Source organism: Cnephaeus nilssonii, assembly GCF_951640355.1.
Source record: "Cnephaeus nilssonii genome assembly, chromosome: 19".
NCBI classification, from domain to species: Eukaryota; Metazoa; Chordata; class Mammalia; order Chiroptera; family Vespertilionidae; genus Cnephaeus; species Cnephaeus nilssonii.
In genome coordinates this window covers 35686876-35830629 of record NC_137090.1, presented here as the reverse complement: position 1 = coordinate 35830629, position 143754 = coordinate 35686876, and the positions used below count along the sequence as shown (strand labels likewise).

Genomic DNA, 143754 nt, shown 5'->3' with positions numbered 1-143754 from the left:
TGCCCCAAGATGACACTCCTCCTGTGAAATCCAGCTCAAAACTCGGCCCCTCCAGGAAGCCCGCCCTGGTTAATCCCATCCTATTCTGGTGACAAGTTTCCACGCCTTTCCCTATCCTTGGGCTCCTCGGGACTCAGCCTTGAATGACACGCTCTTGCCATCTCTGTGGGAGCAACTTAATAACACCAATTGCCTCCAAAAAAGAGAAGTGAGCCCGGCCGGTGTTGCTCAGTGGTTGAGCGTCAACCTATGCACCAGGAAGTCACCGGTTCGATTCCTGGTCAGGGCACATGCCTGGGTTATGGGCTCCAATCACCGGGGATCATGCAGGAGGCGGCCTATCAACGTTGATGTTTCTTTCTCATCGATGTTTCTCTCTCTCTCTTCCTCTCTCCCTAAAATCCAATTTTTTTAAATTCTTTTTTAAGAAGAGAAGTGCGTGGCTGGGGAGCATTGTAAATGCTTTAGTGCTTTTTGAATTTGAACCACGGAAATATACTATGCTTTCAAGAATTAAACATTGTGTGTGTGTGTGTGTGTGTGTGTGTGTGTGTGTGTGTGAACTCTGCTGATGATGGAGTCTTAGGTCATTAGGCCAAAAAACAAACACAAGAGGTCACTCATTGGTCCAACAGCTGTATTTGACACATGAGGCCATGAGGCCCAGAGCAGGCACAGGACTGGTCAAGGAAGCAAGAGCCAAGGCCAATGGTGGTGACCCCTCACTCCCAGGCTTGACCCCAGGAGGCACACACAGGTCCCTAGGCTGAGAGAGGAAGAGGCCCACACAGGAACCATCCCCACCCACATTCTCTCCTCACCCACCGCTCACCCCTGCCCACGGGGAGTCCAAACAGCCTCAGCCACAAGCACACCTCCACGTCCTTGATGCAGCCAAAACCCAGCCACCTTCCCCTCCCCTCCCCCTCTCCCCCCTTCCGCCAGAGACAGGTGCAGGGACTGTCCTCCGCTCTCTGCAGGCTCCCCGACCTCTAGGTGAGTGATTTCCCACGTGAGTCCCAGACTCCTCAACCGTCAAGTGGGAGTAACCATAATGCCCACGGTGAAGGGCTGTTGCAGGACTAAATGAGATGTGAGGGCCCCTCTTTGCCACGGGGTCACCTTCCCTCCCCATCACCCTCAGCGGCCAGTCTGCCCGGCCTTACACCTTCACCAATGACAGACACACCCACTCCCGGCATGTTCTCCTCCAAGCCGCCCCGCAAACCCCGTGGACCTTGTCGACCCCATTTTACAGATGAGGAAGAAGAGGCTAGGGGAGGGAAAGGAACTTGTCCAAGGTCGTCCACGCAGGAAGCAGCAGAGGCCGGCCTTCCTTGCACCTTCAGCTGGAGGCATCTGGTTTCCTCGGAACCAGCCTTCTCCACACACATCCTCTCCCCCTCCCCACCCGCCTCCACTTCCCCACATCCACGCCGCCCCGGAGGGGTGGCCTCTTCCACTGGTTATCAGCTGTTGCCCAAACCGCTCCTCGGATTCTCCCAACCCTGCTCCCTTCCAGCCTTTCCCGTCATTGCATGCCACCCCCTCCACATTGACACGCACACGCCCCCGCATCCCTGTCTTTCTAGAAACGTGCCTGCCTTTTCTTCTCTCCGAGCCTCTCTCCCGCTCTGCTCTGACCTGAACTGCTCTCCCTCCATCTCTACTCCAGACCTGCCCGCCCGCCCCAACTGCTCAAACCAGCCTCTAAGCATCGGTCCCCAAACCCCAGCCAGAATCCAAGCTGGCTCCAAGGTTCCCAGGATGCTTTGCATAACCTTGTTCACAACGTTGCTCTCTGCCCGCCCGCCAGGGAGTTATTTATGAGCCTGTCTGTCTCCCCGCTAGAGTGCAAGACTGTGTCTGAGCGCCTCTGAAACCCTGCAACAGCCTCGTGCAGCCTTCTGGTCGCCTGAGCCGGCCTGCCGTGTAAATCACACCTGCAACAGTGATCACTGACCCTTCACATCCTCGGGAAGCTCTGATTATCTCCATTAATAAGTACAACTTCACTTAAGAAGTGTAGTTGCTGAACTGGACCACATTGAATATAAGGAAAAACAGGCGACCTCCCATCCCCAAATATCTCCCCCATGAACCTGCCATGTCCCTGAAATGCCGTGGACGGTGCCCTGAAGGAGATTAAATACAGCAGCGGGTCAGCCTGGAGACCACTAATCAGCCATTCAGACTTGAGCAAACACCAGCGTCTCAGATTCTCCTCGGGAGAGTAGGAGCATTGTCAGGAACATACTGAAGGGAATGGGGAGAGAAGAGGAAGGGTGGGAGCTGCTCGTAGAAACAGGCCCCAGGCTGAGGGCGGGGGCAGGTGACACCCCCAGAGGATGCAGCCCATCACCAAAGAGAGAAGGGTCTGGCACATCACAGGTTACACCCATGTTTTAAGTCGAACACAGGGGTAGGTCAGGCAGTGACTGAAACCTGAGCCTTAAGAACATTATGCTAAGAGGAAGAAGCCAGTCACAATAGACCATTTATGTGAAATGTCCAGAATTGGCAAATCCATAGAGACAGAAAGTAGATTAGCGGTTGCTGAAGGCTGGGGGAAGTGGGGGTTGAGAGGCAATGGAGAAGGACTGCTAAAGATGACAGGGTTTCTTTTGCGGGTGATGGAAATGTCCTAAAATTGATTATGGTGATGGTTGCACAATTTTTTTTTTGATACTTGCACAATTCGGTGAATATACTAAAAACCCTTTAATTTTACACTTTAAATGGGTGAGTTGCATGGTATATGAATTCTATTTCAATAAACCTGTAATAAAAAATATGCATACTATCAACAATAAAAAAATCTATATACATAAAACCCTAATATGCAAATAGACTGAACAGCGGAACAACCGATCACTAGGACGTGCGCTGACTACCAGGAGCGCCCACGGAACATGGCGGGCATCGGCTGCAGCAGGATGGTGGAGCAGATGAGTGCCAGACCAAGGTGGGGCACTGGTGGCTGTTATCGGGGGGAGCCTCTGGTAGTTACTGAAAATTCTTTGTTCCCGAGCACCGAGGTCCCGCCCAGTGCTCACATCCACTGCCACTGGTCCCGATCACTCAGCGCTATCAGCGGGTGCAAGTGGCGGCTGCCGCCCTGATCGCCCCTCAGCGCTTCTCCACCTCCCCCTGCTCTTGAGGGGCAATCGGGGCAGCAGCCAACACTCGCACCAGCTGCTGACACCGGCCCCAACTGCTCCACACCATCAGTGTGTGGGAGTGGTGGTGGTGGGAGCTGGGCTGCCGGAAGACAGAGGACCAGGGGCCGTGGCTGAAGAGGCCCGGTGGGGGCGCGGAGGATGGGCCGAGACCTGCCCCTGTGCCCACCGCAGCCTCGCGGCCCACAGTTCCTTTCAAGGTGCACGAATTCGTGCACTGGGCCCCTAGTTTAAAATAAATAAATATCCATGAGTGTGTGCTGACATAAATGGTTGAAAAGTAAATGAAGAGGCGGAAAGAGACAGACTTCTCAGGCAGAAGGATTCCAAGCCCTGTATGCAAATGCCCCGCCCTCGAGGAGGCAGCTCATAAGCCTACGCCACTGAAATGTGGGTGTCACCTAGCGACTCCCTTCCAAAGGGTATGCTCAGGAAATGGGGCTGGGGTGGAGAGGCCTGACAAACACTCCCTCAGCAAGGCGACCAAGGTCAACATCGACAGTGACAAATCCTGTGGCTAGTGTGTCCCCTTCCTATGATGTGAGGCCTGCCCCTGTGGGCCTCCTCCCCAAAACTCATAACCCTCGTCTAATTATGAGAAAGCATTCCAAGCGAGGGACCAGTACTCCTCAAAACGGTCAAGGCCAGCAAACACAAGGAAAGCCTGAGAAACTGTCACAGCCAAGAGGAACCTCAGGAGGTGTGACCACTAAGCGTCATGTGGTACCGGAAGGGACCCTAGAACAAACCAAAAAGATATTGGGGGGAAACTAAGGAAATCTGAATAACCTGTGGACTGTAGCTAATAATAATAGTATGTCAATATTGGTTCATTCATGTAACAAATGTACCATACTCGTGTAAGATGCTAATAAGGGGGACACAGGGGTGGCATATAGGGGAATTCTCTATACTATCATCTCATTTTTTCTGTAAATCTAAAACTGCTCTGAAATATGAAATTTACTAAAAAATAAAAAGCCTAATTCCCATGGTAAACAAAGAGCTTTTACAAAGCAATATGAAAAAATATATATAATGGGCAAACCAATAGGGAAAGGGGGGGGGGAGGCGCAAAGGAAATTAGTAAGTAGTTTACAACAATAGAAACACAAATGACCAATAAACATTAAAAAATGCAACTTCTGCCCTGTCTGGGTGGCTCAGTTGGTTAGAGCATCGTCCCAATACACCAAGGTTATGGGTTCAATCCCTGGTCAGGGCACAGCAACCATGAATGCATAAATAAACAAAACAACAAAATCGATGTTTCTCTCCCTTTCTCTCTCTCTAAAATCAATTAGTAAATAATTGTTTTAAAAAGCAATTTTTCTGCCCTAGCCGGTTTGGCTTAGTGAATAGAGCATCAGCCTGTGGACAGAAGGGTCCCGGATTTAATTCCGGTCAAGGGCACATGCCTGGGTTGTGGGCTCGATCCCCAGTTGGGAGCATGCAGAGGCAGCTGATCAATGATTCTCTCTCATTATTGATGTTTCTATCTCTCTCTCCCTCTCCCTTCCTCTGGGAAATCAATTTTAAAAAAAATTTTTTTAAAAAGCACTTTCTCTTTAAGTAAAAAAGAAAATTAAAACTATAATGAGAGACCATTTTTCACTGATGAGATTGACTAAGATTTTAAAATCTGTTCATTCCCAGGGTGAGCGACATTGTGGGGAAAGTGGCACCTCACACATCACTGGAGATGATAGTATAAAATGGTTCGGTTTCTTGGAGGTCAGGGTGGCAGAATCTTTTACAATGTGCTCATGCTTCTACTCCGCCATTTCACTTTGAAGACCATATCCGACCACCATCTGTGCATATGTGTGCATGGAACGGCTTCAGGGATGTTCACTGCAGCAATGTTCGTAACCTCGAAATATTCAAAATACCAATAAGGTCATAACAGAGGTTGAGTGAAGAAGTTATGGTCCAACCTACAATGGAACACTCTGCAGCCAGTTAAAAGAACGCTGACAGAGCGCTCTGTACCGCTCTCTAACCACTCACACAGCCTTGGCCTCTACCCTCTGTCGCTCCCTCTCCCAGACTCTAGGGCCCACCATCAGAAATTGGGCAGGGCTCAGCACAGGCCTCCAATGTGGTAGGAATGCTGAAAGGATATTTAATATCTTGAACTAATGAGCCCAATAAAATTCTAATTTAATTTTTGGTACTTTATGGTTTGGAGAAGGAAAGTCCAAAGGAAGAAGGCTATTCTTCAAGGGCAAGTGGACATGAGTTGCTATTTGTTTGGTTTTGGGTGGTTTTTTTTAAATATATTTTTATTGATTTCAGAGAGGAAGGGAAAGGAGAGAGAAATAGAAACATCAATGGTGAGAGAGAATCATTGACAGCTGCCTCCTGCATGGCCCCTGCTGGGGATCAAGCCCACAACCCAGGCATGTGCCTGACAGGGAATCAAACCATGACCTCCTGGTTCATAGGTCGATGCTCAATCACTGACCCACACCAGCTGGGCAGTTTGTGGGGTTGTTGTTGTTTTTTAATGAATCCATCATTATAGTTGAGTATTTTCACTGCCCTAAAAATCCTCTGTGCTCTGTCTATTCATCTCCCCTCTCACCATACACACACACACACACACACACATACACACACACATACACACACACACACACACACACATACACACACACACCTGGAGACCCCTGAACTTTTAACCTTTTCAGTTTTACCTTCCCCAGAATGTCATATAGCTGGAATCATACAGTATGTAGCTTTTCCAGATTGGCTTTGTTCACTTAGTGATATGCATTTAAGTTCCTCCATGTCTTTTCACAGCTTGATAGCTCATTTCTTTTTAGTGCTGAATAGTATTCCATTGTTTGGATGTACTCATGTATTTGTCCACTCACCTACTGAAGAATGTCTTGGTTGCTTCCAAGTTTTAACAATTATAAATAAAGGTTCGACTAACATGCATGTGCAGGTTTTTGTGTGGATGTAAGTTTTCAACTCCTTTGGGTACATACTGAGGCGTGTAGTTGCTGGATCGTATGGAAGAGTATGTTTAGTTTTGTAAGAAACCACCAACCTGTCTTTCAAAGTGACAGTACCATTGTTACTCACACCAACGATCTTTGAGCGTTCCTGTTGCTCCACATTCTCGACAACACTTGGTGTCATCAGTGTTCCAGAATTTGGCCATTCTGGCAGGTGTGTAGTGGTATCCCATTGTTGTTTAAAACCACTATTTTTTTTTAACCATTACTTTTTTTAAAAAGACCTCCATTCTCCCACAAATTCAAACATGGTAATTGGTTACCACACTTAACCCTTAGGCAAAGGTTCTGTCTTGGTTTTTCACTTTTAAAAAGCAGGTGAGCCCTAGCAGGTGTGGCTCAGTTGGTTGAGCATCGTCCCATGCACCAAAAGGTCGCCAGTTTGATTCCCAGTCAGGGCACATGCCTGGGTTGTAGGCTCGACCCCCAGTACCGGGCCTGCAGGAGGCAGCTAATCAATGTTTCTCTCTCATGGATGTTTCTCTCTCTCCTTCTCCCTTCCTCTCTCTCTAAAATCAATTTTTAAAAAGCATGTGAAGCATTTTGTTTTATGAGAGAACCACTAAAGTCTTGCCCCATATTTGTGGTCATTTAGGTGTGCCTATGCTCCTAGGTACCGTGAATATATAAAAAGGTTAGCCAATCTGAACAGCTAAAAAATACCATTAATACCAAAAATTAACAGCTATGCATATACATTCATTTCCTGTGACGCTAGTATGCCCTCTAACAATAGTTTAGGATGAGAACCTGGCCATCTTTTTTCTAATTAATCACTTGAAACCTCCCTCCCCTTAAAAGTCTAAAGCTTAATATCTTGCTTTTGAATTTTCCAAATCCCCAGAACCTTACTTCAGTCTTGCTTCTGAAATATGTACCAGATTCAAAAAAAAAAAAAACCTGCAACTACGTTCTATTGCTCTTGCCTCTCTGCACCACAAGGTGGCACTGTTTAACACCAGTCTTGCACAGCCCCCTAGACTCCTAAACTGCTGTAGGGGGAAGTCCCCGCTCTTTGTGTCTGCTGTTTCTGCCTGATGTCCCACACTTGGGCTCCAAAGTTGGCTCCCTTGCTTCATGTTCACACATTATTCTCCCAGATGAGATCCTGAGCAGCATCCACCAGCTTTCAGGTGTTGAGCTTGAATCATTCACCACCTACACTCCCGTGTTTTTCTTGTTAAGCATTATAGACTGGTTGATGTTTGTGTCCTTGTCCCTGCCCTCCCCCAATTCATATGTTGAAGCCCTAAATCCTCCCTACCCCCCCCCCCCATGTGACTGTATTTGGAAATAGGCCCTTTTTGGAACAAACTAAGGTTAGGTAGCTCCCTGACCCAACAGGATTAGTGTCCTTATAAAAAGAGACACCAGAGTCCTAGCCGGTTTGGCTCAGTGGATAGAGTGTCGGCCTGCGAACTGAAAGATCCCAGGTTCCATTCCGGTCAAAGGCACATGCCAGGGTTGTGGGCTCAATCCCCAGTGAGGGACTTGCAGGAGGAAGCTGATCCATGATTCTCTCTCATCATGGATATTTCTATCTCACTCTTCCTTCCTCTCTGAAATCAATAAAAATATTTTTTTTAAAAAGAAAAAGAGAGATACCAGAGAGCTTGTGTGCTCTCTCCTCATCACATGAGGACACATGGGAAGGCAGCTCTCTGCAAGCCAGGAAGAGAGGCCTCACCAGAACCCAAGCATGCTGGCACCCTGATCTTAGACTTCCAGCCTCCAGAACTATGAGAAAATAAATTTATGTTGTTTAAACCAACCAGCCTGCAGTACTTTTTTAAATTTTCTTATAAGAGTGCTTCTTACATTTAGCATATTAACATTTAACCTGTTATGTGGGAATATTGTTATCTAGCTTCTAGTTTACCGTTTAACTTTATTGCAGGTTTGCATGACTTGTTTTTCTTGCCCAACAATTCACCATTCGTCACCCTCTCTCCCACTCAGAAGTTCTGTGGTTTGGATGGAGCTGACCGCAGCCCCAGCTCCATGAGTGGACACATGACCCAGCATGGCCAATCTGAGCACTCCATCGCCCTGACCACAGTGATTGCTTCAGGGAAACCCATGTGACCCAAATCATGCCAATGAGATGACATCCTGAGACTTTGGCTGGAACCACTCAAAAAGAAGAGCTCTCTTTGCATGGTGGTCACTCACCTGGGGGCTGCCTGCAGCTGCCAGCCACCTCACCTCCACACGGGAATGAAAGTGGAACAGAGGGCCCTAGCCGGTTTGGCTCATTGGGTAGAGTGTCGACCTTCGGACTAAAGGGTTCTGGGTTCGATTCCGGCCAAGGGCATATGCCCGGGTTGCGGGCTCCATCCCCAGTAGGGGGCATGCAGGAGGCAGCCATTCAATGATTCTCTCTCATCATTGATATTTCTATCTCTCCCTCTCCCTTCCTCTTTGAACCCAATAAAAATATTTAAAAAAAAAAAAAGTGGAGCAGAGGGACAAAGAGAGCAGAGTATTATTTGGTGCTATTATTTGAGCACCTGAATGCAGTTATGCCTGAAACATGGAGAGTTCCTGGAGTTTTCAGTTCTGTAAGCCAACAACTTCCCTTTTTCTCTTAAGCCAGTTTGAGTTGAGCAAACTGACTCAACCTGAAATCCTGGGACCAGGGGCCAAGGCTGACCATGTTGGGAGCATGCCGTGGGGTGCAGAGGGTTTCTTGCCCTTAAGGATGCTTCCTGCCAGGCTGCCTCACCACTCAAGCCACTTCTTTCAGGACCTTCTCAAAGCAACAGGCTTTAATCTGGGGAGGGGGAGGTGACCCAAAACCTAATTAGAGGCACTAACAATGATTCGTGCATCACCAGGCAGAGAGAGTCAGAGCAGAAATCCAAGCCCTGTCCCTTTAAAACTCTTCCCATTTCCTCCATGAAGTGAGGGAAGGAATGAAACTAAGCAAATTTAGTTTAATCTGGGAAGTCCTGGGGTCCTGGGGTGACGCTTTCCTTTTTAGGGAGAGGACAGTAAGTAACTCCCAGCTCTTCAAACAGATTAACTCTACCTTGATCTGATTTAAGCATTTTGGGCTTCGTTTGAAGAGTGGTTCCACTGCTAAATACTAATTTTGAATATCTGGACTTTGATTCTTGGAATCCTCCCAGGATGGGGATGGGTGAGCAGGCTGCAAACCCAGTGCCTCCTCCTGCTCTGACATGCTGGGATTTTCTAACAATGTGCACTTGAATGCGTGGCCAGACTGGAAGCAAAACAAAGGATCAGTTCAGCAAGACCTGGGTTCGAAACCTGACTCTGCTACTTGTTTGCTGGGTGACCCTGACTAACCACTTTCCTTCTCTGAGCCTCAGTTTCCTTATCTGTAAAATGGGGGTGCTAATACCTCCCTCTGAGTTTCACTGTGAAGAGTAACTAAGTCAATGCCTGGATCCTATTGGTGGAGCCAGTAGGAAGCGCTCAGGAAGGCTCAGGTTGCTCCTATGGATGATAACATTGTTGTTGCTGTTTGTATTCACACTACAGAATGTAACTGGTGAGAGGTGTCTGTGTGCTACTTCAGAGATGTCTCCTGGCCCTGGTGGGGGTGGGGTGATGTGGGATGGGGAGGGGTCCCAGTCAGACAGTCTCCTTTGACAATGTGGTGGGCTGAGCAGCCTACACTGCAGTCTAAGCCCGCCAAGCAGGGGGCAGGTCCCCGGCTGAAGCAGCCCTCACCATCCGGACGCCAGGGACACTGAGCCCAACCCAGGTGACTGGGCTGTGATGCGCCTGAAAGCCTCTCAGCCTGCAGTCCCGTAACCTGACACCCAGGCCTGATTCCCCCGCCGGGCAGGACTGCAGTGGGGGTCGGGGCAACCACTCCCCGCAATGGGACCTCTCCCCTCGCCTCCCAAGCCCCCTTCTCTAAGCCCCCGACCCCCAAAGTGCCCACTCTCAGGGGTCCCGGTTTAGGCGGACGAGGACATCTCCTCCTTAAACAGGGGAGCTGAGGACTGTGGTTGTGCTTCTCCGGGGCCCAAGTCCTTGGCCCGACCCCGAGCAGCAGAAGGAATGCAGGTAGGCGGGGGACCCCCATTGCAAAAATAGAAAAGCGAAGTGGTGGCGGGGGGCGGGGGAGGAAAGGAAGGAAGCCCTGACGAGGAGCCCGTGGAAGGGGGACCCGGGACCCCCTAAAGCCTGACGTCAGGGACCTGGTCCTGGGTCCCAGCGCCTAACTACCTGGAGAGCCCCAAAGAGCGCGCGCGGGGACCCGGGGACGCGGGATGCTTGTGAGCAGGCAGCCAGCGCCTCTCCTTAAAACCGGCCCCGAAGCCTCAGCTCGAGAAGAAACTTTGCGCCTGTGGCCCCGCTCCTTCCCGTGCCCGCCCCAAGCCCCCCACCCCTGGCGCCCACTCACCAGCGCACCAACTGCCAGCGTCTCTCCCCCGGCGTCCCGCGGCCCGCCATGCCTCGCCCGGCCGGCCGCCCTCTCCCCGCCCGCCGCGGGCCGCACGGCGGAGGCGGCTCCGGCTGCCGCAGGCCAGTGCCGAGGGCGCGCTCGCCGGCGCGGGGTGCGGCGCCGGGACCGGCGAGCGGGGCGGGGCGGGCGCGAGGCGACGCGGGCCGGAGCCCGGGCTGTGCGGCGCGTTCGGCGCTCATCTCCCCTACTCCCCCCGCACCCACCCACCCCACTACCCCACTCTCACCCCCACCCCCTGGGTGCCCTGGAGCTGGGTCACCGCCGCCGGAACGACCACAGTCTACCCCCTCCCTGCCTTCTCCCCGGCCCGCTGGCGGAGGGCGCAGAGGAGCTGGTGTCTGGAGCACTGGGCGAGGAGTCAGGTTCTCCAAGTTCCACTGTGCGGGACGCCTGACTTGCTGAGTGACTGGAGGCGATCTTCTTAACCCACCTCTGCCTTACTCCCTGTGACACCCCTTCTGCCTACCTAGAAAGTTGTGCGTAAAAAATTAAACCACTCTAAATGCTTAAAAGGAAGACGGATGTGCCCCACAGGTTGTTAAAATATTTTAAGGTGACAATATTGGAGGGGCACGCTGCCAATACTAGGACCAGCTCCTCCCAAGCCTTCAACCCCTCTTCACTCCAGGAACCCGGTCATTCCTGCAGTAGAGCAGAGACCAGCCTGGCCCAAGGCATCATGGGACCATGCATGTCAAGCCTGGTTTGAAGGAGCTGAGTTTTAGAAACAGAAACGTTTCTTAGTATGAACATTTGTCTGAACATTGTCCTTCCAGTTCACCTGCTTCCAATACCAGGACAGTCCACACCCTTTGCAAGAGGGCAACTGATGCAGAGAGGACAAAACCTGGCCCCAGTGTGAGGACCTGGGAGCTTGCCTTCTTCTTGGGGTCTGTGGCCATTGCCAGGGGCACTGGAAGTGTGTGCAGGGGGATCCAAAGGCTACTGGCATTTGTCCTTATATCCATAGGTGCCCTCCCCAGTGTTCAACACTTGAAAAGTTAAATGTGATACTGTTTTTTACTTGTCAAATTTGGAATTATAGATTGTATGTGTGTGTGTGTGTGTGTGTGTGTGTGTGTGTGTGTGTTTAATATATTTTTATTGATTTCAGAAAGAAAGAGAGAGGGAGAGATAGAAACATCAATGATGAGACAGAATCATTGATGGGCTGCCTCCTGCACGCCCCCCATTGGGGATCAAGCCGGCAACCTGGGCATGTGCCCTGACTGGAATCGAACCTGGGATCCTTCAGTCTGCAGGCCGACGCTCTATCCACTGAGCCAAAACAGCTAAGGCTGTTTTTTGTTTTTTTTTTTGTTTTGTTTTTTGTTTGAATATATTTTTATTGATTTCAAAGAGAAAGGGAGAGTGTGAGGGAGACAGAAACATCAATAATGAGAGAGAATCATTGATCGGCTGCCTCCTGCACATCCTGCATTGGGGATCAAGCTCATAATCCGGGCATGTGTCCTGACAGGGAATCGAACCATGATCTCCTGGTTCATAAGTGGACGCTCAACCACTGAGCCATGCCGGCTGGGCCCATTGATTGTTTTTTAACTACCCCACTTAGTTTTGTATGGAGAAGGCACGTGGACACTCTTAATTGTGACTGAGGTTGGAGAATAAATTGGTCCAACCCTTGTGCATGGCCATTTGACACTATGATGAAAAGCCATCAAGTGTGCATGTCTCTGGATTTCTCTCCTTGAAATTCATCCTAAGAGCATAATTAGAAACGTGAAAAGAGGTCTCTGTGGAAGAATATCCACTGCAGCATTGTTTTCAATAGAATGAAACTGGGAACAACACAAAAGTCAAATTGGAGATCAGTTAAGTAAAGAAGCTTGTCCAGCCCTGGCCGGGTGGGTGGTTTAGTTGGTTGGGTTGTTGTCCTGATGCTCCAGGGTTGCAGGTTCCAGCCCTGGTCAGGGCACATACAAGAATCAACCATGAGTGCATAAATAAATGGAACAACAAATATCTCTCTTCTCTCTCTCTCTCTCTCTTTCCCTACCTTCCTCTCTCTAAAAAATCAACTAAAAATGTTTAAATTTTTTTTAAAGAAGCTTGTCCATATGATGGGATATTATACAGCTACTAAGAAAGACTTTTATTGGCATGAAAAATCAAGATATAGCCCTGACCGGTTTGGCTCAGTGGATAGAGCATCCGCCTGCAGACTCAAGGGTCCCAGGTTCAATTCCAGTGAGGGGCATGTACCTTGTTGAGGGTACACCCCCAGTAGGGGGTGTGCAGGAGGCAGCTGATCGATGTTTCTCTCTCGATGTTTCTAACTCTCTATCCCTCTCCCTTCCTCTCTGTAAAAATTCAATAAAGTATATATTTTTAAAAATAAAGATATATTTTGTTGTAAGCATGGTGACTATAGTTAATAATACTATCTGGCATAACTGAAAGTTGTTAAGAGAGCAGATCACAAGAAAAACATGTTTAACTGTATAGTGATGTTAGCAAGCCTTATTGTAGTGATCATTTCACGACATATTACAAATATCGAATCATTGTGTTATACACTTGAAACTATGTCAATTGTATCTCAATTTAAAAAAAAAAGACATATTTTAAAGTGGAAAAAAATGTTACAAATAGAACTAGTACATTCATATATTCATTGAAAAATCTGGAAGAGCCCGGCTGGTGTGGCCCAGTGGTTGAGCATTGACCCAAGAACCAGGAGGTCACAGTTCTATTCCTGGTCAGGACACATGCCCAGATTGCAGGCTCAATCCCCAGTGTGGATTGTGCAGGAGGCAGCCAATCAATCATTCTCTCTCATCATTGATGTTTCTCTCTCTCCCTTCCTCTCTGAAATCAATAAAAAAAATATATTTTTTTTTAAAGTCAGTATTCCGCCCTGGCTGGTTTGGTTCAGTGGATAGAGTGTCAGCCTGCGGACCTACGGGTCCTGGGTTCGATTCTGGTCAAGGGCACATACCTCAATTGCAGGCTTCTCCCCAGTCCGGGCCCTGGTCAGGGTGCACGCAGGAGGCAACCAATCAATGTGCTTCTCTCACATGGATATTTCTCTCTGTCTGTCCTTCTCTCTTCCACTTTCTCTAAAAATTAATGGAAAAATATTCTAGGGTGAGGAGTAAAAAAAAAAGTCAGTATTCCAAGCTATCATGAAGAGACGGAGAGAGCCTCGAGGCCTTCTCTGTCACCCCAAACTCACTCTCTTAACTGGTATTCATGGCTCTCACCTTCCCGTAAAGCTCATGGGTGTTTTCTGCCACAAGTAGATTCACCGCTTTGCTGAGGGACCTGATAAAGCTCACCTCCCGCCCTGGCTGGTTTGGCTCAGTGGATAGAGCGTCGGCCTGTGGACTGTAAGGTCCCGGGTTCGATTCCAATCAAGGGCACATGCCCGGGTTGGGGGCTCGATCCCAGTCAGGGGCGTGCAGGAGGCAGCCAGTCAATGATTCTCTCTCATCATTGATGTTTCTCTCTCTCCCTCTCCCTTCCTCCCTGAAATCAATAAAAATTAAAAAAAATAAAAAATAAAATAAAAAGCTCACCTCCGACCTTGACTGGACTGGGATTTGAATCCTGGCTCCGCTGCTTACAAACTGGGTGGTGTTAAATTTCCAATAGGGTTTCTCTGACGTTTCAATGAGATGAAATGGGTAAAGTGCTCAACTCAAAATAATGGTTACTTCTGAGGTGAGATGTATACTCTTTATACATTTTAGTTTGCATTGACTTTATTATAAGTTTAATGTTGAAAATGGGGGGGGGGGAGATGTTTTAACAATAGTTAATAGATTTCCTGGTACACAGAAAGTACTTGGTAAATGTTAATTCTTTTTTTTTTAAATATATTTTTATTGATTTTTTACAGAGAGGAAGGGAGATGATAGAGAGTTAGAAACATCCATGACAGAGAAACATCTATCAGCTGCCTCCTGCACACCTCCTACTGGGGATGTGCCCGCAGCCAAGGTACATGCCCTTGACCGGAATCGAACCTGGGACCCTTCAGTCCACAGGCTGACGCTCTATCCACTGAGCCAAACCGGTTAGGGCGGTAAATGTTAATTCTTATTGTCATCACCTCCATGTTTTATAATGCGTCTCTGGGTCTCCCCACAACTTCAGGTAGAGTGCCATGCAGTCAGTCTTGTTCAGTATAACTCTGTGTGTTGACTGACTGATTGTTAACCTCCCCTAAGGAGGTACCTTTTAGTCTCCTGGCCCCCCTGTCCATTCCCTAGCTCTGCCTTCACAGGGCCATCTCTCAGCTCTGCAGGCTCATCGATTTTAGTGGCTCTGTGAGTGATTTGTGCACATCTTTTTGTTGTTTCACCTATGAATATTTTTTCCGCCAAAGATGTTGCAAGAGTCCCGAGGGCAGCCCTAGCGGCCAGGCCTTCCATGCCCACCTGAGAGCACTTTTGTGGCCAGGCTGGACCCTCTCCCAAGAACAGGCAGGGCCACCCCTCAGACAGGCATCTGGAATTGGTGAAAAGCCCGAGTCCCAGGACCCGTCTTGATACAGATCAAGGAGAATAACATTTGGGGCTTAGTCATAACAATCCCATTCGCATGCACTTTACAAAACCCTTTCATTCTAACCTCATGACACTCACAAAAAAGATCCTGTTGGCAGAGTCCACCGTGCTTTTCCCTGAAATGACTTACCCAGAGGGAGCTCTGAGCTACCAGCCACTCACACAATGTCACCTGGTCCCTTGCCATCATGAGCACGGATGCTAATGAGAACTCAGCACGTTTTAAGTGTTTTACATATATAAACTCCATTTAATCCTCACAACAACCCAAAGATCTCAGGAGCTGCATAGACCATCATTATCCCATTCTATGGATGAGGAGACTGAGGCCCAGGGAGGAGGAAGGTATTGACAGAGCCAGAATTAGAAGCCAAGCAGCCTGGTTTTAGAAGCCTTCATGTGCAGTGAAAAAGGATCAACGCCAAGTTCTGGACTTCAGCGTTTTTAAAGCATCTCCTCTTGGCTCTTGGGACCTTCACGTAGAGAAAGAGGGTGTTTTATCAACCGGGACCCAGAGAGTGATGTGATGCACCCAAGGTCATACAGCTAGTGAGAGGCCTGGGGCAGCTTTGCTGCCCACTAGGCACAAGGTAGGCTTCCTGACCCCTGGTCAGCTCACCTCCCACCCAACTCCTCCTGGGCCAGTGGGGGCACTGTCTGTGGTTCCTGTGCCAGGGAGTAGGCAGCGGGGCCCAGCGGATCCCGGCCTGCCTGCCTGGGCGCTGTCCGCGGTGCTGATCCGCCCGCCGCGCCCTTGCTCGCCAAGTGGCAGGCGGGTTCCCCAGGTTTCCCTTCCAGCTCCCAGCCAAAGCCAGCTCCTCGGGTTTCGGCGGCCCTCCGGGGTCCTTAGACCTGGCTCCCGGGGCTCCCGGGGTTCTCCCGCCCCTCTCCCGACCGCGAGCCGCCAGCCTCCCTTCCCCCCCCCCCGGCCCCGCCCATGGCCCCTCCCCGCCAGTCCCAGGTCCCTCCCCTCCCCCTTATCTCTCCCGCCCCCTCAGCTCCCCCCTACTGCTCGTTCGCCAGTTCCGGTCACGTTGCTGGGTGTTTACGCCTGGAGGCAGCCCGGGACCCCCCTTCGGCGCCCCAGAGCCCCGGGAGCCCCGACCCCACCGCCCCGCAGCCTCGAAGCAGCTGATGGCGCCGCAGCCCGGGCGGGCGCTGCGGAACCCGGGGCGCAGCTAGCGTGGGGAAGAAGAGCTCCTCCCCCCACCCAGCCCGCGGACCCGGGCTCCTCTGGCCTGTCGCTCCCGCAGGTCCTGAAGGTGAGGAGGCCGGTGGGCGTGGGGGTGGGCGCCGAGGCGTTCCCTAGCGGGAGCGCTGGCGTGGGGCCGGGCACCGCAGCGCGCGGGAGGCAGGCGGGACCCGCGGGCTGCTGGCAGAAGTTGTCCTCCACCGCCCAGTCTCGGACCCTTCCCGGCCCTGGCGGAGAGTCCAGAGCAGCCGAGATCAAGCCACCACTACCTCTTGCCATCTCCTGCCACACACATCTTTCCTTCTGCCTGCCTGTCCCTGTCCTCCCTGGCACCTCTCTTCCCCGGCTCCCTCCGGCTCCAGGCCCCCCCTCTCCCAGGGAGTCATATTGGAGGCGTAATCAGGGCAGAACATCAAGACTGAAGTGGGTGGGAGCTCCAGTTTCCCCATACGTCCCACTCCCGTGTTCGTGGGCCCTCTGCTTTGCTGAGGTTGGGGGTCCTGCGGTCTTCAGTGGAGGGGGGAGCCATAACCTAGGGGTATTGGAGGAGGAGGGTCTGGAGTGGAGAGGACCAGGAGACCCCTAGAGAATGTGGCTCCACCACTCACTAGTCAAGTGACCCCACCTTACAGAGTCTCAGACATTTATCTAGAGCTGACTTCTTGTTCCCAACCCAAATCCCCCGGAGAGCCGAGGACCTGAGAATGAAGGGAGTGATTATTTTTTAATACATGCGCTTACTTGCCCTGGTGATTGCCAATAATGCTCAGCTCCTTCTGCCTGTTTCACCAACATTCTTTGTGTTCCTGTTCCATGCAAGGAATTCCCGGAGACAAAGCCCTGCCCTCAGGAAGCTTATTGCTTAGAGCAGAAGCCAGACAGAAAGACACACACACACACACACACACACACACACACACACAGGGATGCCTGGTGGAATGCTTGGGGAACACAGTGGCAGAAGAGAGGCATTTCAGCTTGGTGGGGGTCAGGGAAGACTTTCTGCATTTGAGCGGGGTAGCATCCTTCACAGGTTTAAGGAGGTAAAGACAGGATGGGGGAATAGTAAATGAGGGATGTTCATGGGTATGAGGAGAGTTTGTTGTGAGAGCAGCAAGAGGTAGAATCCAAAAGAGGAGAGGATCAGACTGCAAATGTGGACCACATTTAGATTGTGAAGGGCCTTAAATGCCAGGGAGTGCTCCAAGTTGCGAGACACTGTCAGTTGTGTACTAGTATATGGGGCAAACTACTTAACCTCTCTGAGCTTCCGTTTCCTCATCTATGGAAACGGAACCTTCAATGTAGGGCTATTATGAAGATAAATGAATTAATATATGTAAAATGCTAAGAACAGTGCCAGCCATTTATTATTAATAATAATAATATTATTATCATTATAAGGGTTATTACCTGTGCAGTAATCCTATATAATAAGAGGGTAATATGCAAATCGACCGAATGGCGGAAGGACCGGTTGCTATGACATGCACTGACCACCAGGGGCAGATGTTCAATGCAGGAGCTGCCCCCTGGTGGTCAGTGTGCTCCCACAGGAGGAGCGCCACTCAGCCAGAAGCCCTAAGCTGGCTCACAGCTGGCGAGCACAGCTGCAGTGGTGGGAGCCTCTCCCGCCTCCGCAGCAGCGCTAAAGATGTCCAACTGCCGGCTTAGGGGAGTGGGCCTAAGCCATCAGTTGGACATCCTCCGAGGGCTCCCAGACAGCGAGAGGGCGTAGGACGGGCTGAGGGACCCCCCTGAGTGCACGAATTTCGTGCATCGGGCCTCTAGTAATTATTATAAATATTATTACCTGTGCATCCATGTTTGAAAAAGATTTTCTGATTCTTGCTTTCCCTCCTACCCCAGTCCTCAGAGTTAGGTAGTTAAGAGGAATAACAAGTAAGAAAAGTAAAGAACAGCCTGACTGGTGTGGCTCAGTGGTTGAGTATCAACCTATGAACCAGGAGGTCATGGTTTGCTTCCTGGTCACATGCCTGGGTTTCTGGCTTGGTCCCCAGTAGGGGGTGTGCAGGAGGCAGCCGATTAATGATTCTCTCTCATCATTGATGTTCTATCTCTCCCTCTCCCTTCCTCTCTGAAATCAATAAAAAATATATATTTTAAAAAAGAAGAAAAGTAAAGAACATTTTAATTCATTTACTTATTCATTTATTACCATGACTGTCCTATCTAATATACCTCCCCTGGCAATTAGAATGATAAAAATAAGTTTAACATTCCCCTTGAAACAAGAAGGCATACTTAAAATTTTTAACAAAATGTGGGTGAGTATTCAGAACAGTGCAAGAATATTTGTTGACTGACTAAATATTTTTAGTCCTGAGAATGAAATAGAAACTGGGACAAGAGAAGCAGCAAGGGTAAGGGTGGCAGACACGGCAGACTCCGTGCAAGCAAAAAGCCAGAGGCTTAGCTCTGGTTCCTCCCCGGTCACTGCATCTGCCTGAGTGAGAGATGGGCGCAGCAGAGGCTCGGGGACATTGAACAGACTAAGGGAGGAGTAGTTAGCCACCCAAAAGAAGTTTGGACTATAAAAGTGGTTTTCAAACTTTTGGTTAGCAGAAGCCTTTTCTCCAATGAATTTGTATGCACAAACCCATCATATAATAGAGAGGTGAAAACAACAGAGCCTCGAGCCCTGCCCTTTCCCCCAACCCTTTCGACAACATCGGAGACCCCTCTGCAGAACTCTGGGGTTCTATGGAGCAAATTTGAAAATCACTGATTGAGGTGATCATGAAGACCCTTCAGAGCCCTGAGTGCTATGATTCTGTACTTTCTGTGGTTCTTCCAACGCAAAGAACTATAGGCACAGGGGAGGGGAGAGGACCACCATTTCCTACTTTACCAAGTCAGTTGTAGGTAGATTAGCTGGGGAGGAGAGTGGGTACCCGAAAGCTCCAAAGAGCCAAGCAGGAGGTGAGGTCTTTTTCAGGGATCAGGAGCTTAGGCCTTAGAGCGCCACAGTTGTGTCAGGGTCAGAGGGTTCCTGCACCTGGCACTGTCTGGGGTTGGGGACCTGAACACAGGAGGCTCCTCCCACCAACTTCCCTAAATGGAAAACATTTGTGCCTTCCTTCCTTCCTTCCTTCCTTCCTTCCTTCCTTCCTTCCTTCCTTCCTTCCTTCCTTCCTTCCTGCCTTCCTTTTCTTGTCTTGAGTTTATTTGAGCCAAACAGATGACACGCCAGGAAAACAAGATTTCAAATGCTTCTGGAACTTTCTTTCAGACAGATGAGAGGCCTGTCCAAAGTACTTGGAATTAACTGTATACATTGTGAACCCTGTGTTACAGGTCCTTTTTTATTCTTGATGACAGTTCTTTAAAATGGACATTTTCCATCAAGCTGGAAAATTAAAGAGGTAGGAGCACTGGGAGAAGGTGGGCAGCAGGAACAATGCAGTTCCTGAGGTAGGACAGTAGACAGAGGTGAGAGACCTCACTTTAACCTGGGAGCTTGGGCGTCCCTGGCTGGGTGTGGGAAGAAGATGGAGCTGATAGCTCCTACCCCTTAGCGGCTGCTGCTGGCCTGGACCTTGTCCTCAGACACGAGGTCCCGAAGCTGGGAGGTTCCAGAACTACATTTGTGTGTGGAAACCTGACATTTTTCTGAGTTGGGTCTTCCAAGCACATGTGGCTCCCCAGCCACACACACAGATCCCTGTAGGCCCTGGTTTCCCCTTCCTGCCTCCATCTCCCGCCCTCCCCAAAACAAACTAAACAATAACGTCTAAGAAAGGAGATTTGCCAAGACCGTTTGTGACCTCAATTTCTGCCCTGAGAAGAGCACCTGCCTCGTTGGAAGCAAATACTCAAGCCATTCTGGGAAGGCACGGAAACAGCTGGTTGGCGCAGCCTGTCACTGTGGCCGGCGTCCAGTCTCCAGGGCTGTGTGGAAAGGGCTTTGACTCTTCCGAAACATTTGCATTTCAGCAGCTGGGAGCCGACATTTTCTCTCTTCAGTGTAAGCACGGGCCCACACACCTTCATCCTCCAGTTGTGCACACAGCAGACACTTAGAGTCAAGAGATGCAACACACACACACATGCATGCATGCATACATGTACTCCTTCAGGCATGGACATGGGCTCAGATGCATATACAGACACACAGGCACACATATCCCAACACAGACAGACAAAAGCACAGGCACGGCTCACCTGTTCCTCCCGAGTAATGCATCAGTATATTTGACCGCCCTCTTCACATCTGTTTCTCCTTGTCTGCGGTGTCTTGAGCATGCCAGATCTAACCGGCTGGATCTCACCTTCTCTGTAAATCTGCCCTTCCACATCAGTTCACAAACCAGCTACACAAATTCACTCACTCGTGCATTCTACAGATATTTTACAGAATATCTCCTGTTTGCCAGATTCTGTCCTAGGTACTAGGGAACAAAACAGTCTTTCATCTTGTGTTGCCAACAATCTGGCAGGGGAACCAGACAATAAACAAAAATGTAATATATGCATGTGGTGATAAATTCCTGGAAGAAAAGCAATGCCGGTTAAGGGAATGGAGTGTGACAGAGGGGTCTATTTTAAATCAAATAATCGGAGAAGGACCCTGATTATGTGACCTTTGAACAGAGTCCTGAACGCAGGGAGCGATGGGCCACGAGGGTATCTTGGCAAAGGGCATTCCTGGCAGAGGGGACAGTGCATGCAAAGTCCCTGAGGCCAGGTGCTTGGCATATTCAAGAAACAGCAAGGAGGCCAAGGAGGCTGGGATGGAGCCAACAGTGGGAGAACAGCAGGAGATGAAGGTAAACAGAGCCAGGGGCCATGTGTAGGGTCTGGTGAGAACTTTGGATCTGGCTTTAAGTGTGATAGGAAGCCCTTGGGGGGTTTTGAGTGAGGGATGGGGTGACCAGATCAGATTTGCTAAAGGAACTCTGGCTGCTGCGCGGAAAACAAGGACAAGAGTGGAAGCTAGGAGTTAGGAGGCTACTGCAGGGTTACACCGGAGGGGTGGTGGTGACCGGGACTAGGGAAACACAGTGGGGTTAGTGAGAACTGGTTGGATTGAGGAAGTTTTTTGAAAGTAGCGCCAACAGGATTTGCAGATGGATTGGCTGTGGAATGTGAAGAAAGGAATAAAAAATGATACCTAGTCATGTGTCCTGAGCACCCGAGTGAAAGGCAAATAGAGTGCCGTTTATTTCTATGGCAAACAGTAGGCAAGAGCGGGTTTGCAGGAGTGATCATGAGAGCTCGGTACTGGGACTCACAAGTTTGAGGGACCTGTGAGACATCCAGATGGATGTGTTAGATCAGGCGTCCTCAAACTACGGCCCGCGGGCCACATGCGGCCCGCCGAGGACATTTATCCGGCCCGCCGTGTGTTTTTGCCGTTTTGTTTTTTTACTTCAAAATAAGATATGTGCAGTGTGCATAGGAGTTTGTTCATAGTTGTGTGTTTTTTTAAACTATAGTCTGGCCCTCCAACGGTCTGAGGGACAGTGAACTGGCCCCCTGTTTAAAAAGTTTGAGGACCCCTGTGTTAGATAGTCGGTCTAGTGTTCGGGTCAACATAGAAATAGAATTCACAGCCATGGGATTGGACAAGACCACCTTAGGAGTGATTAGACAGAGAAGAGGTCCAATGTGAAAGGTGAGGAAATGGGGGGAATCCAGCAAATGTGCCTTTGAGTTTCCCAAAGCTGAAAACGGTTAAACACCCTGAATATTCCTCTTATCACGACCTAACCCAGCGATTTTCAACTGGTGTGCCGCAAGAATGCTTCAAACATGCCATACCTGACTATTTAGACTGTCCAATTAAAAAAATGACAACAGCTAATACAATAGCCATATGGTGTGAATGCATCAAAATTATACCTATTTGTTTTGTCAGATCAGCAAAAATATATTTTTTTTTGGTGTGCTGCAGAATTTTACTTCATGTGTGCCATGAAATGAAAAAGGTTGAAGCCCGGCTGGCGTGGCTCAGTGGTTGAGCACTGACCTATGAACCAGGGGGTCACGGTTTGATTCCCAGACAAGGCACGTGCCCGGTTGCAGGCTCCATCCCCAATGTGGGGCATGCAGGAAGCAGCCAATCCATTATCTCTCATCATTGATGTTTCTATCGCTCTCTCCCTCTCCCTTCCTCCTTTTTTTTTTTTTTAATTTAAATCAAAATTTTCAAAAAGGAAACCTTAAAAAAAATGTTGAAAATCGCTTATCTAATCCAATCCATCCCCATGTCCTGCCAATTCTACCCCCAAAATAGGCCTGGAACTTCTCTTCATCTCCATCTTCATCATCTGGCCCAGGCCTCCATCATCTCTCACCTGAACCAGTGCTACATTCACCCAGCTGACCTCCTGGTATCCACTTTGTCCCCTCTAATCTGCCCTCCCCACGGCAACCACAGTGATTTATTTTTATTTTTTAATATATAATATATGTATATATACATATATATTTTTTAATATATTTTATTGATTTTTTACGAGAGGAAGGGAGAGGAATAGAGAGTTTGAAACATCGATGAGAGAGAAACATCGATCAGCTGCCTCCTGCACACCCCCCTCCTGGGGATGTGCCCGCAACCAAGGTACACGCCCTTGACCGGAATCGAACCTGGGACCCTTGAGTCCGCAGGCCGACGCTCTATCCACTGAGCCAAACCGGTCAGGGCTACCCACAATTCTTAACATAGTTTACAAGACCCTGTGTGATCCTTTCCTTGCTAACCTCACTTCCTGCAACCCTCCCCCCAGTACCTTACACATCATCCTTCATCAGCAGTTGGCGATGTTGCTGTTTCTCAGAAAGGCCATGTGAAGCACTTAACACATAGGGCTTTGCTTCTCGTAGGCACTCAATAAGTGTCAGCTGTCATTATCCTACCTCTGGGCCTTCCAAGTGCTGTTCCTGTTTGGGACGCTCTTCCTGGTACTCCTCTGACTAACTTCTGCCCCTCCTTCAAGTCTCTTTTTTTTTTTTAATATATTTTACTGATTTTTTACAGAGAGGAAGGGAGAGGGATAGAGTTAGAAACATGGATGAGAGAGAAACATTCATCAGCTGCCTCCTGCATGCCCCCTACTGGGGATGTGCCCGAAACCAAGGTACATGCCCTTGACCGGAATCGAGCATCAGTCCGAAGTCCGATGCTCTATCCACTGAGCCACACCAGTCAGGGCTCTATTACTTTTCTGTTGCTACATAACAAATTAACCACAAACTAAGTGGCTTAAAACAACAAAAATGAATTTTCTCACAGTCTCCAAGGATCAGGAGTCTGGCACTTTTTACCTAGGTCCCCTGCTCAGGTTCTCACAAGGCTGAAATTAAGACCAGCTACATCCTCACCTGAAGGCTCAACTAGGGAGAGAGCCACTTCTAAGATCACTTAGGTTGTTAGCAGAATTTAGTTCTCACAGCACGGCAGTTTATTTACCTCTTCAAGGCCAGCAGCAGAATTTTTCTAAGGCTTCAAATCTCTTCCTTCATTCAGTAAGGGCCCTTTGAACTGGCCCGCCCAGAATAATCTCCTTTTTGATTAACTCAAAGCAACTGATTGGAGACCTTAATTACACCTGCACAATCCTTTCACCTCTGTCATAAACCTAATCACAGGAGTGAAATCTCATATTCGCAGTCCCACCCACACCCAAGTCGGGGGAGATAATATAGGAGAGCATGACCACCTGGGCCTGGGAATACTGAGGACCCTTTTAGAATTCTGTCTGCCATGAGGTCTCGTTCTAAAATCACTTTCTCGCCGAAACCGGTTTGGCTCAGTGGATGGAGCGTCGGTCTGCGGACTGGAAGGTCCCGGGTTCGATTCCGGTCAAGGGCATGTACATTGGTTGCGGGCACATCCCCAGTAGGGGGTGTGCAGGAGGCAGCTGGTCGATGTCTCTCTCTCATCGATGTTTCTAGCTCTCTATCCCTCTCCCTTCCTCTCTGTGAAAAATCAATAAAATATATTTAAAAAAATAAATAAAATAAAATAAAATAAAATAAAATCACTTTCTCAGGGACCTTCTTTCATATTACACCGTAGGTTTCTCTCATGGCACCTACCACAAATTGTAACTGTAAACTTATCTGTATTATTGTTTCTGTGATGCACTTTTCCTTTGTTTGATTCTCTCCCCTGAGCCCTGGGAGCTCATGAGGGCAAGGACTTGGTTTTGTTCATCAGTCTTTTCCCATAACCAGCACAGCAGTTGGCAATAGTAACTCACTGAGTGAATGAAGGATGAAGAGATGTATAAATCAAGACAGGGATTAACCTCCTCACACATTTAACAGAAACGAGAAGGGATGTAGCACTGACTGATCCAGGTCCTGTGATGTGTGTTCTACCCTTTTTAATCTCACTTCATCCTCATTGTTACTATTAGTAGCCTCATTTTACCGGAGAGGAAGGGGCGGGGCTTTAGAGAGGTTAACTTTCTTGCTCTAAATCAGTGGTCGGCAAACTCATCTATCAACAGAGCCAAATAACAGTACAACGATTAAAATTTCTTTTGAGAGCCGAAAACCGACTTCTGCGCATGGGCCACGAAGTTTCAATCGCACTGTACATGCGCACCCGCACGTGGTATTTTGTGGAAGAGCCACACTCAAGGGCCAAAGAGCCACATGTGGCTCGCGAGCCGCAGTTTTCCGACCACTGCTCTAAATCATATGGCAAGTAACTGAAAGACCCAGGATTCAAACCCAAGATTGTCCTCAGTATAAATATTGAGAATCTTCTTTGGAGTCAAAAGATTTGGTTGGAGCATTTGGGTCTGCCACAACTTACTGGCCACGTGAACTGGCACGGGTCACTTCAGCTCTGAGTCTCTTTGTTTGTGAAATGGGTGTGGTCATACCTACTGGAGAATGGTTGGCAGAAGCAAGATCATGTGTATAAAGTTGTTTAAACTAGCAGATGGTCAGTAAACACAGCCAGTGATTCTCACAGGCCAAAGGGCCACCTCTACCGAAATGACAGGCCTATTTGGTTGGACCAGGGAGGTCGGGCGGGTACGAGGGAAGGGAACCCAGAAAGAGAAGCCTGTGAATGTGAGGGTGTCCGGTGGACCTGCTTGGTGTGACCCTACAAATAAAAATGTGGAGCTGCAGAGACTTACATGGAAGCCAGTCTGGAGGGGACCATTTGCTGACCAGAGCCGTCCCTCAACTAGCCTCCCTCTCCACTGGCCAGGGAATTCCTGGGACAGGTGGGGGCAGGTCCTTCAAAGCTTAGGGAGGCCCTGGCAGAGAAGGCATGAGCTCTGAGTCCTCCAGAGGTCAGGGCCTCCACTACCCTTTTCCTCTGCTTCTCAGGATGCTCATCACCACAGGAGAGACTCACTGGGGAAGGGGTGGAGCCAGCAGGAGAGCTGAAAGGCCAGGCCATCTGTAGGACTCAGGGATGCAAATCTCCCCTTCACATCCGTGTCTTAAGTTCCACCGTGGATTCACCACATGCGTCTCCTTAGCACCCTCTCCTATTCCTCTCTTAAAAGGGACTCTACCACCTGCCTTCAGCCCACAGAGTCAGTGTTGGTGAAACACTCATCAGCTCTTCCTCTGACCCGGAAGAGCCCAGAGCCCTGCTTGAGGTTAAGTCAGAGAAATGGAGTTGAACTGGGAGAGGGTGTGCTCAGAACCACCTGCTGCCCTGCCGGGTGAGGGTCACCCGTGAGCTGGAATGCTTGCAGGATGGCGGAGCTGGAGGAGACCTCGGGGTTCTTCTACGCCACACCCAGTTTGGCCAAGAGAAAACCAAGAGCCCAGGGAGGGAGAGGATTTGCCCAAAGTCACACAGCTGCTTAAGAAGCAGCTAGAGCCCTAGCCGGTTTGGCTCAGTGGATAGAACATCGGCCTGCGGACTGAAGGGTCCCAGGTTCGATTCCGGTCAAGGGCATGTACCTTGGTTGCGGGCACATCCCCAGTAGGGGGTATGCAGGAGGCAGCTGATCGATGTTTCTCTCTCATCAATGTTTCTAACTCTCTATCCTTCTCCCTTCCTCTCTGTAAAAAATCAATAAAATATATTTAAAAAAAAGCAGCTAGAGCCCATCTCTGTTTCCCTTCACTGAGTTTGATGCTCCATTGGTTTTCCTCTCTGAGAAGCAGAAGAGGCCTTGGGACAGGGGAGTGAAGCCATTTCCCTCTGGGCCTCTGTTTCTTCATCTGCTAAATGGGAATAACTATACTTCCCTGCCAACACCCCCACTTGTTTATGGAGCTTTGGTGAGTAAATGCAGGGGAAATGGCCTCAGTGGCAAAAATCGTCTACCTGGAGACAATAGGACCCCATTTTGGAGGCAACTGTGAGGGATCTGAGGGTGGGCAGGGCAGATGGGCCCAGAAGATGTGTGTTCACCTTGTCCTCCTCCCCAGGTGAGTCCCAGGCCTGGGTTGCCATGGATACCATGTCCCTAGAGCATCAGATCCAGAGCGTGCAACGCCACATCAGCTTCCTGAAAAAAGAGCAGATGGCCCTGCTGCGAGACCTGCACCTGGAAATCCTGAGGCTGCAGAAACGCTGCTCAGGTGAGACCAGGAGGGATGGCTGCGGGTGGGGGGCGGGAGGGAGGGCAACTGTCATCATCACAGTCATTGTCTCTGACGGGGTGTCCACCGTGAGCCCCACAAGCTTCAGAACAGTCCTGCCAGGTGGGTGTTCATCATCCGTTTTTCTCAATGAGGAAACTGAGTCTTCAGGGCAAAGGGTTCTGAGTCGGTAGCAGAGGGAAACCTGGGAACCATTCCTGGGAATTTCCTGTCCCTCTCTAATAAGTCTTCATCAAGCACCTTCCAGCCCTAAGAAACCTCAGTCTATTTGGGGAGACACACACACACAGGGAGAGTATTAAGATAACAGAAAATAAAGAGAGCTGATGGGAGTTCTTTGGCAGGACCATGTCCAGCTTGAGGTGGGGGTGATAAAGGAGGAGACAGGCATCCCGGGCCCCCAGAGAAAGGAAGCATTTCCACTCCCACAGGCTGAGGAAGATGTAGACATGCTGAGTTGTTACAGGGGGATAGGGGTGAGGGAGCATTCCAAATGAAGGGAACAGCATGGCAAACTCCATAGGTAGGACACCAAACGCTTAGGAAAAGTTCTATTTCATGGATAAAGCTGAGCTTAAAGGAGCCTGGTGAGAAATAGGGCTGGAGCCAGATCACGGAGGATCTTGACAAATACAGCTAAGAAGTTTGGCCTGTCCTGCGTAGCGGGAGTCACTGAAGGTTTTGGGCAGCATCATGCTGCATGACAAAACTCAACCGCTGTACGGAAGATGAACTGGTGGGAGAGGGGCACGGGGAGACTAGTGACAGGGCTGGTGAAATGTCCAGAGAAGCGATGAAGGGGGAACGGAAGGGGAGGGCCGTGGGAAGCAGATGGAAGGAAAGGACTTGGCAACAGATTGGGTTTGTGAGCAGGACAGAGGAAAGCACTGAGGACAGAGGAAAGCACTGAGGACAAAGCTAAATCCCAGGCCTGACCTCCTGCCTGGCCCTCACCCAAGTGCTCACCCAGGCCGAGTCTCCAAGTCCAGGCTTCAGAGCCAGTGACTCACAGGATGTCTCAGCTGAAACAGCCCAACCTCCTCATAGTACAAGTAGGTAAATTGAGGCCCAGAGAGAGAGACAGACAGACAGACAGACAGACAGACAGACAGACACAATATGCTAATGGCAGAACTAGGATTAGAACCCAGATCTCTAGACTTCCCATCCTTCGTGCCTCTACAGCTTTCTGCATATTCTTTCCCCAAGATGACCAGACTTCTATCTCTCCTCCAGCCCCCGCTCATGGGAGGTTCTCCATTCCCTAGAGGGAAACTGAGGCCCAGAGCCACCTGCCTGGCTTCTCACTTTGTCAGGAAAAACCGGTAATCCTGACTCTCCGCCCCCACAGCCTCCTCCCCCTCCATGTGCCTCCGTCCAAGGCCAGGCTCCCCTCAGTCTCCCCCAAAGCCTTCGTGACAGCAGCGCCAGCCCCACACGGACTCACCCCTGCCTGATGCCCCTTTTCATTGCAATAACATTAAAGGAAAATTGAGATGAGCGAATCCCCAGACCCTACATCTTTTCCTCTAGTTCCTTTTTGTTTTGCCCTAATTCTAAAGACCTGGGTCCTTCCACTCAGGACACAGGCCAGGATCCAAGAAAGTATAACAGGCAGGAACAGAGTGCCCTCGGCCCCCATCATCCTTCTCAGATGGGTGTGGGCCCGCAGCCTCTAGGTTATTGATTAAGGAGACAAAAATAACTCTGAGCTGGCCTGGGGCAGCCACTCTGGGGGCTGAAATGACTGAATAAGGCCCTCCCTCCAAGGGGTGGGGGAGTGAGGAGAAGAGAGCAGAACAAAAGAGATTTTTTGTTTGTTTCGTTTTTTTGTTTTTGTTTTTAAAGAAGATTCTAGAGCCAGCCTGTCAAACTCAGGCCAGCAGGCTGCATGCCTCATTAGGCCGAGAGTTTGACATGCTTGTTCTAGAGCCGAGGTCGGCAAACTGCGGCTCGCGAGCCACATGCGGCTCTTTGGCCCCTTGAGTGTGGCTCTTCCACAAAATACCACGGCCTGGGTGAGTCTATTTTGAACAAGTGGAGTTAGAAGAAGTTTAAGTTTAAAAAATTTGGCTCTCGTTGTACTGTTGATATTTGGCTCTGTTGACTAATGAGTTTGCCGACCACTGTTCTAGAGGACCCAGAAGGGATGGGCAATGGAGGGGCCAGGGTAGGAACCAAGGAGGCAGAGTATGGGGAGAGCCTACCAAAAAGAGATGAACAGCATTGATCAGACTGTCAGACCTCAGAGGGAAGGTAGGGGAGGGAGGGGATAAGGGAGAGAGATCAACCAAAGGACTTGTGTGCTTGCATATGAGCCTAACCAGTGATCACGGACAACAGGGGGGTGGGGGCATGCGTGTGGAGGGGTTTGGGATGGGAACGGGGGGGGGGAAGGGGGGGGAGGACAAATATGTGATACCTTAATAAAGTAATTTTAAAAAAAGAGATGAAGACTCAGAATGAAAGGCTTGAGAGGGGGATGAGTGTGTTCTAGGTGGCAGGGCAGCGGGACAACAACGGGAACTACCCCTATGTATTCAACCCTCTGTTTCTCTCAATCCCAGCACCAGCCCCTTGTGAGGCAGGAGCAGTTTTGTCCCCATTTTGCAGATGAGAAAACTGAGCCTCAGAAAGGTGTTGTCACTGGCCCAAGGCCACAGTGTATCTGACCTCACAGCATCCTCATCTAAACTGAGGGAACTCTGACCAGAAGATGAGCAGGGAGAATTGATGGATGGGGACGCGGGGCCCGGCTGAGATTCATGTCCCCTCCCCCAATTCCCATGGTTAAGGGCCGGGAGAAACCAGTCCACCGGGAGTTAGCGGCATAGCCGAAATCCCCGGGCTGTGTCCCTGACCTACTCCAGGCTCCCTTGAGCTACAGTGCAGGGCCCTTGGAGGTGGGGCCAACTTGGCCCCAGGAAGCCCTGGGGATGGAGGCATCAGGGTCCTTCCAGGGGCCCCAGGGAGGAGGTTCAGGCTCAGGTCATAGCAAAAAGCCCAGGCACCCCAGCTCTCTGTCTCCTAGCAACAGCTGGCCTCCCCAGGGAAGGTGCCTCCAGCAAAGCCCCTGTTTCTCTAGAAGAGCTAGGTGAGGGCAGCGAGGAGGGGCAGCCCAGGACCCACACGGCTGTCTCTGTAGGCGCTGCTGCAGAGGTGGTCCCAGAGATGTGTTACCTTCTCTCACCCCCAGGTTCGCAGGTACACAAGGGTGCTCCTGAGCAGGTGCCCTCACATAGGCAGCTGTACTCCCCAGTGTCCCTTTCCCAGCTACAGGGGGACGGAGGGGAGGGGAGAGTCGGGGAGTTGGGGTAGGGCTAGAAGAATGATCAAACTCAGCTGGCTGAGGGATAGGGCTTTCTGGGATGTAAGGAACGGGGCTGGGAAGACAGGCAGGTAGAGAGGTGTGGCTGGGCTGCCAGCCTGTGCCCAGGAGGAAACTGCCCCTGCACTAGCGCCCTTGGCGGCTCCTTGGCTGCCCCACCCCCTCAGCACCAAGCCACACACGCGGTTCCAAGAGCCCTGCATGCTTTTCATCACCAGGTGGCGCTGTCCTCCTTGAAGCCCCTCTCCTGTGTAGCCTGGCAGAACGGGGCTGGGAAAGGGGCGGGGCTAATGTTCAAAAAATAACATTGGCACAGCAGTACTGGCTGTGAAAACGGTAAAACACGTGTCCTCTTGGTAAATAGCCACTACCTTGAATCCCCCTCCAGTGGCACCAAGCAGCCCAGCCAGGACACTCCAGCCTTCCTGGATCCACCAACTAAACACTAAAGAGTCTGTGCCCGGGAACTCTTTCCCCCTACCCACATGGGAGCCTGTGCTTGTTTCTCAATTAATTTCCACCTTTGCTATTAAAAAAACAAACAAACAAACAAACAAAACACGTCTGTACCCTGCGCAGTAGGGGGTCCTTCAGACCAACTCTGATTGAGTGGCTTGTTAAATATTTGTACATCATCCCTGGGAAGAAGCAAATACTTCCCAGCCCCAAAAGCAGCCAGGCTCCTCAATCCCACCAGGGCTGAACTAACTCCCAAATCTAAGCCACAAAGCTCGCACTGGAAAGATCTCTGGGCTTAGGATGAGGCAGATCAGGCTCAGGCTGTGCCTTGGTGCCTCTCTTTACCTCTTCCCCTGGCTGGGCTGTAGCACAGTGGGTCTGAGGGTGTGATTTGGATGGTTTCTAAGGATCCTTATTGCCACTTTTACTGAGCTGTGATTCCCTGATCACACATACACACACACACAACTGCCTTTTCTTTTCTCTTCCCCCAGAACTGACTCGTGACCTGGAGATGAGAGAGGCCCAATCTCACCAGCAAGGTAAGAGAAGGATGACTGGTGGGGAGGTGCCATGGGGGCCCAACAGGTCACCTTTCCCCACCACTTAGTGGGACCCAAGCCTTCCGTGTCCCAGTCCAGACTCGTTGAGCACGGCGCAGGATGTCAGCCCCACGTGTGCGGTGAACAGCCTGCACCACCATACACAGTGCCCTGTAGCCGTGTTCCTGGCCAAAGTAGGAAAATGAAAGCAGGTAGGAGGTGGGGTCCAGTAGGTCCACCTGGCTGGATTAATTCCTCTCTCTGACCTACCTCCCCAATCCTTCTCATCCGTGCACAAATGATTCCCATGGTCACGGTCCGAATCCTCTAAGATGATAAGTGTCAAGATGCAACACAATGACAATAGGGGGTCCTTGACTTCAAGGAACTGAGTCTAGAAGAGAAAGTTGACACAAGCACATTAGCAAATCCTTCATTTTACCATTCCCCAGCCCCAAATATTTCCCCACTAAAATATTTTTTTTACAGGTTATTAGTTCACCCATTAAATGGCAGGTGAAGTGGGGAGATAGTATTCATGGGGTATAGAGTTTCAGTTGTGCAAGATAAAAAAAGTTCTAGGTGTCCTAGCTGGTTTGGCTCAGTGGATAGAGCGTCGGCCTGCAGACTGAAGGGTCCCAGGTTCGATTCTAGCCAAGGGCACATGCCTGGGTTGCGTGCTCCATCCCCCATGGGGGGTGTGCAAGAGGCAGCCAGTCAGTGATTCTCTGTCATCATTGATGTTTCTATCATTCTCTCCCTCTCCCTTCCTCTCTGAAATCAATAAAAACATTATTTTTTTAAAAAAGTTCTAGAGATCTGTATACTTAACAATACTGAACTGTACACTTAGAAATTGACAGGATGGTAAAAACTTTATGTTGTTATTTTTACCAGAAATAAAACTTTTTTTATTTTTATTTTTTTTAATTTCTTTATTGATTAAGGTATCACATATTTGTCCTCATCCCCCCATTCCCATCCCACACCCCTCCCCACGCATGCCCCCACACCCCTCCCCACGCATGCCCCCACCCCCCTGTTGTCCTTAACCGCTGGTTAGGCTCACATGCATGCATACAAGTCCTTTGGTTGATCTCTCCCCTATATCCCCACCCTCCCCTACCCTCCCTCTGAGGCCCGACAGTCTGATCCATGCCTCCTTGTTTCTGGGTCTGTTCTTGTTCATCAGTCTATGTTGTTCATCATTTCCCCTAGATGAGTGAGATCATGTGCTACTAGAAATACACTTATAAGAACCGAAAATGAGACAAGCAATAATGGTTATGCTGAAAGGCAAATGAATCAGTCTGTAGTGAGTTTCTTTCTGGGCCAACAGTTCTTTTGAGACCCAATTTCAATGTCAAACAGTTCCGTATGTGCACATGTCAGCAATGATATTTCAGTTCTGGATGGTGGACAAATGGTGGTAATGCAGGTCCGACCCTCTCTGGTTTGATCCTGGGCAACCTGCAGTGACACACAGCTGCTGACTGCTAGTATGGCAAGGTGTTGTCAGCGTCTTCCATCTCTGGACTGCTTCTCTTCTGTCTTCATGGCTGGAGTAGTCCTGTCGATTCCTCTCTGTTGCCGGAATCCACATGGTCTCGGAGTTGTTTTCTGAAAAGATACAAACATATTCTTGACCAAAAGTTAATAAAGAAATATTTTCTACAAATTTGACTTGGGATCCTTTTTCAATTTTTGCCCAAATGATTTTCCTCTGGCTTGTTTTGACACCATGTGTGTTTTTCATGGGTGTCTTGCTGTTAGCATTACAATTAATTTTCTAAAGTACAAATTTTCTAGATGTAATTTACTTACAGGATATTTTTCCTTACATGATATTCTTCTACTATCCCCCCCTTTTTTTAATTTAAATATTAGGAGGCTTTTGAAAATTTTATAATGTAGTCTTGATAGCTTTTAAATTTTAATTTTTTGCACTATAATATAACTGCTTTAGGTTCATTACATGTTACGCAATTTTATCATGAGATGAACTACCAATAAAAATTTTAGTTAACACTTTAGGAACTGCTTTTTGTCCAGTACTATTAATTTTTCTAGAATATTCACTTATTTCAATTAGCAAATTTAAATTAACCTGAAAACTTGACTACTATTTTACTGTCAAATTTATTACTCTAACAACAATCTTATTTTACCCTGTAAATATTAGTGGAAAGAATTATTTGCCTTCTTGAATGGGCCCTGTGCATTCCTGGTGGTAGGCTAGATTTAGATATCAAAAACCCACTTCCCCACACCATGGGTTCAAGACAATTCAAACAATTCTTGTTGCAGTGAGAGGGCAGCTGCTGTCGGCCAAGTCTCTGTCTGTTACCCGGGTCCTGATTTGAGCTGGGCAAGGGAAGTTAAGCAGCCATGGGGGCAGGAGACTTCCTTCAGAAGGGGTGAGGGTTCAGGCCCTTGCAAAGTTAGGGGGGTAAAACTTTTTTTTTTTTTTTAATGGAAGGGGCCTAGCCGGTGTGGCTCTGTGGTTGAACGTTGACCTATGAACCAGGTCACTGTTGAATGTGGTCAGGGCACATGCCGGGTTTCTGGCTCCATCCCCAGTAGGGGGTGTGATGGAGGCAGCCAATCAATGATTCTCATCATTGAAGTTTCTATCTCTCTCTCCCGCTCCCTTCCTCTCTGAAATCAATAAAAATATTTTTTAAGAAAAAAAAATGGAAGGGGTTGCATTGTTGAGATCTTAAGCACCCGAGTATACGATCTCTGAGAATTAGGACTGGATGGTACCTGTTGTCTCAAAGTACAAGACACATGACCTGACGTGGATAGGGATTCCGTAAATGCTTAACTAAAAATGAATCACAAAAAAATAGCCTTTCTCAGCCAGGAGAAAGGTAAGAATGGACTCCCTGCATATTGATGTGCTGCTTATAGATCAAGAGTTAGGGGTGGGAAAGCTGGAAATTTAAGGCCAAATGTCAGGAGCCTTACAAATTGTTTCGGGTACGTGTCCATAAAGATCTAAGCAGTTACACGTTTTCAGGAATTCTGCCCATTTAAGTGGCAACTATGGGCAAACTCTTGGTGCCTAGGTACTTGGTGGCAGGGGTCACCCATCCCAGACCCCAGGAAGGATAGTTCTGTGACAACAGCAGCCTTCACTCCACCTGCTGCCCTTACTCTGGAAGAGCTTAGGGGTCACCTGGGCTCAAGGCACGGCCCCAGTGTCCTAGTTTTCATCTTCTCCCTCAGTGGGCTTGAGAGCTCCCTTTGTCCTCTTTTTCTGTGAAAATCACCAAGTGCTTTTCATATCCATTCCAGAGTCACCTTTTACCTACTTTTTTGTCGCTTTCATCCATCTATGTCCCTACACTTACTCCCGTGAGCTAATCCTGAGCTACTGTTCCAGCTGAAATGAAGCTAATAATCCAGGAAGCAGGGGTCCTTAACTCGGAAGGTGCATTTAGAACCACCTGGGAAGACTTAAGAAGTGCCACTTCCCTGGTTCCAGCCCAGAGGTTCTGATCCGACTGGTCTTGGGCAGGGCCCCGGAAACTTTTTTAAAGCTCTCTGGATGGTTCCAACCCATATCCTGGGTTGAAAGCCAATGCAGTAGGCAAAGGCAAGCAATAAAGGAAACGAAATGTAACAACCTCTCCACGAAGCAAGGTTCCGGCTCACTCACTCCCCTTTCCCGCCCACCCTCCCAGTTCTAACAGTCCTTGCCTCTTGCAGGTCTCTCCTGCCGCAAGGTTCTTGTACAAGTTGTTCCTCTGCCCCAAGCACCGCCTCTCCTCTCCGCACTGTGTGCCTAACTCCCATTCATCTTTCAGATTCTAGCCCATGGCACTCTTCTACTGAGCCTCCCCTGATTCTGTCATATTCTCCTGTTAGTCATGGCATTGGCACATCACATATGAATCTCACATTTGTAATTATGTCCTATACCTCTCCCATTATGCTTGCTGTAAGCTTCATGATGTTTTCTTTATTTAAAAAAAATATATATATATATATATATATATATATATATATATATATATATATATATATTTTATTGATTTCAGAGAGGAAATGGGAGGGAGAGAAACAACAATGATGAGAGAGAATCATTGATCGGCTGCTTCCTGCACGCCCCACACTGAGGATCTAGCCCACAACCCAGGCATGTGCCCTGGCCTGGGAATCGAACGGTGACCTCCTGGTTCATAGGTCGATGCTCAACCACTGAGCCGCCCAGGCTGGGCTGTGATGTTTTCTTATCCACCATAGCCCCTGTGCCTGACACAGCGCACATAGTAAAGGCTCAGCGAATACTTGTGGGGTAAATAAATGAATAAGGAGAGTTTTGCATTTAAAAGGAGAATTAGAGGGGAGAGCAAGCCGAGGTCAGGATAGGCGCAAAGGCCTGAGGAAGAAAAAGGAAGGCCTTGGTGGAGCGCGAGAGAGCGGGCCGGACGTGTATGTGGCTGGGGAGTCGCAGGGCTTCGTCCGGAGGATGGGTGAACTGTCTGCACCATCACCTCCCTCTCTCCCCTTTTCCAGAGGAGGCGTCCCGGGAGCTGGAGAGCAAGTGCCGCGCGCTGGAGTCGCAGCTGGCGGCGCGGGCGGCGGCCAACGCGGAGCTGCGGCGGGAGGTGGCGCAGCGGGAGGCGCTGGTGACGGCGCTGCGCTGCAGCCTGCGCGCCGAGGAGCGCCGCTTCCTGGAGGAGCTGCGCCGCCGCAGCCACCGCGCCACCGTGCTGGGCACCGAGCTGCAGAAGCACACCGAGGCGGCCGCCTACCTCTCCTGCCAGCTGCACGCGGCGCGCCAGAGACTGCAGGCCCCGCGCCCCGGCCCCGGCGCCGCCGCCGCCGAAGCCCGGCCCCGCCGGCGCGCACAGCGGGCTCGCCGCCCGCCGGCCACGGAGGCCGCCGCGAAGGGCCCCGGCCGGGACTGGGCCGCCTGGGACCGCGCGGCCTGCGCCCTGGACGACGCCGAGCCCATGCCCGACCCAGCACTCTTCCTCTGTGCCCAGAGGCCCCCGCGGCCCAGCGGCCGCAGCCCGCGCCAGCCGCCTCCCCTGGAGCCCCCGGACCTGGCCTCCCCTCCGGCTGCGCCCAGTGCGCCCGGGGCCCCGGAGTAGGCGCGGGGTTGGCGGGGCGTCGGGGAGGGAGGGAGGCCGGCCCCCGGCTAGAAACGCGGCCCGGGCCTTGCAGACAGGTCCGGGGGGAGGGAGGAGGGGAAGGGGCGAGGAAGCAGGTCCTATTCCAGGGATACATCTGAGGCAGCCCCGCTCCCTCCTTCCCTTCCACCCGCCCCGCCTTTTGTATTTCCCCACGTTTTCGAAGCTTCGAGCTCTCCCCTCCCGCGAAGGAGCTCCTCCGCGGGGCTCAGCGAGCGCACCTTCTCTGTACGGGACTAATACTGCTCCTCACCTGGTCCCCACCCTGCCACTGGGAGGGGAGGGGCGGGGTCACCCCCATCCCGGAAAGCTGACAATCGTTTGGCCCCGAGGGAAGGCTGGGCTGGTCTATGGGAAGGAACCCGAGTGGCACTTATCACCCCTCTGCCTTCCAGCTCCACCCTCCCCAGCCCCGCACGGCTGCCCTTCCCTCCCAGCCTCCCAACGAGGAGAGGCGCGGGTTCAGGGGCTTCTGGCTGGACCTTTTCCTCGGAGCCGCTTCTCCTCCCCGACCCCGCTGATAGGTCCGTACAGGTGAGCACCTAACACTTTAGATTTACTAGTAGAAGACACCGCCTCCCAGAGCCTCTGGTGGGGAAGCATGGCCTATGGGAGGTGGAACTTCTGGCAGGCAGCACCCACAGACCCTTAGAGAGGATTAGGGTGGGTTTGGCGGCAGAGCCCAGTCTAGCGCTGCCTCCAGCCCTGTTCTCCACAGGATGCCACCTGAGGGATTTAGACTGGGAGCTGTGCTGGGGAAGCCAAACCTATGGAGGGGCAGAAACTGCCTTCAGGAGGTAGCTGGGGACCTGAGGCGCCCTGGGCCCTGGGAGGTTCCTGGTCCTGTTTATTGGTGCTAATTTTGCCCAGCTTCTTGGAAGTGGCAGTTGATAGAGGTTTGGGTTTGCTGGGGAGGACATACCCAGGGAGGCCCCCAGTGCTATCAGACCTGGCAGTGGGGTGGCGCTCAGGGTCCTTCTGTCGGGGGTGGGGGTGGGGGGAGTGGTGAGATAGAGAGTGGCATGCCCCACCTGCTCCCTGCCTTTCTCTCCTGCCCGCTCTCATGACCAAAGGCAGTTTCCAGCCCAGCTCCTTGCCCTCGCCCCAAGCCCAGTCTAGAAAGAAACACCTCTAGAGCCCCCCACCCCAAGCCATCCTTCCTCTGTCCTAAGTGCCTGTGAGGTCTTCCAGGGACTGCAGAGGGAGGACACGTGGCAGGGAGAGGCCTTTGCCTCCCTCACAAACACCCCATCCTGGCAGATCCTGACCCTGGCTGAGGCCGAGCATTGTGTGAGTGTACCCAGGGAGCCATGAGGGGAGCAGAGCCAATCTCCAGGGGAGATACGTGCTTCTGCCGTCACAGGCCCCTTGGAGAAGAGGAAATCCCGTCATACCCTCTTTCACTGCACTTTGGAGGGGGCGGCAGATCGGCCAGAAGCAGAGCCCAGGAGCACACTCCCAGCCCACACGAACGCAGCGCCCTCCCCAGCCCGTCACACTCGGGACTGCTGAGACCACTGAGCAATAACCAGCCTGGTCTAGGTGTCCAGCTGCTGGGATGCAGAGGCCAAGGTGTGGGCACCCGGGGACAGACAGTGCTCTCCCCTCTAGCTCAGTGACCTAGGTCCCTTGCTCTGCCTGCCCTTGACCCTCCCCTCCCAGCCTCTGTGCTTGTGCCTCTGCCCTCTGTGTCTCCCCTCGAGTGTGTGTAACTCGATGTTCCCTCATCCTGTCACCTCCCTTTCACGGCGTGACTGAAGGAGGCCTCTCCTCTCTCAGCTGCACCCACTTGAAGGAGCCAGAGGACTGTGGAGAGGAGGGAGAGGGTGCCTTTCTGGAGGTGCCCCCCTAAACCTCCATCTTCCACAACCACACTTTTGGGGTGAACAGGGTGACTTTGTTGCGTCGATTCTTCTACAGAGATGGTGAAATACTTGGTCCATCCACCCACTAAAAGCCATAGTTCCCCCACTTTGCCTCCCCGCCCCCCAGCTCTATAGCAATAGCCCTCTTCCCCCTTCCCTCCTGAACCCAAGGTGTCTATCTGGGGACCCCTATCAAACCCCCACCCCAGGGATCCTCAGGTGACCTGCCTGCCTCTCCCCAAGGGACCCCCGTCAGCAACTCCCAACTCCTGTCCCTCTTCTAACAAGCAGAAATAATGACACTTAATTGTTTGTGGGGGTGCTTGGAGATCCCCCAGATGAAAGGTTCTGAGTGCTGGGGCGGCTGACTCAACTCTCAGCCTGGGAAAGGAAATAAGACAACCCTTCCCACTCCACTCAGCAAGCTGGAGGAGGGGCTGAGGCTGAAACTGGGTTCCCTTTCCCCTCCCTCTCCTGGGCTAGAGACTTCCCTCCACCCCTCTGCCCTGCTCTGGGTTTGGAACAAAAACCCTCAGGGCAGCAGAATGGGACTAGAATCAGTGGCCTGCCCTTGGCCTCCAGGCGCCAAAGCTCCGCCTCGGGGCCTGGGAGAGGCCCTGCCCTCAGCTTCTGGTCCTCCCCATCCTCTAGCCTGGGGGGCCCACCCTGCCAAAGGAAGACCCCCTCCCGCCAACCCCTGGAATGCTTAGGTGACTAGAAGGGAAAGGATCGTGTCTTCCCCCCTCTTCTCTGCTGCACAGGGCCCCCATTGGGGGAGGGGCGTGTGGACATGGACAGTCGGGGGTCCTAGTTGGAGCTCCAGCCACTCCCCAAGTATGGAGGGGCCCAGGAAGGAGGACGGCAGTGTGAGGATCTGTACCCCTGCCTCCACGTATCCTACCCACAGCGGCCTGCAGTTTGGGGAATCAGTCCAAGGCTGAAATGGGGTGAGCCTTCCCCAAATAAGCAGCAGATTGGAGGCCTCCTCTGTGGAGAGGAAGGAGGCGAGGGGTGTGGGGTAGCGTCTCAGTGCAGAGAGCTGGGGATCTCTAAGCACTGGTCATTGAGGTGCCAGCCTTGAATGGGGGACGGGCAGGGCAGGGCAGGGGAAGCTTCCTGCTCCAAACTCCCTGTTGGCTGTGCTTTTTAATCCGATGCTTTTCAGAGTGTATTCACTCACCCACAGAAATAGAGCCCTGTGCTTTAGGGGTGACTGTCATATGCCTTATTCTTAATAAAATATCTGAAAAAATACGTAAGCCAGACCTCTTCTCTCTGGGCACCCCACCCCACCCTGTTCCCACAGGTGTGGAGGAGATAGTGGTTTGGGAGTCAGCCAGTGGGGTGGATGAGACTGGGAGCTGAGACTTGGGAATCCCCTCAGTAGATATTTCTCTCTTTTTTTTAAATATATATTTTTATTGATTTCAGAGAGGAAGGGGGAGAGAGAAAGAGAGACATCAATGATGAGAGAGAATCACTGATCGGCTGCCTCCTGCACACCCCAGGATTGAGCCCGCAACCCAGGCATGTGCCCTGACTGGGAATTGAACCGTGACCTCCTGGTTCATAGGTCGACGCTCAACCACTGAGACACGCTGGCCGGTGGCTCAGTAGATATGTCTTACATAAGGCAGAGGGCACTCCTCTGAGTTGTCCCAATGCTCGGCTATCCCTGTGCCTCTCTCCATGCCACCCCAATTCAAATGAATAAATGAGACCTTAGGTCAGAGGCTCCTGGCTAGGGCTGGGAAGGATGAATTGGAAGGGCTCCATGCCTGAAATTGACCATGGTCCTGGCCGAGAGGAAATCCTGGTATTCTGGCATCTTTGGCCATGCTGATCCCCTTCCCTGACACCATCCCCACCTGATCCAGCTGCAAGAAGCCCACCTCCCAGGGAAGAGCCCTATTCTTATCCTCCACTCATGACGGTTATCCTGGGACTGCAGTTTGACAGCTCAGCACACCCAACACCCACAAGAATTCAAGCCTGTACATTTCAGCGTAGGCCTGTTGTGGGTGGCTCTAGGACAGCGGATTTTCAACCGCTGTGTCACAGCAGGCACACTGGTGGGCCGCAAGAATTTTTAAAACGTGCAATACCTGACTATTGCGCCAGGGGCACTGACCTCTTTTCCCTTAGGTTGTCAAATTAAGGGATAACATTAAAAAAATGACAACAGCCAACACAACTAGAGCTATCCAGTGTGAATGAATCAAAATTATAACTATTTTTGTCAAATCAGCAAAAAATACATCATTTGGTGTGCTGCAGCAGTTTAGTAATTTGTGTATGTGAGCTAAGAGATGAAAAAGGCGGGAAATCGCTGCTCTGGGAGAAAGGGCGGCAGCTCTGCATTCTAAGGCTGCAGGGGCGTCAGAGTTCTGCCTGCGACCCTTCTGGTAGCCGGACGCATTGCTTCCTTTTGGGCGCCTGCCCTTCTCCCATCTCAGTCTGTGTGTTGGGGGTGGGGAGGGCTGACCCCACACAGGTGACTGGAGTAAGGCCGGTCACAATGATGGGGTTGGAGAAGGGCAGTTGACTCCATCTGAGCCAATGAGCATTAATCTAAAATGGCAGAAGACCAGCCTGAGGGTCTGACAGACTGTTTGCCACCACAAGGGATAGGGCTGCCTGAGGAGGAAGCTCCAGCAAAGCAGCGGAATCAGTTGAGATGGAGACAATTCCTAAGAACTAAGCCACCTGGGTCCAGCTGTGCCTGCGGCCCATACCCCCTGCCCTTTTCAGTTACATAGACCAATGGGCCCCTCCCCCACTTTTGTATTTAAGTGGTGAGCATTAATTTGTGGATTTCCCCTACTTTTTATTTGAAACAATTTTAGCCCATGCTGGTTTGGCACAGTGGATAGAGCGTCGGCCTGTGGACTGAAGAGTCCCAGGTTCGATTCCGGTCAAGGACACATGCCCAGTTGCGATGATTCTCTCATCATGGATGTTTCTATCTTTCTCTCCCTCTCCCTTCCTCTCTGAAATCAATAAAATATTTTTTTTAAAAATTTAGACTTAGAGAAAATTTGCAATAACAATACAGAGGTATATATACCTCACATTTTCCCCTGATGTTAACATCTTACTTTATCATAGTACAATTATCAAAAACAAGAAGTGAACATCGGTACATGATTATTAACTAAACCACAGACATTATTTTAATCTCATCAGTTTCTCCCCTAGCGTCCTCTTTCTGTTCTAGTATCCTATCCAGGATCCCATTGCATTTATTTATTTATTTATTTATTTATTTTTTTAGTCTCCTCCATTCTGTGACACACTTCTTTTTAATGTTTGTTTGTTTTTTAATTGATTTAAGAGAGGAAGGGAAAGGGAGAGAGAGAGAGAAACATCAATGATGAGAGAGAATCCTTGATCAGCTTCCTCTTGCACTCCCCCCCCCCCCCCCCCCCCCCCGCCACACACACACCCTGGGATCAAGCCCACAACCAAGGCACGTACCCTGACTAGGAATCGAATCAGCCCTACCAGCCGAGCTGTAACACACTTTTAAAGCCATTCTGAGTTGAGTTGCAGTGCCTTGCTAACCTCAAAAGTCTGGATGATGTCAAAAACAATCAGTGGAGGCAAATCAAGTGGATGCAACCAATAAAGTCCATTGAATAAAATATTCACAGAGCCCTGGGGAGGGACTTCCAGCTGCCACGACTAAGAAGTTCAACAGACACAACGGTTTCTGAATTTGACTTCGTAGACATGGGGTGGCTTCCACATCTCTCCCCATGACACTTCTCCAGGGAAGCTGGCATAGAGAAAAGGCAAGTGACTTGCTCAAGGTCACATAGTGAAGAAGTCAGGGATGGAGCTAGACTTGAAGTCACATACATAACCAGTGTAACAATGAGGAGCAGGCAGGCAGGCCCAGGCTATGCCATCTCAGTTCCTTGCTCTAGCCTCTGAGGATCAGGTTTGAACCCAGGATGGGCTGGGACCAGACCTACAGCAAGCCCAGGAAGTGTGGCCGGGCCTCTACTTGTCCCTGGCCTTTTATCTCCTGAGGCAGCTAGGATAGGGAAGGCCCAGACCTGGATAAACATCTGCCCAGGATTCTGGGTTCTCATGTACAATTCAAGAAAAAGGAGAGCAGACAGGGAAAGGAGAAAAGGGCTTGGACTTGGGGTCCCCCCACATATTCCTGGGGGTGCTCTGCTGAGCCCAGCCAGAATCACAGTGTGGGGTGAGGATGTGCAATGTCAACAACAAATAACTCGGAGATCATCTGTACAACCCCCTCATTTTATAGATCGGGAGGCTGAGGCTGAGGGCATCTTGCTGATTGTCATCCCTTCCCTCCTGGCAGTTCTGCCCACACAGGTTTGGGGTTGAGGGAGGTGGAACATTTCCTCTATTATGGGTCCCTAGAGTAAGGCCAGGGAGGTAGGGGTTCCCTCCTGCTATCCAGGGGGTGGGGAATTCTGAAAAGGAGAGGGGGGGCGAATAGGAATGCCTGGCTGAGTGGGTATATCTATCATAACAATAATTAGAGACGTGGGAGGCTTTAAGCAGGCTAATTACGTAGGCTAGGTCTCAGCCTTGATAAAGCTCCCTCTGTACTCACTTAACATCTTTACCCAGGAACCCTAAAGATGGGGAAACTGAGGTGCTCAGGGTACCACCCAGGCAGCCCTGCAGATGGGGACTATGTAACAAGAGCCTGCTAGGGCCGAAACTGGTTTGGCTCAGTGGATAGAGCGTCGGCTTTCGGACTGAAAGGTCCCAGGTTTGATTCCGGTCAAGGGCATGTGCCTTGGTTGTGGGCACATCTCCAGTAGGGGGTGTGCAGGAGGCAGCTGATCGATGTTTCTGACTCTCTATCGCTCTCCCTTCCTCTCTGTAAAAAATCAATAAAATATTTTATTTTTTTTTTAAAAAAGAGCCTGCTAGGGAAGGGGAAGAGGACCCATGGAAGTCAAATTACGGGCTCTACGGCCTCTGGGACCGCTTAGTCACCAGCACCCATGCTGACCGTAGGCACTCCCAGCGCCTGACCAGAAGGAGGACAGAGGAGCAAGGCCAGTGCCTTTCCAGGGTTCAGCCTGGTGGGTCTCAGCCAAGCATTGTGAAAATGCTCTGGAGCTTAGGATACAAAGGTCAAAGCATACAGCACACAAAGGGGATATCTGCAAGGAAGGCCCAGGTATTATAAATAATGATGGGGCTCAAAGGTGAAAGGCTGGGCTGCTAGAAACTCTCCCCCCTTAGCATCTTGTGGAGCCCTCAAAAAGACTGCTTGGCACTCCCTACACCTGGGCCATCCAGTCAACAAACAAATGCATTAAACACCTACAATGCATCAGTCTCTGGGAAGATAATGGGGATACCCCGATAAATAAGGTATGGTCCTTTTCTTCAAGTCACCCAGTCTATCAGCCGGACTCCTCACTTGAGAACCAGACATCCCAGTTTGGCCAAGAAGTCTTGGTTTATGCCCAATGTCATTATTAATAGTGTCCACTCTGGCTCTCAAAAGTGTCCTAGTTTAACCCCAGCCAGTTTGACTCAGTGGATAGAGTGTCGGCCTGCGGACCGAAAGGTCCCAGGTTCGATTCCGGTCAAGAAACATGTACCTCAGTTGATGATCTCTGGCCCTGGTTGGGGTGCATGCAGGAGGCAACCAATCTATGTGTCTCTCACATCGATGTTTCTCTCTGTGTCTCTCTCCCCTTCCCTTCCACTCTCTCTAAAAAATCAATGGAAAAATATCCTCAGTTAAGGATTAACAAAACAAAAAAAAAGTGAAATTTTAAAAAAAGTTTTTAAAAAAGTGTCCTAGTTTAGACGATAAATTACATGGTCACCTTAACCATAGCACAATATATCAATGGTAGAAATGGGGAAAATGGTGGGAGTAGTTATTGTGATGAAAAGACATTGATGGAGGAAGCTTGAAAGCAAGAAACAATCTGTTTAATATGTGATCAGGGGTCCGACCACCTGAGCATAGAGAAAGTGGTAAGAGGATGACTTAAAAAAATGTTTTTATTGATTGATTTTATTTACTATTATTTTATTTTATTTATTTTTAGAGAAGGAGGAAGAGGAACAAACATCATTTTATTGTTCTATTATTTATGCATTTATTGGTTGATTCTTGTATGTGCCCTGACCAGGGATCAAACTTGCAACCTTGGCATATTGGACAATGCTTTAGCCAGCTGAACTACCTGGCCAGAGCCACCCTGATTTTTTTATTTTATTATTATTATTATTATTTTTAATCCTCACCTGAGGATATTTTTCCATTGATTTTTAGAGAGAGAGAGTGGAAGAGAGAGGGAAAGACAGAGAGAAATATCGATGTGAGAGAAACACATCAATTGGTTGCCTCCTGCATGAGCCCTGACCAGGGCCCAGGCTGGGGAGGAACCTGCAACCGAGGTACGTGTCCACAGGCCGATGCACTATCCACTGAGCCAAACCGGCTAGGGTGCTGATTTTTGTAATTTAACAATATATTCTGGAGATGGTTGCATATCAGTACACAAAAAGCTTTTTCATTCCATTTTATGGCTAGATAATATTCCATTGTATGGTTATGTCATAATTCTTTAACCAGTTTCTTCTATTTTAAAAAAATATGCTTTTGATTTTACAGAAAGAGAGGAAGGGAGAGGGAAAGAGAGAAACATGGATGAGAGAGAAACCTCGAATAACTGCTTCCTGCATACCCCCAGGAATCAAATCAGCGACCTCTTCATGCATGGGACAGACGCTCAACAAACTGAGCCACATCGGCCAGGGCTTAACCAGTTTCTGGACTGATGGGTACTTAGTTTGTATTAAGGAAACTCAAGGAGATTGGAGAATTGTACCAAGTCCAGTGTAGCTAAAGTTGGAAGCCTCCTTCATGTTGGTAACATTACTCATAACCAGAGGCATAGCTCAGTTTTAACACTGGGGTCAGTGAGCTTGGGGATGGGGAGACAGATACACATGCATAATGCGCAAACAAGTGGAACAACAAATAAAAAAATTTTTTTCTCTCTCCCTCTAAAATCAATGAATTAAATTTTTTCCAAATTAGGGCGAAGAAGAGAAAAAAGGCTTCTGTTGTGAGTGGCACTCGTAGAGCAGCCTGATGGCTCTACGTGCAGAATTGACATCCAGAGATTTCGGAAGCGTAATTTTTGGTACTTGGGAAGCTGGTGATCGTTGGTCCTGGCGCCCGCAAAATTAAATAAGTAAATAAAATATAATAAAATAAAATTAGGATGAAGAATAGCAGGTATAGTATATTACCATTGTGTAACACACGTACATACACATACTCTTTTCTATGCAAAGAACATCTCTGGAAGAATATTAAAAATTTGATAACCTTGGTGATCTGGGAAGGGAAATTAGGTGTCTGGGGCAGGTGAGAAATTGTACTGTATAATCTTTTATACTTAATGAAGTTTCAACCATGTGAATTTATTACCTATTCAAAATGGCAAGCAAAATTTTAAAAAGTTAAAAAAAAACAACTGAGTCAATAAGTTTCCAGAGTCCCTCCTTCTGTGTCTGCCCATGTGGTTCCACTGATTTGCTCAACAGAATCCTTTTTTAAAAAAAAAATATTTTATTGATTTTTTACAGAGAGGAAGGGAGAGGGATAGAGAGTTAGAAACATCAATGAGAAAGAAACATTGATCAGCTGCCTCCTGCACACCCCCCATTGGGGATGTACCCGCAACCAAGGTACATGCCCTTGACAAGAATCGAACCTGGGACCCTTCAGTCCGCAGGCCGACGCTCTATCCACTGAGCCAAACCAGCTAGGGCAACAGAATCCTTTTTACCCTTTAAAGCTCAGTTCAGAGCAGCCTCTTCCAAGAAGCCCTCCCTGATAGCCTCCTCTGCACATTCAGAATGGCCTTCTCTAAAGGCCTTTATTCTGCAGCCTCGAACATGAAGTTGCTGTGCACATCTCACTTTATCCACCAGACTGAAACTTCTCCTGGCAGGAACTGGGTCCAGTTCATCTCTGATCTTCCTGTAGCGCTGAGCTCTTGCAAGTGCTACCACCATCTCTTCCCAAAAGCTTAGTGAGGCTAGACAGCTGGGCATTTTTATTTGACAGAGGAATCACCTGAGTTTCATTGGGGTGAAAGTCAAGAGACTTGCTTAAGGTTACAAAAAGAGAAAAGGTAGTGGTTGCAGGATGCAGATTTCCAATCAAATCCAGTGTTAGGTTCATGCACTACCATTGCTGCCTGTCTTCTATGTACATCCAGTAGTCTGGTCTTGCTTTTATTTCCAGCTTTCTTGTGCAATAGTCCTAACTCATCTCACACTAGTCTAGCTCAGTCCCTCTTACCCTCACCCTCTCCCAGCAGCCAGAGCATTGCTCACTTCTCTTCCTCCTGCTTAAATGCTCAAAGCCTTTCACTGGCTCCCCTTCCCACCACCTGTACTCCAAAAAGTCCACTTTCCTCTGCAATTTAAAAAAAATATTTTTATTGATTTCAGAGAGGAAGGGAGAGGGAGAGAGAGATAGAAACATCAATGAGGCTCCTGCACGCCCCATACTGGGGATGGAGCCTGCAACCCAGGCATGTGCTCTTGACCAGAATCAAACCTGGGACCCTTCAGTCCGCAGGCGGACACTCTATCCACTGAGCCAAACCAGCCAGGGTTCCTCTGCAATTTTCATGAGTCCCTAAGGCCTGCCCCAGCCTACCTCTGCAGCTTCATCTTCCCAATTCCCATTAGCAATCGGAAATTATCAAGAATAGGCCTTAGTGCTTCCCAGTGGCATCCTGGGCCTGTGCATGGAAGACCCTTTCTCTCTGCAGCTGGAATATGCCCGTTCACTAGCAAGACCTGGAAATATGTCACCGAGGCAGCTTTTTCTTACCTCAGGTCTTAGTCCCCACCAAGCCCCAAACACTTGAAAATATATGAACTCCTGTTAAATGTCCAGGCTGTGGATTTATCCTGACCGAGCTCTACTTCTTGCTCTCTGTGCGACCTTGGTCTCAGCTTCCTCCACTGTAAAATGGGGGTAATGTACCAGTCTGGAAATGCGGACTCATCTGGTGGGGGTGTCGAGTTGCTGGCAGGAAGGAGCCCTTTGTGGCACAGGACAAAGTTTGGTGGGTTCATTTCTGACACTTAACACCACTTGCCATTCTGCACCCCTGCCGCTGGTGACCAAGCCCTCAGCTGCCCTCCACCCACTCCTCAAGAAGCCAGGCCCCCCAGCCCCACCCCTTCGGCGGCAAAGGACAAGCTGGGGAGGAGGGCACTGAGGGTCACGCTAACATCACAGATTAGAGACCGCGTGGTCATTTGGCAGATTTGCAATTGGAAGCAGAGGACCATTGGGGGAGGGGACGGTTGGCAATGGCAGTCTTAGAGGAGTCTCCACTCAAGGTCAAGGTGCCCGCCCAACGGGCAGCGAACCACAAGGACTTCTCCTCGAAGCCCCGCCCCTCCAGGGGACCCGAAGCCTCTCTCTTCTCAGAATCAGGGTACGTTCCCTTTAAGGCGCTCGGGAAAGTCATCGCATTGGTGGCCGGCCAACCAGGCGCGGTGCGTTTTGTCCCTTGTGGGCCGCCGTGGGCCGGGTCGGGCGCGTAGGCGGGGCAGGGGAGCGGCGGTGGGGTCAAAGGTTACAGCGCGCACCACGTGGGCCGGTGACTCTGTCCTTCCCGCAGCGGCCGCGGCGAGCAGGGCACTTGGGTTAGTGGCGCGGCGGGCGGCGCGGACAGCTAAGCCGGACGCCGGATCCCGCCGCCATGGTCATCAAAACGGACGAGTTGCCGGCGGCCGCCCCGGCCGACAGTGCCCGGGAGCCCAGCTCTCAGGCTGGTGGCAAGGGGCGGCCGGGCTCGACCGGTGAGCGGGGCTGGGGCCAGGGGGGAGCCAGGAAGGGTAGGCTCCACCGGGCCGAGCGGGCGGGCTGGTTCGGGGTTCCGCGGGGACCGCCGCCTTCCCTCCGCGCCGGACTGGTGGCATCTCGCCGGGCCCTCTACCGGGCCGCCCCCGCCCTGAAGGTCACCTTTACTATCGCCCCCAGCTGCGGCCCGGGCTTCGCACGTGGGGTCCCAGAGAGGGCAGCGGCGGCGGGGACACGCGCGTCAAATTGCGGGGACACGTGCGCGCACACGCGGTTTCGGGGTGCGCCGCCGCCGCCACAGATGGATAGAATCGGCGGCCCCACCCCCTCTGTGCCCCGGCACTGGGGAGCCCTCAGGTCTGGGGTCATTGACACTTGCTCCTTCAGGCACCCCTCCACGTCAGGATCCCAAGCGTTCCCTGTGCACATACTGCAGTCCTGCAAGGAAGGCTCCACTTGGGGCTTCCAGGCTTGGTCTGTGGGAAGAGCGGTAGTTAGGATGAGTATTGCGAGGGGGTTTCTCTGGTTCATTCTCAGAGGTAAGGCTTTAACCCCAGGTGTTCCAGCTCTGCTCTCTGCCGGGTCAGGGAATGACCTGGTCGGCGGACCAGGGGGTCTGCCTGTGTGTGGGACCCAAGCCAAGCTCCTTGGCAGGAAGAGGTGTTTGTGCCAGAACTTGATCATTAACCCGCCTTATTGCGAAAAGTGGGTCGGCCCACAGTTGCAGTTTTTAAGGCAAAGGTCATTAGTGTGGAGTGGAGCTCCCAGCTCTTCCCCATGGGGACCGTGTGATGGTGGTGGCTTTGGGAGGGGCCGCAGCAATGTCCATTTCTCCTGGGCCTCTCTCTTCCCTTCCATCATGTCTCAGAGTCTAGCCTTGAGGCTGAAGCTCCATCCCAGCCAGTCAGTTGTCATCTTCAAATCTTCCTCAGAGGCTCAGGGCTGCACTCTGGTCCCTTTCTGCCCTGGGTGGTCGTGGGAGGGCAGAATTACCCTTATTTCCCACTTCCCCCCAACTCTCCTCAACAGGACTTGTCATTTTCATTTTCCTTCCCAGCTTCTGGTGAGTCAGGATGGGCACAGTGTTAGGGAAGCTCTCTGACGCTGTCACCTGAAACAGCTGGATTACCTTGTGGTAGGGGATGGGTACTTTGGCAGCTTTGCTGATTGCCTAGACGTGGCCAAGGTTTGAGCTGATGGACAGATGCTGATGACTCCAACCTTCCAGGCTTTGCCCTGAGGTGGCTCTGACTAGAGGGGCCACACAAGAGGAGGTACATAGGAGGGGTTGGCTGATTTCCCCTCTAGCAAAGAGACCTGAAGAGATGAAGTGATTTGCCCAAGGTCACACAGCGATTTAGCTGTTGAGAGCATTTGGATTTGCAGCTCAAGGCCAACGTGCCAAGGCTGCCCTGCCTGTCCCAGAAGAAGGTGGGACGTGCATGTTGATTGGGATCAGGTGCTGTGAATGTGAGGGCGAAGGAGGGAGAGTCTGTTGGAGGATTTCTCTGAGGGTCTGAGTGAAGCCCCTGCTCAGCTGTGTGCTGAGAGGCTCTGCCTGGAGCAACCTGAGTTCATTTGGGGGAAACTGGGAGCATACTAGCAGGTGGAACAGTGGCTCCTTAAGTCTCTGGGAAGCTAGTATAGATAGGTAGAACTTGAATTACAGCCTTCCTGACTCTATTCAAAGAAGGAGGGGGCACCCCCAGCAGGCTCCTTACCTTAGGACCCAGCTCTGGAAGGCTCCCCAATCTCCTTGAAGAGGTGATCTAGGCCTTTCTTGGGGGTTGGGGGGGAGCGAAGGTCAGTTACCTTCTTGGGAAGAAAGCTGCTTTTAGAGGTTAAGAGAACAGGCAGGTTTTTCAAGTTCACAGTGGTGTGTCTGGTTCCTTCTGTTTAGGGGAGGGCTCCTTGGAGTTGGGGCCCAGAGCTAAGCCGGGCTGGCAGACTGGGGAGGAGTTGGGGGCTTAGAGGAGCTCCCTGATAGGATCCCAAAGTTCTTTTCTTGGGTAGGTCACAGTAGAGTAGCTTGAGGCGCACTGCACTACCCCAGACCCTGCAGACCTGCTTTTGGCCTGGGGGACAGGAAGGAGGAAACAGAAGTGGCCACATCCTGGGGGTCTTCTACAGGTGCTTGCCTGCCCCCACCCCTTTCCCTTGAAGACCTAAGTTCCTGGGTTGGAGTGCTGTGTCTTTTGGGGCCTTACTTCCTGCTGGAGCCTCACCTGCTAAGGCCTTGGCTGGGGCGGGGCCTGGCCCTGGCACAGTCTACTGAGTGAGGCCATGCCAGGCTGGGGAAGGCACACACAGGCCACCCGAGATGGCCTAGTTTCTTTTCTAACCCCTCCTTTCTGCTGCCCATGGGGTCCCTGTGCTTCCAGGCCAGGGTAAGGCTACGCTTTATCTCTTCATTCTGATCTGGCCAGTGAAAACGGGGGTGGGGTGGGGGTGGGGTATGTATGCAGTGACATTTGGGCACCTTTTTCCCTTTCCCTAAATCCCAAATACTCAGGGATGCTCCCTGTGATGAGGAAGCGCTGGCCCAGGGGTGTAGAGATGAGGGGGCGGGTAGAGCTTATGGCTGGAGATCGATGTGCCTCCGGGGCTGAGGCCTAGAGGAGAAAGGAGTACCTGTGGGTGCTGCAGCCTTGGGGAGTTGCACTCAGAGGCAGGAGCTTGGGCGTCTGACAGACCTGGGCGACCTGGGCTTTTGGTGTGTTTTTTGACCTGGCTTGGCTGCCTGTGCCTCTGTGACCTTGGGCAGCTTGCTTACCAGTCATCTGGAACCTCAGTTTCATCAAGTAAGATGGACTGGTCAAGCTGATGAGGGAACTGCTGTGGGCTGGGCCTACAGTGAGCATTAGCTTTATGGTAACCAGAAGAATGGAGGTGGTTGTCCCTGCCACTCAGGGGCCGTCGCCTGACCCACTCCCTTCTCCAGAGGATTAGGGTGTGTTTGGGAAGGGGCTCTGCCAGGGTCTGGCCCTTAGTACCATCTGGTGTGTGTAGGCTGAACTCTTGGTGGGGGCTATGGAGAGGCTGAGGGCCTGGCCCATGCTGGGCCATCAGGACCACCTGGGATGGGACTGGACTGGAGGGAAGGGGGCCTGGAGTGAGTCTGGTTCCCCACCCCCACCTGGTTAGTATGGATGCCGGAGCAGCTCTGGCTGGGCCGTGGCAACAAGTCAGAGGCCCTGGGAAGGCGCCGTGGCGAGGCTGGGCATGTTTTCTCCACATGTTCCCTCTTTACAGCTGAACAGCCTTTGGCCTCTAGCTGCCAGCTCCGTTTCCCTCCCCGCGGGAGAGACTTGGTTTTCTCCTGGCAGAGCAGGGGCTGCTGGGAAGGGAAGGCAGAGCCTGCCAGCTTCTTGGTAGAGCTGGAGGCCTGGGGCACGGGTGCAGTTGTTCTCTGGGAGACTGGGAGACTGGGAGCCCATCCCTCCTCCCACCAGAACCAGAGACTCTCAGGAAGGGTCACCTGCAGGGGGCAGCATGAAGAGGCCCCAGCTGCCCCTTGACCCAGGAGGCAAGCAGGGTCTCAGCGTCTGGGACTGGTAGACAGGGGGTGGTCACCTCATGGCCTGGGCCTGGGCCTGGGTCTGCACCAGCTGTTGCCGGCAGCTGGCTGAAGCAGTCCTGCCCACCCCCACTGGGATTGGGACCGAGGAGAGGACTCCCTTGCTGGGCCCTGCCCCTGCCAGCCAGTCCCCAAGGCCCTCGGTCCTGAGGGGCCCAGGTACCCCAAATGCTGGGTTCTCCTGCCCTCCTAACAGCTTTGTCAGCAGTGACCCCCTTTCTAGGGGGTGCAGGGAGGTAGGTCTGAGTGCTGGTAGCAGCTCCAACTGGGGTCCTGGAGCCACCAGGGCCTCCTGGCCCACAGCTGTCCTTCTGGCCGACCTTGAGCAGGATTCAAGGCAGGGGGAGTGTGCCCTTCCCAGGGCCGCCCCGGCAGGCCTGGCCCCACTGAAACCCGAAGCCAGCCAGAGCTCCAGTCCCGGGCCGACCAGCTGCATGGGGGCAAGGGTAGTGGCAGAGGCCGGAATAAGGGACACAGACAGTGCCGGGCCTGAGCCGGAGAGCTGGCTGCCTCGCTGCGATGGCGGTCAAGACACTCCAGAGTCGAGGAGAGGCCAGCCGCTGACTGTACCAGGTGGGCTGTTGGGGGCAGTGAGCCAGGTGGCCAGCCTCTTGTGGGGAGATCACTTGGCCTTCATCTAGTCTAGTCTCCCCACCTTCAGGATCCCTTAAAGGAAGGAGGAGGGGTAGGTCTCCCTGTCCTGGGGAGTGGAGGTCCCTGGGAACCAGCTACATTCCTTTGAAGTCTGATAGGGGATTGGGTACCCCCCTGGGGTGGGAACCTGGTGCCAGGTGCCTTCTGGGCAAGCTCCCTGGGCTGCAGAAGAAGTGGGAGCTGTAGCCATCCTGGCCTTGTCTTTGCCCTCCTCCCTGTCCTCCCAGCCTAGACTCGGAGTGCAGGCCACCTGTCTGGGTTGGGCCCCTGATTTCCCACTTTTGGGGTCTCAGACCTCAAGGCTGCAGTCCGATATTTGGTGGGGAGCCCTTCCTTGATCTCTTTTCATCCTGGGGGCTCACCAGCCTGCAAAGTTTTTCTCAGACACTCAGTTGGGGGAAGTGGCTCCTGATATCTTCTGCCATCCCTCGATCTGCCTTTTGAAAGCTGACCAACCACTGCCCTTCTCCCCGCCCTCCTTCCCTGTCTGCTTTGTCATAGCCAAGTTCTCCTTTTGGTTTTGGCTGCTCACTTTCTAGGGGCTTGGGGTTTCGCTGCACTGTGCACTCCCTGGAAGGAGAGGTCCTTGTATGTCCTTGTGGTTCTCGGGAGTTTCATTTCTGGTTTGGAGAGGTGTGCTGGGGATGGGGACTGAGTGATGATGGTCATTGAAGGTGGCTAGGGTGGAGGGCAGTGTGGTGGCGTGGTGGTGCAAGAATCCAGAGTTCACTCTTGTCTCTTGACCTTGGACAAGGCTCTGAACTTTTCTGGGCCTCATGCATCCTAATCTGGGGGAAGGAGGCGGAGACTATCTGAGCTCCCAGTGGTACTGTTTTTCACTAAGTTGAGGGGACCTAGGGAAGAGGGAGTGGCTTCTTGTGATGTCCCCTTGCCCTGCCCTTCAGTGCTGGGCTTATCTCCTTTCCCAAGAGCCCTGTTCCACGTTTCTGTGGGTCTCAGTAGGGTCCATACAGCTCTGGGGAAATGCACCCCAGCCCCATTCCTAACAGCTGGGTAGGAAGAAGCGGGGGAGGGGTCTGGAAGGAATGGGTTGAATCCAGGGCAGGGCTGGGTGACCTGTCTGGAGCTCCCAGGCAAGCCAGGGGCCAGTTTGGCTGCCGGGCAGACCCTGGGTGGAAAGGCTCCCTGGGCTCAGTGAGCACCCAGGCAGTGCTGGGTTTTGCTGGAGGGTTTCTGTGAGGGCCTCTGCCCCCCAGGAGGCTCTCCTTTGTCCCCCTTAGTACTTGGGTGCAAATGGAAGTTTTGTCACCTCTTCCCCCTCTCTCAGCAGCATGTGAGTTGGGAGTTTTTCACAAATATTGAACTTAACTACCTGCTTACAGTAATTCCTTAATTCGGTGCCTTTCTATTGGGCCCAGGCAAGATTGAAGGAGGAAGATAGAGAGCTGGTGTGAGCAGCCACCCAGAGTGCAGCAGATCAAGAGCCCTGGGAGGTGGGGATAAAGGGAGGTGCTAATTCTTCAGAGAAGAGGGTTCATTTCACTTCGGTCTTATTGAATGAGTAGGAGTTTGCCCAATGGAATGTGATATGGGGGCAGAATGGACAGAGGCACAGGTGGGAGGTAAGGTGTGGCCTATTCTCAGGCTTCTGAATGGTTTGGTGTTAGCTACACCTTGACAGGGAGAGCTGGTGGGAGCTGAGGACGTAAGGCTGTGCCTGAGAGTGTTGGCCCGAGAAGCTTGGGTCTTGTGGGCAGTGGGGAGTATTGAGGGTTCTGAGTAGCGCTCCTGGAAAAGGGGAAATGGCCTGTGCCAGCACCGCGCCAGAGTCACAGCCGTGACCGGTGGAGATTGGGTCGGGTGACTAGATTGGGGCCGGTTTGTGGAGGAAGATGGAATTCCATGCTGACGAGATGGTCTTTGGTGATGCCTGACGGATGGCCACTTTGAAATGCTTGAGCAAGGCCTAAATTGGCCATGTGAGCTCTGAGGCCCAAGGGCACTTGAAGCCTGGGAGAGGGTGAGATGAGAATGAGGTGAGGCGGGCCCAGGTTGGACTGCTGGAAGAGGATGGGGCTGGAGAGGGGCAGCAAGAGTGTCGGTGTCATCGGGGAAGAGGAGGAGGAAGAGCTGGGAGGAGCTGCTGCTGAGAAGCTGGGCACGTTAAGGCCAGAGGAGACCCTGGGGTTGGGCTCTCCGAGTGGCGTGGTGACTCTGGGGAGAGTGGTTTGGATAGCGTGCTCAGAGGAAAGCTGGGCTGGAATACTGAGGAGCGAATGGGAGGGAGGACCTGGGGTGTGGAAGGTTCCGGAAGTGGCCTGCAGGTGGAAGTTGTGTGCCCATGGTGAGGTGGGACTAGGGCTGAGTCTTGGGAGAACAGGCAGGCATCACCCTATAGGACATGTGCCCACCCTGGTGGGTAAGGTGGATACCCCATCTGACCACCTAGGCCCATCTTGCTCAGCTCCTTCATTGTTGCCCACAGAGCTGCCGTCAGTCATGCTGCTGAATGGGGACTGTCCGGAGAGCCTGAAAAAGGAAGAGGGGCCCACCGAACCGCCCCAGGAAAATGGGCTGGATGAGGCTGAGCCGGGAGAGGAAACCACTGGACAGGAAGTCATTGTCATTCAGGACACCGGCTTTTCTGTGAAGATCCTGGCCCCGGGGATTGAGCCCTTCTCCCTACAGGTGAGATGTGGAGAGGAGCTGGAGACCAAGACCCAGGTCTCTTTGGGAGGACAAGGGTGAGAAGACAAACCTTGCCTTTGCTCGTCCTGGCCCCATGTTGTAGGCAGGAAACCTACCTGTGCCTTGCCCAAGGTCACTCAGCTAGACTGGTGGATGTGGGGATCAGGTTCCCGTCATTGTCCCATTGCTGGGGGAGAGCTTCCAGCTGGGACTGTTGGGCAGAGGTATGGTAGTGGCTGGGTGGTGGTGGGGTTCCAGGGCTCCCAGTCCTCTGCTTTGTACTCTCAGGGAAGCCACCTCCCTCTGGCTGTGTTTTTACCATTTGCCTGAGAGGAGAGTGGTATTGGGTGGTCTCCAAGAGCAGAGCCAACCCAGAGGTCTTGCAGAGTGTTAACTCATTGGGGAGCCAGTGTCCTCTTAAGTCTTCTGTACCCAGAGGCTTGAGCCCAGAGCTCCCCTTCTTTTTTTCTTTTTAATCCTTACCCAAGGATATTATCTCCATTGATTCTTAGAGTGAAAGGGAGGGAGGGAGGGAGGGAGGGAGGGAGGGAGAGAGAGAGAGAGAGAGAGAGAGAGAGAGAGAGAGAGAGAGAGAACACATTGATGTGAGAGAGACACATTGATTGATTGTGTCCCGCACGCACCCCGACCAGGGCCAGGGATTGAACCCATGACCTTTCGGTCTTCTGGCCAATGCTCTAACCACTGAGCAACCAGCCATGACCCAGAGCACTCCTTCTTGAAGAGGAAAGCCGTTTGCCCTGGGGACCTTGGCATTGGTCAAGGGAGAAAGCAAGATTGCTGTGTTCTTTCCCCACTGTTATCTCCTTCTGCTCAGGGATTGCTCAATTGCAGGAGTAGTTTAGGCCTGAGGGTAATGGGGCCAGACTCTGTCCTGATCATGTGCATATATCCTGTACACACGCACACAGGTGTAGATGGGCATGTATATCCGGACAGGCTTGGAGTTTACAAGCCAAACGGTAGAAAGTGAATATTTGGAGCATTGATTCTAGGGACCCAGGTACTTTAGGCTGGTGAAAGTGGTATGTCCTCACCAGGGTAATCGGGACTTTTCTCTGGCAGGTGTCCCCTCAGGAGATGGTTCAGGAGATCCACCAGGTGCTCATGGACCGTGAAGACACGTGTCATCGCACCTGCTTCTCGCTGCACCTGGATGGCAACATGCTGGACCACTTTTCAGAGCTGCGCAGCGTCGAGGGGCTGCAGGAGGGCTCGGTGCTACGCGTGGTGGAAGGTTTGTCTGGAAATTGGGCAGCCTGCCAAGGGAGGGCACATAGAGGCAGAGCCAGGCAGTACTCCACTCAGCTGGCTGGTCACTGACGAGCGTGTGGAGGCTCCGGGAGGTATCAGTCTTGTGGAGGCAGTATGGGAGCACAGGCCTGCTTCTCAGGCTGTCACCTGCGCACCCTTCAGCTTCGTGGTTTACATATCAGAGTCGTGATTAAAAACAAACAGAATACCAACCAAAGGCTTGATATCAGTCCAGTCAGATTCTGTAGAGATAAAATTAAAGCTCTTAAGGAAACTAAAGTTTGGGAAGTCAGGCCCAGGGTGGAGTGATCAGCTGGTGTGGTAAGGATGATTTGTTTGTGGAAACACAAGCTCCTGTGCACGTGGGTCTTCTGAGGAGAAGTGGCTCAGAGGGTCCAGGTGTGTCAGCTTACTAAGAGGAAATGTGGAAAAAATGTAGCCCCGCTGTACCCAAACTTGCTTGATCATGGAACCTCTCCTCCCCGCACAGAGCCCCCATTAATGTTTCACAAAACACATACTGGGGAGCAGTGTTGTGATCTGGATCCTGTTGGTTTCGGGGCACCCCTGGGTGAGGGCTGCCGGGGCCCAGCAGTCTGCGGCTGCTCACCCTGACCCTGAGCAGAGCAGGGCTTTGTGGGCTCCCCGAGGCCTGTGTGCACTTCCAGAGGCCGCTGTGCCTTTTGGCAGAAGGTTCTTTGCAAACAAGGATGCCTGCCAGCCAGCAGGCAGGTGTGTGTGGAAACCAGAGCTCCAGACTGTGTTTATAATGGGGCTTGTAAGTGGAAGCCTAAAATTGAAAAATTAAGACCACGATGGCTGCACCATGCCAGCCATCTCTGCCGGGCAGGTGTTGCAGGGAGCAGGGCCCTGGTCACGCCCCGTCACTTCCCTCCCAACAGAGCCGTACACAGTGCGCGAGGCCCGAATCCATGTGCGCCACGTCCGAGACCTGCTCAAGAGCCTGGACCCGTCCGATGCCTTCAACGGGGTTGACTGCAACTCCTTGTCCTTCCTGAGTGTCTTTACTGATGGCGACCTGGGAGGTGAAGCAGGGATTGGGGCCCAAGTTGGGCAGAGGGGCCAGGAGAAAGAAAGCCAGGGGCCGCCCGGCCGGCATGGCTCAGTGGTTGAGTGTCCACCTAGGAACCAGGGGACCACGGTTCAATTCCAGGTCGGGGCACATGCCTGGTTCCGGGCTTGGTCCCCAGTGTGGGACATGCAGGAGGCAGCCGATCCGTGGTTCTCTCTCATCATTGATGTTTCTGTCTCTCCCTCTCCCTTCCCCTCTGAAATCAATAAAATATATATTTTTAAAAAAATATAGCCAGGGGCCGGCAGAGGGGCTGAGGGCCAGGCCATCTCACCTGGAGGGGGCGGGGTCAGAGGCATGCTGAGTGGGACCAATCTAGGTGGGGAAATGGGTGGCCCCTGGGTGGCCCTGTGCTGACCACCAGCCTCGGGTCCCTCAGACAGCGGGAAGCGGAAGAAGGGCTTGGAGATGGACCCCATTGACTGCACGCCGCCCGAGTACATCCTTCCAGGGAGCCGGGAGCGGCCGCTGTGCCCCCTACAGCCTCAGAACCGTGACTGGAAGGTGGGATTCCCGGAGGAGAGCCGGGAACAGGCCTCTGGCAGGTGGGGAGCCGCCACACCAGGAGGCCTGGCCCACTCATGCTTGGCCATTCCTACAGCCCCTGCAGTGCCTGAAAGTGCTCACCATGAGTGGCTGGAACCCGCCCCCTGGGAACCGCAAGATGCATGGGGACCTCATGTACCTGTTCGTGATCACAGCTGAGGACCGGCAAGTCAGCATCACGGCGTCCACGCGGGGCTTCTACCTGAACCAGTGAGTGTTTGTGCGACCCCGTTCTGGGTCCTTGGGCAGCTGCTTGGAGCTTCCTGCACAGTGACCACCCTCTCTGCAGGTCCACAGCGTATCACTTCAACCCCAAGCCTGCCAGCCCCCGCTTCCTCAGCCATTCCCTGGTGGAGCTGCTCAACCAGATCAGCCCGACCTTCAAAAAAAACTTTGCTGTGCTGCAGAAGAAAAGGTAGTGCCTTTGCCTCGTCTCTGCCTCATCTCTGCCCCGGTTTCATGGCCCACCAGCCTGAACGCGAGCATGTCTGCCCTAAGAAGCTGTGCCCCCAAGCACCTCAGAGCCTCCCTGAGGGCGCTGTCAGCCAGGCCTTCAGGAGCAGGTCTCAGGGCGGGCAACACTGGGGCTGGTGGGGGGCGCAGAGAACAAGGGGGCCAGGGCAGGGCTCTGAGTTTGGCGGGCTGCCTATCTCCCCTCCTCTGCCTGCCATAGGGTCCAGCGCCACCCGTTCGAGAGGATTGCCACCCCGTTCCAGGTGTACAGCTGGACGGCCCCCCAGGCAGAGCATGCCATGGACTGCGTGCGCGCGGAGGACGCCTACACCTCAAGGCTGGGCTACGAAGAGCACATTCCTGGACAGGTGCCTGTGGCCTGGCCCTGCCCTCCCCGGGCACCTCCCTCCCCCTCCCTTGGTGGGTGCCAGGCTGGATTCTGTGCGCCTCCCTGGAAGCTCCATCTGCTTTTCTGTATTCACTTGGGAGCCTATGGGGCTGTCCATAGGGAAGTGGAGGGAGGAGCTGCCCAGTGCAATTGTGGGGTACAGGCTGAGCCAGTGTCTCCCTCCCTGGTCCCTCTCCAGACCCGGGACTGGAACGAGGAGCTGCAGACCACGAGGGAACTGCCCCGCAAGAACCTGCCTGAGCGGCTGCTTCGAGAAAGAGCCATATTCAAGGTACCCATGTCCCTCGTGTCTGACTGCAGCCTCAGACCCACCTGCACCGTTGCTGGTTTTCTTTTTCTTTTTTGGTTTTCTTGTGGACAGGAGGGAACCCAGGTGGGCTGACAGGGTACCCTGCAGTGTGCGCTGCTAGCCTCTGCCTCCTGGCAGACCCCCTCTCCCCCAACTCCTCTTCCTGCCTCTCTGAGACGTGGAGCCTGTGGGCAGGGTGGGACCTGCCTTCGACATGGGCTGAGTGACCAGGTCGTTCCAGCGCTCTGCCCTCCACTAACCGCTGTCAGGTTCTTGCCTGGCACAGATGCCCTACTGTAATGTTATTAGTGCTTTTACTGAGAGACCTGAGGAAAAATAGTGCTTTCAAAAATCAGATGAATTTAAATTCTTTGTTAATCTTACTGCCTAGAGGTGATAATGGTGAAAATAAGATCTAAATGTTTTGGATACTAACCTTATCAGGGTCTGTGCCAGGTGTTTCATAGGCATTATCTCCTGTAATCTCTCAGACAACTTGTAAAGTTCCATACTTTTATTGTCACTGCTTTATAGACAAGAAAATGAGTCCAAGAGGTGACCTGAGTTCACCTGGCACACAATTGGTGGGTCCCACACCCGTGCCAGTCCTCCCACTCCTTGTTAATCGCCAAGTTCTGAAGTCTAAGCATAAGTGGTGTTTTTTCAAAAAAGGGGCTTCTTGCCCTTTTCCAAATGTGAGGAAACAGCCTAGAGCCCTCGGCCCCCAAGGTGGCCTGCTAGCCTCCACCATGTGAGCTTGGCCAGGTGGGACCCTCCCCACCTCTGCCCTTCCCCCACAGGTGCACAGCGACTTCACGGCAGCGGCCACGCGGGGCGCCATGGCAGTCATCGATGGCAATGTGATGGCCATCAACCCCAGTGAGGAGACCAAGATGCAGATGTTCATCTGGAACAACATCTTCTTCAGCCTGGGCTTTGACGTCCGCGACCACTACAAGGACTTCGGCGGGGACGTGGCGGCCTACGTGGCTCCTGCCAATGACCTGAACGGTGTGCGCACGTACAACGCGGTGGACGTGGAGGGGCTGTACACGCTGGGAACGGTGGTGGTGGATTACCGCGGCTACCGCGTCACGGCCCAGTCCATCATCCCCGGCATCCTGGAGCGGGACCAGGAGCAGAGTGTCATCTATGGCTCCATCGACTTTGGCAAGACAGTGGTGTCACACCCAAGATACCTGGAGCTTCTGGAACGCACGAGCCGGCCCCTCAAGATTCTGAGGCACCGGGTGCTCAATGACCGCGACGAGGAGGTGGAGCTCTGCTCCTCCGTGGAGTGCAAGGGCATCATTGGCAACGATGGGCGCCACTACATCCTCGACCTGCTCCGCACCTTCCCCCCTGACCTCAACTTCCTCCCTGTGCCCGGCGAGCGGCTGCCCGAGGAGTGCACCCGCGCTGGCTTCCCCCGCACCCACCGGCACAAGCTGTGCTGCCTGCGCCAGGAGCTGGTGGATGCCTTCGTGGAGCACAGGTGCGGAGCGAGGCTTGTCAGGTGGCTGGGCCAGGCTGCTCTCCGCAGGGGGTGCTCCTGGGCCTCATCTTGATGGGAGTGGCTTTGGAAAGTGGAGACGAGCCAGCCCTGGCCACAGTCATCACAGGCTCAGCTCTGGCCCTACCCACTCTGTCAGGCTCACAGACCAGTGATAGCTAGGCAGTGGCTCTCAACCGAAGGGGCACTGTTCCCTTAGGGAGCATGTGGAAATTGCTGGGGTGTCTTTGAATCTGCTGGGGCGGGGGCTGTGAGGAGGGTCAGGGGGTGTCGAGGCTGCTGGCATTTAATGCCTAAGAGCCACATCAAATGTCCCACATCATGAATAATTCTCCCTCTCACCATGCCAGTGGGTTCCTGTCAATCTTGAGAGCCCTGGCCTGCATGGTGAGCCACTCCCTGGCCCGCACCCCACCCCAGCTGTTCTCTTCCTGTCTGGGAGGATCTCGGGTTTTGCTGTGACCTGCTGCCACCTGGTAGAGTTGCTGGGCTGGCATGTGCATGGATGTGTTGGTACTTGCACACGTCAGGTTGTGTTCCCTTGCCGTCAGGGGGTCGCCCCAACATTCATTAACCCCAGGAGGCGAGGAGCCTGGGGCCAGGCTCTGGTCCCAGCCGGCAGCTTGAAGGCCAGGGAAGCTGCCACCGACCCCTTTCCCATCCAGTTTCTGCCCCATGTGCTGCACTCCAGGTACCTCCTCTTCATGAAGTTGGCTGCCCTGCAGCTGATGCAGCAGAAAGCCAGCAAGATGGAGAACTCCACCTCATTGGAAAACGGCAGCCCACCCTCCCTGGAGTCCAAGTCTGAAGACCCTCTGGGACCCGAGGCGGGAAGTGAGGAGGAGGGAGGCAATGCTAGTGGCCTGGCCAAGGTGAAGGAGCTGGCGGAGACCATCGCCTCGGACGACGGGACAGGTGGGCTGCTGTGGGTGCCGGGGAGCCCCGGACCTGTCCTGGCAGCGGGGCTTGCACAGGCAGCTCCAGACCCGGTCCCAGGAGAGGCAGGCATTCATCTCTTCGGGGAGCGGGGGAGGCTTGTGAGCCTGATAGCATGGGTAGGTACAGCTGGCCCACGATGTGGATGGGCTGCCTCCCAGCGGGCCATGTCTCCACAGCAGACCCACGGAGCCGGGAGGTGATCCGCAACGCGTGCAAGGCAGTCGGCTCCATCAGCAGCACGGCCTTCGACGTCCGCTTCAACCCGGACATCTTCTCACCAGGCAGGTGGTGGAGCGGGGTGGGCAGAATCAGGGGTCACCCTGGGGCCTCAATGCTGGTGGGCCCTTCCCAGACCTGAGCCATGGCATCTGCCTCGCTGCCCCCACCTCCCTTCACCCGGCTCAAGCCTGTGCTCCCCCTCCCGCAGGGGTCCGCTTCCCCGAGTCCTGCCAGGAGGAAGTGCGGGACCAGAAACAGCTGCTCAAAGACGCCGCTGCCTTCCTGCTCTCCTGCCAGATCCCCGGCTTGGTGAGGGACTGACCACAGGGGCGGAGGCTGCGGGCAGGGCTGGTACAGATTCTAGAGGCTTGTGGGACTTCACAGGAGTGACTTCTTTAGACCTGCTGACTTGAGAGGCTGGCGGGGCAAAGTGCTCGTCCCCGCCTGACCCAAAGCAACCAAGGGGGCCTCAGGCACAGGCTCTGCTCCTCCGGGCCCGCCGTGTGGCCGGCAGCGGGGTCTGGTCCTCTGAGCCCCTGTGTGACGGATGGCTGACAGGGACAGGGGGCACCTGGGAGAGAAGGTGAGGGGTCCTGCCCGCTTCACCCTCCCGAGCTTTATATGTAGGCCCTGTGGGTGCCAGGATGTTGGCTCCTACGGAGACAGCTCCGTGACCAGTGGTGCTCTTGTCTCAGAACTTGGAGCTGAGCCTGCTGTGCCAGCTACCCTGGTCCCAAGGGGTCACCTCTGCTCCTTCCCTCCTGGTCAGAGAGGAGCCTTTGCTGCCCACACGGCTCTCAGTCCGTCACCAGCAGGGCTCCCTCGTTCCACTTCCCCACCAAGTGGGCCTGGCAGTCACCCATTTTCTTTGGCTTGAGTGACAGGCTGGGGGCAGATTCTCGCCTCCTTGCTGGTCCTTGCTGCTGCTTTGTCTCCTTCCCTCTTCCCCACTGGGAGCTGGGGTCTTTGTCCCCTGCTTCCCTTTTAGAGGGGCCTGGTGACTGTGAGCTCCCCCAGGAAGCCCCAGGGCTGGAGGAGGCAGGGGCTGGGCGGGGGAGCCTGACGTGCTGCAGCCTGCAGGTGAAGGACTGCACAGACCACGTGGTGCTGCCCATGGACGGGGCCACGCTGTCTGAGGTGATGCGCCAGCGAGGCATCAACATGCGCTACCTGGGCAAGGTGCTGGACCTGGTGCTCCGGAGCCCGGCCCGAGACCAGCTGGACCACATCTACGTGAGTGGTGCTCAGGGCGGGAGGAGAGACGCTGGAGCCCGGCTGGAGGCCTGGCGCCAACCTGGACTTTCCTCTCGGAACCTTTGTAGAAAATTGGCATTGGAGAGCTCATCACCCGTTCTGCCAAGCACATTTTCAAGACGTACTTACAGGTACCCCGCTCCCTCCCCAGCCCGGGTAGGGTGGGGTCTAGAGGAAGAGCCCTGGGTTGGGGCCCGAGGGCCCTCGTGACTTTGGTCCAAACTTGCAGGGAGTCGAACTCTCAGGCCTGTCGGCTGCCATCAGTCACTTCTTGAACTGCTTCCTGAGCTCCTACCCCAACCCTGTGGCCCATCTGCCCGCCGATGAGCTGGTCTCCAAGAAAAGGAACAGGAGGAGGAGAAACCGGCCTCCGGGGGCAGCAGACAACACCGCCTGGGCCGTCATGACTCCCCAGGAGCTCTGGAAGAACATCTGCCAGGAGGCCAAGAACTACTTCGACTTCACCCTCGAGTGGTGCGTGAGTGGCGGGTGGCAGGCAGAGGGACCCCTGACAGCCCAAGGGCAGACAGGAGCGGAGAAGGAGGGAGCTGGGAGTCCTGGAGAGCAAAGGGGGCGGCTCAGGTGGAGTGGCAGCTGTGGAGAAGGGGCAGGGTGGGAGCCATCTCCACTTCTCCCCCAGTGAGTCCGTGGACCAGGCTGTGGAGACCTACGGGCTGCAGAAGATAACGCTGCTGCGGGAGATCTCCCTCAAAACCGGCATCCAGGTAGGCGCCAGGCCGTGCCCCTCCGTGCACCGGCTCCCACAAGGCCCCAGGGCCTGTGGGGGCTCTCCCCACGTGCTGCGGGTGGGAGGTGCTGGCCATTTGACCCCGGGCTGAGGCTGCCTGCGGGTATGGGTGTTGGCTGTGTCCCCCAGATCCTGCTGAAGGAGTACAGCTTCGACAGCCGCCACAAGCCCGCCTTCACCGAGGAGGATGTGCTCAACATCTTCCCCGTGGTCAAGCACGTCAACCCCAAGGCCTCGGATGCCTTCCACTTCTTCCAGAGCGGACAGGCCAAAGTACAGCAGGGTGCGTGGCCAGGTGTGGCCGGGGGGAGGGGCTTTCCTGGCTCGGCCCTGACCTCACCACCCTCGGTGCCCTGCAGGCTTCCTGAAGGAGGGCTGCGAGCTCATCAACGAGGCCCTGAATCTGTTCAACAACGTGTACGGAGCCATGCACGTGGAGATCTGCGCCTGCTTGCGCCTCCTCGCCCGTCTCCACTACATTATGGGCGACTACGCCGAGGTGGGCCTTGAGCACCCGCTGGGCTGTGGGGCCTGGCCTGGCATTGGGAGCTGGCAAGTGAGGGAGCCAGGCCTGTGTTCTCAGCCCCCAGAGCAGCAGGAACTGGAGGCTCTACTTACGTGGTAGGGGCAGGGGGCACAGGGAGGAGCAGGCAGAGACCAGGGGGACCCCGGAGTCACTTGCTCGGCCTGGGCTTCCTTCCCCCATCTTCACCATTGGATTGTTACATCCTTGGGGAGCTGCCATGAAAGTGGGGTGATGGCCGGGCCTCCCTTCACAGGGACGATGGGAAGGATGAATTCTGGGACTCACCTAGGACCTTGTAAGCGCTCTGTGGAGCTGCTAGGAGTGTCCCTGCTGTTGTCTTCCACCAGCGTGTGGCCTGGTGGTGCTCACCTGCCCGGTCAGCCCCAGGGCTTTAGGAAGCCTTTCCTGGGCCTGGTTTCCTGGGCGGGCAGGCCAGGCGCCCCACTCCCCAGCTGTCAGAGGCTTTTGTCTATGTAGGTTTTGTTGTTACTCACCTGAGGCTATTTTTCCTTTGATTTGTAGAGAGAGTGGAAGGAAGGGGGAGAGAGAGAAACATGGAAGTGAGGGAGAGAACACATCAGTTGGTTGCTTCCCATCAAGCCTGCAAACCGAGGCCCGAGGCACATGCCCTTGACTGGAATAAAATCCAGGACCCTTCAGCCCGTGGGCCGGTGCTCTATCCAGTGAGCCAAACTGGCTAGGGCTATGTATGGGTTTTTAAAAATTATTACCGATACTTAACTTTTAGCACAATTTTAGATTTATATGTATGTATTTACATAGGTTTTGTTAGGAGAAAAAAGGGTTTAAGACAGGTTTTTTAAAGGTGAAACTGTCTCCGAATGGGGCGTAGACTTCATGGTCATAGCAGCTGAGTTTTGACCCCTTCTCTGCTGCCTTTGCGCAAAGTAAACATAGAAAGTGCCGCCAGAGGGGACCAAGGCCACGCTTCTGTGGGGCTCAGAGACCAGGGGCAGGCAGATGGGGTGGGACGGGCACCCACCCCGATGACCGTTCCCCACTTCTCCAGGCCCTGAGTAACCAACAGAAGGCTGTGCTGATGAGCGAGCGAGTGATGGGCATCGAGCACCCCAACACCATCCAGGAATATGTGAGTGGCCACTGGGCCAGGGGCTGCACAGCTGGGTGGGGCCCGTGGCCAACCTGGCCTGACACGGCTGCCCCTGCAGATGCACCTGGCCCTGTACTGCTTTGCCAGCAGCCAGCTCTCCACCGCCCTGAGCCTGCTGTACCGTGCCCGCTACCTCACACTGCTCGTGTTTGGGGAAGACCACCCTGAGATGGCCCTGCTGGACGTGAGTGCTGAGGAGGGGTGGCGGGGCGAGCCTCAGCCCCAGGGGAGCGGGAGCTGACCAGGGCCCTCCCGACTGCCCCTAGAACAACATCGGGCTGGTGCTGCATGGGGTGATGGAGTATGACCTCTCGCTGCGCTTCCTGGAGAATGCGCTGGCTGTCAGCACCAAGTACCACGGGCCCAAGTCCCTCAAAGTGGCCCTCAGGTGAGGCTGCCTTGGGTTAGGGGGTGGGGGGCCCAGGGCCTTAGGGACAGGGTCCCAGGAAGCACCTGGATTGAGCGCGGGCACGGGACCCAGCGCTGTCTGTCCTCGGTCTGACTCCTGAGGAAGTTTCCCTCACCTTCTATTCCCCCCCAAGTCCTGGGCTTGATTGTTCGCCCCAGGCAGATTCCAGAGCAGGACCTGGATTAGTCTGCACACCCCTCGTTAGGCTGCCACTGCCCCTGCCCACTCCTGTCCTTCCTGTGCCCCCCACACCATGCTTCCTGTAGCCACCATCTTGTCGCACGGGTCTATGAGAGCAAAGCCGAGTTCCGGTCAGCCCTGCAGCACGAGAAAGATGGCTACACCATCTACAAGACCCAGGTGGGCCGCAGCAGGGGCCGGCGGGTGGGGAGAGCTGGGAGAGGGGGGGCGGCAGGGGCCGTGGGGAGCGGCAGGGGCCGGGCACTCGGCAGCCCTGACTCCTGCCTGTGCCGCTCTCGCCCCCGTAGCTGGGCGAGGACCATGAGAAGACCAAGGAGAGCTCCGAGTACCTCAAGTGCCTGACCCAGCAGGCCGTGGCCCTGCAGCGCACCATGAACGAGATCTACCGCAATGGCTCCAGCGCCAACATCCCGCCCCTCAAGGTGTGTCCGGGACAGAGCTGGGGGGCCCCCTCCCCAGCCTCCCGGTGCCCACCCAGTGGCTCATCTTCCCTGGCACCCTCAGTTCACAGCCCCCAGCATGGCCAGTGTCTTGGAGCAGCTCAATGTTATCAACGGCATCCTCTTCATTCCACTCAGGTGAGGCCCCTCCTCCTGTCCCCACACCCACTGGGGAATTGGCCTTTAGTTTCTTGTCTTTTGAAACATGATACACTGACATGGCTCAACATTGGGCAATGCAGCCAGGGGTGCGAAGTTCCTGTGAATCCTTCTGGAAATACTCCGCATCATTGAGCAAACAAACAGCTGTCATCTTCCCCCCCTCTTTTTTTACACAAAATTACAGTAGCAAACCATGCACATAGGGGTGTTTTCTTCACTTCATGTTTCTGGCGCTCTTACCAAATCCATAAAGCGTGGCTTCATTCTTTCTCTGGCTTCCTGCGATCCCAGTGTAGGTCTGTCTCATGACCGGGCCCTCGCTGCTGTCTCCTTCCCACGGGGCCATGGGGTTGGTCAGTCAGTGGCTAGGGAGCTAATAGTGGACCTTCTGTGTGTTGCACACCCTCCCCGCTCTCATTTTCTGTGGGTAACCTCCTGTGGCAGCCGCCACAGATGCAGCAGGTTTGAACTGGGTGTGAAGGAGCATGGGAGCCAGGCCTTACTGAGGGCTCTGACAGGTGCGTGCAGTTCTTCGCTTTCCAGCACTTTGGGGCCTTTCTGCTCTGGGGAGGGAAGGGAAGCACGTGTTTCACGCCTGTCTCGCACCGAACAAACCTCAGAGTCTGATTTTGTCCCAGGTGTAAGTTTAAGCAGAGCCAGTGAGGTGATGGAGGGCCTGGGCCCGCTCTGACCCCCCACCCCCACCCCTGTCCTTCTGCTCAGCCAAAAAGACCTGGAGAACCTGAAAGCTGAGGTGGCGCGGCGGCACCAGCTCCAGGAAGCCAGCAGGAACAGGGACAAGGCTGAAGAGCCCATGGCCACCGAGCCTGAGCCCGCAGGGGCCCCCGAGGATGCGGCTTCCCAGCCCCAGGCCGCCAAGGACCCTCCTCCCCCCAGCTTGCAGGGGTAGAAAGGGAGAGACAGATGGACAGTCAGCTGCCCCATTACCCAGTGATCCAGACTCCAGGAGGAGGGGGCACGCCCTGCAGATCCGGAGAGGAAGCGAGTCCCTATTCTTCCACATTTCCAACCCCAACCCTCCCCCCAGCATCCTCCTGGGACCCTGGCCTGGCCTGTCTGCCCCCCCCCCCGAGAGATGTTTTTGCACTGGTTCAATGAAAATGCCGATGCAGAGGCCTAATTGAAGACACATGAGTGGAGTGTGTGGGCATCGGTTCCCAGCTGGGGGACAGGTGCCCCTCAGGCGCCCCATCCTCGAGCAGGTGTGTGCGAGTGTGTCCATGCCTGTGAGCGTCTTGATCCGTCCTTCCTAACTTGTACATAGCCCGAGTCAGTTCGAGTGGGTGACGTGCAGATGCGATTTCTCAGGTCATTTGTATGTTTGACATTACGGCTGCTGCTTCTGCTGCCACTACCCCTGGCCCAGCCTGGCTAAAAGTCCAGGTTTGAAGCCGAAAGGGGGGTGCTTTTCTGTGTCCTGGGATGGGGAGTCAGCTCTGTGGCAGGGCTGGAGAGCTGGGGTGCACTTTAGCTCTGTGGCAATGTGAGAGCTGCAGTGGCTTTACTAGTCATGGTTGGGCCTGGCCTGGCTGTGCTTGGGGAAGGCAGGGTGGACAGTGGTGGTTCCCCGATACCCCTGTGCCCAGCCCCACTGGTCTGCCTCCCTGCTCCTCAGCTGGGGATACCTTGGGGGCTGCAGTCTGAATGTATACTTCTCACCACTTTAACCTGAGCTACCTAACGCACAGTGGGAGTGGGTAGGGAATGGGCCCAGGGGAACCGGGGCTGAATCATGGATTCAGGGGGTGAGTTACCAGGTACAGGGGTGATTGCCACTTGTTTGTGGAGCCCAGCTCCCTACCTGGTCCTGGCCACACAAGCACCTTCAACAGAGAGTACCTCTGGGTGTGGTAGGTGGGGAGGCACTGAAGGTGGTGGCCCACAGGCCCGGCTGCTCCCTCTCCCGCCTGCCTGTGCTGCTTCTGTGCCTGCTGTTGGAGCCCTGACTGTGGGGGAGGTCGCCACCCTTGTGAGCTTGGGGGAGCCGTTCCAGGGGTAGGACCTCTGCCTGGGGGAGCTGCTTATGGGTATGGTCTGTCCAAACACCTTGTTTCAAAGGGAGTGGGCGTGAGCTAGTAATCGAAGCATCCCCACAGCTGATCAAGAACTTTTTCTTGTTTTTAAACCATCACGTCTTCATTTCACATTGGAATAAAGTGAGTTTTTGAAACCTACTGCCCTAGCCCATCCTGTGTGTTCTGTTCCAGTCTTAAGTGCTAGTGAGGGTTGTCAGAAATGTTACTAGTAAGAGTTTAAAGCACTTGAATGTGTAAAAATTAGGTCAAATTCAAAGTTATCGTTGTAATGTCATTTACGTGGGAGGAAAGGGGAAAGTCACAGGCACCTGGCTAGGGTTTTTACCTGGCTGCGTCACTAGACCCGTGAGAGTGGCACATAGAGGAATAGCACCTGTTGGCCACAGGAGACGAAAAGCCGGGAAGCGCTCCTCCATGGAGTTTCATGTGACACAGGCTGGAGTGAAGGCCAGTTGGACTGGACAGTGCTTAAGATGGCCCAGGCCTTGGGCTGGCCTGATAGGTCACTGAGCACCGAATTGCAGGCATCTGTCCTTGTCCCTTTGAGTAGGGAGGATTGGGTAGCATCCCCAGGCCTGGAAAGCGAGGAGCACGGAGCATGTCTATAGGGCCATGCTAAGGTGTGGTTTAGGGCTAGCGAGACTTGGAGATCTAGTGAGGTGGGGGAAGGAGAATCCACCTTGGCTGCTTGAGGGGCAGAGCCTGTGAAGTGGAAGATGTGTGGGGGGTAGAGAGGACCTGTCTGAGAAGAGGGGAAGTCTCATTATAGGTAGTGGCTGCTGTTTGGCCATCCCTTTCCGGAGCAGGCAAGCCCTTGGACTCATGCACACTTGAATGGCCTTTTTTTTTTTTTTAATACATCTTTATTGATTTCAGAGATGAAGGGAGGAGAGAGAGAGAAACATCAATGATGAGAATCACTGATTGGCTGCCTCCTGCATGTCCCCTACTGGGGATTGAGCCCACAACTCAGGCATGTGCCCTTGATCGGAATCGAACCTGGGACCCTTCAGTCCGCAGGCTAACGCGCTATCCACTGAGCAAACCAGCAAGGCTTGAATGCCTTTTTTAATACTTGGAACGTTCGTTGTGTCTTTGACATTCTAAAAAGAAAAAAAAATTGCAACCCTAATGTCTTAGTTTTCCTAAGCCAACTGGAAAAAAGACATCCCTGCCTTGAGGTTTTTCTTTCAAGTGATGCCTAAAGAGCTCCCTGGGTACCTTGATATATGCTGCCGACACCCCCTTCTTCCCATACCCCCCCCCCCCTTTACAATCTCATGCCTTCCTATGACCTTTTGTCTTGGTCACGTGCTTCACAGCACTTCCAGAAATGGGGCATCATCTTGTGAAGCTGAGAATGGATCAGGTTGAATTCCTCCTGGACCTTCTAGTCACCTGAGAAGGCCCATTTTTCACGGTTGAATCCTTAAGCATATTAGTGGTGTCAGATACCTTTTAACAAACTAAAGGACAAGGGGCTGTTGTTTTCTCAAGGAAACAAGAGGCTCTAGGTGTGAATGTAACCCTTCCTCCTTCCCCTAGTTGACAGACTTGTTTTTTAAAATATATTTTATTGATTTTTTACAGAGAGGAAGGGAGAGGGATAAAGAGCTAGAAACATCGATGGGAGAGAAACATTGATCAGCTGCCTCCTGCACACCTCCTACTGGGGATGTGCCCGCAACCAAGGTACATGCCCTTGACTGGAATCGAACCTGGGACCTTTCAGTCCACAGGCTGATGCTCTGTCCACTGAGCGAAACCGGTTTTGGCGACAGACTTGTTTTTTAAAAAGGGCGAGTGGTGGTATCCACAGAAGAGTTAGTGAGAGAACTGGCACCTTTTAGACCATGGTCTGTGTGGATGGGGAGCTGTTCAGGATTGAAATGAAGTCTCACTAACTGGCGAGCCATACCCACCATGTGTTCTTCTGCCCCCCACACTGGTCTTTCACTTTCCACTCTAACTTTTCTTCTGTGTTGTTATTAATCCTCACCGAGGATATTTTTCCATTCATTTTTAGAGAATGGAAGGGAGAGGGGGAGACAGAAACAGCGATGTGAGAGAGACACATTGATTGGTTGCCTCCTGCATGCACCCCGGACCAGGGCCGGGGAACCTGCAACCCAGGTACAGGCCCTTGACCGAATTGAACCTGGGACCGTTCAGTCCACGGGCCGATGCTGTAGCCACTGAGCCAAACCAGCTAGGGCTTTTCTGTTTTTGATTTCTTTTAACACAGTGGTTCTCAACCTTTCTAATGCCGCGGCCCTTTAATATAGTTCCTCATGTGGTGACCCCCAACCATAAAATTATTTTCGCTGCTACTTCATAACTGTAATTTTGCTACTGTTAATGAATCGTAATGTAAATATCTGTTTTCCGATGTCTTAGGCTCTACAGCAGCGGTTCTCAACCTCTGGGTCGCCTAAGACCATCGGAAGACACAGATATTTACATTATGATTCATAACAGTAGCAAAATTATAGTTATGAAGTAGCAATGAAAATAATTTTATGGTTGGGGGTCACCACAACATGAGGAACTGCATTAAAGGGTCGCGGCATCAGAAAGGTTGAGAACCACTGTTTTGACACATACCACTTTTATAACTTAAAAATATTTTTTAAAGGACTATAACCAAATTAAACTTTTTAAAAAATATATATTTTATTGATTTTTTACAGAGAGGAAGGGAGAGGGATAGAGAGCTAGAAACATCGATGACAGAGAAACATCTATCAGCTGCCTCCTGCACACCCCCTACTGGGGATGTGCCCGCAACCAAGGTACATGCCCTTGACCAGAATCGAACCTGGGACCTTTCAGTCCACAGGCTGATGCTCTATCCACTGAGCCAAACTGGCTAGGGCCCAAATTAAACTTTTAAGGTATCATCTGTCTGCACTCCTATCCTCCAACTGTCATTGTGAATACTGAGAAAACAGACTTTATTGAGGAATTCTTAAATATCCTGAACCTGAAAACAAGGTATCTGGATGTATTTCCTCATCCCTAACAGAGTCTAAATTAGCAGATCAAATAAGGCATGCTTAATCAGGACACCTAGAGAAGACAGGTGACCCTCTTCAGTGGAAATTGAAATACCCCTATTAAATAGGCAAACCTATTAATTAAAAAAAAAAGAAAAATTCCAGGTTCGATTCCAGTCAAGGGCGTGTACCTTGGTTGCGGGCACATCCCCAGTAGGTGTGCAGGACCTGGCAGCTGATCGATGTTTCTAACTATCCCTCTCCCTTCCTCTCTGTAAAAAATCAATAAAATAGATTTTAAAAAGAAAAAGAAAAAAAAGCCCAGCTGGCATGGTCAGTGGTTGAGCATTGACCTATGAACCAGGTCATAGTTTGATTCCCGTTCAGGGCACATTGCCTGGGTTGCGGGCCCAATCCCCAGTGTGAGGTGTACAGGAGGCAGCAGATCAATGATTCTCTTTTATTGATGTTTCTATCTCTCCCTCTCTGAAATCAATAAAAAAAATACATTTTAAAATAAGAGGAGGGGGTGGGAATGAGCAGGGAGAGGTCAATGAGGGAAAAAGGAATCAATGTAATACTTTAAATAATTTTAAAAAAAGATATGCAGACCAATACACAATTACCCTGAGAATAGTCATTTCATGTAGAATGATTGATGAGTCTTCCTAATTGCAAGTGTGGGCAACGTGATTCTTGCTTAAGCATTCTCAGCCTCCACCTCATTTTTAAAAAGTTTTTATTGATTTTTATAGAGGAAGGGAGGATTGATAAACATTGATGAGAGAGAATCATTGATCAGCTGCCTCCTGCACTCCCCCCACACTGGGGATCAAGCTAGCAACCCAGGCATGTGCCCTGACCAGGAATCCAACTGTGACCTCCTGGTTCATAGGTAGGTAGATGCTCAACAATTGAGTCACGCTGGCTGGGCTCCATCTTATTCTTAATGGCCATCCCACAGTGTAGTTAGCAGGGGGTTGTAATGTGAGCAAGGTTCTCAAGGATGGGATGAGGGCCTTTCTTGTATCACTAAGTTTAAAAACTGCTTAAAAGATGTCAGAAGGTCCTTCTTACACTTAAAATAGCAAATAAAATTCTTTATACAAGCAGAACCAGATAAGAGAAAGAGCAGGTGTATTTGGGTTCATCCCAACTCACCCTTTAATTAGCTTAAAACCCTTGGCATATGACTTAACAAGTGAGCCTGTTTTCTAGTTCCTAAACGTGTGCTAATATCTACCACCAGGAAGTAATGAGAATAAAGGTGTATATTGAGAATAAGGTAAGTGTTGGCACCTAATAGGCATTCAAATGGCAGGTAATTCCCTAAGAGGGCTGGCCCACCCGGTGTATCTCAGTGGTTGAGCGTTGACCTATGAACCAGGAGGTCATGGTTTGATTCCATCAGGGCACATGCCTGGGTTGCGGGCTCAATCCCCAGTGCGGGGTGTGCAGGAGGCAGCCAATCAATGATTCTCTCTCATCATTGATATTTCTACCTCCCTCTCCCTCTCCCTCTGAAATCAATAAATATTAAAAAGAAAAAAACAAAGTGGGCTGGTGACTAAGTGGGAATGATGACCATACTAAGTATTTACAAAGGATCAAACTCCATGTGTCAAAGTGATGGTGAAAGGAAAACTGAGTTCCAACCCCAGCTGTGGGGCCCAGGGACCAGTGACTTGTCCAAATCTCTCCTTCAGTGAGAAGTTAGCTGAGTCATTTAGAGCAGTGGTTCTCAGACTTGAGCCTGCAGCAGAGCTGCCTGGATGGCTTGTGAAGATGAATTTGCTTGGTCCCATCCTGTTCTGGGTACAGCAGGAATGAGATGGAGCCAAAGAATTTGTTTCTAAAAGTTCCCAGGTGATGCTGATTCTGCTCGCCTGGAACATTGGAGAATCACTTGCTAGAGGATTCTTACATGAAAGTCGTTTCACCAAAGACTAAACAAGGACAGCAGCCGTCACCTGGTGTATGTACATGGATGCAACACCATTTCTCCACCAAGTCTCCCCCTTTCCTATCCCTCATCCTTCATCAGGGACAGACATAACCATGAATCTTGGAAGCAAGCTGGATGTGTGTGACTTGTCAGTGAGTCACTCAACAGGTTTTGAACAGCTAAATTACTAAGGCTAGAACTCCACCCCAGGAAGTGGTCAGGCTCATCATCTGGATCTTAGCCTGGGGGAAGAGAAGCCCTGCAAGGGAATGGTAAAGCTGCAAAACACAGGGAACTGTAACCTCAAATTACTTTGATGCTCTTGGCCCAGCTTCCCATTTGGAGGTGTGTGTGTGTGGGGGGGGGAAGAGTACTGCCTTAGGAGGCAGGAAAACAACTGGGCTGTAAGAGCCACCACATCATCCAGCAAGTCCTTTATCCATAAAAATGCCAGGAGACTTCTTGGGTGTCCTAAAGACTTCCTGGGCGCTGAGCAGTAGACTGGGGATGAAAGGCAGGATATCCAACATGTTTAGTTGGTTAGAGCATCATCCCAATACACCAAGGTTCCAGGTTTGATCAGGGAACATACAAAAAACCACCACCGACGTGGAGTGAACACACAGTACAGTGTACAGATGATGTATTGTAGAATTGTGCATCTAAAACCTATATAATTTTGTTAACCAGTGTTACCCCTATAAATTCAATAGAAAAATCAAGCAATAAACGCATAAAGTAGAAAAAAAGCAACCTCTAAAATCCTTTTTAAAATAACACCAAGCACTTTAAAGCAGAGAGAAAGCCGTTGGGGTTTCCTAGGGCAAGGGTGAACACTTTGGGCACACCTCATTCAAAATTTCAAACAAGACTCCTATCTCTGGGCCTTGATCACAAGAAGGCCGTCTTTTTTAGAGGGGCTACAATAGGTGATTCTTGGCTTCAGTTCTGGCCTCAGCTGTAGAGACATGGCCAGAAAGGGCTGCTGGAGGGAAGGGTGAGTGCTCAGAAAGGAGAGGGGTCCTTGGGAAGTCTGCAGTTGACAGATTCACCACAAGAGCCCCTACAGCTGATGCTCTTGGATTCTTTCTCCAAATAGTGAGAAGGAAGCAGACAGCAAAGGCAGTGCTGACACTATTAAAGCAAAAAAGCCTTCCATCAAGGCCCTGCCACCCACCTGTCTTACTCTGTGACTGGGCTTAACACAGTCCCACTTCCTTTGCAGACTCAAAGTTTTAAAGCTGTGCACAAGGAGACAAAAAAATAAAAAAAATAAAAATCACACCTAGGTTTATAGGCATTTAATAGTTTACCAATTGGTACAATAAGATTTTTTAATATGCAGAAAACATGAATAAATTTTTGTTTTACACAGTTTGAGAGCAACAAATCTTACTGTAAAACACAAGAGCAATATTATATACATTCCTTTACTGATTTTTTAAAATTGTGTCAACATCTTCAGTTAACTCTTACAGTCTGGGGAACTGTTTTCTCCAATCACCACCTCTGCAGCATTCATGAAATCAATGCTTGCCTTCGTGTCAGTGTCAGTCAGAATCAACTTCTAACCCGAAGATTTTGTGTTTATTTTTGTCATCTTCAGAGTGAGCTTTAGGGATGACGGAAGGATAGGCAGGACAAGAAAGCAGCTACTTACATGATAATAGTGGAAAGATAAAAAGGCCAGTTCAGTCCAGTTGTGACTTGTAAATCCAGCTTGCCCTCCCCCCACCCCACAGGAAAAAAACCAAAAAGCCCTTCCACCCATTTTGTACATGTTGCTTCTCTACCAGGAGTCTTCTTTGCATCATCTAGATTAACACATTGGATTTATATACAGCTGGACAGGAAGAGGAACCATTTTAAGTGCCTTGTCCTTCAATCCAACACTTTTAACGTCAGTTGCTTAAGGATTATCAAGCCACCACTGTCAACAAACAAAATATCCTTTACTTTTAAATAGTTTTTCTTTAAATAAATTTACAAAAAACTATTTAATGAGTGACATTACCTGGAAGTTCACACAGAAACAGAAAGAGGCGAACAGGAGAGCAGGGCACTGACAGTAAGGAGACTGGGCTTGGTGATCTAGAGCCAAAGCTTCCAAAGACTACAGTGAGCGCCCCAGGGCCCGGACGACTTGCTAACACTAGTGATTTTAGAGCAGTGCTCTGGGCACACCATTGGTCACACCACACATGGATGAAACTGGACGGTCTTAGTCTCCTAAAGTGCAAGATGCCATGTCAAAAAGCAACTATTCTCCAAGTGATGTCTAAACCAGTTTCCGTGGCTTGCACTTCCAAGAGTGCAGCGAGGACTTCTTGGGCACGTTATATTAGGGTGGCACTGGAATGTCTTTTCACACAGACACAAGTCAATAATCATCTGAGGATGCGATTCTACCAGCTTTTTATTTCATAAATAAATGGCCAATTTGATTGAGAAAGTGACAAAGCAGCAGTGAACCTCTAAACCAATTAATAAATTCCTCTACTTACAATCCAAACCAGTAACCTCATCATTGTACTTATCCCAGGCAAGGCACAGGGTTAGACAGCAGACAGAGAAAACAGGAAGAAAGGGCATCAACAGGGCAGTTTCAAACAACAGTACAGGAAACCTCTGAAAATCGGATTCTGGATGGATCTCTCTCCCCCACCCCCTTAATTATTCAAACAGGGCTCCTTACATTTGGATCCAGTTGAGGACCATCCCTGAGATTCAATGTTCGCTGCTTCTTAAATGGAGGATGTCTGGTAATTCAACTAAGCAGCAGGCTGTGGCAATCTCCCAAGGAAGGATAACTTTGTTTATAGAGCAACAACGTCTCTCCTTCTTTGTCAACAAGAGTCACTGTATGCTGCGGGAGAAAAAACCCAGTGGACAGCAGCTTTGTTTCCTCCTAAATCGGTACCATTTTTTCCTTTATTGTTCGAATCTATGAATGATTTCTAGATGTTGTGGCTTACCCTTAAACAATTTGTGTTGCTACATGCTAAAAATGAATTAAAATACAAGACATTTATACATGTACAAACAAATGTTAAGATGCACCATTTCTAGGTATATTTCTTAAAATAGGACAGGAAATAGCAGCAAACAAGAACAGATATTTTCCATAGCTTTTGTAGAAAAATCCAGTCAGAACAGCTAAGGAGAAAACAAACAAACAAAAAAGACTTCTCAGTGTGAGCAGGGTTGTGAGGCAGTCTTGTCCTGAAAGTTATTCTATTGAGTTTAAGAAATTAGCTTAAAGTTGTAATTTTTGTCCTCAAAAATAGCCATTAGTTCTCAAAACACTTTTCCTTCCAGAGAGGTCTTTCAGGAATTAAAAACAAACAAGCAAACAAACAAAAAAGACACAAGCTAGACATAAAACTGCTTTTAGTAAATATACGACCTATTCTCTGTGTATCTACAGGACGTTAACTCTAACCCTTTGTCTTTTCCAGAAACCAAATTTCTATTACATACTAAAAGGAACATTTTAAAAACCACATTAAACAAATGAGTAAAATGAAATTCAGAATAAATTTCTTTGTTAAACTGTTTTGTTATTTCATTAACTTTTCAAATAACAATTAAAAAAAACCTGGTTAGCTAAGCAATAAAATTTTTTATTAATAATTTGTAATGGAATATTGTTTCCAAAGTCAGACAAAAATTCTCTTAAATTTACTTGTAGTAACTTTGGATCACAATACACTATGTATCAGGGAAATGTAAAATGCTGAACTGCCAAATTGGGGGTAGAGGCAGATAATGGAAGTTATTTTTTAAAAATATATATTTTTATTGATTTCAGAGAGAAAGGGAGAGGGAGAGAGAAACATCAATGATGAGAGAGAATCATTGATCGGCAGCCCCCTGCACGCCCCACACAGGGGATCGAGCCCGCAACCAGGGCATGTGCCCTGACCTGGAATCAAACCCGGGTGGACCCCCTGGTTCATAGGTCGAGGCCTAACCATTGAACCACACTGGCTAGGCAGAAGTGATTTTCCTGTGAGTGGGAAAAATTCCCATAGACTCAGACCTAGTTTTCAGAAGCGTTAAGATCAAAAAGGGTTTATTCTAAAGCATGGTATTCCACAGCAAGATTTATTCTATTTGTGTATTTTAGCACTTCTTCAAAAATCCAGGGCCCAAGGACATGGAGGTTGTATGTGTGTGATATACATATACAGACTTATCCACTTAATTGATAAGTCCATATACTTATAAACATTTATATATAAACAAAAGGTGAAAAAACAGTACATTTTATGCACGCTCCATTAAACCCTGTCATTTTTAACTTGCAAGTTAAACACAGTTCAAATTGGTCAGATTCCTGTTGAAAAACAAAACTGCTATATTTCTCCCCCTCCCTTAAAATGAGCATACATAAGCTTCTCAATCTTTCTGTCATTATGTAATGCACATTGCACATCTCTAAAAAATATAAAAAAATGATAGTGATTTGTATCATGACACACTCAATGGGAAGATTAAATTCTACTTGGAAGTCACATCACTACACAGTCTAGTAGTATGGAGAATACAACTAGAAGTGTGTTTAATGTGGAGAATAGAAGCTTACAGTATCATAGTATTTTTTAATCTGCTAAAAGCATTAAGACCCAAATGAAATAAATGATTTGCTATTAGCTGCTGAAATTTTTCTTATTTGAGATTTACACTCATTTTCTTACATAAATATACCACTAGCCTTTGCTTGATAGGCTGCCAAAACAAATGTATCCTATTGATTTTGCAAATGTGTCATGACAAAAATTCCATGTGTAATCCTCAATAATTACATAGATGGTTCAGAAGATTTTGAATTGTAGCCTTATTATCTAACATCCTTAAAGAAGATTTATTAAGCACACTTAAGTGATGTTACATAAATACACATTTCAGAAAAAAAACCCTAATAACCACCACTTTCCCCCAAATGAGGCCATTAAGTCAGGCACCAACAGATAGCAGAAAGAAAAACAGGAATTAATAATCCAACATAAAATGACACTGTCAATTTATTCAGTTTAGTGCCCTAGTTCAATTATTCAATTTCTGCCTTCTTAGGCCTGGTGTGACCAATGCCAGCCCAGGTTTTTAAACCCTATGGTACTTCTAGACAACGTATGTAAATTTACAGTATACAATTTGGATTCACCATGCATGAATACTTTGTGTGTAACATTTAATAAGCTCAATCTACATCCAGAATAATTTACATGAAAGGACAATATTTATTTAAACAGAGCTCAATAGGGTAACCATGGTATCATCAGAGTGCATCCAGAGGAAAATCAGGAGGAGGGGCCAAAAGAGACTCAATCAACGGCACTCCCACACCTTTACTGTTTGATCTACACTGCCAGTAACCACATACGGTGCCGTCTTATGGAAATCTGAAAGAAAAAGAAAAGGTTTTTGTAAAATTAGGTTGAGACAGATAAAATTTTTAATAAGCCACAAAACAAGCAAGTCCAAGGGCCAGGAATACCCTACTTTTATCTATACACACCCACCATCCACCCCTGGAAGGTATCAACTAGATTAGGGAAACTGAGACTTAATGATTAAAACCTGTATTAACAGCTCAAAACCCCAAAAACAAAAACAACAACAAAAAACAAAACAAAACAAACCTACCTCCACTACCACCATCCCAAATGAAGCTGAATAAAACACTCAAATCTACAAGGATAACCTTAATGTATCCACTTACTGAACATATACTATGTTCAAAGCTAAATACTAATGGTTTATATTCAATTCATGTTAAATCCTTATAAATATCCTGTGAAGTGGATTAGCCCTATTCTGCTGAGGCTTTGCCTTCACCATTAGATCCATCATACCCTAATGTATTATATTTTACTGTATTCACTTTCTTCACTTCTAGATTCAGGTCCAGATGATAGTAAAGATGCTTATTAGCCCAGCCTGCGTGGCTCAGTGGTTGAGCATCGACCTATGAAACAGGAGGTCACGGTTGGAGATTCCTGGTCAGGGTACATGCCTGGGTTGCAGGCTCGATCCCCAGTGGGGGCTTGCAGGAGGCAGCCAATTAATGATTCTCATCACTGATGCTTCCATCTCTATCTCCCTCTCCCTACCTCTCTGAAATCAATAAAACACACACACACACACACACACACACACTCATTCACTCACTCACTAGAGGCCCAGTACACGAAATTCATACACGAGTAGGGTCCCTAGTGGCCGGCAGCTGGGGCCTCCCTTCCCCTGCTGCCAGCCTCCAGCAGGGCCCTTCCTTCATTCCGTGCCACCCCCTGGTGGTCAGCGCATGTCACAGCAAGTGATCCAACTCTCGGTTGGTAGAACTCCCGAGGGGACACTTTGCATATTAGGCTTTTATATATGTAGACATTTTAAAAGATGCTTATTAAACTTAAATAGCATTCCCTGAGTTTCTAGTACATGATAGCATATAACTGCCAGAAGGAAAAGGTTGAGTAATATTTCCTTTGAGAAATTTAAAACTAGTAGGAAAGAAAAATTACGCATTAGAGTCATCAGTAAGCATCCTCTTCACAATTCTAGTTTCCAAAACCAAAATTGTGCAATGGAGAAAGTAATTTTTGTATTATAAGGTTGACAATGGCGAGAGAGAATTAAGGAAAGGGTAATTTAAAACAAATGATAGGATTCACTAAGTTTTTCATCCATTCTGCCCTAAAAGCCATGGTCATTTCTTACCTGGAAAAGTCCACATGGTTATTACATAAAACTTGTTACACTCCAAAATCTATTTGCTCAAAAAACCTCATAACTCATACATACCCAAGGAGGTAACAAAGTGTTCATGCGCATTGAGGGTCTTCATGCATCGCTTGTTCTTATAATCCCATACACGTAGGGTTTTGTCATCAGCACAACTCAAAATAAACTTCCCCCCAGAATGGAACAGAACTCCACGTACCCAGTTATCATGACCCACCTTAAAAACAAAAAGGTATTTGACTTAATGAAGAAATAAATTACTTAAATAGCATCTATGAAAATACTAAGTCGTAACTAAAAGCCCACTGAAACTACATGCACACACACACACACATAAAAAAAAAACTAAAAACAGACAAACAGAAAAAAAAAAGTCTAGGAAATTCTTCTAGATTAAAAAACAAAAACTGGAAACTAACAAGTAAATGCAATGAGTGATGCTTGACTGACTCCTAAATAGAGGCAAAATAGAGTTATAAAGAACACTACTGGATAATTGGAGAAATTATATAGTGCATTAATGTTAAATTTCTCGAGTGTGATAATTGTATTGTGGTTAATGGTAGAATACCCTTATTCTTAGGAGATACATGTTGTCATGTCTACACGTCAAGTAACTCAAATTGTTCAAAAAAATGTACATAAACACACACACACACAGACACACAGAAAAAATGTTAAAAACTGGTGACTGTAGGTCAGGGGTCCTCAAACTTTTTAAACAGGGGGCCAGTTCACTGTCCCTCAGACCGTTGGAGGGCCGGACTATAGTTTAAAAAAAACTATGAACAAATTTGTATGCACACTGCACATATCTTATTTTGAAGTAAAAAAACAAAACAGCAAAAACACCCGCATGTGGCCCGCGGGCCGTAGTTTGAGGACGCCTGCTATAGGTGAAGGGTATAGAGTCACCCGTATATCTATTCACCCACCCACCTAATCTCCTGTCCCAGCATTTCAATTTCTTTCAATTTAGCCTAAGAAATAATTAAGACCAGGCCCAGAGATTTAGTTAACAAAGATGTTTATCAAAGCACTGCATGTAATTAGTGTAGAGTGTATCTAATGACATGAACAAGTTTCATATACCTTCTAAATTAAAAGTTTGCTACAAAACCAGTTTGCTACAAAGCAATATGTACAAGCATAACATTTTTATTTAAAAAACACCACCAAATTCATCTACAGAATAATGTAAGAAAATATCACATGTGGCTATTTAAATATAAACCAAAATTAAATACAATTAACAATTCAGTTCTTCAGTCTCACTAGCCACATTTCATTAGCTCATTAACTGCATGAGGCTAGTTTAGTTACAATATTGGATAGTGCAGATAAAAAAGACAACCAAGATGACATGTCCTTTGCCTTTGTTCACTCTGCTTTTGCCCTTATTTATAAAACTTTATTCTCTTATAGTAAAGCCACCAATAACTAGAGGTAGAAGCCTTAACAAGTCAAATCACATTTCGTTGCCTGCACCAAAATAAAGCAGAAAAGGTACAACCCTTCCCCCACCTTCAACTGAAAAATAGGAGCCAGAAACTTCCAGGGGAATTAATAGTGACCTGTGTTGTTACAGAAGAGGAGTGCACATGCTTTTAATTTTAAATGTGGACCACCGTTTCTAACAGCAATATTGTATATCAGAACTTGGTTCAGAACACCACTAGAGGAGAGTTTAAATTTCTAATTCTTGATGATACTTCCATGTGTTTATCATAAACTTCAAAGTATAGTTAGCACCTAAGGAATCTCTAAAACTAACAGAGTTATTTTATCAAATTACAAAAACTGCTACTTGGATTAATGTCCACAGATCCTCTTGGAAATCTCTTAAGCAAACAGGAATGTCCACAATCCTGTACTATCATTCATATATATATATCCTCATATTGAAATCTACGTGTCAATGGGAGAAAAAAGGGGACATAAGTAATACTTTCAACAAGAATTACTAAAAAAATAAAAAATAAAAAGTGAGCCATAAAAAACAACAACAAAAAACTTAAAAAAGGAAAGAAAACAAAGAAGTAGTGAGATTATTCAAACTTACAAGGGTCATAAGGCACATGCCAGTACTGACATCCCACATCTTAATAGTCTTGTCTCTGGATCCAGATAGCAAGAATGGCCCAGGCTTGCCACTTTTTTTAGTCTATAGAAAACATGTAAAAATTAAGTTTCCCATGCAAGAAGTTATATAAGGAGTTAAATGACTTTTTTCTATTAATGATCTGTATTTCCAATTTTATAAAAATGCATTTTTTAAACAAATGAAAACTGGTAAGAAGACTTAAGAACTACCTACTTAGCAAATTTCCAGTATGCTGTACAGTACATCTCCAGGACTTATTCATCTTGTTTTACTGTATCAAAATGGACAAGTTTTGCCCTGGCTGGTATAACTCAGTTGGTTGGAGCATCATCCTGTGCACCAAAATATTGCCAGTTCGACCCCCCACGGGAGGCAATCAAAGGATGTTTCTCTCATACATCAATGTTTCTTTCTCTCTCTCTCCCCTTCCCCCTCTCTGAAATCAGTAAAACATACCCTCAGGTGGGGATTAAAAAACACACAAAACAAAAAAAGCACACATCTTTTAACCTACATAGGAAGGACCCAATTAATATACCGTATTTTCCAGCGTATAAAACAACTGGGCGTATAAGATTTTCCTGGGTTAAAAAGTCGTCTTATACGCCGGAAAATACGGTAATAATAAATAGGCTTTTCGCCCAAGTCTCTCTCATGAATAGAGTGTCAGGTACCGTATTTTCCGGCATATAAGACGACTTTTTAACCCAGGAAAGTCTTATATGCCGGAAAATACGGTAAATGTTGTTTCTCTCTCTTCCTTCCTCTTCTCTCTCAAACCAATAAAAATTTTTTAAAAATTCAGTTTCTACAATACCACGATGATAAACTTACTGTTCAAGACTTCTGTAATCAAGAAGGATCTTAAAACTATACAATTTAGCATTTATATCTAAAGTCCAGATAGAATCAAATTTATGACATATTGTATGTAACTACCACCAGAGGGCAGTAAGAAGAATTCGAAAATGCAACCAGCCAGCCAAAACAGATTACAATAGAAGCTTCATTTAGAAATACAATGGAGAGAAGGGTGGGGAAGAGGAAAGATTCTCCTCCTTCACTTGTTAAAATGTAATTTTTAAAAATCCACAATAGTGTCCTGGCTGGTGTGGCTTAATTGGTTGAGCATCGATCGTCCTGTGCACCCACTGAAAGGTTGGCAGTTCATTACCAGGTCAGGGCACATGCCCAGTTTGCAGGCTATCTGGGAAGACAACTGATTGGTGTTTCTCTCACATTGATCTCTCTCTCTAAGGAAAAAATCTGTAATAGAAAAGTCTGATCAAGGGTTATCAGAGACCTCCATATGAAATATTCTTCATTTAAACAAATATTTTAAAAAATATATATTTTTATTGATTTCAGAGAGAAAGGGAGAGGGAGTGAGAAATATTAAACTGCATTCCACCAAAAATTATTTTATAAATAAAATAATTATGTCCATAAAAATGGTGATTTTTCTAAAAGATAACTTTAACCTCTCCATAAGTTTTATTCTGCACTGGCATACTCTTAAATAATGGCATTTCTAATAATTTGAATAACCACTTTCCCTCTTTAGGAGAATCCCCATCCCCATTACACAACACAGGTCAGCTGATAGCAATAATAAAAAGTGGTTTAAAAATATAAACACGACCAGCCCCCCTGGCTCAGTGGTTGAATATTGACCTATTAACCAGGAGGTCACAGTTCAATTCAAGGGCACAAATCCGGATTGTAGGCTCAATCCCCAGTAGGGTTCGTGCAGGAGGCAGCCAATCAATGACTCTCATCAGTGATGCTTCTCTCTCCCTGTCCCTTCCTCCTGAAATCAATAATATATATTTTTAAAAATTATATATATACACATATATATAATCACCTGCAAGTTAAAGAGTAAAAAATGATAAGATTCATAATTCTGGAATACAGATTTTTAAATGCATTAATGGTTCTGAAATTGAGCATCAGAAAAGTTATCTAAGGTTCTGCGCTATCAGCAATAAAATCATGAAATAATGACTCGTAAGTCATAGTACCTCAGATCCTGTAGCTTCAGAGATGGAAGAATATGAGCTTTCTGGAGCCCAGGAAATGCATTCTACCACATGCTCATGTTCTCGAAGCTCAGCCTTGCATTCCTTTGTTGCTACGACCCATACTCGCACAGTCTGGTCATTGGAACAGCTGGCTATCAGAGTGCCATCCTGATTTGGCCGCACCATACGTACCCACTCTCTATGTCCTGTGAATGTCTTCACACAGTAGCTGTCAAAATAAATAATAATTTATGTTGTGAATGGTAATCCATTGGGACACTTCCCAGAAGCAATGCAAAACTTACTATGTGTACTGGAATGAAGAGAATGACACCAAGTTAGTGAAATCATATGCAAGTCAACAGAATAAATATACATTCCTGGTTAATAAAAGATGGGGACAGGCTGGAAAGTCAAACATCAGTTAAAATAAGCTTATGGGAGAATCATTAAGGAGCTAACCAAATCAACAAAATTTAGAAAGTAAAATATAGAGAGAAAATCTTTTCAAAATTAAACACACACAATAAACCTAACAAAAATATTTCTGGCCATGTTGGGGGAAAAGCATGCTCTACTAATCTGGGTAAAACCAGTAGGTTAAGGTTCTATTTTAACAATCGTGTAATTCTAAGCACAACCAAATTAAACCTAATAGGGGCATACCTGTACAAATGTTATCTACATTTTATTTCAACCCACAGAGAGATAACCTAAAAGAAGACCACAGAGAAAACAAGCCATTACATAGAAAATGGCTTTGAAGGACATAGATTTTCTTTTATAATTTCTCTGTTTGGGGGGGAAGATACATTTAGATATCAAAACTTAGTTTTAAAGTACATAATAAAATTGCCATGATGATCATTATGGGTAAAAGCTAAAATTATTGGAACATTCAGAATACAATTTTGTTTAATATCTCTTTACCAGATATTCAACTAAATCTACTTACCCAGTTTGTACTTCCCACATTTTTATAGTTTTATCTCTTGAAGCAGACACTATATGATCTCCATTGGGCATGATGGCTACTGAAGAAACATTGTGATCATGGCCTAAAATACATAACACAGCAACATATTAACCTTTTGCACTCAGATGTCGAGTGTGACTCGACATGGTTAGATTAGAATAAAGGAATCGAGAAATGCCACCAAGAGCAATTAAACCTGTTTACCACAAGATTTCACCATGTGATTTTAAATAACACAGCAACTTTAAATACACTGGGCTTTATTATAAATTTGATTAAAAACTTGGATTTACACAAAAAAGGAACTAGTACCAACCAATAAAATAATCCACAATAAATAGCCAACTCAATTTATGAATTAATTTCAAACTGCACAACTGTTTTAAAACCATAAGGTGCCAGTATCATAAGTATCTGAATATATAGGTGTGGAGCAAAAGTAGGTTTATAGCTCTGAGTATGCGAAACACAGTTTATTCTTATATTATTCTTTATTAATACTGTATTTTATATTTTTGTTGTTATTTCATATCCTTACTTTTAATTTATCTTTTAGGTAATGATGGCTGGTAATTTAACTTACTTTTGCCCACCCCTGTATTAATACACTGAATGTTTATGTATGAACACTAGAAAAACACACAAATATTTCCATTGTTCATATTCTACAATAGAAAATAGAAATAAAGCTAAAAAGACTAGGTAAGAAAAATGGGGATATGATTCTATATTTAAAATAGTGGTTGAAATGATCTTTTGTTGATATTCATGGTGGTAAAAATGTATTATTCCATATACATTATTCACAATCCTAACTAATCAGTTATCCTTGAAGGAAAGAGCCCCAGGGAGTCGGAAGATTTTATGAAAGGATTCAACAGAATTCCTCTACTTGGTAAGCCTCTCGAATGCATTTAATTAGGGAAGAAAACACACTCTTCAAATTACACTCTCTATGTAATCATGTAGCTTACTCCTGTGCCAACATCTCTGAATAATATATTTAGAAAAATATTTTATTACTAACACAGTATGTGTTCCTTATATAAAATACAAACATTTAAATTTCATCGTGTTTAAAGAAACAAGTCTGGCTGGTGTCCCTCAGTGGTTGAGCTTCAACTCATGGACTAGGAGGTCACTGGTTCGATTCCTGGTCAGGGAACATGCCTGGGTTGTGGGCTCAAGATCCCCAGAAGGGCATGTAGCAGGCAGCTGATTAATGTTTCTATCTCCCTATCCCTCCCCCTTCCTACTTTCTAAAATCAATAAAAATATATTTTAAACGAAACAAATAATAATAATAAAAAACCCACAAAGAAACAAAACCCTTCTTTACTGAGCACCTTCTATGTGCCAGGTATTAAACCAAGATAATCAAGTACAGAAAACCTGTTTTACTGTGCTTTGCTACATTGTGCTTCACAGATATCGAGTTTTCATCAACACCAAAGAAAGACCCTCCACCAGCAAAAAAATAAATCACGATTCACTGAAAGCTCAGATTGATGAGCAGCATTTTTTTTAGCAATACGTTTTTTAAAATTAAGGTATGTACATTGAGTTTTAAAAAATACAGACTACTACTATACCCTTGATAGAACTGTGTAGTACAAACACAACTTCTATATGCCCTGAAACCAAAATATTCATGACTCACTATATTGTGATATTTGCTTTATTATGGTGGTCTGGAATTAAACCCGCAATATCTCCAAGGTATGCCTGTATGTGGTCTCATTTTATCCTCACAACAAGCCTATGACTTAGGTATTATTACCTCTATCTTGCAGATGAAAGAGGTTAAAACTTCCTAATGCCATAAGTAAACAAGTAGGAATTTAAACCCAGATATCTGATTCCAAAGCTCTTTCCACAAAACTAAACTACCTCAGAGAATAGTCTCCGTGACAAAACCCAGACAACAACCTAACAATGAGACTATAATATATGTGAAATATTAAAAAGTGAGCAAGGAAATATGGATTCCAGCTTTTACTATACCTACTCTCTCTCAACTTCCGTTTCCCAATTGAGAAAAATGATTTTAAAAAAGACAAATAAAAACACCCTACTAACAACTTCATTTTCTCAAAAACAGATAGATGTCCTAGCAGTTTTTCTTATTAAAAAATATTGGTGAAAACAATTTTCACACTTTATATAAACCACTAAGAGATACTTAAAGCATCACAACAAAAACAACTCTCAAATATGGCTTATCCATGGACTATCTACATCATATAGTCCTTCAACGACACAGACAATTAAGAATTTAATGAAGGGAACCTGCACACGGTGAGAAAACAATATTCTTAATTCTGGAATGCCACGTGAGAAATCAATATCAAAACACCACCCTCTATTCCTTACCGTGCATGGTTCTGATGCATTCAAAGCCCTGAAAATCCCATAGTTTAATGGTCATATCTGCAGAACAGGAAGCCAGAAGTTTGCCACTGTGGTCAAATGAAATATCCTGTACAGAGTCCGTATGCCCCTTAAGAGTTCGTTCAAAATCTCCAGTCTCATAATCCCACACCTGTCACATGAACAAAAAATTGGTTAATATCAACCCATTACTTCCTTGTTTCACATTTGCACTCAGCAGGCCAGTCTGGCACCTTACTAATTAACTGAGGAAGTGATAAAGGGTCACTGTCTTAGAAATTAGCACATCTTCAAGTATAAATTGGTCTTTCCTCTAATAGAGAAAATAGATGGTGCAATTATTAAAATGGACCTCTAGTACCACATTATCTACCATGCACCTAATTATACTAGTGATTAAGTATATAAAGCCACAAGACAAAGTCCCTTCCCAATCTGACAGGAGGCAACAGATATGTTAATAAGTAAATTTTAGTACAAAGAGTTTCAGGGGGCTATGACAGGCATTTATATGTAGAATGAAAGTAACAATGAAGGAGTACTCAATTGTACTAGATAAGTGGAATTCAGATATCTAAAAGGCCAAGAAAAGACTTCACATGATGTAACTGTCCAATGAAAAGCAGATTAACAAAAGAATGTCATTCTGATGTAAAAAAGTCACAGTCACATATTTTAAAGATGACTTTTCTAAGATAATAGAAATGAGCTATCAAGAATAAATATTAGAAACGGATCTCAAGAACATACTAAACTTTCATTCTGGTGGTCAAATGCAAGTGTGAAGTTTAATCTTTCACCAATACCAATTATACTGCTCTAAAGTCAAATGATTAATTCCATTCTTCCCATAATTTCAAATTTATCTGTGGTAGGGTATATACCAACCAATTTAGAGAAATGCAGAAATTGCATTTTGAAAACTTAGAAACAATATAAATAACCAACATTGGCGAATGGCTAAGATATAAAATTTGCAACTGTAATGAATTTATGACATGCATACAATGTAAAAAAAGAAAAAATCACACGTGATCATTACATAAAAAAAGAACCTAAGAAAAATAAACTATATTCGAAAAAATTTAACAGAAAACTTCTGTACTCTTCCCAATATAAACAAAATTTTTTCCATGTAAATGTTTACGCATTCCTACATGTGTTTAATTTTGTGTAACTTTGCTAGACTTATCCTTAATTGTGGTTTCTTGATGCTACTATAAGTTGCATTTTTAAATTTCAAATTTCAATTATTTATTGCTAGTTTATAGAAATGTAATTACATTTTGTATATTGACCTTGTATCCTGTGACTCGTTAAATTCAGTCATAGTTCTAGTAGCTTTTTTGGACATTCTTTGGAATTTTCTACATAGATTGTGTCTGCAAATAAAGAGTTTCATTTCTTTCTTTCAAATCTGTATGCCTTTTATTTCTTCTTCTTCCTTATTGCACTGGCTAGGCACTCCAGTATAAAGGTGAATATAAGTGGTTGAGATTGGACATCCTGCCTGGCCTTGGTTCCTGATCTCAGAGAAAACCATTCAGTTTCCACCATTAAGTATTAGCATCACTGTAGGTTTTTTCAGACACCTTTACCTTTTATCAGGTTACCTCTCTTTCTAGCTTGTTCAGTTTTTCTCATGAATGGATACTGGCATTTTCAAATGCTTTTTCTGAATCTATTTTTTTAAATGTTTTCATTGATTTCAGAGAGAGGAAGAGAGAGAAACATCAGTGAGAGAAGTATTTGCTCGGCTGCCTCCTGCCCCCTATTGGGGATAGAGCCCGTAACCTGGGCATGGGCCCTGACCTAGAATCAAACCTGTGACCTCCTCCTGGTGCATGGGATGAGGCTCAACCAACTGAGCCACACCAGCTGGGCTATTTTCGTTGTTGTTGTATCATATTGATTAATTACAAATGTGGAACCACTCCTTGCACACTGGGTGCACCTACTTGGTTATAATTATCCTTTTAATAAATGGCTGGATTCAATTTGTTTATAATGTGTAAGGGATTTTACATCTGTGTTCATACTGTATTGGTCTATAGTTTGTTTTTTTGTAATACCTCTGTCTTATTTTGTTATCTAAGTGTTTAATTTTGACACCAAGAGTTCAGAGGAACACTTAAGGTGTGATTTTTTTTTTTTTTTTTTAGAGAGAGTGGGATATTTCACAGAGAGAAATATCGATGTGAGAGGGACACATCAATTGGTTGCCTCTCGCATGCATTCCAACCAGGGCTGGGGACTGAGCCTGCAACTGAGGTATGTGCCCTTGACTGGAATCAAACCCGGGACCCTTCAGTCCATGGGCCGACACTCTATCCACTGAGCCAAACCGGTTAGGGCAAGGTGTGATCTTGAAGTTCACTCCAATTTCAGTTAATTTTCTTTCCATGTATTCATTAAATAACACTAAAACATTTTCTCTAAAATAAATATAGCCAGAAAACAAAGTGTGTGTTTCTTCATAAATGGTGAGCAAACGGCATTTGTTAGTTTATAAATGTCAAGAATAAGAATTAAGTTTACTTTATATTTACCTTATGTATGATTATAAAATGCTCATGATAAAAAAAAAACTATAATGTACTTGAAATAAAAGAAATAAAAAATACCCCTTATCCTGCCGAAACCGGTTTGGCTCAGTGGATAGAGCGTCGGCCTGTGGACTGAAAGGTCCCAGGTTCAATTCCGGTCAAGGGCATGCACCTTGGTTGTGGCCACATCCCCAGTAGGGGCTGTGCAAGAGGCAGCTGATTGATGTTTCTCTATCATCGATGTTTCTAACTCTCTATCCCTCTCTTCCTCTCTGTAAAAAATCAATAAAATATTAAAAAAATATATATATCCCTTATCCTAACAATAGCATGGGGTTTTTCCCCATTTTCTTCTATGCCCTTTTAAGTATAGTGACTGTGTATACTTCATTATTCAATTTTTCCCTTTGCTTTTTATGATATGAATTTTTCCATGTTGTTAAAAAATTATAGTATTCTTGCCCTGGCTGGGTAGCTCAGTTGGTTAGAGCATCATCCCAATATGACATGTTTGTAGGTTCAATCTCTAGTCAGAGCACATACAAGGACTAACCAATGAATACATAAATAAGTGGAAAAACAAATTGATGTTTCTATCTCTCTCTCTTTCTAAAACAGAAAACAGCATTCTTAAAACAACAACAAAAAACCTTAGCATTCTTTAAAAAATAATTCCTATTGTTGGCTAAATTTTTTTTTTATTATAGGAAACATATAAGTGAAAATCTTTGACTATTGAAAAATATCTGTCCTCATTTTGCAATACTTAGGGTCACACAATAACGGGAAAAGGAAAATTGGGTCAAAAAGTATAAACTTTTTAAGCTCTTCATATATTTTGCTAAATTGTTTTCCCATTAGATTATATCAAAATAATGAGAATGCCTGCTTCATCAAATTCTTATAACCACTGGGAATTATCATTTGAAAAAGCAAAATATCTTGACAGATTTTATACATATTACAAAAGGCCTGGTGCACGAAAATCGTGTACGGGAGGGCGGTGGTTCCCTCAGCCCAGCCTGCACCCTCTCCAATCCAAGAACCCCCATGGGATGTCTGACTGCCAGCATAGGCCCAATCCCGGAAATCGGGTCTAAACTGGCAATTGGACATCCCTCTCACAATCCTGTACTGCTGACTCCTAATCGCTCACCTGCTTGCCTGCCTGGTTGCCCCTAACTGCCCCCACCCCTCGTTGGCCTGATCGCCCCTAACTGCCCCCCGCTGTTAGCCAGGTCAACCCCAACTGCCCCCCCTGCCGGCCTGATCGCCCCCAACTGCACCCCCCCATCCCCCCCGCCGGCCTGGTCGCCCCTAACTGCCCCTCTATGCTGGCCTGGTCGCCTCTTACTGCCCACCCCCTTGCCGGCTCGGTCGCCCCCAACTGCTCCCCCCCCGCTGGCCTCGTTGCCTCCAACTGCCCCTTCCCCCCCGCTGGCCTGTTCGCCCCTCATGGCCCCCCCGCCAGCCTGGTCGCTCCACGCAGCCTATTTGTTCAGTCGTTTGGTTGTCCCTCACTAACCCTCCTGCCAGCCTGATTGTAGGCAGCCATCTTGTGAGGGTGTGAGGGTTAATTTGCATATTACCGCTTTATTATATAGGATCATTTTAATTTGCATTTCTTCTATTACTAGTGAGGCCAAAATTATTGTTAGCTATTTTTCTTCCTCTATGAATTATCTCTTCATGTCCTACAGTCCATTTTTAGAGATGTTTCTGTTTTTCATATTTGTTTGAACTGTTTATATATTAAAGTTGGCAATCCTTAACTTGCTTTATTAGTTTAATGTATTTTGTTGCGTTGCTGTTCATTTTTTTTTAAAAACATTTAAGAATTAGTTCTAAATGACAACCAGAAATATTTCAAAAATTTAAATGGTGCAATTAAAAATATTGTTATGAAGCCCCTGGCTGGGTGGCTCAGTTGGTTGGAGCATCTTCCTGTGCACCAAAAAAAGTTGTAGGTTTGCCGAAACCGGTTTGGCTCAGTGGACAGAGTGTCGGCCTGCGGACTGAAAGGTCCCGGGTTCGATTCCAGTCAAGGGCATGTACCTTGGTTGCGGGCACATCTGTGCAGGAGGCAGCTGATCGATGTTTCTCTCACATCGATGTTTCTGACTCTCTATCTCTCTCCCTTCCTCTCTGTAAAAAATCAATAAAAATATTTTTTAAAAATCTAAATTATCTTAAAAAAAAAAAAAAAAAAGTTGTAGGTTTGACTTCCAGTCAGTGCCAGTGCACATACCTAGACTGAAGGTTTAATCCCCAGTCAGGGTGTGTATGGAAGTATGGAAGTCAACTGGTCCATGTTTCTCACATAGATCCATCCTCCCTCCCTCCTCCCTCCCTCCCTCCCTCCTCCCTCCCTCCCTCCCTCCCTCCCTCCCTCCCTCCCTCCCTCCCTCCCTCCCTCCCTCCTCCCTTCCTCCCTTTCTCTCTCCCCCCGCCTTCCTCTCTCTCTAAAATCAATAAACATATCCTCAGGTGAGAATTAAAATTAATTAAATTAAAACAAAAATACTATCATAAACTATTCCAAATATCTACCCTCTATCAGTTTTTCTAAATTATTATAGTTCAAATGTTGATAATGTAAATGAGTGGTTCTAAAAGGCAATTCCTGACATTAATAAACGAACACAAACTTGCTGTATTTACCAGATGCACAAGAGAAATTACATAATATAATTTTAATTTTGTTACTGATAACTGTAACATTAGCTACAGCTTTTTGAGCCCTTACCATCTATCTATTTAAGTTTGCCAGGCACTATACTATATACATTATTATGTATATATAATTTTATTTTAAGAAATAGAATCTTATGACATATTTTTAATCCCCCTTCCCAACAAACAAGATAACTGAACCTTAAACATAATCCCTTTGCCCAACAGTCACAGAATGGTTGCCTCTTGCATGCGCTCTATGCGCCCTTTGTGTTTTCCTTTGGGTTTTTTGGAAAGTAGTTCTATCTCAACCAGCACACTTAGAAATCACCTAACTTGAACACAATTGAAGAAAGAAAAGATATACAAGGAGAGTAAGTTTTTTGTTTTCATTCCACAAATTATCAAAGGAAGTAATTTATGAGAAAAAAGCTTTATGTATAAATATAAACAGAACATTATTTATGACAGTAGATGACTAAAAATAACTTAAAATCCAAAGGAAGATCTGTTAATGCTGCTGAAGCACTGCTGACACGAAGTACTCCTTTAGTATCTGACCAGCACTGTGGTAAACAGTTTCTCCGTAATAACACATTTAATCTTCCCTAAAAGGCTGAGATAGATATTATCTTCACTTCACAGATGAAGAAAGGTAAGCACAAAAAGTGTATTTGCCCATGATCATATTAATTATTAAATGGCTAGGTCAGTACTTGAACCTACAACCTGGGCTCTGGACCATTCACTACCCTATAATGCCTCCATATACAAATAAAACAATTAGTTTTAAATCATTAAAAGTCATCATTCATTAGAAACAAAGAAAGGTGTTTCTAAAATAAGTTTAATCAAAAAAGGAAATAAAACTGAACACAAATGCTTTTTATTAATGAAACAAACATTTGTGCACATTAAATAAAGACTAAATGGAAGGGAAGTTAAGTAGTTGCTGAGATATGTGGTTTGATTACAGATAAAAATTTAAAAACTTCTATTTGTAGTATTTTGTTCATGGAGTAAATGGTGTTTGTTGGTTCTCCATTTTCTTTTTCTTTTTTATTGATTTCAGAGAGGAAGGAAGGGAGAGAGAGATAGAAACATCAATGATGCGAGAATCATCCATCAGCTGCCTCCTGCTTGCCCCTAACTGGGTATTGAGCCCGCAACCCAGGCATGTGCCCAGATGGGGAATCGAACAGTGACCTCCTGGTTCTTAGGTTGATGCTCAACCACACCGACCAGGCAGGTTCTCCATTTTTATAATCAAAGCACAGAAAACTTATTCACAGTTATAAAACAGATATAAATAACATAAACCTTGGCCATCTAAAAATAACAGGACTTACACAAAATTATCTGGTAAGTAAAGGGAAGCAAGTAGGTATGTACCATTTGTAATATTTTAAAGTCGACTCCACATATATATTTTAAGATGGCACATTTACAGTTTTGTTATGCTTTTCAACTACCACTGCAAAATTAATAGTAAATACTGAACACCGGTTGGGTTTCCCAATGGTTAGAGCATTACCTTGAGGACCAAAGCGTCCAGATTTGATTCCTGGTCAAGGGCATGTACCTGGGTTGCAGGCCTGATCCTGGGCCAGGGGGAATGCAGGAAGCAACCAATCAATGTGTCTCTCTCACATCGATGTTGCTCTTTCTCTCCCACACCCCTCCCTTCTACTCTCAAAAAAAAAAATCAATGAAAAAAATATCCTGGGGTAAGGAACAACAACAAAAAGGACTGGGTTCAATTTATTAAAAAAGGTTTACTTTTACCCCTATGCCTCATGATAGCAGTGCCGTTTTTTAGTACACAAGACTATCATTAAATCAATCATTTAAATACACATCTACATACATCTGAAAAATAGCAATATATTAAGGTTTTAGGTATGTAATCAATCATCTCAGCCTACAGAAGTATATGATGCACATGTGAATTTAAGACTCTCTTCCAATGACTCTGCAGCCTGCCCCATGGATGGCCAGCCTAAAGGATAAAAGGAAGCCACTGATTTAGAAACTAAAGAAACCACATAAGGAAAACATAAAATAGTGCTTAATATGAAGAACAAGTTAAGTATAAGTCACAGTTAACTGTTTCTTGCATTTTATGTTAGACTGTGGCTGTGTGATATGTACACTCTTAAACCACATTCTCCTAAACCTCTCCAAATGAAACTTAAACTGAAATAAGCCTTAAAACAGAGAAACCTACCTAAACCTTTTAACTATATTTTACTTGTCTTTTTGCAGGTGGTTTATACAACTGCCATTGTCTGTATTAAAGGGAATTATAAAAACAACTTTTTCTCTGATTAAAAGATAAAATATTAAAATGTACTATGATTATTATGGGGGGTGGAATGAAAGAAATACATAACTTATAAAGTGATAAGCACCTACAATCTTACACCCATGGAGAGAATTACTATTTAGTTTGGAATCAAAGCCAATATTAAATACATCAAGAAGAGTCCAATTTAAATAAATTCTTAATGAATTTTTTTTTTTTCAGAACATATTCATCTGCTGAATTACTAGTGTTGTAATCCTGTATTTTCATCTATTACCTTTGCTTAAAAGTAAGGTGCATACTTTCCCTCTTTCTAGTTCCTCATTTTCAGGATGTTTTTATTTCTTTCACCCAATTAAATTTAAATCTGCTTTTAACAATTACCCTACTGCAAATCTTTCATTTTTAAAAATTACCTTAATTGTAGCATCCTCTGAAGCAGAGACCATAACACTGAACACAGGGTGGAAAATAACTCGAGTGACTGGACTCCTATGACCACTCAATGCATATTTTTCTGGTGGACGGGGAATCCATTCTTTTGGGTCTCGTTTCTGACCAAGAGGTCCACCTGATGTAAATTCTTCTTTTGCTTCATTTAGTTTTGATTCTAATTCCATAACCTTGAAAATGAAAACATAGTTATATATTCAGATAGACTCTAATTTTATTTGATATTTTAAAAAACTGCTTTTATTTTGTATCTATATATGCAGAATACTTTTTAAAAATCGTTAAATTACAAAGCATTCATCATTTATTAAAAATTATCTTCATTATCTACCATCAAAATTTTAGTGACATAAAAACCAAAAATTGAGCCCTAACCGGTTTGGCTTAGTGGATAGAGCATCAGCCTGCGGACTCAAGGGTCCCAGATTCGATTCCAGTCAAAGGCATGTACCTTGCTTGCAGGCACATACCCAGTAGGGAGTGTGCAGGAGGCAGCTGATCGATGTTTCTCTCTCATCGATGTTTTTAACTCTCTATCCCTCTCCCTTTCTCTCTGTAAAAAAATCAATAAAATATATTTAAAAAAACAAAACAAAAAACGAAAATTGAGAAAAATTCAGTACAATTTGTGTCTTAACTACTTAACTCAAATAAAAATTTCAATTTATATCTACTATTTAGAGGAAGAGCAGTGCACTTGTGTTGGTCTCTCGAAGTCTGTTACTCTTAGTAAACTCTTCCCAAACCAAGTTTACATTATACATGCTAGTAATATTTATAATAAAAGCCAACATTTATTTAATATCTATGTTTTAGATACTTTTCTTAGAGATTTTGATGCATTAATTTATTTTGCAACAATTTATTTATTCATTCTAGCTTTGCCTACTAAAAATATAAATTTTAGGACAGAATATTATTTACACATAAAAATAAAAGCTCAGAGATAAAAATAACTTGTCTAAGTGCATATTTTAGTGTTATTTTCTCAGCATCACATTGGCTCCATTAGTTCTTCCCATCTAAACAAGACCAAGTTCTTAAGTATCAATTCCCTGAAGTCAGGTTTATGTAAATTCAACCCAGCCAGTACCCAGATTGCACAAGTTAGCATGCATCAGCTATGATATTTTTGGGTCAAAATATTTTTAATGCATAGGAAACATATTATTTGCCTTTTTAACATTAAATATAATTATTAATTATGTTAATATTTTCAGAAAGTTATGTTAATATTTTCAGAAAGTTAAAGAACATTCCAAATATAACCAACAAACTTTAAAGGAAAAAGTTAGTTACCTTCTTTTGTAATCTAATAACAGATGTCCATTTTTTTTCCAAAAGTCCAGCATATTTTTTATCTAATTCTTCATTCTAGAGGAAAAAATGAGAACCTTTTAAAAAATGGCTCAACTATGAGAGTTCAAGCCATACAGACCATTTGTCCCTGAGTCTAACTAAATATTACTAAAAATCTTATTATACTAAAAAAAGGCTGAAAACCAAGTTTAGTGCCACGTAAATAACAAATGATAAGATCTGTGAATAACTGAGGTGACTGTTAATTGCTGATACTTGAGTAAAATCCACTTACAATTGTAAAAAGTAAAACATACCATATCTAATTCAGCTTCTTTTTTAAAAACTGAATATGCCTCTTCATAACCATTTGAACGAAGATAATCTGCTATAGCCCGATTTCTGAAAGAAAACAAATTCAAATGACTTAAAAAAATACAAATATTTCACAAAAAAAGGACCTGATCCACCTAAGCCTCTAAAACATTTAGCTTTGTCAAAGTACAGATTTAAGAATATGTTATATTATTCTTGAGCTCTTTGCTTTAAGTTTCTAATGTGTTGCTTACTCTACAAGCTGTGGGCATTCTTTAGAGGTCAAGATATGGCTTATATTATAATAGGTATCAATTTGTAAAAGTAATCATCAATTTTGTTCATGTTTACATTTAGCCTTCCCTTACTACCTGTTATAGACACTCAAGAACTAGCAAATGCACAGCAAAAGAAACCATCAACAAAACAACAAGAAAGCCCACTGTATGGGAGAACATATTTGCAAATGTTATCACTAATAAAAGTTTAATCTCCAACATCTACAGGGAACTTATACAACTTAATAAAAGGAAGATAAATGATCCAATAAAAAAATGGGCAACGGACCTAAATAGAATCTTTTTGAAAGAAGACAGAAGGCCAAGAGACATATGAAAACATGCTCAAAGTCACTAATTATCCGAGAGATGCAAATCAAAACGACAATGCAGTACCATCTCACACCTGTCAGAATGGCAATCATCAACAAATCAACAAATGACAAGTGCTGGTGAGGATGAGAAGAAAAAGGAACCCTTGTGCACTGCTGGTGGGAATGCAGACTGGTGCAGCCACTATGGAGAACGGTACAGAGTTTCCTCAAAAACTAAAAATGGAACTCCCATTTGACCCAGTGATCCCACTCCTAGGAAAAATCATAAGAAACTAGAAACACCAATCAGAATGGATATATGCACCCCTATGTTCATAGCAGCACAATTCACCATAGCTAAGATTTGGAAACAGCCTAAATGCCCATCAGCAGATGAGTGGATTAGAAAACTATGGTACATCTACACAATGGAATACTATGCTGCTATAAAAAAGAAGGAACTTTTACCATTTGCAGCAGCATGGATGGACCTGGAGAGCATTATGTTAAGTGAAATAAGCCAGGCAATGAAAGAAAAATACCACATGATCTCACTCGTTTATGGAAAATAAAGAACATTATAACCTGATGAACAAAAAGATAGATACAGAGGCAGTAAAGCACCGAACAGACCAGTGATGGGCAACCTTTTGAGCTTGGTGTGTCAAACTTCGCCAAAAAACTGAGCATAACTCGGGTAGTGTGTCACTTTGAGGAAAAAACATTATTTCGCAAATGTTTCATCCTCGGCATGCGGCCGCCTCAGAGGCCGCGTGTCATCAGAAATGGCTACGCGTGTCAGTGCTGACACGCGTGTCATAGGTTCGCCATCACTGGAACAGACTGTCAAATTACAGCGGGAAGGCTGGGGAGTGGGGGAAAGAGATCAACCAAAGGACTTGTATGCATCCATATAAGCACACCAATGGACACAAGACACTGGGGGTGGGGTGGGATGAGGGCATGTGACAGAGGATAGGGGAGGCTGGGGGAAGGTCAATGGGGAAAAAAAGGAGATATATGTACTACTATATGTAATACTTTAAACAATAAAAAAATAAAATAAAAAAGACATACTTACCGTATTTTCCGGCGTATAAGACGACTGGGCGTATAAGATTTTCTTGGGTTATAAAGTCGTCTTATACGCCGGAAAATACAGTAGTCCAATATATCTAATCCATTGTATCTAATCCCATCAATATAGTCCAATATACCGTATATTCCGGCATATAAAACGACTTTTTAACCCAGGAAAATCTTATACGCCCAGTCCTCTTATACGCCGGAAAGTACGGTATTTTAAAGTAAAAAAAAAAAAAAAAAAAAAAAAAGAACTAGCAAATGAAGTTTAGTTTTGCAGAAAGACTTGTTCTGATAAAATTATAATTAGTAAGTATTTAATTTATTTTTATTTTATTTTATTATTATTTTTTTATGTATTTTTATTGATTTCAGAGAGGAAAGGAGAGGGAGAGAGAGAGAGAAACATCAATGATGAGAGAATCATTGATTGGCTGCCTCCTGCACACCGCCCACTGGGGATCGAGCCCACAACCTGGGCATGTGCCCTTGACTGGAATCGAACCTGGGACCTTTCGGTCCGCAGGCCGACACTCTATCCACTGAGCCAAACCAGCTAGGGCATTAGTATTTTAATATTAGAAACATCTTTAAACCACTCAGAGTGGGTAAGCCCTAGCCGGTGTGGTTCAGTGGTTAGCGTGTCGGCCCACACACTGGAGTCTGGGGTTCAATTCCTGATGAAGAGCCCATATCTGGGTTGCAGGGTCAATCTCTGGCCCCAGTTGGGGCACATGTGGGAGGCAACTGATCTATGTGTCTCTCACATCAATGTTTCTCTATCTCTTACCCTCCCCCTCCCCCTTTCATTCTAAAAGAGAAAAAAAATCAATGGGAAAAATATCCCCAGGTGAGGATTAATAAAACAAAACAAAAAGAGTGGGTGAAAAAAAGAGCATAAGCTATAAACTTAGTATACCATCACAGACTAAAACATTCATTTAGAAAAAAATTGAAGCTGAATTAGCAGATGCCTTTTCAGGCTCTCCTTATTTCCTTCAAAGAGAAAACCAGCTACCTCCCTCCTAAGACAACCTACTCCTCTATCAATTTTTGAGCCTTAAGTCCACTGTAATATAATAGTTGCTTGGGATTTCCTTTAAAGCAATCTAAATTATTTAAAAAACTAATATATATAAAAGGTTAAACTAATTTTACGTATCTACACAATAAAATGTGCTTTCCACCACTGACCCCCAATATTCCATCCCTGAGGCAATTACTTTACCAGTGTTTTGCGTTTCCTTTCAGAGATAACCCATCTATTAACACACATCCCCGAGTAGTTTTCTAGAGATAATACTTGTTTTTAAAACAAACTGCAGTACATTACATACTAGTATGTCTTACAATGTTATATAAACTCACTTAATCTTAGCTATCATTCTTTTTTTTAATATATTTTATTGATTTTTTACAGAGAGGAAGGGAGAGGGATAGAGAGGTAGAAACATCGATGAGAGAGAAACATCAATCAGCTGTCTCCTGCACACCTCCTACTGGGATGTACCCGCAACCAAGGTACATGCCCTTGACCAGAATCGAACCTGGGACCTTTCAGTCCGCAGGCCGATGCTCTATCCACTGAGCCAAACCAGTTAGGGCAGCTATCATTCTTTTTTAATCCTCACCCAAGGATATGTTTTTATTGACTTTAGAGAGAGTAAAGAGGGGGAGAGGGAAAGAGACAAACATTGATGTTAGAAACACATCGATCGGATCTTTTGTATGCACCCGGACAGAGCTGGGGATTGACCCCCAGACCTTTTGGTGTGTGGGGTGTTCTAACCACTGAACACACAGGCCAGGGCTCACCCACTGTTAATGGCTTGAAGATATCTCTAAAAACTGCAACCTGGGTATGTGCCATGACCAGGAATTGAACCAAAGACCCTTTGGTATGGGATGATGCTCCAACCAAAAGCCACACTGACCAGTGTAGCAATCATTCTTTATCAAATGTAAAGCTGCCTTCTTCTATATTATACTCCACTATGGAAATACGCATTTACTACTACAAACAATGCTGCTATGACCACCCTTGTATAAATGTAAATGCCATCGCCACCTAATGCTTTAGGAAATAAAAACACTCTAGTAGTATCATAGAATTGCTAAGACTAAGTTTTAATTCAATGGCATGTTAAAAACAAAAATAAAAAAGTGAATAAAGATAACAGGAAATTATCTTTCTTTTTGTTCCAAGTAATTATTAGCATAACAATGATTAAAGCACAATAACTAGTGGAAGACAAAGTCAGCACATCATATTCCTGGATAAGGGAGTTGAGGAAATGTAAATTCTTACTATTATTGTGAGTCTATACCTATGTGCTGCTCATGTCACAGTCTATGCCTTCTGGCCTACTCTACTAAGATCATTTGATTCATTAAGAAATAACTTCTTTTTTTTTTTAAATATATTTTTATTGATTTTTTACAGAGAGGAAGGGAGAGAGAGAATTAGAAACATCGACGAGAGAGAAACATCGATCAGCTGCCTCTTGCACACCCCCTACTGGGGATGTGCCCGCAACCAAGGTACATGCCCTTGACCGGAATCGAACCTGGGACCCTTCAGTCCGCAGGCTGACGCTCTATCCACTGAGCCAAACCGGTTTTGGCAAGAAATAACTTCTTTACACAGAGTTGAGATCTACTTCTTAATTTCTACCAGGCAGTTCTACTTGGGCCTTCTAAAACAATACAAAATAGGAATGCAATGGCTTTCTCAAAACATTCCATCAAATATTGTGTTGCCAAAATCTGTATTATAAACCTTAAACAAAAATAAATTTCCGATTGGTTAGAATACCCCAAATAATAAAGGAAACAAGCGATATCTATCTCTTAGCTTTTTTTTCTTCTTTTAATCTAAAAAATCAACAGCAAGCAATTAAGGGCAAAATGTCAAGGGTAAACAAATCTTATAAGGTACTTGTAAATATTTAATATTCCCCCTTAGCCCCTCTCCTACCTTCAGGGTCAATCAAGCCCTAATGCCTGAAACTTTGCCTGAACATACTGCACACAGTTTACAACTGTGAAGCTCATATAACATAGTATGAAAATGTTACATATGCACAAATTATAGCGATTATAATCTTAATGGGCTTAAAATTTTTTTTTGCCCTGGCCTGGTAGCACAGTTGGTTGGAGCTTCATCCTGTAAACTTAAAGGTTTTGGGTTCAATCCCCATTTGGGCGTTTGTGGAAGGTAACCAATCAGTGTTTCTCTCTTATATCGATGTTTCCCTCTCTCGCTCTCTCCCGTCCTATCTAAAAATCAATAAAAGATATCCAGGTGAAGATTAAAAAAAAAAATTCCAATGCTTTGAAATTGCCACTGCTAAACTCTTTCAGCACCGTCTTCTCATACCATGTTCTTTGTCCATATGTTCACATCACCATGTATGCGCATCACAGCTTTTTAAAAAAATGTTTTTATTTATTTTAGAAAGAGAAAAACATTTGTCTCTCTCTCTTTCTAACCCCATCTCCTCTAAAAAAAAAAAAAACACCTCTGGTGAGGATTAACAACCACAACAAAAAAAGTATCCAAGCAATCTGGCTACTAAGAGGTCCCTGTTGAATTTAATAAGTACATTTCCAGAACTTAAAGAAGCCTCAGTATTCCATTCCACAATAAGGTTCCCAATGAGCACTGCAAAACATTGGAGTTGGGAAGGTGCAGTTGGGAAGTTCCGGTCAAGATGGCAGCATAGCACTGACCCGGTGGCTCAGTCAGTTGGAGTGTCATCCCATGCACCAAATCCCAATCAGGGCACATACATAGGTTGTGGGTTCAATCCCCAGTTGTGGCACATATGGGAGGCAATTGATCGATGTTTTTCCTCTCAGATTGATGTTTCTCTCTCTCTAAAGTTAATAAAAACATTTTCAGGTGAGGATTAAAAAAATACACACACACCAAGAAACAATGGAGGTGTAGGAAAACACCTACTTCAGAATCTCGCACAACCACATCAAAATTACAACTAAATTACAGAACTGCCATCATTTAGAATGCCTGAAATCTTAGCTGAACAGAAGTCCTATAACAAAGGATATAAAGAAGAAGCCACATGGAGACTGGTAGGAGGGGTGGAGATTCAGAAAGGGCTGGCCCCACACCTATGTATGGAGTTTCAAAAGGGAGAGAGCCCTGGCCAAGAAGCTTAGTTGGTTAGAGCATCTTCCAAATCAGTGGTTGCCAAACGGTGGTCCGCGGACCACTGGTGGTTCACGAGGTCCAAAAGGTTGGCAACTGCTGTTCCAGATGAACCAAGGTTGTGGGTTCGAACTCCGGCCAGGGCACATAAAAGCAGCAACCAATGAATGTATAAATAAGTGGAACAAATCAACTTTCTCTCTCTCTCTCAAAACTCAATAAAATTTGCCTGTGCACTTAGTTACTCGGACTCACTCTGAATTCCAGCACGGGGGGGGGGGGGGGGGCGGGGGGGGGGGGGCGGGGGGGGGCAGCAGCTGGAAAAGAGCCAGGGACATATGGGAAGGACTTGAATTGTCTGGCTTCAGGACAAGGGCTGGAGGGGAAGCTTTCTCTCAGACAGAAGTGTTGTCAGAGTCCATTGTTCCTTTGCTGAGCTCCCCCCCACCGCCACCCCCGCAAAGAGCACCAACCTGGCCAACACTGCTCTCCCACCCTTGTGATTCTGAGATCTAACTTGTGGGCCCACCCAAGCTGTTTCCAATGGCTTTTCCATACAAATGGCCTCTTTTGCTTGGCTCATGCTTCTGACTTTCCTAAAATCTTTCAAACAAGCAGCATCTGGCCTCAGCATGTCCCATACCTCTGGCTAAGGTGGCTCCAGGCCTGGCACTAGTGGCAGCCAGTTTCCATTCATAGCTTGGCCTCTCCTGGGCACTTCTAAACCCAGCACAAGTAATAGCCATTTGCAGATCACCAGGTGGCCCAGGGCAGGGCACAGATGGTGGCTGACCTTGTACCCTCTGGAAGGCCCCAGAGCCAGTGCACTTGATAAGACAGCTTCAGACCACACCGATTATAACCCAACCACCTCCATGAGCAACACATTCAAGGGGTGAACTCACTGGGCAACAGAGCCCTACTAAATAAAGGGGGTTCTGCTCCATGGGGTCAGGCCCTGCACAGCAGGCTCCTTCACTATAGTAGCAGCTGGTCCTCACAGCCGATCAGGCTGTGTGTATGGGGGGGAGGCAAGGGAGGATCCCTCCCAGTAATGTGCCAAGAGAAACCAAGACTCAACTACAACTACAACAGGACAGTGCATACAGCCCACAAAGGGGTGCACCTGGAGCACCCAGCTCCAGTGACCAGGGAGGCTGCACCACTGGGCCCTACAGAACTCCTACAAGGCCACTCTACCAAGTCCAGGAAAGGCAGGAGCTCTACCTAACACATAGAAACAAACATAGGGAAGCAGCCAAAATGAAGAGACCAAGAAACAGGTCCCAAATGAAAGAACAGGAAAAATCTCTAGAAAAAGAACTACATGAAATGGGGACAAGCAAACTATCCTATCCTATATAATAAAGAGGCAATATGCAAATTGACCCTCACACCCTCACAAGATGGCCGCCCCTACGTCATCACAAGATGGCTGGCAGGGGAGGGCAGTTGGGGGCGACCAGGCCTGCAGGGGAAGGCAGTTGGGGGTGATCGGGCTGGCAGGGGAGGGCAGTTGGGGGTGATCAGGCTGGCAGGGGAGCAGTTAGGTGTCAATCAGGCCGGCAGGGGAGCGGTTAGGGGATGATCAGGCTTGCAGGCAGAAGCAGTTAGGGGCGATTAGGCTGGCAGGCAGGCGAGTGGTTAGGAACCAGCAGTCCCGGATTATGAGAGGGATGTCCAACTGCCTGTGGGATCGGGCCTAAACCCACAGTCGGACATCCCCCGAGGGGTCCCAGGTTGGAGAGGGTACAGGCTGGGCTGAGGGACACCCCTCCCCCAGGGCACGAATTTCGTGCACCGGGCCTCTAGTCAGATATAGAATGCAAAACAGATATAGAAATCAATATAGGTTATAAGGATACTCAAACAATTTAGTGAAAACTTCAATAGCATAAAAAAGGACATGGAGCCCTGGCTGGTGTGGCTCAGTTGTTTGGAGAGTCATCCTGTACACCGAAAGGCTGTGGGTTGTTGTTTTTTTTAAATATATTTTATTGATTTTTTACAGAGAGGAAGGGAGAGGGATAGAGAGTTAGAAACATCGATCAGCTGCCTCCTGCACCCCCCACACTGGGGATGTGCCCGCAACCAAGGTACATGCCCTTGACCGGAATTGAACCTGGGACCCTTGAGTCCGCAGATTGATGCTCTATCCACTGAGCCAAACCGGTTTCGGCAGCTGTGGGTTTGATTCCAAGTCAAGGTGCATATGGGAGGCAACCAATCAATGTCTCTCTCTGTCTCTTTCCTCTCCCCTCCCTCCCTCCCTCCCTCCCTCCCTCCCTGCCTCCCTCCCTCCCTCCCTCCCCCTCTCTCAAATCAATAGAAATATATCCTTGGGTGAGGATTAAAAAAAAAAAAAAAAAGAAGACATGGAAACCATAAAAAAGAACCCGTCAGAAATAAAGGATATACGAACTGAAATGAAGAATAAATTACTGGGATTCAACAACAGAGTAAATGAAGCAGAAAACAAATCAGCAATTTGGAATTAGGAAGCAAAAAACATGGAATAAGCACAGGGAAAAATTTTTTTAAAATGAAGACAGTGTAACAAGCCTCTGGGCCAAATTCAAGGGTACTAACATTCACATCGTGGGAATACTGGGAGAAGAGAGAGAGCGAGAAATTGAAAACCTATTTGAAAAAATGATGGAAAACTTCCCTAATCCGATGAAGGAAATAAACGTACAAGTCCAGGAAGCATAGAGAGTCCCAAACAAGATGAACCGAAGAGGTCCACACCAAGACACATCTTAATTAAAATGCTAAAGTTAAAGACAGAGAGAGAATCTTAAAAGCAGCAAGAGGAAAGCAAATAGTTACCTACAAGGGAACTCTCATAAGATTGTCAACTGATTTCTCAACAGGAACTTTGCAGGCCACAAGGGATTGACTGAAATAGTCAAAGTGATAAAAATAAGGATCTACAACCAATATTACTCTACCCAGCGAAGCTATCATTTAGAATGGAAGGGCAGATAAAGCGCTTCCCGGACAAGAAAAAGATAAAAGAGTCCATCACCACTAAACTGGTCTTACAAGAAATGTTAAAGGGTCTTTAAAAAGAAAAAAATCAAAATATGAATAATAAGCCCTGGCTGGTGTGGCTCAATTGGTTGTGGTGTCATCCTGTATAACCAAAGGTTGCATGTTCGATTTCCAGTCAGGGCACATACTTAGGTTGCAAGTTCCATCCCTAATTGGAACATATATGGAAGACAACCAATTGATGTTCTCTCTCACATTGATGTTTCTATCTTTCTCCCTTTCTCCTTTACCCTCTCTCTAAAAATCAATAAGCATATCCTCAGGTGAGGATTAAAAAAAAGAATAATAATATGGCAATAAATATACCTATCAACAATTACTTAAAATAAGACCCTTACGTATGCTGTCTACATGACACACAGACTGAAAGTAAAAGGATGAAAAAAGATAAATCATGAAAATGGAAACAAGACAAAAAAAAAAAAAAAAAAAAAAGGCTGGGGTAACAGACAAAATAGACATTACCAGTAAAACAAACTAAAATGAGACAAAAAAAGACCCAGCAACTCCACCCACTCCTGGGTATTTACCCAAAAAAACTCAAAACACTAAATCAAAGATGTATACATCTATGTTTATTTTATTGTAGCATTATTTACAATAGCCAAATATGGAAGCAACTTAAGTGTTCATCAGTAGATGAATGGGATAAAGAAGTGGTGCATATATACAATGGATATGATTCAGCCATACCAAGGAATGAAATCTTGCCAGAAGCAACAATATGGATGGACCTAAAAGGGTATTGTGCAAAGTGAAGTAAGTCAGACAGAGAAAGACAAATGCCACATAATTTCACTTATATGTGGAATCTAAAAAATAAAATACATAGAACAAGCAGAACAGAAACAAGCTCTTAGATACAGAGAACATTTTAACAGTTGCCAGATGGGTGATGCGTTGGGGAAATGGGTAAGGTGAAGAGATTTAGAGGTACAAAATGGAGTTATAGAATAATCATGGGGACATAAAGTATAGCAGTCAATAATGGTGCCAGATGGGCACTCGATTTATTGGGGGTGACCACTTCTTAAGTTATATAAATACCTAATCACAGGGTTGTACACCAGAAATGAATGTTAATAATGTACTTCAACTATAATTTAAAAATAAAAAATATCAGTGATAGACCACTTTCTCTATATTGAAGATAAATGTTTAGTTAATAACACTATGACATGTGAAAGTTTAGAAAAAGAAAAGAGATATCACATGGGATCAATAATATAATACTGAATCCCCCCCCAAAAGCAAGATATATGTAGATAAATAAAGCAAATAAATTATAATTAAAATTTAATAATTTTTTAAAAATATTTTTATTGATTTCAGAGAAGAAGGGAGAGGGAGAGAGAGAGATAGAAATATCTATACTAATAAAAGCCTATGTGGTCGTCACACCCTCACGCCGTAACAATCCATCACCGGAGGCTGCATGCGCAGCGGGTGCGTGCGGGTGGGGACTTGATGCTGTTTGCATGGCGCAGAGCAGGTCCCGCGGCTCTGCGCAGAGACGCCTGGGGCAGGATCCCCAGCTCCAGCCTACCTCTTTGGGGCAATCCATAGAGGAGCCCCGAATGGGTGGGCAGGGCCTACCTCTTTGAGAGGGCACAGGCCAGGCTGGGGAACCCCGCCCCCCACCCCGAGTGCACGAATTTTGTGCACTGGGCCTCTAGTCAAAGATAAGAGAGAATCACTGATAGGCTGCCTGCTACACACCCCACAGTAGGGAATCCAGCCCACAACCCAGCATAAGCCCTGACCAGGCATTGAACTGTGACCTCCTGGTTCATAGGTCGGTGCTCAACCAGAGCCATGCTGGCTGGGCTAGAACTAAAATTTAAATAAGTCTGATACCATTAGGGATAGTTGTACAATATATACTGGTGTTGTATAAAGTCTACAACTCAGTCCCAGAAGAGTCAGTCAATTCTATTTCCTTAAAAAAAAAAAAAAAAATATATATATATATATATATATATATATATATGTGTGTGTGTGTGTGTGTGTGTGTGTGTGTGTGTATTTTATTGATTTCAGAAAGGAAAGGAGAGAGAGAAACATCAATGAGAGGGAATCATTGATTGGCTGCCTCCAGCACATTCCTATTGGGAATTGAGCCTGCAACCTGGGCATGTGCCCTTGACAGGAATCGAACCCGGACCCTTCAGTCCCTAGGCCAACACTCTAGCCACTGATCCAAATCGGCTAGGGCGTCAATTCTCTTTCCATATCAAAAACAATTTAGTCAGACTTCTTAGTCACATGTGAGGTTAGTAATGTTGAAAAAGTCAAGAAACAGAAGTCAGGTTCCCATGGATAGATAATTTTGGCACTATCACTGTCATTGCCTCACCACTCAATAGCTAAGCCAACTACTGACCAGTGAAAGAGTACCACTGAAGTCAGGTAAGGAGTACCACCATCATAAGAATAAGTAAGACTAAATAATCCCTTGGTTCTAGCAGCCTAAAAGGATGCTTTTAGGCTTTGCTAACTTCAGTTGTTGATCCAGAGCTTATTTTCATTAGTTTTATTTAAGGATAGAAGGCTTACCTCATTTGAAACAAATGGACATCAAGGCACAAGTTTATAACAATCTCTCAAAGCTTTAAATTAATTATTTAAATTAATCTACTGGCTCTAGCCAGTTTGGCTCAGTGGACAGAGTGCTAGCCTGCGGACTGAAAGGTCCCAGGTTCAATTCCGGCCAAGGGCACATGCCTGGGTTGTGGGCTCGATCCCCAGTAGGGGGCATGCAGGAGGTAGCCGGTCAATGATTCTCTCCCATCATTGATGTTTCTATCTCTCTCTCCCTCTTCCTTCCACTCTGAAATCAATAAATATATTAAAAAATAAAAAAATAAAAAAAATTAATTAATCTACTGATTTAAATTAATCTATTAAGCCTCAGGAGATAAAGAAAAGCAACCAATCACTAGAATAAAGGAATAATCAATGCAGAAGTGTAAATAGGTCATTCTGAGTACACCAAAACCAGTAAATGTATATAGAATCAAAGAAAATGGTTAAAATTAAATAAATTAAAAAAACACAACTAAGATCAAGGACTTTTATCCATGAACTGATTAGATAGAGCTTCAGCTTACATATGGAACAGCACCACACTGGAAATATTTTACTGCTAACCTTTTAAACTATTACAATAACAAATGAGACTGTATTTGTTAAATGTACCTGGTATTCTAGCCTATTAGTTACCACTTCTCTTCAGCAGACATCTACCCCTCACTCTCCATACCACAGCAGCAACAAAAACTATCTACCAAGTAAGTATACCATGTTGCTTTTTAAAAAAATATATTTTATTGATTTTTTTTTTTTTTTTACAGAGAGGAAGGGAGAGGGATAGAGAGTTAGAAACATCGATGAGCCAAAACCGGTTTGGCTCAATGGATAGAGCGTCGGTCTGCGGACTGAGGGGTCCCAGGTTCGATTCCGGTCAAGGGCATGTACATTGGCTGCGGGCACATCCCTGGTGGGGGGTGTGCAGGAGGCAGCTGGTCAATGATTCTCTCTCATCGATGTTTCTAGCTCTCTATACCTCTCCCTTCCTCTCTGTAAAAAATCAATAAAATATATTAAAAAAAGAAAAAAAAGAAAAAGAAACATCGATGAGAGAGAAACATCGATCAGCTGCCTCCTGCACACCCCCCACCGGGGATGTGCTCGCAACCAGGGTACATGCCCTTGACTGGAATCGAACCTGGGACCCTTCAGTCCACAGGCCAACGCTCTATCCACTGAGACAAACCGACTAGGGCCCATGTTGCATTTTTAAAGCAAAACCAAAAAAAGAACACAAAAATATGCATTATTGTTATTCATTCTCATATTTTTTTAAAATTATATTTTTATTGATTTCAGAGAGGAAGGGAGAGGGAGACAAGAGATAGAAACATCAATGATGAGAGAGAATCATTGATTGGCTGCCTCCTGCATGCCCCCTACTGGGGATTGAGCCGCATGTGCCCTGAACTGAAATCGAACCGGGACCCTCCAGTCCACAAGCCAATGCTCTATCCACTGAGTCAAACTAGCTAGGGACATTCTCATATTTAGACAAAATTTTTTGAGTAGTGAAACCACAAAACAGAGGGCACCACTGAACAGTTCAGTTTTGATCCACTCGCTTCTTATTTATGTTTACTTCTTTACTTTTTTAAATTGTAAACTAAGATAAATGAAGATATTACATGACTTCACTCTAACTGGGCTAAGACTCCCAATTATGTTGTTTCAAGTTAATGATATACATATACTATATATTACTGACATTTAAAAAGAAGTTGCATGACTTAGTATTAGTCAAAGATCAGCAATGTCTGCAGAGTGGTTGAGACTTTGCCTCAGTGCCTCAATACAATTTGCAACTTTTAAAACATATTATCCCTTTCCCTCTAACTTAATGTAAGTCTATAGTAATTATAAGACATTTATTTTATTTAACTGTGAGATCCATTTAGAATTCAGTAAAAAATTACTTTGCATACTTAAAAAACCCATAAGGAAAAGTTAGGCTGTACAATAGGAAGAATAGCCAATATACTATCATGTATTGAGAAAGATGAAAATTTACATTTTTTAAAATGTAAAGCAAATTTTCACTATAAAACTAGGAAGGAGGCAAGGATGAATGTCTGTTATATTCCCAGCTTCATACCAGGAAAAATAAAAGAGGATTAGGTCTGTCCCTTGCCTTCCAGGAGGAACTTGAAAATTGATCTGCGGAGCAAAACCAAAGTTACCAAAGTGTATGAAACCTAATTTAAAAAGAGAGAAATGAGATTCAATGGAAGAATCTTTTTATAAAGACAAGATGTGAATTGGGCCTTAAAGAAAAAAGAAGAAAAAAAAAGGCATTATAGGCAGGGGAAGAAAGGAAATGAGAATAGTACATGATGGAGATCTCAATGTACATCTGATCAAATTCTTCAACATTCTTGATTTTAAAACATTTCTTAACAATGGGAAGGTCTTTATTAACATTAAAAAAGATTTCAAAAGATACTGCCTCATTAATAATTTATAAAGAAATCTCTAAAGAAATAAAAAAATCTCTCAAAACTTCAACCAAATATAATAGTCAATAGTAAAATCCTAGAACTATCTGCACTGTCAAGAACAAGACAAGGACCCCTATAATCACTGTTATTATTTAAATTGTTCCAAAAGCAATCCATCTATTTAATATCTATATATATTGAAAATGAGATTAAGATGAGAGAAATGGCTGGAAAGACAGGATAGAAACATTCTTAAGAAAAAGCAGTTTAATGAAAGTGGTATTTTAAAAAGATATATTTTGTCAGGAGCATACAAGCAGATTAGATGGGATAGTAACAAAATAAAGAAAAATCATCACATAGTAAGCAAAGCCCTAGAGAATACAAGTGAAGATCCCTTAAAACAAGTCACCTTATAGGAGACATAGCAGAAGTCCCTCCAGACTCAGTGTTGTGCCATGGGGTAGAGATGGATTTGTAAACCCTGGAGTGAGATTTGCCTACCCGAGGCTACAACTGTGCGAAGACCCTGGGTGAAGCCACCATCAACCATGTCTGATCAGGAGGCAAAACCTTCAACTGAGAACTTGTGGGATAAGAATAATACATTAAACTCAAAGTAATTGGACAGTATAGCAGTGAGATTCACTTCAAAGTAAAAATGACAACAAATCTCAAGTAATGCAAAGATTCACAGTGTCAAAGTCAGAGATTTCCAATTAATTCACTCAGGTTTCTCTTTGAAGGTCAGAGAATTGCTGATAATCACACTACAAAAGAACTGGGAACAGAGCTAGAAGATGTGATTGAAGTTTTATCAAGAACAAATAGGGAGCCCTAGCCGGTTTGGCTCAGTGGATAAAGCATCGGCCTGCAGACTGAAGGGTCCCAGGTTCGATTCCGGTCAAGGGCATGTACCTTGGTTGCGGGCACATTCCCAGTAGGGAGTGTGCAGAAGGCAGCTGATCAATGTTTCTCATTGATGTTTCTAACTCTCACTGATGTTTCTACCCTCTCCCTTCCTCTCTGTAAAATATTTCTTTAAAAAAAAAAGAAATAGGGAGAGAGTCATTCAACGGTTTAGATATTCTTTTTATTTTATTTTCCCTCAATCTTTTATTTTTAAAAATAGTTCTTTTGTAATGTGGTGTTCAAAATGGAATTGAAAACTGACATCCCCGCCCCCCCCCTTCCATCTCTTTAAAACAAGGGTGGGAACTGTCCAGCCAGAGGGTCATATAAGGCCGGTAAATCATTTGGTCTGGCTCTGCCAAGGCATTAGGGGTGAGTTAATTAAATGTTTGGCCAAATATAGCAGGCTACTTTTTTATTTTTAAACATTTTTATTGATTTCAGAGAGGAAACATCAATGATGAGAGAGAATCATTGATCAGCTAGCTCCTGCACACTGCCCCCTACTGGGGATCAAGCCCGCAACCAGGGCCTATGCCCTGACCCGGAATTGAACCCTAACACGCAACCACTGAGCCACACCAGGCTTTTAAATTGATAATTTTGTATGGCCTGCGAATAATGTTATAAATAGCCAAATGGCCCTTGGCAGAAAAAAGGTTCCCCACCCGTGCTTTAAAACATCTAGTAATTTGAATTCTAGTGCCCATTATTCATTATTGTTTGTTTTCATTGTGCTGACTTTTGGTGATCAAACCTCAGCCCCCTTCAGATTGCCCTCTCCTTTTGAAATGTTACATGTGTGCATAGGGAGGCCACCTTTTTCAGGACTGTGCATTTTCAGCCTGTGGTAAATAAGGTCGACCAATGCAAGCATGCATGATGACTTTCTAATTGGCCCTGAAGGTCTAGCATGTGATTGCTTTACTCCCTGGACTATGACTTTCAGTGGGAGATGGAAGTTTTCAGAGAACTGAACTGTGGAAAAATGACCTTTCCTCAACTTGAAGCTACTTTTAAAATCTGAAGGTCTATACCAAAGAAGAGTATCAGCATGGGGTCAAGATGACAGATAAGCCCTAGTTGGTTTGGCTCAGTGGATAGAGTGTCGGACTGCAGACTGAAGGGTCTCGAGTTCAGTCAAGGGTAAATACCTGGACTGCGGGCTCCATAGCTGGCCCTAGTTGGGGCCTGTGCGGGAGGCAACCAATCGATGTGTTTCTCTCACACTGATGTCTCTCCCCTGTCCTAGAGTACAACCTAGAACAATCTACACACCAAAGCAGTAAGTATAATAGTGAATGATGAAACTATAGAAAATATAAGAACCCAATAATGAAAAATCAACAAAAAGGAGAAAAAGATCCCTTGAATACAGTAAAATACTTAGTGCTGACTAGCAAATGTAGAAAGAATGAAAGTGTTGAGCCCTAGCCAGTTTGGCTCAGTGGACAGAGCACCAGCCTCCGGAGCCAAGGGTCCCAGATTCGATTCCAGTCAAGGGCACGTACCTCAGTTGCAGGCTCCTCCCTGACTGGGCCCTGGCTGGGGTGCCTGCAGGAGGCAACCAATTGATGTGTTTCTCTCACATTGATATTTCTCTGTCTTTTCCCCTCTCTTCCTCGCTCTCTAAAAATCAATGGAAAAATATCCTCGGGTGAGGATTATAAAAAAAAACACATGTATTTTTATCTAATTGTCTTCGAAGCAAGAAAGGTTGAGGAAATGTTTCAGATTAAATGACACTTATGACAACTGACCACAATACCTAATCCTGGACTGAATGGTGTACTAGAGAGGATTAAAATATTGCCATAAAGAACATTATTGGGTCAACTGACAAAATTCAAGTATGGAAGAGAGATTAAATAAAAGTATTATTTCAAAGTTTTAAATTTACTGAAATTGATAACTGTACTTGGTTTTATACAAGAATATCCTTATTCTTAGGAACTGTGTACTAAAGTATCTCAGAGAAAGGACCTTGATGTATGCAACTTACTCTCTCTACACACACACACCCACACACACAACCCCCCCCACACAGAGCAAATGATACAAAATGATACCAATAGGCAAATTTGGATAAAATGTATATAAATATTCTTTGTACTAATCTATAAATTTGAAATTATTCCCAATTATACAGTTTTTTAAAAAGCCACAGGAAATTTTAAAAGCCTAGAACACAAAACTAAATATTTTCCACTATATTCTTCACCTACAAAAATAGAATGCTATAAAATCCTATATAGCAATGATCAAATCGTTTTCATGTCTATCTAGTTAATGCAACTTGCATTAACTATCATGTTAGCCACCTCATAAAGCTCAAATCCTGTAAAAGCCAAAGGATGATAAAAAATACAATAAGGCAAAGGAAAGGCCTTAGCAGTAACAACAGAAAAGCTTTCATTTTTCTAATACATGGTTCCAGACAAAATAATTTAGAAGTGTTTTGAAGCACCTATCTTCCAAATGAACATAATAATATATTTAAGACAAACTTGAGATAAAACTTATCCCAACTAACTTGATTTGCTTTAAATTTATACACAATAAGGTCACAAGAGTAAATAGTGCTGTCAAAGTTAAGACCCAGTTTTAAAATCAGACCTAAATGCCCACATCAATATTTGAACACTCCTAACAATAGTTTTAATATGAAAGTAGATCTCCTAAAGCTGTATTTTAATTTACTACTTTGTCCTTTATGAGAGAATATTTTAACACACACACACACACAACAGAGAAACTTACAGTTCATCTCGTTGTCTTTGGGACAGCACCATTTTGGCTGTAATGTCAAGCTTATTTGATATAGTGGTATGTCCCCTTCCTTTGGGAAATCAAAAGGCTTTGCAATCCCTGGATTTGTAATTAAATATTCCACAAAGTGACTTCCACGCAGGGGAAGATGATTCTTTTATAAGTGAATTCAACCAGTAACCAGGAGATATTCAGCAAGTTAGATACATTCCACCTAAGGAAAAAGAGAAAAAATATTATTTCTTTCACTTAGAATTTAAATTACTTCTAAATTATTACTTGCAATACAACACACTTTCAAAGATGAGGTTTATTGTGATGCTAATATGAATATTAGGTGATATTTTCAACCTACTATGAAAATCAATGCCAAAAATATATAGTATTTTATGCATTTTAAATTATCTTTAATAGTTTTCAGCACTATTTTTATTTATTATTTACTTTTTTGTTAATCCTCACTCGAGGATAATTTTCCATTGATTTTTAGAGAGAACAGAAAGGAGCGGGAGAGACAGAAAGAGAGAAACATTGATGTGAGAGAGATACTTCGATTGGCTGCCTTCTGCACGCACCCCCAGGGCCGGGGATCAAACTTGCAACCAGGCACATGCCCTTGGCCGGAATTTTATCCAGGACCCTTCAGTCTGCGGGCCCATGCTCTATCCAATGAGCCAAACTGGCTAGGGAAGCACTATTTTAAAATGTACCCAGTCCCTACCAGTCACCCACCAGATTTTGATACTAATTTTATTAAATTTCAAATATTAACATATAACTTCTCTGCCTGGCCAGTGTGGCCCACTGGTTAAGTGTCAACCTCTGGGTCGCGGTTTGATACCTGGTCAGTCAGGGCACATGCCCAGGATGCAGGCTCAATCATCTGTAGGGGGTGTACAGGAAGCAGCCAATCAATGATTCTCTTATCACTGATGTTTCTATCTCTCTCTTCCTCTCCCTGACTCTCTGAAATCAATAAAAATATATTGTTAAGAAAAACAAAACGTATAAGTTCTCTAGAAGACTATAATTTTAATTTTCACTTAAAGTAAAATAATAAAGATGTGGTACATATATAAAATGGAATACTACTCAGCCATAAGAAAGGATGAAATAGTGCCATTTGCAACAACGTGGATGGACCTTGAGAACATTATGCTCAGGGAAATAATTTTTAAGTTTTTTTTAAATTGATTTCAGAGAGGAAAGGAGAGGGAAAGAAAGATAGAAACATTAATGATGAGAGAGAATCATTGATGAGCTGTCTCCTGCATGCCCCACATTAGGAATTGAGCCCACAATCCAGGCATATGGCCCAACCAGAATCGCACCATGACCTGCTAGTTCATAGGTCGATTCTCAACCACTGCATAAGTTAATTTATTAATTCAGCAAACACTTACAAAACAGATACTATGTAAGTGCCAGGCACCAGGTTAAATGAGGGGGGAAACTTGGTCTTTACACTCAAGAAGTTACAATCTACTGGAAGAGTAATCCAAGAACGAGCAATTGAAACAGTGTGAAAAGTGTGACAAGTGTTACCACAAAGGGGGTGATGACTCAGGATGAAACTGAGCAGGTTAGCAGGGGCTTGATCACAAAACAAGCTTAGGTCTTTACAATTTGTCCTAGGAGCAATGGGGAGTCTTTAGATGAAATCATTCTCATTTTTATAATGAAGAATGGACCAGAAAGACTGGAAAGGAAGAGACCAGATAGGAGGCTTGCAGTAATGAAGATGATAGATGATAGGGATTCACACTAGCACAGCAGCAATATATGGAGAATTAGATAAATTTAAGTTATTTACCAGGAAAATCTTTCAAGGTTGGTGACTAGATATGGGCAAGAAAGTGAGAGAGAAAAGTCAGCCAAGGAGTCTAAGGTAACTTCGAGAGATTTCTGGCTTAGAACTAGGTTGAACAAAAAATGTATGAGGGGATGAGGAAAGTATGATTCATTCCGTTTTAGATATGTTAACTCCAAGGTGCCTGTGAGATTTCTAGTAGGAAGTTGTACAAAGAAGTCAGGTCTGAAGAGACCCAACTTACAGAAATTAAGGTTTAAGTACTTATCGACTTAGAGATGAAATAAATGAAGCCATGATAATAGATGAGATTGTCCCATGGAGAATGTATACAGCAAGAGCAGCAGAGCCAGGAAGAGCAACACCAACACTTAAACACAACAACAACCAAAATCTCGAATTTACAATTGAGGCTAAGAGAAAGCAATTAAAGAGGTAAAAATAAAAACAGGAGAGAATATGTCTCAGAAGCCAAGGAAGTATTTCAAGAAGGAGAGACAATCCACAGTATCCAAAGTTATCCCACTATTAAGCAAAATGAGGTATGAAATGGGTCTGCTCCATTAAGTATAGAGCTCACTGGTAGCTTTGATGAGGATGGATTTAGTAAAATGGTAGGGACATGGTTTTAACATGGCAAAAACCATATTTAAGTGAGTTGATAGTACAGAGAGGAATTAAAGATGATACCATAAATAAATATCTCAGAAAGAGGTGGAAATGTAGAAAAGCCATTTTTCTGGTTGTTGTTGTTATTGTTTGTGTGTGTGTGTGTGTGTGTGTGTGTGTGTGTGTTTCCCATTTTAACCAAGCAAGATGCTTAAATGGTAATGGTAGAAAGAAAAAAAGGACACGGAAAATGAAGGAATTAAGAATTTTAATATCACCATTTTCTCACCCTAATCAACTAAAGGCAGACAACTAGACATGATTTATCTACCCCTTGATAAAATAACACTATACAACCTATAAAGTATTCTTGCCAGAAAATCAAATTTGAATCTGTTCAAATATCTGGCTTCAACTACCAATTTGAATGAAGTATAGAGAGCAGAAGAATATGTTAAGGACACCATGGGATATATCCAGCAATATCCAGACTGTGAAAAGCTCTATAAATTACCCAATTTCTTTAAATAAATTCCAAGAAAGAAAAAGGCAAACCTATATATTAAAAGAGAAGTGATATATCAAACATTTGCAATTTATAGATCTTATTTAGATCTGGATTCAAAAAATCACTTGTAAAATAATTATTTGTAAAATAAACAAACCAGTGAATAAACTTTTGGGGAAATTTGAACACTGACCGGATATCTAATGATATTAAAGAATAATTGTGAACTTTTCAAGAGTATTAATAGAATTGTGGTTATTTTAAGTCTTTTAGAAATACACACAAAAAATTTATCAGTTAAGCTGGCCGGCGTGGCTCAGTGGTTGAGCATTGACCTATGAACCAGGAGGTCACAGTTAAGATTCCTGGGGTTGTGGGTTCGATCCACAGTGTGAGGCATGCAGGAGGCAGCTGATCAATGATCCTCTCTCATTATTGATGTTTCTATCTCTCTCTCTCCCCTCTTAAAAATTTAACAGTTAAAATTATATGCCTTGCATTTGCTTCAAAATTTTGGGTGGAAAGAGTAGATGGTGGGAAATATATGAAATAAGATTGGCTTTGAGTTGATAACTATTGAAGCTGGGTAATGGGTACAAAGAGGGTCATCACACTATTCTCTAATTTTGTTTATGGGTCTGGTATTTTCTATAATAAAGTCTTTTTTTTTTTTTTTAATCAGAGGGAGGCCCTGGCTGAGTAGCTCAGATAGATAGTGTGTTCTCCTGATAAGCCAAGGTTGCAGGTTTGATCTTTAGTCAGGGTCCATATAAGAATCAACCAATGAATGCATAAATAAATGGAACAACAAATAATCTCTCATATTCTCTCTCTCTCTCAAATCAATCAATACATTTTTTAAAAATGGAACAAGGAGCTAAGGGAAGAGGAAGAGAAAGGAATATGATCCACATGTACAAGTCTTACACATAAAGATTGGTCACCTCTTCCATTGTGTTAGAAAGAAAAAAAGATGCAAATATGTGTGTTTTTAAGATTTTTAATTGATTTTTAGAGAAAGAGGAAGGGAGAGGGGGAAAAAAGAGAGAAACATTGACCAGCTGCCTCCTGCACCCCCTAAACAGGAATCAAGCCTGCAACTTAAACACATGCCCTGACTGGGTATAGAACCGACAACCCTTCAGTGCATGGGATGACACCTAACCAAGCCACACTGTCTAGGGCACAAATATGTTTTATATTTCAGGAAAATAGGAAGTAAGGTCATTTGCTGAGTAGGCAGGGTAAGGAAGAAGGTTTTAAGAGGCTTGAAATAGCTGCTATGGAGAGCAAAGAAATTCAACAGGAAGAACATTTTTTAGACGGGAAACTGAAATTTTAGTGGTACCAATGTACAAAGACATGTGATTTTTCTTTACTAAGCAGACACAGAAAAAATATGCATACTTAGAGATCTAGGGTTGGGCTGAGGATTTGTAAGGTATGTGTGAGGAATGCATAATCAGAGGTGAAATAATGGATCAAACAAAACCTAAACTGCATTGTGCAGAAAGTGAAAACAGGAAAGAAAAATAGAAGAGTAGAAGGATCAAGAAAGCAGGTCTCACCTGGCCAGTGTGGCTCAGTGGCTGATCATCGACCTATGAACCAGGAGGTCACAGTTTGATTCCTGGTCAGGGCACATGCCCGGGTTGCTGGCTCTATCCCCAGTGTGGGGTGTGTGTGCAGGAGGCAGCCAATCAATGATTCTCTATCATCATTGATGTTTCTGTTTCTCTCTCCCTCCCCCTCTGAGAACATGTGTATTTTGTGCAAACTGGATTTACTAAAATAGTTTAAGATGGAAGTAACTATGGATCTTAACTAGACCTATACATTAAAACCACCTGATCCCCCCCCCCCCCCCGCCATACAAACACACACAAAAAAAACACCCGAGGAACTTTCTGAATATAATCATGATGGGGCCTTACCCTCAGAGGTTCTGAGGAGGCATCTAAATTTTTAAAATTTCTCCCGGTGATTTTGATGCACGTGCTCAAATTATAGCTAGTCCTAAAGGGTCAAAAGCAATATTACAAAGGGACAGTGTCAGAAAGTATTAACTGGGATCCATAGACAAATATTGAATTGTGAGGCCAAGGTACTAAGATTTCAATGGCAATTACAACTGTCACTCAAATTCAAAGTAATATTTACAACGCAGGTATATCTTAAAGAGATCTATTAACAGGAAAAAGAGGTCAACCCAACATTATGATATAAATAAGCATTTATCATTATAGTTAAGCTTTTATTAACAGTTTTTTTAATCCTTCAAGAAAATACAGTTGGCTTTCTCATTATATAATTATCTAATCTTCCTGGTATATACTAATAAAGATGCATTCTTTTACATGTATTTACATGTAATATTAACTTTGTTGCTTTTATCTTCTCCCCTTTGTATCTAGGCCAGGGGTCAACAAACTTTTTATAAAAAGCTAGACAGTAAATATTCCCTGTTTTGACAACCTTACAATTTCTGTAGCAAGAAAACAACAATAAACAATATGTAAAGTAACAGGTGTGTCTCTGTGCCAATAAAACTTCATGGACACTAAAATTTGAATTTCATATTATTTTTTTTAATCCTCACCCAAGCTTATGTTTTCTCCATTTATTCTAGAGAGAAGAAGGGAGAGGGAGAGAGAAAGAAACATAATGTGAGAGAGATACAGCAATCAGTTGCCTCCCATAAGTACCTGGACCAGAGATAGAACCTACAACCGGAGTAATATGCCTTGACCAGAGAATGGAACCCGGGACCCACCAGTGCACCACAGGATGACACTCTAACCACTAACCCCACCAGCCAGGGCCAAATTTCATATCATGTTTAGAAGTTAATAAGTTATAATTTTAACTTTACAAACTATTTTACAAAATAAATTTTATAAAAATCTTAAAAAGTAAAATTGTACAAAAAAATTTTTTTTGCTTTTTTTCAACCACTAAAATTGTAAAAAATCATTCTTAGCTCACAGGCTGTACAAAAACAAGTAGCAGGCAGGATCTGGCTTGCCAGCCATAATTTGCAAACCCCCTAAACTAGACAAAAAAGATAATAGTAATATTTATTTCACAGTTTGCCAGGCAGATTAAATTAGTTGACCCATGTACTTAGAAGAGTGCCTGGTACATAGTACTATCTGATTTTATACATATACATCACTCTTAGTTTGTATGTCTCATCCACTTTATTTAATACTAGAGGCCTGGTGCACGAATTCTTGCACCAGTGGGGTCCCTTGGCTTGGCCTGCAGGATCGGGCCGGAACTGGCTCTCCAATATCCCCCGAGGGGTCCCGGATTGTGAGAGGGTGCAGGCCAGTCCGAGAAACCACACTGGTGCACGATCAGGGAGGGACTGTGGGAGGGCTCCAGGGCAGGTCCTGCTCATCTTGCTCAGTCCAAGCTAACCTACCAGTCAGAGCATCTGCCCCCTGGTGGTCAGTGCACGTCTTAGCAAGCAGTTGAGTGGCTTTAGCATATCATTAGCATATTACACTTCGATTGAACAGACGACCTGACAACTGAACACTTAGTATATTAGGCTTTTATTATATAGGATTCCTTCATGTGTTAGCCTAACACATTGAAATGTTTTGCCTAAAATTTGATTGTTTTAAGAAGAAAAGATATGTCATTGTTTCGGCAGAAAAAGTATGCAATTATGATTCATTAGCTTTTCCTAGAAACTAACTTTCTAGCTCTCTCAAAAATTCAAAGTAGCCCTAGCCTGATGACTTAAGTTGGTTGGAGCATCGTTCCGTACACTAAAAGGTTGTAGGTTCAATTCTGGATCATGGCACATACCTAGGTTGTGGGTTTGATCCCTAGTCAGGATCCATACAGGAGGCAACCAAGTAATGCTTCTCTCTCTTTCTCCACCCCCCCCCCTCTAAAAATCAATAAAAACATATCCTTGGGTGAGGATTAAAAAACAAAAAAGGTAAAAGTAATTATATTCACCTGTAATGTACCATAGCATTAGTACTGTTACCCTGAACCTCGGGCATTAAAATAACAAACAAAAACACTTACTTACTAAGACCTCAGAGGCGGACATAAAGATTCCTAATTTTCAACACACGAATGCAACTGCTTTTAGGAAGGACTTGTCTATAAATGCATCATTACATTATAACCAAGATAGCTCACAAATTCAGATTTAGAGTACCTTTTCCTTTAGGTAACTAGTCAATTTAGTTAGTCTAAGTAAGTAGAGACCCTCACCCAGCCTGGCTCAGCCTAATACTAAAGTGAGAGTCAAAGAATGTTAAGGAAAAGCTACACAGAATGCCGGGGAGGCCATTTATCTCCAGAAAGGTATAATGAAGTAGCATTCCACATGCCGAAGTCTTCATTACTAAAATGTTTTACTTTGGTATACATATCCCTCATCCATATACTACGTGTACCGGTTAATAATTTGGATTTTTTTCAATAGATGGAGTTACACATATGTTGATATATATGCGATTTGATATGTATGCTATTTTGTTGTATTGACAATAAGCTTCAAAACTTCATATGTCAAATTTGCTGAAGGTGTTAACATCATAGATATTTTTACACTTAAAAATGTCGAATTTTGTGCCAAAAAAGAGCATTTGCGGGAAGTTATAATTTATTACTTTATTTTGAAGAAAAGTGCTGCTGAATACTTTGGGAAGCTTATGGTGAACATGCTCCATCTCAAGATACTTGTGAACGCTGGTTTAAATGCTTTAAAAGTGATGATTTCTATGTGAAAGACAAAGAACGTCCAGGTCAACCGAAAAAGTTTGAAGATCAACAATTACAAGCATTATTGCATGAAGATGCTTGTCAAACTCAAAAGCCACTTGCAGAAAGATTAAACGTTGCTCAGCAAACAATTTCCGATCATTTACAAGCATTGGGAAAGATTTTAAAAGAAGGAAAATGGGTGCCACATCAACTGAAGGAAAGACAAATGGAAAACCTAAAAGTCATCAGTAAAATGTTGCTTCAATGGCACGAAAGTCTTTTTGCATCGAATTGTGACTGGAGGTGAAAACTGGATTTATTTTGAGAATCCCAAATGCACAAAATCATGGATTGATCCAGGTCAACCATCAACATCAACTGCAAGGCCAAATCGCTTCGGAAAGAAGACAATGCTCTGCGTTTGGTGGGATCAGGAAGATGTAGTATATTATGAGCTTCTAAAACCAGGTGAAACCATTAATACTGATTGCTGCCGACAACAAATAATCAATTTGAACCATGTTTTGATCATGAAACGACCAGAATGTTCCAGAAGACATGGCAAAGTAATTTTGCTTCATGATGACATACCATCACACACTTCAAAACCAGTTAAAGACACATTAAAAGATCTTGCCTGGGAAGTATTAACCCACCCGCTGTATTCACCAGACCTTGCTCCTTCAGATTACCACTTGTTCCGATCGGTGGCACACGCACTTTCTGAGCAGCACTTCAAAACATAGGAAGAAGTGGAAAATTGGATCTCTGAATGGTTTGCCTCAAAACAAGAAAAGTTCTATTGGGACGGTATCTACAAATTACCTGAAAGATGGGGAAATGTGTAGCTAGCAATGGACATTACTTTGAATAAAGCACTTTTGATGTTTCTCTTGAAATTATCGTGTTTTCTTTTATTACAAAATCCGCCATTATTAACCGGTACACCTCATAGCTTGCAATTTTCCATCCCCCTTTAAGATTCAGCCTGAAGGAGGCCAATCACCACCTGTGAAGCCCTCCTTGGCCAGCCCATTCCCCTTGGCAGAGGTAGGCACCTTCTTCATTAGTCTCACTGTGTCATGTCCATATAATCCTAATAGCTACGTTTACTGAATGCCATTACATCCTAAGTCCCTCTTCTACAATGTTCAATTCTTTCAACACCCAGCAAAGAAACTAATATCCTCATTGAACAGATGAGGAAACAAGTTCACTAAGGTCAGGTCATGTATCCAAGGTCAAATAGCTAGGTAGTAGCAGGGCCCAGATTCAAGCCAGGTTTGGTTTTTGCTCCCACATCAATGGTTTCAAACAGCAGGAATGAGAACAGAAAGGAGGCCAAACAGGCAGGACTCCCTTTTTATCTGTTTATGTATTGGGTTTCTGTGCATGAGTTTTTGAGTAAAAGTTTACAGTGCTAAGATAAATTTGAAAAATCATGATTCTATCCTGTGCTGCCTCCCACATTCTTTGTAACTAGATACATGCTATCCCTAGTACCAGACTGACCAACTTAAGAGCAAACACTGAACTGAATTTCTTTGTCGTTCTGGCACTCAATAAATGTTTGTAAGGAATCAAACTTTGAAAGCAAGACTTTCCAAATAATTATATTTCCACAATTATAGGCAATTAATAAATAACTTATAAGGGCATAGCAATTTCTAGTTAATAAATTCTTTCATATATATTATCTTCTTAAAAAGAGAAACCAAGCTAAACTTTTAAAAATGTTTTCCAAAAATGGTACATTTAGTCAACACAAAGCTTGATTTTAATAAAATATTATCCAACAATGACATACAGTATTGGCAAAAGAAATGAACAATGTTTTATTTTCTTGTTTTAACTGCCATACTGAAATACTATTAGGGTTAAACCATATAAAACTGCCAATAATGGTAACTGCACAGGTTCAACCTCATACTTATCAATGGTATTTAAACAGCATTAGCAAAGTTCTCAGCAGCTAGCATAAATAGCAGAACTGGGATTTATTTACATAGGTTTTTTTTTTTAATATATTTTATTGATTTTTTACAGAGAGGAAGAGAGAGGGATAGAGAGTTAGAAACATCGATGATAGAGAAACATCGATCAGCTGCCTCCTGCACAACCCCCACTGGGGATGTGCCCGCAACCAAGGTACATGCCCTTGACCGGAATCGAACCTGGGACCCTTCAGTCCGCAGGCCGACGCTCTATCCACTGAGCCAAACCGGCTTCAGCTATTTACATAGTTTTGACAAAAAAAATTAAGCAGAGTAACTCCCTCCTATGATTTCATAGTTCTTTGTACGTACACATATTTAAAACTTCTCACACTACACTGTAATTATCTATCTGCCTGAATAGTGTCTCCTCAACAACTGTCCTCCAAAACTACACATATTTTATTCCTTGTTGTATTTCTACCAAATATCATGGTAATTAACACACAGTAGGTATCTAGTGTTTTTAAATGACTACAATAGGCATCATAGTAAAACTAAAAATTTACTGTGTTTTCAGAACTAAAGATGCAAAGTATCACTTTATTCTCATCCACTTTTTTTTAAATTAAAAAAAAAATCAAAATCTGAAATATGAGCAAACATCCAAGCCCAACTGTATGAGGGTGGTTTTGATATAATTTTTTTCTTGTTTAAAGATTGAACACCATCAGGCTGGTGTGGTTCAGTGTTGACCCATGAACCAGGTCACAGTTCGATTCCCAGTCAGGGCACTTGCCTGGGTTGCGGGCTCCATCCCCAGTAGGGGGTATATAGGAGGCAGCCATCTGCTGATTCTCATTACTGATGTTTCTATCTCTATCTCCCTCTCCCTTCCTCTCTCTGAAATAAAAACAAAACAAAAAACCAACAAAAAAAACCCCACACAGATTGAACACCAATTAACATATCAGAGACAGTAAGCCAATTTTTAAGTCCTGTAGAAAAATCAATTGGCTGTCTTAACTTGATACTGAATTTTTTTTTTTAATTAAAGAACTTTTAGCCTCCTTTAACATTGATATTACCCTTCTGGTTTCTGCCTACAAATGCTACATTTTCAAGTGACAAACAAACATAGCTGTAACAGCCCTTAGATCTGATATTTATTTATTTATTTATTTATTTATTTATTTATGTATTTATTTTAAATTTTTTAGATTTGATTTTTTTTAAGTCAAACAAGGTCACACAAAAAAATCCATTGCCTTAAAACAAGAAAAAGGAGCTTGCTAATATTTCCAAGCATACAAACAATAATAGAAGACATACTGTCCTATGGACATTTTTAAAGCATAAGGTATGGTGAATACTGATGCAGTTAGCCCAAAGGAATTACAAGGCAGAAATCACTGTAATTCTTAAAAAAGGGAACAATGTCCTAAAACTGGTTATTTCATGGTGATTTTTTTAAAATTTTTTTTTATTGATTTCAGAGAGGAAGAGGGAGAGATAGAAACATCAATGATGAGAGAGAATCATTGGTTGGCTGCCTTCTGCACACCCCCTACTGGGAATTGAGCCTGGCAACCCGAGCATGTGCCCTTGACCAGAATGGAACCCGGGACCCTTCAGCCTGCAGGCCAATGCTCTATCCACTGAGCCAAACCAGCTAGGGTTCATGGTGATTGTTTTGGAAATAATATATGAGATATTAAAGCATGGGGAGGCTGGAAATAGAAAATGACAGAGGCTTGGACTAGGATGGAAGCATTTGGAATGATTTTTTGGGGAAAAGCTTTATAGTCAAATAGCAATTATGCAAAAGTGGAATTTCTAGAATTTTATTGATTTTAAAGAGAGAGAAAGATGGAGAGAAACATCAATTTGTGTTCCACTTATTTATGCATTCAATAGTTGCTTCTTGTATGTGCCCTGACCAGAGACTGAACCCACAACCTTGGTGTATGGGGACAGCACTCACCAACTCAGCTACCCAGCCAAGGCTGAATTATTTTTGACAGAGTTCACTAGTTGCTCTTGTAAGATGGCTTTCTCTAGAATATGATCTTGGTCCTAAAGGCAGATCTCTTGTTTATATCTAAGGACAACTGCCCAAGTTGTTATGGCAACCCAAGTGGAAAACCTATCTCAACTGAACTAATTTCTAGTTTATACTATTATCCACACCAATATTACCTCCAATGAAACAAATTGAGAAATAGCTATACCAGTGATGGCGAACCTATGACACGCGTGTCAGCACTGACACGCGTAGCCATTTCTGATGACACGCGGCCGCTGAGGCGGCCGCATGCCGAGGATGAAACATTTGCTGCTCCTGAGGATGAAACATTTGCGAAATAATGTTTTTTCCTCAAAGTGACACACTACCCGAGTTATGCTCAGTTTTTTGGCGAAGTTTGACACACCAAGCTCAAAAGGTTGCCCATCACTGAGCTATACTCTTGGCCTCAATTATTCAATTTATTTACTGAGGATGTACCAAGTACCCAGTATTCATCCAAAGAACGCATATCTGCATACCATATGCCTCATCTATGGAAAGAGACATGTGACATAAGAACAATGTTTAGTCTCTGTCCATAAGAAACTTACAATATAGTAAAAGATGTGAGCTTTACATATCCTTTCATTCATTGACTATTATGATAGGCTCTGTCTGTAAGGTTTTAAAATAAGTAAAAAATGTATACAATGTAATTCACCCCTAAGGAAATATACAATCTAGTTAAGAGTGAGGTGGGAGGGTAGGGACTAGAAAGAAGGTGACAAAGAGAATATAACATGAACTGAGCACTGACCAAGTCAGCTTTAAACTGAAAGACTAAGAAAGATGGAAACAAACAATTGGCAATTTTTTTGAGGCAGGTTTTGGATAAAGAGAAAATAATAATGAATATAACATGACAACAAAATATTCAAATACGAAATTAATTTTTCCTTTAAAAAATGTTTTTATTGATTTTTTTAGAGAGCTAGGAAGGGATAGGGAGAGAAACATGGATTTGAGAAACACCGATCAGTTGCCTCCCATATGTACCCTGACCAGGAATCAAACCTGCAAACTTTCCATGCATGGGATGATACACAACCAACTGAGCCACACCAACCAGGGCACAAATTTATTTTAATTAGTTGGAAAATACAGTATTGCTGAAGAGTTGAGGCTAAGGATGGCAAACTGAGAAATAAAAAAAAAAAAAGCAGACATCAATAAGATAAAGAGCTGCAGTTCTAGTAGGACTAAAGAAAAAAATCTTCCTTACTTTTAAATAAAGGGGAGTCTTGAGCACAATGTGAAGGAAGAAGAGGCAGAGCCATATATTAGTATGCTTCTTGAGGGTAGAGACCATATCTATTACAGACATAAATAAAAATACCTCCTTACATTTAATCTATGCTGAAAACTACCATGAGTCCTGATGCATAGAAACGATCTTCTACTGAAGCAATTAATTTCCAGGAGCGTAAAACAGGATTGTGTAGTGGCCCCTTTTTTTCTTTAAATCTATTTCTTAACGACTTTGCCATTATGGGTAAGAAGAAAAATAAGACAGGGATGTAGCAGATTCAAAATTAAAAATATATATATATATATTTTTTGTTAATCCTCACCCCAAAATATATTTCCCATTGATTTTTTAGAAAGGAGGGGGAGAGATAGAGAACCATGGATGTGAGAAATACACATCAATTGGTTGCCTCTTGCAAGTGCCCCAACTGGGGCAGAGTCCTAGCCTTCAACCCCAGGTACGTGGCACTCTGACTGGAATCGAACCCGCAACCCTTCAGTCCACAGGCCAACCCTCCAACCACTGAGGCAAACTGGCTATGATCAAAATTAGCCTATATAATAAAAGCCTAATATGCAAACTGTCCCCTTGATCGGGAGTTCGAGTGCTTGCTATGACATGCACTGACTACCAGGGCAGTGTGGAACATGGCGGGCGTTGGCGTGGCGATGTGGCGCTGGCAGCGGGCAGCAGTGGAGGTGCTGCCAGCCCCAATGGGCCCCGACGAGAGTGGGACCCGGGACTGGTGGAGCAGGTGAGCAGGTGGTGCCAGGCCAAGGCGGGTGCAAGTGGGGCCCGATCGCCCCACCAACAGCCCTGCAGACAGCGACCAGCCAGCGGCGGCAGCGAGGGGTGGGGCTGCTGCCCAGCTTCCAGGGGCTGAGGGAGCTGGGCGGGGGCCGAAGGGGCCAGGTGCTGCCCAGGGCCCAGAGGTCAGCTGGGACCTGCCCTTCCATGCCAGATGCTCACGCTTCAATTGCCAGCCAGGCCTAGGGACCACACCCATGCATGAAATTTGTGCACCGGACCTCTAGTTTTTTAAGAAGAATCTTATAAGCACTTTCACAAATTCTATTTGGGAAAACTAGGTTTTCACACAAAAATATATAAATGGTCTGTACTTGATGTATAGAACATCCACACTTTTGGTACTTGCCAAGGAGCGTAATTTCAATTCATATCAAGAACTGGGTCGAGGGAAATTATATCCACTGGTCAGACATCACAGGACAATCTACCTACTCTTTCAGACTGACCCTCACATGATGTGGTCGGTCTTTCCATATTGAGGGTTGTTAAATACTAGACATCCATCTACCTTAGAGATATTAATGAAGGGCATAATAATTTCACATAATCCTCTTTATGAGGACTCCTATGAGAAATTCAAGTCTATAGTGCCAAGTCGGTAGCTGTCTTTGTGAACTACCTGGTTTCTTTTTACCTTAAAGAACATTGTGAAAAACAACCTAACAGGTTTTTTCCCTCTTGCTAGCTCATAGAAAACTCAGAGTCAAATTTGTGCTATACCTGTAGCAAGAATATTGATATTCGGCCTAGATTCTAACTCCATTTTAGCCTTACCCTTTTTGTTTCTTCTTTCTCTTCACTTTTAATCTGTGGCATTTTGTAGTTTATACTTACAAATTGCCTTAAATAAAGGGTTACAAATCAAATACAGAGACTAACTTGGCAAGTAAAAGTATGAATCAGCTAAAAATAAGACAATAGTGGTAGAACTCAGTTTTTTAAGTCAATTCAATTAAAAACAAAACCACTAAGCAAACAAAACTTATTTGTGGTCTGAATTCTGCACCATCCACTTGTAGCCTCTGGATAAGGTACTTAAATACAGTGCTGCGCATTGGCTGGGTAGCTCAGTTGGTTAGAGCGTTGTCCTGACACACCAAGGTTGGCGGTTCGATCTCGTCATACAATAAGCAACCGATGAATGCATAAATAAATCAAACAACAAATTGAGGTTGCTCTCACTCTAAAAAAAATCTATTTAAAATATTATTATTTTTACTTTTTTTTTGGTTAATCCTCACACTAGGATACTTTTCCACTGATTTTTAGAGAGTGGAAGGGAGAGAGACAGAGAAAGAGAAGCATTGAGACACATCGATTGGTTGCCTCCCACATGGGCCCTGACGAGAGCCAGGGAGGGAGGGAGCCTGTAACCAAAGTACAGGTACATGCACTTGATTGTTACCAAAACTGGGACCCTCTGAGTCAAACCAGCTAGGGATTTAAAAACATTTTTAAATAGAGTATTGAATGTTTCTCTCTCTCCCCCTCAAAAATCAATAAAAAATGTAAAAATAAAAAATACAGTGCTGAAAGGTAGGATGGTTGAGGAGATTAAACCATTGTATGGAGATTAAACCAGTGTTTAACCCCCTCTGCTTAAAACTTTTTTGGAACAAGGATTCATATCACAGCTAAAAGAACAGGTAAACATCTTTTTTTTTTTTTTTATTTCAGAGAAAAAGGGAGAGGGAGAGATAGAAACATCAATGATGAGAGAGAATCACTCATCTGCTGCCTCCTGCACGGCCCTTGCTGGGGATCAAGCCAGCAACCCGGGCATATGCCCTTGGCCAGAATCGAAACCAGAACCCTTCAGTCCCCAGGCTGACGCTCTATCCACTTAACCAAACCAGCGAGGGCAGGTAAATATCTTGCATTTGCACAGAACTTCATAATTTACACTCTCTTCCTATCTTTTTGATCTTCAACTGCACTGTGTGGCATCCCTCAGACCTACTTTCACAAAAATGTAAAGATTACAAATTATCTACAGAAAACAATACCGATAATATAAATGAACAAAGCAGACAAGGTTGTAGTCTTTCCATATAGGACTCATTTTGTTTGCATACTAATCATATTACAATATTCTTCATTTGCAGAGAAATACGTTCTCCTTTTCTTGAAAATTACAATTGCTCAGCTGTACTTTTTTCCATTTTTATAGAAACGTCTATAAAGAAGTATTTCTTCACTATAAACAACAGTGGAAGGACAATCAATAAAAGTAACAGGGAATGGTAGGGCTTTGTTTCCCTGGAGAGTTTGTGCCCATCTATAAGAGGGCAGCTGTGACTCAGCTTGGGCCAACAGTTGCCATGGCAAAATGTAGGACACACTGTTGCTAGAGCTTCTAATTTTTCAGGATAATCCAAAAATAGAGACTTAAATAGCTAATTTTTAAATATTGACTCAAAAAAAATTTTAACTATGCAAGACCAAGAGAAATGCATTTACAGACTTAGTTTGGCCTGCAGATTGCCAGTATGCAAATCCTGGCTCAGTACTGAGTAAATACAGGTTTTTGAATAATTGAAGAGACTGAATTTATGGTCTAAAATGGATGTCAACAATATTATCCATTCTATTTAATCAATTCAAAGCATAAAAGTTACTAATTAAACTTAGAATGAATTCTGCAATGCAAAAACAATTTTATCATCTTTCCTCAGATACCTTTCTATAGTATAACCATATATACTAGTAAGGAACCACACAACACAATAAGCTAGATCTACCATTATCAATAATATATCTAAGAAAACATTTTAAGTGAAAAAAAATAAAGCAGTAAAATTACAGAGTGTAACATTACTGTAAATTTTAAGCATTATTATACATTGTTTACGGATACATATGTATAGTAAAAAAGTACAAAAACAGAACAAAAGGGAAATATACAAATTTTGTTGTTGTTAATCCTCACCCAAAGATATTTTTCCATTTTTTTTTTTTTTTTAGAGAGGGAGGGTTAAAGGGAGAGGGAAACAGGGAGAGAGAGAAACATGGATGTGAGATACATCCATGTGAGAGATACATCAATTGGTTGCCTCAAGTGGGGATGGAACCTGAAACCCAGGTATGTGCCCTTGAATCAAACCCAAACCCTTCAGCGGGCAGCTGACGCTCTAACAACCCAGCAACACTCAACAGGGTGAAATATACAAATTTTAAGAGGAACTTTATCACTGGGAAGATGGAGGGAGGGGAATGGGATTGGAAAGACTTGTAACTATAATAATGCCTTCTAAACAAACAAAAAAACACCTAATGCACCTACCAGTTGTTTTTAAAAGAAGAGTCTAATCAATCAAAATATTGTTTCCTGTTGTAGTATTTAAAACTTTTTGAAGGGAAGAACAAAGTATGTTCAAATACTAGATCTGAACCAATGAGTAAGACACACTATTTTCTTAGCTTCTCAGATCATAGCAGTCACCATCTAAACAAGCCCCAACATAGGGAGCTTTTCTTTAAAATTCCAACACTAAATACTCTCAGAATAATTTCTAGAGGGATATATAATTCAATTAAATAAGCTTCTTCAAAGACTTTCTCTGATCTTTATTTTCCAAACTATTATAAACTAGAAAATCTTGGGGTTATTTAATTTAATTTAAAATTCTAAGTGAAAATTTTCTGACAATAAAGATGTAAATTGTGTTCATAAATGGGGGAGAGGAGATGAGTCTCTTACTGAAGAACTCTAAATAATGTATGTAAATACTCCCCCCTCTGGGACATAGAACTTGACTCACTTTCAAAGGATAAAATAGGAGAAAGGAAAAATAGTAATTTTATAATTGAGAAAGTGGCCACACCACATTAATCAAGTGATGAAGGTTAATACCACCAGTGATGTTCTGTAGGTATCATATAGCCCCTGCCATGATATGATGAGAAGTGCACTTCACCTCTAGAATAGTTTTTCCAAAAAGCCATAATCCCCGTCTAATCATGAAAAAAAAGAAAAGTAAAGAAAAAAACCCAGACAAACCCAGTTTAAGGGACATTTTATAGGTTACCTGACCAGTACTACTCAAGACTGTTAAGGTAATAAAAAACAAGAAAAGATAAACTGTCACAGACTAGAAAAGAATGAGGAGACATAACCAAAATGCAATGTGGTACCCTGGGTCAGATATGGAACTGAAAGAGAACATTAATGGAAAAACTAGTGAAACCCATATAAAGTCTGGAGTTTAGCTAACAGTAAATACCAAGATTTGCAAATGTACCACAGAAATGTAAGATTGTAAGAATGGGGAAAATTGGGTGCAGAGTATATACAAGAACTGCCTTATCTTTTCAACCTGTCTGTAAATCTAAAATTATTCCAAAATAAAAGATTTAAAAATTTTTCTATGTAATACTTTCAACAAAGATTTAAAAAAAATTTTTTTTAAACACAAAGAAATGAATACATTAAAGTTAGGTGAGGACTGTGACTGGAAGGGAAATGTGAGGGGTTTCTTGGGTGCTGGCAATCTTGTATTATTTAACCTGGGTAACAGCACAACAGATATTCATTTTACAACCATTCATTAAATCATACATCTGTTTTTTAAAAAACTAAACAGCAAAATGTGATTCTTTTTTTTTTAATTTCTTTATTGATTAAGGTATCACATATTTGTCCTCATCCCCCCATCCCCATCCCACACCCCTCCTAAAATGTGGTTCTTAAATATTTAAAAGTATAAACAAAAATTTTCTGATCACTAAAATAAAACTGTAAATTGTACTTTGGAGTCTAAATAAATGCTTATTTGCAGTATAATTTTATATTTAAACTAGCCCTACCTGGTTTAGCTCAGTGGATAGAGCATCCGCCTGTGGACTGAAGGGTCCTAGGTTCGATTCCAGCCAAGAGCACATGCCCGGTTGCAGGCTCAATCTCTAGTGGGGGGCGTGCAGGAGGCAGCCAATCAATGATTCTCATCATTGATGTTTCTATCTTTCTCTCCCTCTTTCTTCCTCTCTGAAATCAATAAAAATATTTTAAAAAACAACAACAAAAAAACTAGAGGCCCGGTGCACAAATTCATGCACAGGTGGGGTCCCTCGGCCTGGCAGGTGATCGTGGCCGATTGTGGCCATCTCGCCCAGTCCCGATCGGGACCGATTGAGGGGAGGGACCGTGGGAGGTTGGCTGGCTGAGGGACATTGGCTGTGGGAGTGCACTGACCACCTGGCCGGCCGTGGGGGGGAAGGGGCCAGCGCCAGCAGCGGGTGCAAGCGGCAGCTGCTGTCCCAATCGTCTTCAGGAGTAGGGGGAGGTAGAGAAGCCCTCATGGGTGATCGGGGCCAGCAGCCACCGCTCACACCCACAGACGGCGCCGAACGATTGGAACTGGTGCCGGGCACCAGCAGCAGGTGCAAGCAGCAGCTCCAGCGCCGGCAGCGGGTACAAGAGACGTCTGCCGGCCCTGATCACCCCTCAGGAGCAGGGGGAGGTGGAGAAGCCCTGAGGGGCAATCGGGGCCAGCAGCCACCGCTCGCACCCGCTGATGACACCAAGTGATCGGGCTGGCGCTGGGTGCCAGCAGCGGTTGCGAGTGGCAACTCTGGCGCCGGCAACAGGTATGAGCACCAGGTGGGACCATAGCGCGCTGGAGCAAAGAATTTTCAGTATCCACCAGAGGCTCGCCCTGATGACAGCAACCAGCGCCCAGCCTTGGTCTGGCGCCCCCGCTGACCTGCTCTACCATCCCGCCACAGCCGACACCCACCATGTTCCACACACACCCCCTGGTGGTCAGCACATGTCATAGTGACCAGCTGTTCAGTTGTTCCGCTATTCGGTCTATTTGCATGTTAGGGTTTTTTATATATATAGATGAAAATTTTCCATTTGGCATTAATTTACGTAGAACTTCTTGTCTACTAAGAAACTTTGAAGCCATCACTGGGATACATATAATTGATACCAAAGGGGAAAGAATCCCCAATACTAATTCTTAAGAAATATACTTAAAACTGTAAGGACCATATTTATATGCTTAAACTGTATGCTAAATTCTCTTCCTTAAAAAAGTCTTTAACAATAAAAAACATTTACTGAAGGATTTACAGGCCTTTTATCATGCAGTAGTTGTAACCACCCTATAACTTAGATATTGTCAACATTATCCATTTACAGATAACGAAATTGAGGCTTTGCCTCAAAGCACATAGCTGATAAATTGTGGCGCTAGGATTAGAATCTAAAATATTCATATACAGTTTTAGTCAACAGCTTTAATTTTCAGATGATGCAAAATGTATAGCTTTTTCTTACCCTTAAAAAAACAACACTAATCAATAAACTTGACTCATTATCCATATCTTTCTTTCTTTTGCGAAGATGAATAAAAATATACTCTTTATGCACACAAAACACTAGTATAAAATATCCTTCTATCTTTGCCACAGATTAAAAGTGGATTAATCACCCTGGGCAGTTGGTTGGGTGTTGTGCTGTGCACCAAAAGGTTGTCGGTTCAATTCTCAGTCACGGCACATGCCCAGGTTGCTGGCTCCATCCCTGGTAAGAGATGCAAGAGGTAGCTGATGGATGTTAATCTCTCATATGGATGGTGTTCTCTCTCTTTCTCTCTGTCCAAAAAACAAACTATTAAAAAATAAAGATTCAACATTTTTTTTAAAATAGTGGATTAATCAACAATGTGCAGCCCTAACTGGTTTGGCTCAGTGGATAGAGCATCGGCCTTCGGACTCAGGGGGTCCCAGGTTCGATTCCAGTCAAGGGCATGTACCTTGGTTGCGGGCACATACCCAGTAGGGAGTGTACAGGCGGCAGCTGATCAATGTTTCTCTCTCATCGATGTTTCTAACTCTCTATCCCTCTCCCTTCCTCTCTGTAAAAAATCAATAAAGTATATTTTAAAAATGTGCAAAATCTTAAACATAAAACTTTGTATAATGCCTTCAAAAAATCAAATTCTTTAAAAATTTTTCTGATTCTTAATTTCACTCTTATCAAAAGACGGTCTCGCAGAAAATTTCTTAACAGCCTTACTTAACTATCAATAATTCCCATCAAACCCTGGCCAGTGTAGCTCAGTTGGTTGGAGCATCATCCATATACCAAAGGGCTATGGGCTCAATTCCCAGTCAGGACACATACAAGGAGGCAATTGATCAATATTCCTCTCTCACATCAATGTTTCTCTCCCTTCTCCCCCCCCCCGCCCCCACCTTCCTCTCTCAATCAATTTTGTAAAAAGTTTAATAATAATAATTCTTGTCAGGGCCCTGCCAGGTAGCTCAGTTGGTTATACCAGTGTCCCAATATGCCAAGGTTGCAGGTTCAATCCCTGCTCAGGGCACATACAAAAATCAACCAATGAATGCATAAATAAGTGAAACACCAAATCCATGTCTCTCTCTCTCTCTAAAATCAATAAATGAAAATTTTAAAAAATGATTGGCAACACGTAAGAGCTCAAGAGCAAATAATCAAAATGCAAAGAGCAAATAATTATAAAACGCAAATGTAACTTGTCTAGTTGGATTAATTAACTTTTTATAACATTGGGAATTGTGTGGTCTTGATATAACTATGTCAGAAGTGTGCTGCTGCTCCCTGGGACAACATAAGTCTCTGTAAAGGAAGTATAAACACTTTTCCCTCCTTCACTTTACTTCCCAAGAGATCACTGGAAATTAGCTTTTGCAAAGAACTATAGGATAGCACATTTTCTTTCACATAACCCTGCACTCCATCAAATGCAACAGTATCTACTTAATAACACTACTCTTATTTAAATATTAATGTTAATATTTTATTCACACTATCTGAATACCGCTGTATGCATGCAACAAGTATTTACTTAATACTACTGTAAAGCAACATCAGGCACTTTCTGAGAGTTCCTACTCAAATGTCTAAGGCCTATGCAGGCAAAATAGTTAATACAAGACCATATGTTTAAGAAAAATGCCAATTTAAATGATGCAAGTAATAAACACCACTGATTTTCACCATTTTAGAAAAGAAATTAACATATGAATAGTCATAAAGAGTTCATTTTGTCAAAACAAAAAAGAATGTTTCCTTGATCATACAAGGCAATACCCAAGTGGTTCAGTGCCTATAATATTTACCTCATTCTAGCTACTAACCAATTCTCAAGACCTTAGGAAACAAAATCTGAGTTTCAGTAGTTTCATCCATAAAAATACTAACCTACCTCAAAAAGTGGCTGACATAACAAATGAAAACGAGTACCAAATTACTAGTAAATATATTTACAAAGTTCTAGGGAAATGTTTATTACAATGTTAAATAACAACTTAGAGGATACCTTTCCAGAAGTATCCTTGACAAATGCACATATCAATACTAACTAGGTAAATTTCACCAAAAGCCACAATCTTTTAAAGAGAAAAACAATTAATCAAAATAATAAGTACTTATGATGTCTATATCCAATGAGTAGGAAACATTTCACAAATATCAATTAAGGCTATAACTGCCATGGCAAGTTTAAAAATTATACCCATAGCAGAAGCTAAATTAAAGTTCCATTTAAATGACTAGCCCAAAGTGTCATACCAAACCAGCAACAAAGCTAAAACAATGCAAAAAGCCTTCACTGCAATTAGCTATTAGGCTTATATAACACAGCATCTTTCTTCATGAAGAAACATTCTCAAAACATTTGGCCTTCTACAACTAAGTATCTTCAGGAACTGATTTTCTTTTTCTTTTCAAAACGTATATATTGTATACCATTAGTTTTAAATAGAGAACTTTTTAAGTAAAAAAATATAGTTGTACAAGACAGAACAGTGGCAAAGAATTTCCAATTCAAACTTAACTATTTCTCTTTTCAATGTACATAAAACAGGTTACTGTCATTATGAAATATTTTCACAACAGAGACTTAAAGACAAGTTAAAAAAAAATCTCTTTTAGAACGACAGCCAACATGGCCAGCTGAGTTTAAAACCAAGTCCCTTTGGCAACAGTGTGCATGATTCACTGCTTTAGAACTGAACTGGAAGGATTGGAAAATTCACTCTGATTGCACTAATATTTTGTTTGGGGTTTGTTAAGACATCTCCATCCCAATGTTGACAACTTCCATAGTTTTCCAAGGCTTAAGATAAATTGCCTTAGTCGGTTTGCTCAGTGGATAGTGTCCGCCTGGGGCCCAAAGGGTCCCTGGTTCAATTCTGTCTAAGGGAAAGTACTTCAGTTGCAGGCTCCTCCCTGGCCCAGGCCCTGCAAGACATGTGCAGGAGGCAACCAATCGGTGTTTTTCTCACATTGATATTTCTGTCTTTCCTTCTCTCTTACACTCTCTCTAAAATCAATGGATAATATCCTTGGGTGAGGATTAAAAGAAAAAAAAAGATAAATTATGAATAATACGAACCACATGTAAACAAAAAGCAGTCATATATAGTTGATATATATTTTGTCTTTTTTATATATGTAATTCAGTACATATGAAACATATACATTAAAAAATATAGATGTTCTAGCTAGAAAACAAAAAATGATGATACATATCCAAATCTCTTATATACTGGAGTTACTTTATCTGGAAAAACAGACAATAAGTAATTCTACTAAAAAATGAAATCTATCCCAATTTCATTAAAAGTTTATGAATATAGGATTATGCCGAAACCAGTTTGGCTCAGTGGATAGAGCGTCGGCCTGCGGACTGAAGGGTCCCGGGTTCGATTCCGGTCAGGGGCATGTACCTTGGTTGCGGGCACATCCCCATTAGGGGGTGTGCAGGAGGCAGCTGATCGATGTTTCTAACTCTCTATCCCTCTCCCTTCCTCTCTGTAAAAAAAAAAATCAATAAAATATGGAAAAAATGAATATAGGATTATGAAGAATTTTTAAAATGGATCACCACATTAAGCAAAAGTTTCCACAAATATCAGATACACTAATAATCTACCAAGAAAAACACTGCTCTTGGTGCACTTTTATAACTATAAATACTAGGGATAGGAATATGTCAGACATATAACAGTGATTTGCCATTATTAACTTACTCATTCCTCACTATATGAACCCTCCTACTTTCTAATCACATTAAAAATAACAAAAGCATAAAAATATAACACACACTGACAGTTATTATAAGACTCACCAAAATCACAATTACCACATGAATTTGACATTCTTTTGAAGATGTAAATTCATAGGAATGCTTGATACAAAATATTAAAGTAACCTACCCTCTCTAATGGTAGCATCTTACAGAAAGGACCCTTTCAAGGGGACAACACAAGAGCCTTTAACACAAATTATCTTATCCTTTTTTACTCCTCTTTGATGTTCATTATTTTTTTTAAATCACAGCTTTACTGTTTTAATGCAAACTAAAAGAAAACATCTGTAGTATTATTAGATTTCTGCAATATTTCCACTAATTCTTGCCAAATATTTCTGGCATTCATTAATTTATACTTGACTAAAACAATAAAAACATTAATAAGGATGTATATATATATATATATATATATGTGTGTGTATGTATATCTACAGATACATATAGACAATAAGTGCCTGCTTTAGAGCAAGGACATTGCTTTTTACCTCAATTATTCAATTCCCACCTTGCCAAAAAGGTGGAAACTAAAATCATGGAATTTTAAGATTTACTACAGAGAAATGCCTCTGTGGTAGCATAAATTAGTACCAAAAAACCTTAGAAACATAAGGAAGAGACAAAATGCTATGAAAGGGCAACCTAAATCTAGCATTTCACAGCTTCTGTTCTCTTACTCCACCCAGTCTCCCCGGCTCAATGGCTGTTCATAGCATCCACAAATATTAGCCCATTTTTTTAGAAAGGGGGCAGGAGGGTGCCAAAATAGGGCTAGCTCCGTCAAAATCAATATATACAGGAATATTTTGTGAAAATTTGGGTTCTATTCTCTGATTTATATTTTTAAAAAATAACAGCTTCAAACTTGTTTTAGATCCTCCCCTTCTGAACAATCCAAACAATGTATAATAGAACATGAAAGAATAAATCTCCCTAAATACAAATTGCTCCTCTGCTTTAATAAAAACTCCAATTTGCAACTGCCAATTATTTTTTCAAAACTGTGTCCTGAAAGATCCCCATGAGATTAAAAGCTAGCTAATGCCTTAGGTCCAAATCAGAAATTAAGTAAAAGCTTTTTATATATTCAACATATTACCACCGACATGCATAAGCAGGAAATGTTCCTGATTAAGAGACGACCCTGCAGCAATCAACCCCCGCTATAAAATAAATAAATAAATAAAAATTAAGCAAATACTACTGTGGCAAATGGGGGAGGGATGACATTACTGGTATGAAAGGCCCAAGCACTGTCTCCTCCGCCCTAGCCTCAAAATGAAAATCACACAAAACAATCCACCTCCCATCAAAAATATAATTACCAAAAATGGCACACACTTTTTGGTTAGCCTTTAAAACGTTATGAATCTCGAGGATTGTGTGTTTAAGCAGCGGTCGGAATAACAGGAATATCTTTATTCTCTCCCGATTGCCTCTTAAGGAAAGGGGGAGGGGGAGACCTTGGCATGACATCGCCCATTGAGAACGAGACAACAAATCTGGTTCTTCCCTTAAAAAGTACAATTTCTTATCTTAACCAACGGATATAAATTGGACCCAAATCCCAACCCCAAAAGAAAATCTCCTGCCCTCCTCTCCAAAGGAGTTTCTTGCTAAGTCACTGAGAAAGGCAAAACAACAAATAAAGCCGAGGCACTCTGCTCTCCTCATCTCAAGAAACTGAAAACCTCCTCCTCCCGTCCACTCGAATGCTGAGAGAGGTCAGTGTTAAAATGTGCCCACCGTCTCTCAAGCATTTCTCACCTGGGAGGCTAAGGAAGAAGGCTCTGCGTTCGCTCGAGGAATGGGGAGACCGGATGAAGGGGAATAGCTGAGGGCCTCGAAGCTCAGGGTTACAACGTCAAAAGGCAACTCCCGTTTGAGGGGCCAGTGGCAGGGGAGGGGGGGGGAATCCTGCCTGATTTGGTGGGTGGATGCTGCAGATGGCTCGGTGGGTCGGGCCGCTTCTCCTCAGTGGATGCAAAGGCTGGACCACTGCACCGGGAGGCCAGGGAAGGGGCTGGTCATCCTCAACCCCATCCTGAGGGCAGGTGGGGACGGAACTCCGGGGAAGCCTGTGGGTGCCGAGGCGCCCGGGGCCGGGCCCGGTCCCCGTCGCCCACCGCGGGTGGCGTGGGGAAAGCGGAGTTGGCTCTCCGTGGCCGGGGAAACGAGGGCCGAACGCTTTCTCCAGGATCCGAGGGCGACCTGCTCTCCACGCCCTTCCTACCCAAGAATACTTTTCTTGCTAAGTCACCGAGGGAGGAGTGCGATCCCTTCCCGGGGAGGGCCGCGGGTGGAGCAGCGGCGGCCGGGCCCCCCAGAACCCGGGTCGGGGAGGAGGGGAGCGAGGGCAGCGCCCTCCCCGGCCTGTTCCCCCTCCTCTCGAGTGTCTCACTCAACGGCCGCCGCGGCCGCCATTTTGAGAGCGAGGAGAGAAGAAGAAGGAGGCGGCGGCAGGGGGAGGGGAGAATGGGAGGGAGGGGACCGGCGCAGCCACATCGTCAGGCCGCCGGGCTCGGCCCGCAGCCGCCCGAGCGCAGCGGAGAAGACAGAGAGAAGGGCGGAGACCCACGTCGCCTTACCGAAGCGCTGCACCGCCGCCTCCGCAGGGCCTCTTCCGTCCTTCACTCCCATCCACCGGCGGGGGAGGGGGAGAGGGAGAGGGAAGGGAGGAAGGAGGGAGGGAGGGAAGGAGGGAGGGGAGGATGGCGCGCTGGGCCCGGGCCCGGGAGGGGGAGGGGAACGGCAGCTCCTCAGCCGTTCCGGGGCGCGAACCCAGGCCCGGCGCTCGCGGTTTCTCTCGCTCGCGCCCGAGCGCTCCCCTTCTTCTCTTTTTCGCTCCCTAGACCCCGGGGTCGCTATTCGTTCGCTCGCTCACTCGCTATCTCGGCCGCCAGACGCCGCCGCCGCCGCCCCGCCGCTCTAGCTCCGTCTGTCACAGGAGCTGCCCCAACGCCCTGACGTCACCGCGCCGCCGCGGCCGCCGCCGCCCCAGACCCGTCGGGAAGGAGGGGGGCGGGAGAGGAGGAGGAGCTGCGGCGCATGCGCCGGCCGGGGCCGGGCTCCGAGCAGCGCTGCCTTCCGCTGAGCCGGCGGCCGGCCGGCCCGTTCGGGTGGCGGTACCCTGGAGCCGGTGAGCGAGGTGGCGCACGGGCCGCTGCTTCTCGCGCCCTGCGCGCCTCTGTAACCTTCGAAATAGTCTCTCGGTTCTCTTTCCCTAGACCCTGGTGTGATTGTTCGGGCCCATCGCGGACTCCCCGCCCTGCTCTTGCCGATAAACAACGCTCTCCCCAGTTGCGCCAACCAACAGCGGGACCCTCTAGCACCCGTGGATTCCGGGGCCCCGATAGACTTCAGAATAAAGCCGACCCTGGGCCAAGCTGTCGACTCTTCTACCTCCAACTTTCGAGTTTATTACCTAGTTTGGGGGTGTGGGTTGGAAGTAGGTTGGGTTCGCTTGGGGAGAAGAGCCGTTGAGGTTAAAAGGCTGATGGAATGCCCAATTGTCTTCACTGTTATTATAGATTTTTAATTGGGACAATTTGCTTTTAGATGTGATTCAGCTATTCTTTTCCTTAGTCTCTCTCTCTCTCTCTCTCTCTCTCTCTCTCTCTCACACACACACACACACACACACACACACACACACACACACACCTGAGAATCTGGAAGTCTCAAAACTGAAGCCCAAGGAAAGAACTGGAACTTTACCCCTACAAGGCGTGTGTGTGTGTGTGTGTGTGTGTGTGTGTGTGTGTGTGTGTGTGTTTGCTAAATTATGGACTGAAATACTGATAACAAAGAAGTCTGGGGAATTTGTAGTCAGTTTATTCACACAGAGACGTATGATTTAAAAGAGGCCAGATTGGAGGTTCTGAATCATTTAACATGGGATATTCTTTTAATAGAAGGTATCTAGTGTGGTTATTTCATCAATAATTTTCATTGTCCAAGGAAACTTTTCTTGAAACATAAGTTTAAGGTTATGTTCATTGATTTTATTACTTCCCTTTATGTCGGTAAATACATACACTGCCTTTGGAGAAGCAGCTGAGTTAATGAAAGAAATAATTTGGGTATGAATCCTGGATGAGCCACTTACCAGAAATATGACCTTGGCTAAATTACTCTCTCTGGCCTGGGCTTCTCATAAAATAGACTTAATAAAGAACTAATTTGTAAGGCTTTTGTGAGAATTAGGGGATGCTGCATGTGTAAAGTAGACTGCCTTAGTTGGGAATCATAGGTAACTCCTGTAACCATTACTGTAGCTTGGTACCAAAACAGGTTTCCTTTTGTCAGAAAAGGTTGTCTCTATCCCTGGAGGTGTTCAAGAGGAACATGAGTGAATTGCCTGGAGGGTTTGGGTTTGCTCCTTGTTGAAGGCAGAGAAGGAAATCAAATGGTCTCTGGAAGGTCTTTTTCAGATTTACAGTTAAGGGATTCTCTAGTTAGATAAGGACAAGAGGAGGCATAGAGAAGTCTGTGCTATATCCAGTAACAGGAAATAAACATGAAATAAATTAACATCTCTTGTTCTAAGAATCTACCTTTGGTTCATTTCTGTCTTTTAAAATATTATTTATTGTTGCCTGATAACACACTTCTTAATATTTAATTGGCTGAGTAAATCAGTTCTTTATTGTTTTATTTTTTAAGCCAGAATATGTACATTTTATTTTTTTCTTTATTGATTAAGGTATTACATATGTGTCTTTATCCCCCCATTGAGTTCTTTATTGTTTTAAATTAATGTTTCAAATGCCAACAAAATTGTCCAGAATAAAATTAGAATCACATTAATAAACACTGATTTAATACAAATTGGTAGCACTAATCCCTATAAACCTTGAGCTCATAGACTCATATGTTTAGAACATTTTAAAA

The 143754-nt window shown here is 45.6% G+C and overlaps 4 protein-coding genes and 1 pseudogene across 8 annotated transcripts; 4 read left to right on the top strand and 1 right to left on the bottom strand.

Moving 5' to 3' along the window:
- Positions 1-26770: 26770 nt before the first annotated feature.
- CCDC92B (coiled-coil domain containing 92B) lies at positions 26771-36364 on the top strand (the record flags this gene model as incomplete). Its single annotated transcript, XM_079798154.1, has 3 exons — positions 26771-26909; positions 31212-31259; positions 35784-36364. Exons 1-3 carry the CDS (start codon positions 26780-26782, stop codon positions 36362-36364), a joined length of 759 nt encoding a protein of 252 aa, XP_079654280.1. The 5' UTR covers positions 26771-26779.
- Positions 36365-47741: 11377 nt separating this feature from the next.
- CLUH (clustered mitochondria homolog) lies at positions 47742-68800 on the top strand. 3 transcript variants are annotated; one of them, XM_079797065.1, is made up of 26 exons: positions 47742-47759; positions 54805-55007; positions 56094-56265; positions 57185-57328; positions 57755-57879; positions 57977-58131; positions 58211-58336; positions 58595-58742; positions 58962-59054; positions 59873-60567; positions 61277-61500; positions 61701-61805; positions 61952-62052; positions 62824-62976; positions 63066-63128; positions 63227-63471; positions 63638-63722; positions 63875-64028; positions 64105-64244; positions 65302-65382; positions 65462-65587; positions 65670-65791; positions 66079-66172; positions 66301-66435; positions 66518-66591; positions 67339-68800. In XM_079797065.1, the coding sequence occupies exons 2-26, from the start codon at positions 54819-54821 to the stop codon at positions 67523-67525; spliced, it is 3936 nt and encodes a 1311-aa protein (XP_079653191.1). In that variant the 5' UTR covers positions 47742-47759; positions 54805-54818; the 3' UTR covers positions 67526-68800. The 3 variants fall into 3 exon arrangements, with proteins under 3 accessions (XP_079653191.1, XP_079653190.1, XP_079653189.1); XM_079797064.1 differs by lacking the exon at positions 47742-47759 and adding an exon at positions 47930-48126 and having other exon boundaries at positions 61704-61805; XM_079797063.1 differs by lacking the exon at positions 47742-47759 and adding an exon at positions 47930-48126.
- On the top strand, positions 51615-52345 carry LOC307115365 (uncharacterized protein; the record flags this gene model as incomplete). Its single annotated transcript, XM_079798592.1, has 1 exon — positions 51615-52345. Exon 1 carries the CDS (start codon positions 51704-51706, stop codon positions 52343-52345), a length of 642 nt encoding a protein of 213 aa, XP_079654718.1. The 5' UTR covers positions 51615-51703.
- Positions 68801-77701: 8901 nt separating the features above from the next.
- Positions 77702-141804, bottom strand: PAFAH1B1 (platelet activating factor acetylhydrolase 1b regulatory subunit 1). 2 transcript variants are annotated; one of them, XM_079797925.1, is made up of 11 exons: positions 141450-141804; positions 115046-115268; positions 97449-97533; positions 97132-97206; positions 95796-96002; positions 87838-88006; positions 85444-85546; positions 84489-84717; positions 82423-82524; positions 80421-80577; positions 77702-79018 (listed from the first exon to the last, which is right to left on the bottom strand). In XM_079797925.1, exons 2-11 carry the CDS (start codon positions 115075-115077, stop codon positions 78945-78947), a joined length of 1233 nt encoding a protein of 410 aa, XP_079654051.1. In that variant the 5' UTR covers positions 115078-115268; positions 141450-141804; the 3' UTR covers positions 77702-78944. The 2 variants fall into 2 exon arrangements, with proteins under 2 accessions (XP_079654051.1, XP_079654052.1); XM_079797926.1 differs by lacking the exon at positions 141450-141804 and adding an exon at positions 133583-133606.
- On the top strand, positions 109978-113574 carry LOC307115364 (small ubiquitin-related modifier 1-like; annotated as a pseudogene). The gene is made up of 2 exons: positions 109978-112217; positions 113538-113574. The product of its transcript is annotated as a small ubiquitin-related modifier 1-like (transcript).
- Positions 141805-143754: the final 1950 nt, after the last annotated feature.

Coding starts and splice junctions, on each gene's coding strand:
- CLUH (XM_079797063.1), top strand. CDS start 48,027: ATGGTCATCAAAACGGACGAGTTGCCGGCGGCCGCCCCGGCCGACAGT. Junction 62,977..63,065: donor ACCAGCTGGACCACATCTAC/GTGAGTGGTGCT, acceptor GAACCTTTGTAG/AAAATTGGCATTGGAGAGCT. Junction 66,173..66,300: donor ACACCATCTACAAGACCCAG/GTGGGCCGCAGC, acceptor TCGCCCCCGTAG/CTGGGCGAGGACCATGAGAA.
- PAFAH1B1 (XM_079797925.1), bottom strand. CDS start 115,077: ATGGTGCTGTCCCAAAGACAACGAGATGAACT. Junction 84,718..85,443: donor ATGTGGGAAGTACAAACTGG/GTAAGTAGATTT, acceptor TTATTTTGACAG/CTACTGTGTGAAGACATTCA. Junction 80,578..82,422: donor GCATGTGCCTTATGACCCTT/GTAAGTTTGAAT, acceptor TTTGTTTTTAAG/GTGGGTCATGATAACTGGGT.